General features: G+C 51.2%; 9 protein-coding genes across 12 annotated transcripts in view; 5 read left to right on the forward strand and 4 right to left on the reverse strand.

The window, feature by feature from the left end:
• Positions 1–2,094: 2,094 nt before the first annotated feature.
• Positions 2,095–10,732, reverse strand: MDH2 (malate dehydrogenase 2). 2 transcript variants are annotated; one of them, XM_059829295.1, is made up of 9 exons: positions 10,661–10,732; positions 8,682–8,850; positions 7,826–7,909; positions 6,709–6,818; positions 6,061–6,186; positions 5,311–5,388; positions 4,016–4,115; positions 3,419–3,570; positions 2,095–2,400 (listed from the first exon to the last, which is right to left on the reverse strand). In XM_059829295.1, the coding sequence occupies exons 1-9, from the start codon at positions 10,730–10,732 to the stop codon at positions 2,269–2,271; spliced, it is 1,023 nt and encodes a 340-aa protein (XP_059685278.1). In that variant the 3' UTR covers positions 2,095–2,268. The 2 variants fall into 2 exon arrangements, with proteins under 2 accessions (XP_059685278.1, XP_059685279.1); XM_059829296.1 differs by lacking the exon at positions 6,061–6,186.
• Positions 10,733–10,998: 266 nt separating this feature from the next.
• STYXL1 (serine/threonine/tyrosine interacting like 1) lies at positions 10,999–21,322 on the forward strand. Its single transcript, XM_059829432.1, has 9 exons — positions 10,999–11,101; positions 11,936–11,997; positions 12,468–12,594; positions 12,926–12,982; positions 13,927–14,072; positions 15,467–15,612; positions 16,719–16,813; positions 18,865–18,974; positions 21,191–21,322. Exons 1-9 carry the CDS (start codon positions 10,999–11,001, stop codon positions 21,320–21,322), a joined length of 978 nt encoding a protein of 325 aa, XP_059685415.1.
• Positions 21,323–22,405: 1,083 nt separating this feature from the next.
• Positions 22,406–30,438, forward strand: TMEM120A (transmembrane protein 120A). 2 transcript variants are annotated; one of them, XM_059829145.1, is made up of 12 exons: positions 22,406–22,492; positions 24,901–25,019; positions 25,535–25,651; positions 26,158–26,217; positions 26,954–27,049; positions 27,353–27,442; positions 27,862–27,927; positions 28,317–28,378; positions 28,646–28,738; positions 29,445–29,509; positions 30,124–30,192; positions 30,281–30,438. In XM_059829145.1, the coding sequence occupies exons 1-12, from the start codon at positions 22,418–22,420 to the stop codon at positions 30,392–30,394; spliced, it is 1,026 nt and encodes a 341-aa protein (XP_059685128.1). In that variant the 5' UTR covers positions 22,406–22,417; the 3' UTR covers positions 30,395–30,438. The 2 variants fall into 2 exon arrangements, with proteins under 2 accessions (XP_059685128.1, XP_059685129.1); XM_059829146.1 differs by lacking the exon at positions 26,158–26,217.
• A 600-nt stretch (positions 30,439–31,038) lies between these two features.
• LOC104253567 (NADPH--cytochrome P450 reductase) lies at positions 31,039–60,382 on the reverse strand. 2 transcript variants are annotated; one of them, XM_059829147.1, is made up of 16 exons: positions 60,274–60,382; positions 49,950–50,142; positions 42,587–42,635; positions 41,592–41,720; positions 40,820–40,969; positions 39,819–39,943; positions 38,823–38,912; positions 38,274–38,372; positions 37,494–37,610; positions 36,559–36,677; positions 35,175–35,356; positions 34,864–35,013; positions 34,018–34,285; positions 33,419–33,564; positions 33,073–33,158; positions 31,039–32,831 (listed from the first exon to the last, which is right to left on the reverse strand). In XM_059829147.1, the coding sequence occupies exons 2-16, from the start codon at positions 50,126–50,128 to the stop codon at positions 32,687–32,689; spliced, it is 2,034 nt and encodes a 677-aa protein (XP_059685130.1). In that variant the 5' UTR covers positions 50,129–50,142; positions 60,274–60,382; the 3' UTR covers positions 31,039–32,686. The 2 variants fall into 2 exon arrangements, with proteins under 2 accessions (XP_059685130.1, XP_059685131.1); XM_059829148.1 differs by lacking the exons at positions 49,950–50,142; positions 60,274–60,382 and adding an exon at positions 45,233–45,491.
• Positions 60,383–68,428: 8,046 nt separating this feature from the next.
• Positions 68,429–75,653, reverse strand: RHBDD2 (rhomboid domain containing 2). The gene is made up of 5 exons (XM_059829505.1): positions 75,474–75,653; positions 73,161–73,389; positions 71,608–72,009; positions 71,072–71,222; positions 68,429–68,861 (listed from the first exon to the last, which is right to left on the reverse strand). The coding sequence occupies exons 1-5, from the start codon at positions 75,651–75,653 to the stop codon at positions 68,429–68,431; spliced, it is 1,395 nt and encodes a 464-aa protein (XP_059685488.1).
• Positions 75,577–98,073, forward strand: TAF15 (TATA-box binding protein associated factor 15). The gene is made up of 16 exons (XM_059829275.1): positions 75,577–75,661; positions 79,670–79,706; positions 80,827–80,875; positions 81,075–81,165; positions 81,243–81,360; positions 84,092–84,375; positions 85,190–85,304; positions 92,146–92,180; positions 92,751–92,783; positions 93,363–93,472; positions 94,012–94,141; positions 95,472–95,561; positions 96,943–97,027; positions 97,118–97,203; positions 97,308–97,410; positions 97,714–98,073. The coding sequence occupies exons 1-16, from the start codon at positions 75,652–75,654 to the stop codon at positions 97,751–97,753; spliced, it is 1,416 nt and encodes a 471-aa protein (XP_059685258.1). The 5' UTR covers positions 75,577–75,651; the 3' UTR covers positions 97,754–98,073.
• Positions 98,074–110,873: 12,800 nt separating this feature from the next.
• MMP28 (matrix metallopeptidase 28) lies at positions 110,874–122,810 on the forward strand. The gene is made up of 8 exons (XM_059829388.1): positions 110,874–110,894; positions 114,016–114,095; positions 114,743–114,906; positions 118,819–119,040; positions 119,700–119,945; positions 120,386–120,535; positions 121,076–121,243; positions 122,416–122,810. The coding sequence occupies exons 1-8, from the start codon at positions 110,874–110,876 to the stop codon at positions 122,808–122,810; spliced, it is 1,446 nt and encodes a 481-aa protein (XP_059685371.1).
• Positions 122,811–127,428: 4,618 nt separating this feature from the next.
• Positions 127,429–131,631, forward strand: GAS2L2 (growth arrest specific 2 like 2). Its single transcript, XM_059829475.1, has 6 exons — positions 127,429–127,786; positions 128,457–128,695; positions 128,808–128,915; positions 129,507–129,603; positions 129,963–130,236; positions 130,404–131,631. Exons 1-6 carry the CDS (start codon positions 127,429–127,431, stop codon positions 131,629–131,631), a joined length of 2,304 nt encoding a protein of 767 aa, XP_059685458.1.
• A 3,856-nt stretch (positions 131,632–135,487) lies between these two features.
• Positions 135,488–136,878, reverse strand: part of RASL10B (RAS like family 10 member B) — a 3,771-nt gene continuing 2,380 nt past the window's right edge. Inside the window, exons 2-3 of the mRNA XM_059829457.1 lie at positions 136,149–136,273; positions 135,488–135,758 (exon numbers count right to left, since the gene is read on the reverse strand). Of these exons, the coding sequence (XP_059685440.1) occupies positions 135,488–135,758; positions 136,149–136,273 (396 nt within the window). The remainder of the gene's footprint in view (positions 135,759–136,148; positions 136,274–136,878) is intronic.

A 136,878-nucleotide genomic window follows, 5' to 3' on the forward strand; every position in this document is an offset into this window, starting at 1 on the left:
AGATTCAGTTATCCACCACAGCAGTCTTCAGCCAGGGGGACAGTGCATTTGATGAAGCAGAAGACATCTACGCAAGTTCATTTCTCACCCTCATCCAATGTCCTCCTGGTCTCTGCCCTTGCTGCAGAAAGCCGCAAGAGGGGCGTCTCATTTCCCTTCCCAAAAGGAGAGCGGATTTCCAGGCACAGAGAATGGCTGCAACTCCAAGCATGAGGCATGGGATTGAGGGAAAAAAAATAACCCAAAAAACCAAACAGTGCAGAAAGGGAACAGACAGTGTTATCATTAAGGGGATTTGAAGGAGACCCTGAAGAATCTACAAGTCAGCAGGTGCTGGGAAATAATCTTCTTCCACCTCAGCTCCACTTACCCATGCTGTCCCCGTGATCCTACTGGTATAAGGAAAGCTTTCTGCTTGTCCATGCAATTCCCCCAGACTTCACTGGACTTGGACTGCTGACACAAGAAAGATAGAATAACCTAAGCCACACTATGAACCTCAAGTTCTAAGAATCTCAAAACCCTCAGAAATCTGTTCTATCTGTTGTTCTAGTCCTGCCATTTTAAACAAAAGCGTATGTTATTTCCCTCCCAGTTGCAAGGCAAGGCTTTTCCTGCAGCCATTAGCTCAGCGGCTTCAGGTCGTAGTTCCCGTGGACCACCTGGGCACACACAGCGGGGTGCAGCCCACTAGCTCTGGCAGATAGACACACACCCTGTTTTTAAACAACCTGTGCTGCCTATTTCTGGATACAAAATTGCTGACAGGCCTGCGAGACCCCTACACCCAGCAAGCTGCTTTATAGCAGTCTACAACACGCTTCCTGTTTATTGAACACAGAGTCCACACGTATTTACTAAGCCTGGCCACTCACTCCTCCTCTCAGTGTCCTCCAGTTCCGACATCCTCCCCTCTCCCCCTCCAACATGGTCTTTAATTCCTTAATCTTTAAGTCTATTAATACCACCTAATAATTACTTTGTTCCAAGCCTGCTGAGTAATGACTGCCAACGCTTCTATTTCATTACTATTCCTGTAAAGAAACCAAGCTTTAATACATTGAATTTCTGCAGAGAGGAGTGACAAGGTGTGTGCTTGCTGTCCTCTCCCTGCCTACACCTTCTGCCGGGCAGGGAAAGAGCCAAGCAACTTTATTCTCAAGGCATCTTCAACAGTGTCACAACTCCGTGATCCGGTTCAGAATGATGAACTAATTAAAATTTAAAAAAATAAAAACCAGTTCAGATAGCTCAGAAGAGAGTTAGAATACAAGAAGTGGGAGGAAGAAAAAAGGCAGTGACCAAACAGCATTTACTACCTTTAGGTCTCTTCCGTAAGAGAAGCTCCTACACCAGGCTCTCACTCAAACCAACGCTCCCCTCAGTTCCTCCAGAGGTGCTGGGCTTTGGCATTTCCTTCATCTAATCAAAATAAAGTCTGTTCAACTTAGGATTCAACCTACGTGGATTAAAGGAATTCAAAGCAATAGGGTAAGCAGCCCACAGAGCACGGAGGAAGAGGGAATTAATAGCTTCCTTCATTAAAGCTTACCTTCAAAGAAGTCAGGAACAGAACTCGTCATCACCATTTTCTTGCAGACATTTATTTTTATATTCACAGGAGGATGAATGTAAAAGAAATTTATGTAGATGCTAAATCAAGGCTTTTGTTCTTAACTAGAAAGAAGTCACTCCCAGCATCTGAATTATTTTCTTAAGAGTAGGACTGACGTTTCAGCCACTGTGCTCTTTTACTAACTCTTTTAAAATCAAATTACGTAAGAGATTAAGGCAACACAAGGTAACAAACAGAGGTTAACGCCACCTCCTAAAAAAACACGTCTTGGATCACTTCACTCACATATCCCTTTTGCAAGTCTCTTTATCCCACCTTGATCTTACTTGATCATGCCTGGTTCCCCAGCTGCTGCACCAAACAAGTTGCCCAAGCCAAAACCCAAGCTGCAGCAGAGTCGAGAGAAATCAGTTCACCCACTTTAAGAGACTATTTCATCACCACAGAAACCGATAACCTTTCAGAGACCTACAGCTTCTACCTCCAAAAGACAAGCACATCAGAACAATTTCAGATGGTACACTGAAAAAATGAGGCCGTTTTATTGATTATTAGACTCTGCACTGGCAACAATCATTAAGCTAATACAGACAGACTTCAACCAAAGCATCAGCTTTGACTCAGAAGTCGTAAAGTGACATGATGCCTTAATAAATTAAGGAAGTTGTTAATTCCTCTCCGTCATCAACTCTTCACTTGAAGTTCTTCGCAAAGTCCTCTCCTTTCTTAATAGAAGCCTTCAGCTCAGACATGGCCTCAGCAACCATCTTCTCTTCAAAGGGGGAGATCTTGCCAATACCTAGGTTCTTCTCAATTCCATTTTTCTGAGGGAAAGAGGATTTAAGGATTAACAATTCATCAAATGACCTAGAGAGTAACTTAACAGTTCTGACTGAGTATTATCCAGCTGAGACAGAGACCCAGCCAGGGACCTCTGTCATCTCTAGTCTGCCAACCCTGTGCTTCCTGGCAAGGCTCAGAAGCCTCTTACTATCTGTAGCAAATTCTACAGCCTTCACAAACTTCTCATTCACTCTTCACCAGTGTGAAACTGGAAGCTAGCCCCTCAGTTCCTTCAAGAGGAGACTGATACCAACTGCTCCTTCATGCCTCTTCCTATCTTCAAACCCACCATCTGGCAAGAGAATTTTTCTCCTCTGGTGTACACCCTTCACCTGCTACTGACTTGCAGTCTGAAACTGCTTCAGAGTTGCACTCCTAGGTTTTTGAGATCTCATGCCTACATCTAAACCCTTCCCCCTTAACACCCCTCTACTTCCATTCCCTCACCAGCTAGCACCTAAGACAGCATACACCATCCTGTGCATCCCAGCAGCCATGTCAGGGCTGCAGTATCCTTGTTTTCCACTCCACCCACAGGGTAAGTGACAAAAGGAATGCTTCCTTCAGAGTTCAGCAGAGGTCCTGAAAGCAATCTACTAATCCTAATCCATGCTGTAGTTTCCCATGTGCCTCAATTTCTGAGGGATTTGCTTGTAGCAGATCAAGCTGAGGAGACAGGATTGCTGACTCTGGTTAATCATGAGAAAGCCCTTCATAAACAGGCACTGACTTGAGGCAAGCGTGACCTCTTAAGACAAGTCTGAATCTCTGGTTACTCGTCAACCCGCAATCTAAGAGTGGATAAAAGCAGCAGCATCCCTGCGCAGCATGAGGTATATGCCTAAGTACAATACCCAAATATTCACGAACTCTTAAAAATACGCTCGGCTGTTAACTTCAGCAATACCCAGCAACAGACTAAATTGAAATCACTGAGTAAAAACCGCTAGACTAAATCAGTAGTTTCTGTTTATAAGCCTCGTCATTTAAAGTACATACTCCCAGAAGCAGAGGTGTAGAGAAGTACGGGCTCTCCGTCTCTTCCGATCGAACAAAAGCACATTCAATAACCCCTTCCTTTCCATTCATTGCATCCACCAGAGAGAACACAAATCGGGCACCAGCATAAGCCATAGACAAGGTGGCAGATCCTGTAAAAGTTAAATCACTTTTAGAACAGATCACATCGAGATTTGACACTTTATTTAGCATCAAAGGCTTCCATACCGATATGTCTACAGAGCTGCAGTGTCATTGACTTCAAGCTCACGGTCAGTTGGATAAAACAGCAGCTTTTGGCCAGCTACATGCTATTTACTTGACCAGGTTTATAGGAAGAAAACAGCTTAATATGACAGAGAAGGTTCTTTTTAAAGCCATACATGGCATGGGATCAGTTAATGTTTAGTCTTATCTACATACTGAGCTGCTTCTAGTGCCACAGTTCAGGCAGTCACTGACATGGCTGAGCAACTAGATTTGTAATCAGCAGTTCATAATTCTGCACTGCAGTTGTAAGTAAGATTAAACTGAAAAGGACTGCATCCATTCAGCTGGCCAACCAGAATTACTTGGAAGCTGTAGTCAAGAACTAACCTGCTCCTGCTTTAGCTTTGACAACTTCAGTGCCAGCTTCTTGAATTCTCCCTGTAAGCTTTTCCAGTTGATCCTGAGGAAAGTCCACTTTTGGTGTGCACTAGATTGGAAAAAAGAAGTTACTATTAAATACAGGACCCCTCTAGATTCAGCATAAGGCCACCCACACAATGCTTTTTGTACCACTGCAGTTGTTACCAACAGCTCTCAACAGGGAAAATCAGTTACCCCAGCTGACAGATTGTGTGACAAACTGACCAGCTGCCCACAGTCACCAAGGCTGCTGGTTATTGCATGGACTGTAACAGGAACCTCGTCATACCTAGTTTGCTCAAGGGCAAACCACAGCTTGACAGCAAATCCAAGGCTTGCCATGGTTACTTGCTACTGGGTAGTCGTTTGCACTAGACAGATGCCCTCCAATCACGTAACAGGCCTCAGGAATTTCAAAAGGCCGCCTTGTAAATATCTGGGTCACTGTGGCATTATGGAAGTCAAGAGCCTTATGAAGGACCTAGTCTGCCAGCAGCATTTAGGAAGTTACTGAACCTGCACATACAGCTACTCAAGTATGTTAAGCACAGCTGTGTCTGTCCGGATAGACTGTCTAACGAAAGCACCCTCTCAGCATTCAGCTGCGCCAAAGCCCTTGCTCCTATTCCCTAAGAATGTCCTTCTGTGAAGGATACTTTACTCCCCACTTAGAGCAAAACTTTTCCCCCTTTCTCACAGATTGCTCCTTGGCCATATCCTAGCAATCTCCTCATGAAGCTGCAGCCTGCTTTAGAGCTGCATTTCATTCTGGCTTACATGCATGAAGGGAGCCTCTGCCTGACTACCAGTCATTACTGAAGCAGGCCTCCCCACAAAGCTTGAGCTATGCCTCCTCATTTCAATGCTGTGTTTTGAAGTGGTGCTTCTAGCCCACCACGGCAAAATCAATTTCATTTTCCTGCTGAAGCAAGGTATTCATATCATGAAATACCTGTCACAAAAAATAAAAACCAAAACAAACAGTGCCAAGACATCTGAACACCCACACTACACCTCAGTTCTTAACCTAAACTCCTTTGGAGGAGAAAGGCTGCAACTATTTAAACCACGCAGAAGAGTTGAGATTTAGCTCGTTGCCTTCCAGTACCCTGTATCTCATCTCAGAATGAAAGCAGCCACAAGAGCAGGGAAGACTGTCTCTGCTGTATCTTAAAACATTACATGCCATCGCAAAGGCACTATACATCAACTTTAACGTACTGATGAGTGTGATAGCACACACGGCAGTAACTATGACTTACCTGAGAGATCAGAGGGATGATAGTCTTCCCAGCATGGCCACCAATAACCGGAACACTTACTCGAGCTGGATCTAAGCCCTAAGAGAAACATGAAACTTCTCAGCTTCTGAAGCATACGGACAAGAAAAACATTTAAAAACACCATGCTTCATTTTCTGCCCAGGGTTTTTGGACACATCTAGAACCCAGTGCTACACAGGGCAGGAGTTTCAGAAGCAGCTACACGGCGGGGACAAAGCCAGAGCTACAGAGTTGAACTCAGGTTACTTTGATAACTTTAGACAATTACAAAATATTATTAATGCAAGTTCAGATACATAGCAGCACAAGTACAAACTCCACCAGGGCTATTAAGAGCAGTAACCTGTTACACCTCCTGATACTTTGCAGAATATCCTGTAACACACAGCACAGACAGTTTGACTTGCAAATACATACTATAATTCAACCCTCTCCTCCGGTTGCACCAGCAGGGTTGAAAATGCCAACAGAATTAAGGCGAACATGTAGCTCGATCACAGGGGACAGCTATGAAAAGGAAAGGTCAAAGTCTCTTGAACCACATTTTGCAAGAAACCCTATCCCCAGGCTCCTCTAGTGAATGGAAACAGGGAATCGTTGCCTTCGCCTTTAGCTCCACAGAGATCTGAGCTCCTTTGGCTCTCTGCAGTGATTTTAAAAGCATTTTTGATAGATCTGATGACCGAAGCAGGCAGTATCCCTCCCCCAGCATCTGTTACTATGACCCACCTTTAGTTCAGCCACAAAAGTATTCGCTCTGACAATGTCCAGCGTTGTAACGCCAAAGATTCTGTTGGGATTATACACACCATGCTTCTTGAAGACTTCTGAAGTTATTGGGATGGTTGAATTTACCTGTAAGCAAGAATAGGCAAGCATTCATTAAAACCAGTATAATAACAAAGCCAATACATGAACTGAACAGGCCAGTAAACAACTCGAAGTATACTTCCAACTTCAACTCAACTGCAGCCAATTACTTTAATTCCTAAATTCAAGAGCAATTTACAGTCAGGCTGGAATAAAAATCTTCCATTTTAAATAACCATTAAGACAATAAATTTGTTCATTCACATTACAAAGGCTCCTCTCTTAGTGAGCTAAGACTTCTATTCCAGCTAATACACCAGCATGTACTACAACCATACTCATACAGATGGTGAAATATTAAGCACATTTATATCCAAGTTTCCTCTGACTTAAATATAGCCAAGAAAAATGGGTTAGTAGAACCAAGCTTTTAGTTCTTTTCTGCAAATACACTGCAGACCTTAAAGATACTGGTCAAAACTAATAAGAACTCAGATTACGCTAGTATTCTCAGTCTGGATTTTTTTTTCCCCCTCTACATTTTCAAGGTCTCCAGAAAATGCTTACCGGGTTAGAAATAATACAGATCATGGCTTCTGGACAGTGCTTTGCACAGGCAGACGTCAAAGTAGCAACAATGCTAGCATTGGTGTTGAACAGGTCATCACGGGTCATACCTAAAACATATCCAGTACAGTATTTTAAGTTCTCCATAGTCTACTCATTAATGGGCAAGCAACTCAATCAAAAACCAATACTCTGCTCTGGATAGAGACACGTCAGCTTCTGGTCTCATATATCAAGAGAAAAATCTCCAGCTGCAGTAATGAATTGGCTCCAAAGGTAACTCCTCTCACTAATAGAAGATTACTGCCCTTTCAGATAGATCAGCCCTTTTCAGGAGCAACCAGCCCAGCTGTCAATTGCCAGAACGTATTTCATTTAGGCAACCTGAAGTATGGTGTGACCATACTGACCCGCATCAGTACACCAGTGCTGCTCAGAGCAGCGTAACTGCTCCTAAGATGAGTTCTCCTGCCCCTCTGCAGTCACCTCCACAGCTACAGTTTGAATGCCAACTGCTCTGTGCAAAATACTGCTAGGTGCGTAAGTGCTGCCTCTCATTTCTGTTGTGGCAACTACTTTAACCATGAAAAATGAAGAATTAGGAAGAGCTAGGCATTAAAGTCTAGAGTTTTGTTACATTCCCCATAGGATACTGAAAAACAGAGTAGAAATGGAGCAGTTCAGAGGCATTCTAGGAAAGCTTAACAGCACTCATTCAGAGATGCCCTGAGAAGTCATCATACTATTAATGCAAAACAAACGGATTATTTCTATTCTGCTGAGAAATGAAACAAAGAAACAGTTTTCTTACTAGAGCATTGCTCTGGGCAAGAAACACTAAGGGAGATTCGGGATCACTTGCATGAAAAGTCTTTGCACCTCACCCCTACACAGGAACTCCAGAAATCAATTCTGCCCATTTTAGAGGGACAATCTAAGACAGAGGCTAAATGAGGTGCCTGATACCACAACAAGCTCTAGGTCAGTGTCATTAACAGACCACTTACATCCCAAGCCAACACTACCATAAAGCACCAGATACAGTTCTATTTGAATAAGAGTACTGCACAGAGACACTTCAATGAAGCCCTGGGGCTTGTTAACAAAGAGAACATACCTGGTTTTCTAGGGACTCCCGCAGGAATAACTACAACATCACAGCCCTTCAGACATTCTGGCAACTGCTCAGGTCCCAGGAAGCCTGAAATGGAAGACATTCAGGCGTTACGGTTTTGCCAGTTATTAAACATCTGACACTTTGAAGTACAAAATTATGCCTAGAGGCACCCAATTCCTCTTTTTAATTTAGCCTTCAATTCAGACTTATGCTGAAAAGCAAAGAAATACAATTATGGATGGTCCCTATTTGATGTTTTATCCTTGTTTCAAAACTTACAAAATGACAGTGGTGGGAGCCTCACACTCATCTGTTTCGAAAACCCTCAGTTCCTCCCGTAATGCGTATTTACTCTCCAAAAACCCAAGCTTGGCACTACAGTCAGTGCCCCCAAAGAATTGCACAAAGACACATTCAAGTAAAATGTAACCTTTTAGTGATCTTCAAATAAAATGAAGATCAGCAGATTAAGTTTTCTTTTATTTCATCAGAACTTGACGGCTGTCCCTTCAGAAAAGAAGCACGCAAAATTCATGTAGGCACCCAGAGAGTGTTAAGTCTATCTGAAGTCTAACTCTTACATCCAACTCTCAAGCTTTTTTCCAAGATTTTACTTAATGTTTCCTCCCTTCAACACTGCAACCACAGACCATTCTCATCTCCATACACATCAATCTAATCAGTTAAACCTTAATTAGTCATGCACTGCTTGAGAAAAAGCTACTCAAATTGATACTAGGCTTCAGGATCATGTGAAGATTCCCCCTCACAAGCACAGCAATGGGCATCTCCACATGGTAGAGACAACTGAGAGGACCCTTTCAGAACACAGATAGTTTCCAGCGGCTCGCAATACCTTTAACGTTCGCTCTTGTCTCGATGTGGCTTAGGTCAGCTGCAACGCCTGGAGTGTGAGCGATATCGTAAAGGCTGAGCCTGCTCACCAGCGGGCTGTTCTTCAGGAGAAGGGAGAGAGGCTGGCCAATGCCTCCTGAGGCCCCCAGCACTGCTACCTTGGCATTGTTCTGAGGAAAAAAAAAGACAAACACACTGAAGAGATGTTTTGGTAGTTACTGCAGCGGTGACCTTGGGGATTTCACCACACTTTCTTTACTTTTAGTTCTATTTCTCAATTTTTTTATCAAGCACTACGCAAACTTGATTGCCTAAGCCCACAGAAAGCGATCATCACGACAGCCTCCCAAAGATCCTTGAGGTTTATTGGTAGGACAAGTTAGAGGAAAATGTTCTTTTGCGATCTGAAGCTCAACAGGGAAGCACGGCTAGGCAAAGACACCAAAAGGATCATCTTTCTTCAGATGGAAACATCCGCCTGAGACTAATACCTGCTACCCTGTGGACCTAGGTCTGACTTAGGACAAAAATCTATTATGCATTTTTTCTAGTTTTCATTGCCAGTATCAAAAGATATGCCTCCCCACTTGGTAAATCAATACAGTTAATGGATTACAGTAAATGTAATAACCATTGTACCTATATGAAGGAAACATATACGCCTGAAATAAATTCAAATAGTACCTGCAGCTGCTCAAGATTGAGGCCTGAGAACATTAAGTGACTATAATTTCCAGCTTTGATCAAAAGTAGTTGAGAAGCAAGTAAAATCAACTTTGCTTTGTTGTCCTGGTGAACCAATTTTACTCTAACGCGCTCCCTAGAAGAAAGTTATTTCTCTTGACAATGCCTGCGGTCCTCTTGGTAGAGGAAGTGTCCCTAGATGAGAGGAAAGCTACTTTAAAAGTCCAGAACAATCTTAAAATGCAAAGCTCTGCCAAAGTGATGGAGAACCAGAGGCTACTGCAGAGATGTAATATAGTAATACAATTACCGCTGATAAGGATGCTCTCTATCACACCGTCTTAGTAGGTAATCCAAGTCCCTGCATGAACAGCTTAATTATTCTGCTATGACAAGAAATAATCTACCCAGAAGCTCGATCAGCCTAAGCTCAGCTCGGTTTTTTTGCTACTCCAACAAATGTAATTTAGCATAAAACTCTCCAAGGGAAAGCAAAGTCTAGCGTTAGTCACTGCTATGACCCATATTTATGACTGAACTGATACTATGAGGTCAAAACCTCATTGCTAATAAATACAATTAATATCAAAATAATTACACAAGCCTCCCTTGTAAAGCGTATCTTTATAGATACAATAATCATTTTGCCATATGCCACTAGGAACTATTTATGTTAGAAGACAGAGGTCAGTTGCTATCTACGTACCCCGGAGCAGCAGTCCTCTCCCAGTATCAAGAGTCACGCACAATGGATTTCAGCATATTAAGGATTACTGCTAAAACTCCCAACCGCCAGCTTTAATTCTCAATACATTTTCAAAGCAGGGGCATATTTCAGTAGAGGAAGGAAGCAGCAAGCAAAATTGCTTGTCATCCATTACGTACCACCAGAAAGAGCAGTTCATGTAAAAGGAACAGACGTGGCCACCCAGTTTACACCCGTCCGGAGGACGGCATGAGCTCCTGGGCCAGGAGCCGCAGAGCGATGCCCAAGAGCACGGGTGTTTCACCAGGCAGAGACACTGCACCAACCCAGCACCCCCCGCACCGCCGCCCCACGAGCTGTGCTCCTCATCTCCCCCGCAGCACCCCGCCGCGCCCCCTCCCGCTGGCTGAGGCGGTGACACCCGGCGGCTACAGACGCCCCCAGCCCCTCTCCGCCGCACCCGGGAGGGCCGGAGACGGCCGGCGGCCCGGCTGCCCCTCACAGCGGAGGGGCCTGGGCTCGACCCCGGCCCTGAGGGGGTGCGGGCCCTTGCGCCGCCCCCGCCGCCTGGGCGTGCCGGCGGGGCGTACCTGGGCGGTGGTGGCGAGGCCGCGGCGGAGGGCCGCGGCGGCGGCGGCGGGACGGGCGAGGCGGGACAGCATGGCGCGGCCGCTCCGGTGACTCCAACGACCTCCACGGCACGGCGCCTGCGCGGGACCGCCCGCTCTTCTCGCGAGACTTCCCACCGCCGGGGCGGGGGAAGCCTCGCGAGATCTGGCTCTGACGTCTCCCCTAGTGACCGCCGGGCGTCCCTCCCTAGCAACCGGGCGGTGCCAGCGGGCCGCGCGCCCCCGTTGCCGCAGCAACGGGGCGAGGAGGGCTGTAACGACCGCCGGCGACAATCGCCGGGTCGGGGGTTGTCGCGGGAATGGCGGGGGTGGCGCTCTGCGAGCCCCGACGCCTCTACAACATCCTCAACCAGCAGCGGCGGTTCCCCCGGCTGGCGGAGCCCAACTACCTGTGCCTGCTGGGTGAGCCCGCGGGCGGGCGGCCTACCTGCCTGCCTGCCTGCCTGCCCGCCTACCTGCCTGCCTGCCCGCCTGCCCGCCTGCCTGCCTGCCTGCCCGCCTGCCGCCGGCCCGAGGGAGCGGGGTCTGTGGGCTCGGGCACACCTTACTTCCCGTAATGGCCGGGGCCTTGCTGTTGGGGCCTTTCTCCCAGCCCACTTCAGGTGCCGTGACCCACTACTGCTGTTTTCATCCCGTCCAGCTCGTCCTGCTCTGCCCCGTCCCGGGGATACGCGCTCTCCCCTGCTGCTCCCGAGGTTTTAGGGGTGGACAAGATTTCCCCACCATTGCGCAAAGATCGCTGATAAGCATTTGCATCTTGCGTAGTGGCAATGCATCCAAAGAAGGGAGCCAGATATTGCGATACTGCTAAATGTTTTGGCGAGGGAGTGAGCGGGTTTGGGAGTGGGGTTGGGGTCTCTCCGGGGGCCCTCTCCCCATCTCCAGGGCAGCGCGGAGGCGGAGGGGCTGGACGGCAGGAGGTCAGAGCAGGCCCAGCGAGTGGGGCCAGGCTAGGCCGGAGGGCAGAGCAGGACGGAGCACGGGACCGGCGCTGCGAACGCTGCGGTACCACACTTGGGTCAGGACTAAAGCTGCTAGCATCACTCAGTGTTACACAGAGACTTACGTCAGCATTGGCGTTTGTTATATTCACATCAGAAAGTCTGTTTCGAAGAAACTTAATCTCTTTCTCTGGTTGACGTCAGTGCCTGAATTCCCACTGACTGAATTAGGAACAGGATTCTACCTTTAAACCATCAAATAAGCCGATTGCTCTGTCTTGGTTGCTTTTTTCAGATGCCCGTACGCAGCATGAATACAATGAGAGCCACATTATTACAGCACGCAGGATTGAACAGGTGAGGGGGGATTACCATTAGCGTGAACCATCCCTGGATTTAGCAATGAGCAGTAAGCCAAAATTGGCTTAAAACCCGACGGAATTGTCCCAGTCTTTCCCCTGCCGGTTCCAGCCATATTCCATTTCTGCCAGTGGGGGGATGTATTCTGTCACAAAGCAAAGGTGGTTTCAGTAGCCCAAAGGATTGGCACCCAGGAGCTGTAGATCAGGAAAAATATTGCACAAGAACTAACATACTGTAGACTTGTCTCACAAAGGACGGTGTTGGCATCTTTACCGCTGCAGCTGATGAAGCAATCTGGCGTAGTTTGCGTCATTTCTGAATTCTAACCAGGTCTTTCAGCATCAAGTAGTCCCAAACCCATCCCATAGCAATAGAGTAGTAACTTGCAAGATGTCGGCAGCATTTATGCCACAAGAAAAGAGTGGAGCTGTGCTCCTGATAGAATTCCTTTGTGATTTTGGTAGAGTCCTTCGGGGGAGTACCTGGTACCGGATTCCGAGGAGTTGGGGTGTGTCAGATACTGTGTGGTGTATGACTGCGAGACCAGCTCTTTGGATTGCTGTGACTATGAGGAAGAGGAGAAAGAAAAAGGTACATGTGACTCATGTCAGTCAAGACCTCACTGCTGGATAGATATTATTCCCGTTCCTCATTTAATTTTATGAGCTTATTGGAAGTGATGCAAATTTACCCAGTTTTATTTGAAAAACTAACGTCTGTGCCATGCCTCTGGTTTTGCACTGTGTTGCATATGTTTTGTGGCTTTAAAAATCCAGATTTTATTTCAAAGCGTCCTGGCAGGCCTGGTTTCCTATCTGTGGACTGCTCCCTCTGAAGTTCCTTGTCGCATGTGAGGAATGGATTCTTTTTTTTTTTTTTCACATTTCACTGAGATTGGGCTTGTTCAACGATTGCCTTTTAGGGAGCAATGCTTCTTCAGAAATTGAAAACACTGACTCAAGTTCCGTATGTTCACAAAGTGAGTACTTCCTTCTTTGAGGGTTATAAAAGGCTTTCGCATTATTATATTTAAAAAGACCTAGCTTTAATGGGGGTGATGATCTGATGGTGTTCACCGTGAAATGTGAAGGGCTGGAAAGTTTTCCCTGTAATTGTTCAGTCTTCCCTGAACCATGGAAATGTTTAGCTTTCACGCATCCTTTGGCAAGGAGTTCTGCTGTGTGCAGAACCACTTCTGTATGTTTGGTTGGCTCCTATTAGCTTTATAAAGGCTGCTATAGTTTTAGCAAAGATTTATATCATTTTTTAAGAAAAAAATCTAGGAGTGTGAGGGGAATTAATAAAGCAAGCATGTTCATAAATGCTCAGTGATGAGACAGTATCAAGGGAAGGTGTGAAGAATCAGAAGTGGGTTTCTATTGTGCTGATCTATTTCTAAAGCAGACATAGCTAGAGGCAAGCGGGATGGATCCCTTGGGAGAAGGAGGGGGAGCAGACATCTCACATAATTTACTTCACTGAGGGGAGTGTTTAAAACACTTGTGTAGAATTTATTCAAGATATCTCCTTCTTTCCCCCTTTGCCTAAAGCAGACTAAAGAAAAGGGCCTTCATAAACCTAAGATTATTAGATTTAAATTAATAATACTTCCCTATTATGGGAACTTATTACAAGAATTTCCCAAAGAATAATGGAGAGGGGGAAAAAAAAACTTTATCTAGACCTACAAAAGAAACCAGGAGAGGAATAAAAGATCAGGACAAGAGGGGAGAAGCAGCATGCCTTGTTACTGACCTGCAGCAACAGCTAAAGAATAAGTCTAGTTTTTAACAAGGCTTTCTGCAGACCATTAGAAGAAATGAAAAGGAGTTTGCTGTCAGTGTCAGTGGGCCAGATTTAACCCCCAGTGCTGATGGAGGCACTCTGAACCTGCCCTGGCAAATAGCTTTTTGATCTCATTAGATGCTGCAGAAGGAACTGCCGTCCAATATGCCAGAAGCTTAGAGCAGTTCACCCGCCACCCCGTGCTCGTCCTGAGGGGAGGATACAAGTGTTTTTCAGCTTGCTATCATTTTCTGAGGACTCAGAAGATATTGTGGATGCCTCAGGTGAGATGACACTCATTTGCGAGTAGAAGACATTAGCATTCATGTTCAGCTGATGATGGCTAATGAAGTCAAGTTAAATGGTGTTGTAAACCTGATATCAGAGTAATTTCAAACAAAGGAATTAAATGTAATTTTGAGTTACTGTGCTTGCCCTGAGTCTCACCACTAATTCTTTTACAGCCACGCTTTGCATTTTTTATCCTTCTTCTATTGCGTGAAACAAAGCTCGTGAAAACAAACTGGGAAGGTTTTTCTGATAACCCCGAAACTGGCCTACTGGAGAGTACAGATAACTAAACAAACAGCAGCAAATGATGAAAAGAAGCAGGTTCCTCTCTGACACATGGTTATCTGGGATGTTACACAGGAAATGTTTTCAGACAGACGTACAATTGCTATCAAGCACTGTGTTCCATGTCTATAAAGCTTTTCGTTGGGAAGGATCACAGAGCAAGTGCTGCTGCGTTATTTCAACAGGCCCAGAAAGAAAACAGCCGTCCACTGGAACACTGGTATCCTAATTGTTTGGTTTCACCTACAAACATTGATCTGTTTCGCTTATGAGAAACAATTGCCCTTTTTTCACATCGAGGACAGGACCTGAGGCAAGGCAGATTTCAAGGGCACTGGACAGCAGAGAGCATCTCACTGCAACGTGTCTTTTGTTTCCATTGTTCCTGTTCACTTCTGGTTCATGTGAAATAGCCCGTGACATGGCGCTAACCTGTGGGATGCTACAGCGCAGGAGAGAAAATCAATTCACTTTGTGCTTCTTTGTGAAGGGTCGCAAACTGCTGAACTTCCCCATCAGATTCAGTTGGGCACAGAGTACCTCCTTGCCTCTCAGTTTAAGTGGTTGTTCTCTGTTGCTTTAAATTGTTAGGCTGCTGCTTTGTTCTGCTGTAGCGTTAGCCGAGTATCAAGGAGGGGTGTAGAGGCACTGTTGGCTACTTGTGTATTTTTATTCTCAGCCTTCACGCTGCCGGCACCGGAAGCAGCTGTGGCCTCGTGTTGTGCCACAGCATGGCACCTGCAGCTCTGCAGGTGGCAGATGATTTCATTTAGCCTTGCAAACAGTAACCGAGGAGAACATCAATCTGTTATGCTGCAGTCCCTCCAGACGACATAAAGAATATATGCCACCTCCTGTTTAGTTAGGATTTGTTTCAAGGAATGCCACAATGACAGCAATGGTGTTAATTATTCTCACTAAATCTAGCAAAGGCTTCAATATACAAAAAGTCCAGGTGATTGAATGAATCATTACACTAGAATGTGTCATGGGCTGTTGACTAAGTGTGTGTTCAGTTCTTCACATGACTTCTGTTTAAGAACTTAACAAGCTAATAGGAGCAAATACACTCTAAAGTGAGCCTACGATTTCTCTCTGGCAGGAACTAGACAACTTCCAGCTATACCCTGTAGAAATACTACCTGCAAAGTTATATATGGGCAATTTCAAGCAGGCCTGTGATGAACAAATTCAGAAAGATTTGAAGATCAAAGCACAAGTCAACATCTCTGAGCAGCCTGCCACACTGTAAGTTAAACAGTTCAAGGTGTACCCTCACCAATGTCTGCACCTGTGAAAAAAGTGGGGTCTCACAGCACCAGAGCCGATTCGCAGAGGAGTCAGTGCTTGTGAACTTCCAAGGAAACCTCTGTTGTTCACTGCAGATTCGAGTGCTACTTCATGCTCGTTTTTCTGATCTCTACTCCAGAGTTAGCACAGCAGCAATGCAGTCCTGCAGCCCTCTGCCATGACATGGGTGGATTGGGTGAGAGGAGGACTGGGAGACCCTTGGCATTTCGAGTCTATCACATACCACAATTCTTTGGGAAGAACCTACATCTCTGAATAGCTTTCAGAGCAAAATCTTACAAACACATCAGTGTAAAAGATAAATCACCAATGATGTTTCACATTGTTGGCCTTCCTTGCCTACCTCTGTCCATGACCATTGAGCTCAGTCTGTAGGCCATGCTGGAAATGCCATTTCACACAGTGAAAAATCCAGTGGCATTTCCCAAAGTGGTGACCAAAACCAAGTAAGTAACAAATCCAGTTACCTACCCCAGTGCATGTGTATCGGCAGACATTTCTCATGCTTTTGGCTCCAGAGCAAAATATTCAAAGGTCTCGACACTGTGGGTAATCTTCCCATGCCCTCTGCATGACGTGCTTTCACGTTTCAGAAATTCCTCACCAACATTTTGCTCGATTACTTCTCTCAGTTGAGTTCTCTGAGCTTGTGGAAGGAGGAGGATGCTGTCATAGAAAACCACATGAAGTGACTTGGGGGGGGGGGGGGGGCCCTATGTTCACAAAACTGCCAACATGCATGCTGTGAAGGCACTCTTACCTTCAGTTCCTGTGCTTTCATTTAGCTCCCAGATAAAGGAAGCTGTAGGTTAAGACATCAATGCTGATACCATGTGGAATGGAAAACCAGTAATTAAACTGGTTCTGTATTACCAGCATCTTGGTGTCTTACCGTAACAAACCCCTTATCATAATGTTAATGGTGATGATGATGAAAAACTCACACATGTAACAGCAAACAAAATTATCAGCTTGCCTCCAACAAACATATTTTTTCAAAGCTGCTTCTCTGGTCCATGTCAGGCTGTGTGCTCTTTTTCCAGGTTTGCAGAAGGTGGCAAATACCTCCATATATCTGTTCCAGATTCGCTCGAAGCAGATCTTTTTTCTTCCTTTGCCACCATTTGTCATTTCATAGGTGAGTTGTTCCTGATCTGGAATTCCTGAGACCTTGCTCACTCTAGGATATTAGATGGGAGTGACTGCAATTCACTCGAACAGGAAGCTCAGGCAGGAGGGTCGTAATCTTTCAAGATCAGCATACTCCCAAGCAAGCCCACACCCTAATGGATACCAGAGCTGCCTCACTAACCAGCCTGATGGACAGAGAGGAGATTTTACAGGGCATCTGACTCTGATGTTCCTACTCACTTTAAAGAATACCTCACTCTCTGATAATAGTGAGCTTTCCACCCGATCTGAAAAGGCTTTGCTGCAGGATGTCTACCAGGGCTTCATAGGATTCCCTCCTATTCCTTTGTTCTTAAATACAATCCTTTGACTCCTACCAGCCCAAATCTTCAACCACCAGCGCTTTATTTGAACAAGAGTGTGACATGCATTGGACAACTTACCGCAAGACGCTGCTAATCTTTGTGATTTGCAGTGCAGACCCACCGTAGGGCCTAGGAAGACTTTCAGGTTGGACAGCATAAACGTGCCTACAGCTGATTACATCAGAGAGGGCAAGAAAAAACATACTCTCCAGCTCAGTGCCTGCAGCAGCACAGCAGACATAGCTCCCGCTGTTCCATCCTGTGATGGCGTCCAACCGTGTTGTTATCTTTTATCACACTTGTGAAATAACACCTGCCACAGACAAAGGCCCTGCTGAGCTGAGTGTTGTACAGACCCAGATGCAAAAGACCACCCTGTCCCCACAGACCTTATAATCCAAATAAAAAATAAGAAATGAAAACTGGACAAAACCAAAGAAACAAGGAAACAGTATTTGAGGATATAATTTTGTACTCCTGAACTGAATGTCATGATTTGCATGCATTGAAACCAAAGTATCGAAATCCACTTCCTTGCCTTTCAATTTGCCCCAGGTTTTTTCCCAGTAGTATTTCAGAAGAAAGTTTCTTTCTCACATCGGTTTGCGGAAGTTTCCAAAACAGACTGTAAGAGTTTATTAGCTGTAGCTCTTGTGGAAGTGTATACTGTTTACTTGACAGCCTAGAGTAGATTACTTAAACTGGAACAGTTATGGGTGAACACTAGACTAAAGCTCTCCACACACTCTCAGAGGAGTGTGGGTGTCCTCATGCCAGGTGTACGTTGGACTGAGGCCATTTCTACTCAGGTCTTAGAACAGAACTAGTATCTCATGATAGAAATAAGTCAGAAAACTCTGTTTTAGAGCTTGAAGAAAAAAAACACAAAACCCCACAACCTCTCGACAGCAGTAGAAGAACTGGCTTTGCCCTATAAGTTCTAGAGTTCAGTTGCTGATATTCCAAAAACATGCCATGCTGTCTGCTCTGGAGAGGGAGGGCAAGAATTCAAAAAGTCATTAATAAAATATGCAACCTTTCAGGCATAGATAGCAGAGTTGATGTGGTTAGGAGTGAGTGACAGCATCCTCTTAAAGCCAAGTGGGCTTGACTTTTGTAGAAAATGAGTTTGCTGATCTTAGCAATTTTCACTGCATCCATCATAAAAACGTTATAAAACCAGTGCCCTAGCTGGTGTGTACATGTTTTCTGCTGGTGATCCCCATGGAAGGGTAAGGGATTTGAAGTCTAAGTCCCTCCAGTTTGAGAGCTGATTCCTCCAGCTCCAGCAGAGAACAGTTAGGCTTGCATTCATCAGAAATTTCAATACCTTTAAACCTTTTTGAGAAGAGTTTGAGTAGCTGATATAATGCTGACCACAGCTGATTGGTCATGGTAGGCCAGTTTTCTTCAGTTACCTGAAGGCGACACTGATCTGTAATGAAGCGTTGACTGGTCGTTGTCATTTGGTTTTGGTCTTCAAAGCCACGTTTTAACTCAGTGGATTTTAAAGAAAAGCAAATGCGTACAGAAACGGGAGCTGGCAGTGCCCATCTGCTGCTGTCAGGGTTCATGAGGGTTCCTGTCGCTCAGGCTGCTAGCCTGTCAGCTGTAACTGAATTAGCGCTTGACTGTACGATTGGAAGCTTGATTTCCCAGATCACTAATTTGTGATTGGCATTTCTTTACTCAGACTCTCAGCTGGATCACGGAGCGGTGCTGGTGTTCTCCAGCCTGGGGATAAGCCGGAGCAGCACAGTAATCATGGCCTATCTCATGCATTCCTGCCAGTTTTCCCTGAAGGTACACCACTGTCAGATTTCTCACAGATACTGGGTGGGTCTGCAGTTTATTTCTGTTTCTGAAGCCTCATTACTGTAGTAATGAGAAAGACATTATTTGTGCTTTCATGCAGAGTATGCACCTGATAATGTAACAGATCCTATTATAGCAGATTGTATCTTCTTTATACCATTAAGGAGGTGGCTTAGGTGTGATTTTGGATCTGTGAGTCCTTAGCCTGGCACCTGTGTTATTCTTGCATTTCCCTACTCAACTATGGGGCTATAAAATAAAGCTGTGGTTACAGAATGTAGTATTTCTGCTCTCCTGGATCTGAGAAAGAGTATCTGGAAGCCACTGGAGTTAATTCCATCTCTTAATACCATGGGGTTACAGGGAAATTCAGAACCCAGTGCTTGCAGGGCTCTGATTTACCACTGGGCTCAGCAGCACTGGCTTCTTCTAAAATCCTATTTTATTTCTCCAGAAGCAATCCCTTCCTGCAGGTAGTACTGTAGAGAAATCTGGAATGGAATAATACTAGCCCAGGAGGGATGTGCAGGTTAAATGGCCAGTGCACTCTGTTCCATAGCCCTGAATAACATAAGAAAAATAATGAGTGATGGCTGAGAATGACCCTGCTGTGCAATAGCCTGGCGGCCTCTCCCTGGGTGCCAGGCCCTTTTTCCCTTTGCATACAGCGCACGGGCATCGTGCTGCCGTAGGCACCATCTCATAGCGGTGCCTGCTTAGCACAGGGCAGGCTAGTTCCCATGGGAACTGAAAAGCATCTCCTTAAAAATCTTGTCCGTGTTCGGAAAGTATTTCCTCCTTTGGGAGCTTGAAAGGATTGATCCAAGCTTCACTGAAGCTGGGCCTGTATCTAATCATTTAATTGATTTTGTGCAAACATTTGCAACAGAAGAGGAAATCTCTTACCATTGCTGTGTGCCAACGGGTGATTTCAGGTTGAGCGTGCCAACAGGGCTGCAGACGCTATTTCGTCTCTGCTACTAATGCTGGGTGTGATTGCTCCTGAATGCTGATAACCGTTCCCTTGCATGCTAAATTACTGGAGGTGCTTGCAACGGCAGTGCAAAAGTCAAAGGCTGATCCTTGCAATTTCTCTCAGTTGGTATCAACAGCTTGGTCTCAGCTTTTTACTAAGTGCCAAAAAAAAGAAGAAGAAAAGGTTGACACAGCAGTGGTGTGCTGCAGTGGGCCTGGGCGGTTCTTGCGCACTGTTGGCTGGGCAGAGATTTCCTGGGGGATTACCCTGGCAGACAAGTTTGCTTCTTGCAGACGAAAGCAGTGCAACAGATTCCCCTGTGATCCTTCACCCAATCTAGGCAAAGATCTTCGAAAGCTTCGAAAGACATGGATATTGCAAAAGAAAGGCAGATTTGGGATGTGCAGCCCCTTATTCTATTAGTAATTGATATGTGAGTAGATCTATTGAGTTCAGGGGAACTAGAGACATCCACACCGTGGGCCCAGAGGAGTAAATATTGGAAGATCAGCCTCGGAGCTTGCAGAATCACTGAGATTAGAAAAACAAACCATAGAGCACTATCTTCTAACCTTTGGTCTCATTACACTTAAGCAATCCTCCGGGTGCGGGGGGCAGTCTATTTTAAAAGCGGGAAGATGAGCACTACTGGGTAAACCCAAGGATGCAGCTGGAGTAAAGCGGAGTAATGCTGGAGGATCTGCCCTGTGTGTAGCAGAGTTCCTAGCTGATTACATGGAACTAACTAATTACAATGGCTGTAATTAATGGAGTGGGATAACTGGAGCTTCACAGCTGCTCTGCCACAACAGGTCACACCAATCCAGAAACATGATAACCTTTGTTGCTTACCTGTGAATAGCTGATACTTCACTGCTTCGCTTATCATCCATGGAAGAAACAGCATTTTAGGGTAGAAAATCCAGGACTGCATTGCTCCATCGGTGTAAAATAACGCAAGATACCTGCCAGGTAGTGAAAGCAGCCTGAGCTGTCCTCGTACCCAGGAGAGAAGAGTATGAAGGTGACAGGCTTCTCTGAAGTTCACATCCTCATCCAGTCTGTCCCTGCTTTGGTAGCCAAAGTCTTATCTGCAGGTTCTTGCTGTCCAACGCAGGGAGTAAATACAAAGCTGTGTCATTCACAAGTGTAGCTGCTTCGTGTAAATACCCGAGATTCACTTTCAGTTCAAATTCCTAACACTCCTTTGCTTTCCTTCTGTTTACAGAGAGCTTGGGACTATGTTCTGAAATGCAAAACGAACATGAGACCCCACCGGGGCTTTGTGAAACAGCTGTCAGACTGGGAGACCCAAATCTATGGGACCACAATCACGGACATCTCTGAACCAAATTATTGACAGCAAAGAGAACACCCAGTGGGGAAAGGTGCTTCCCTGTCCGTACCACCGTGTTGTAGAAAGTCACTTGAACTCTGTTTGAAAACAAGATCTTAACATAATGGAAAGGCTTTCCTCTTTAGCTCCATATTATTTGGGGTCAAGTTTTGGAGCCATTTGGGGAACTCACCTGTGCTGTAGAAGGTGGCAGTGTGGGGAAAGCAAGTCCTGCAGGATGTGGCCCATTATGCACCGCTTGTCTTTTTTGTAAGCGAAGGGGATTATAACCACGTTATCAGGCCTGCTCGTTACCTGGGGGTATTGGGGAAGTCATTAGGGTTATTTCTGAAAAGGTTCCTCGATCCATAGCCTGGGATAGTAAATTTAGAGTTTGACTGCACCCACTTCCAGCCTGGGGAGGTGATGGCGGAATTTCCCCGTTTCAGAAGTCCCTCTGCTCTGGGCGTGCCTCCTCAGCTACCTGCAGACACGGTCGTGGTGTCTCGCGGACTCGCTGGTTGGATTGTTTGGCAGGACCACGCTTCCCGCTTGCCGCCTTCTAATACAGCAACCGAACCTCTTGGCGCGGCTGGCAACTTTGAAGCATCAATCCTGTTCCGTCAAACCTAAACTCAGCACTGTCCTCTCTCTCACCGCGCTGTGAATTCTTCGCATTGACATTACGAAATAAAACATTACAGAAAACGTTCCCGGGCTTTCCTTGCACTCTGCGCTGAGGATTTACCGGGGTTTTTCATTTTAGATCATCCCCCCCGGTTTGGAATTCAAGTATGTGCGGTCAGGGAGGGAGCTAGCCAGCCTTTGCCGCTCTGTTGGTGAATTTACACCTCGCACAGCCTGAGCTGACAGCGGACCGGCCCTCTGAGCTTCAAAGAGCCCTGTGCGCCCGGGAAAGGTCTGTGATTCTTTTTTTTTTGTCCCTCCTTATTCCAGGCTGCTATTGACAAGGAATACAGAATACAGCTGGCCCCGCCCTCGCCCCGCCCCTCGCCCCGCCCCCGAGGGGGCGTGCCCGGAAGCGGGGCGGGAGGCGGGGGCCGCCCAGCGCAGCCCAGCGCCGCGGGCCGGGGCCGCTCGCCCGCCGCCATCTCCGCCATGGCCTGCGGGGCCTCGGCCGCCGAGTGCCTGCGGGAGTGGGAGGAGCTGCAGGACGGCTACCAGCACATCCAGGTACGGCCGCCGTGCCCGCGGGCCGTCCTCTCCCGCCGGAGGACGGCCGCTTCCCCCGGGAGACCCCGGCCCGCGGTCGGTGACCTCAGCCGCCGGTCGGGGCCCAGCGCCCAGGGACGGCTCCGCGGTTGCATCAGGGCTCGCCTCGCCCCCGGAGCGCCGGGGAGGGGGATCGTTAACCTCTGTCGGGGCAGCGGTTGGGCGGGGGGGTGCAGGGCCGGGGTTGCTGTCAGCGTCCAGGTGCCCTGGACGGGTGCGGGGGCAGCCGGGGTCTCCCCGCTCGGCTCCCGGTCGCTTTTCCCCGCGTGCCCCTGCCTCAGCCCTCGGGCGCAACTCATAAACGAGCCCCTGTGCTTCGGGGAAGAGGGTCTGCCACGGGGCAGGGGGTGCCAGGCTGCGCCCGGGAGCGGCGTGAAGCCTCGCCCGGAGCCGGGGGTCTGACGAGAGCAGGGCTTTCCGGGGCCCGGCAGCCTGATTATCCAGCCTGCCACGGACGTCGCGTGGAGACACGAGATCGCCGGGGTTTTAAAGGCTAGGAGCGGCGTGGCCTGGCATGGCACGGCCGGGAGGGAGACGTGCAGATGCTGTTTCACGCTCCTTATCGCCCCTGTCAGCCCAGCTCCATCAAGCCCGAAGCCAGCCTCGCAGGGGAGCCGGCCAGCGGAGCAGAGGCAGCCGGGAATCTGGTCACGCTACAGCCAGGCGCCTTGTCCCGACACCTCCCTCAACCCTGGGCACCCTCCTCCCGTGCCCTGTCACCCACCGGGGCTGTGTGCCGGGAAGGTGACTGGTATGGGAGACGTTTCCACCTGCTTTGTGTAATCCCCCGGGTGCTCGCTGCTGGGGGAAGGAGTGGGCAGGGTTCAGCTCAGACAGGGGTCACCCAAGGAAAAGGTTGGCTAACCCTCTTCTGCTGTGGTTCAGATCAATCAGCTGCATCTGTACTAGTTCCCTTTCCTTCTCCTTGCCCCCCCCCCCCGGAGTGGGGCGAAGCGGATGTTGTTGCGGACACATTGCGGACACATTGCAGCTGTGCCCAGATCTGGGGCAAGGGAGGCTTTGAGAAACCTCCTCTTGCTCCACAGGGGTTGCGTGGATGTCCCGCGTCACCCACTTTGAACCCTGTGTGCAGCCGCATGCTGCCAGCCCTTTCCTTTGGAAACCTTCTCCTGGGGTGGCTCCTGATCCAGGCTGTGTCCGAGCGTGGTACTCATACGGTGTGCGGAGCAGCAGGACGCAGGCTGGCACTGCGAAAGGAGCTGTCACAAAAACCGGTTGCTCTCAGTTAACTCCAGAGCAAGGGAAGGAGGCGACTCCAGATGGGAGCAGGAAAGCTTAATGGTCAAGCAGGGAACGCCCCGTGAGAGATTGGGGCCATAAATCACTGCTGGGGGAGCCGGGGCTATCTGGGATCCGTTCCCACCCTGATGCTGCTTGTCACCGGAGGGAGAACGAGTTCTTTCCCTCCTCTGCGTCTCGGTTTCACCTTTCTTCTTTGGGAACAGCTTTGAGATCTGCTGATAAAGTGCTCGATAAGAGCTGCGGAGGCTAAAATGTGTGTGTGTCAAGGTCTAGTCCAAGGGTTGTTGCGAGCAGCATTTAATTCCCTGGTGGAGGTGGCGTTCAGGCGGCCCCTGGTCGAGGTGAGGCTGTTTTCCAGCTGACCCGGACAAGAAGGAGCATTGATCCAGCATGCTCTCTCCTTTCCTTTCTAAATATAGCGGAAGAATGGCATCTAGCCTTACCCAGGTGCGGTTGGGTTACTGCCGCACAAGGAGCCGGGCAGTTGGCCTCAGCCCTGGTGCAAGTCCATCCCCTTTGTCCAGCTCACTGACGGGCTCCATCCAGCTTCCCTGGAGGTGCTCGGGATCCAGAGCCATGAGTCAGAGCAGCAGCAGAGAGAGCCGCTCATCCCATCCCAGCAGTCAAAGCCACCGCTCCGGGGTGGCCATGGCCCGCAGTTGCAGCCCTGGCACCAGCAGTGTTTTTTCCCCTGAGTCTTTCCTATCCCCTGTGCCATGGTCAATGGTTTCCCAACCCCGGGAGCATCCCCGGAGCAAGACTGTGTTGCTGGCTGGACTTTCACAGCCCGCAGCTGGAGGGGGGCTGGACACAAGCCACGTGTGAGGGCAGGACTAGGCTGTGCCGTGGGGATATGCCTGCACCTGTAGATAACTTCCTTGGGATTGAAGATGAACAGCCCCAGTGGCTGTTTCTGCCCTCACGGATGCAGGGATGGCTGCAGGCTGTCCCCAAGCACACCTGGCCTTCTACAACCACCTCTTGTCTTACCCACCGTGCTGTGCAGGTGAAGTTAGAGACAATTTTTAACAAGATGCATCAAGAGAGGCCCCCACAGGGGACCCAAAGACAGGCAGCTGTAATGCATGCCCGTTTCTCCTTCCCAGGATAATCACAAGCTGTACAAGCAGAAACTTGAGGAGCTAACCAAGCTCCAGGACGGGATCTCCAGCTCCATCGCACGGCAGAAGAAGCGGCTGAAAGAGCTAGCGTTGTCCCTCAAAAAGTAAGTTGGTGTCCTGCGATATCGCAGGGCAGGACAGGAGGGGAGAGCAGCAAGGACGGGGCTACTGAACTCATCTCATGTCTCTGTCTCCAATACAAACGTTACTGCAACCTCACTGACAGCAAAGTGCTGTGGAGGTCTGGACTCACCCAGGCAGATCTTCCTCAGGTTTCCTTTCCTCTGCCCTGGTCTGAACCTTGTTTGCAGTTCAGAGCTTGCAGGGGCTTTGCAGGTAACTTGAACTGCCCCCCGTCCCACACAAAGCTCTCTCCATCCTTCCTTGAGGAGAAGACCTGTCTGGCCTCACCTCGCTCTCATTCCTGCTTCCTTTTCTTGAGCAACATCCCAGCCTGACGGAGGAGCTCACCCTGCAGATGGAGTCATGGACTTGCCTCCAGTCCATCTTCCCTGTCCTTGGGGCGTCCTTGTCTGAGACAGTCCTGTATCAAGTGCCAGCACGTGCCTATTGTGTTACGGAGGCTATCCTGATGCCAGCGCCTGTATTTCCTCCCCAGATGCAAAGCCCACATGAGTCCCGAACAGGAGGAGTCCATCCAAGAGACCCAGAGCCTAATAAAAGAGAGACAGAACGTTTTCTTTGAGATGGAAGCCTATCTGCCAAAGAAGAACGGGTAAGAGGCACCCCATCTCTGGGTGAAACACCGGGTCCTCCCCTCCACGTCCCTACGGCTGTAACGCTGCAAGGCACAAACCTGCTGTCACCCTGCTCCTGGCACACTGCTCCACTCGGACTCCCCAGAGGACACCTGGGCAGCAGCCAGGCTGAGCCTCTGCAGCGCTGCCCTCGTCCCCCTCGCTCCTCTGCCTGCTCCCGGCCTTCACCCGCCCTTGAACAGCGGCCATGTGCAGGGCGGGGGAGCCCCGGCGAACACCCCGGTGCCCGCGGGAGGTGGGGTGTGTGCTCGGCCGCCTGTCCCCCTGCCCTTGGGAGGAGATGCCAGAGCATTTGTGCCAGTCACGCTGCCTGGCAGCTCCGAGTGGAAAACAGCTGGGGGCTCGTTCCTGGTCACACGGCCTCAGCGGTGGCACGAGAGGGGACAGCTCTGCCTCGCCTCTGTGGCAGAACTGCCAGCTCCCAGGCAGGCACCCATCCTAACGCCTCTGCTCTCTTCCCCAGGTTGTACCTGAGTCTGGTGCTCGGGAACGTGAACGTCACGCTGCTCAGCAAGCAGGCCAAGTATGGCCCTCTCGTCACTGCTGCCCTGTGCTTTGCCTGGCTTGGGATCCCCTTGTCACCAGGAAACCACAACTGCTCCCGGGCTGAGCTGCCACATGTGCAAACACGTGGCTGGCTTGACCCGCCTGGTGCAGATCCCTTCCCGGGCTGTCCCCTGCTTCCTTTCCCAGAATCCGCCAAGTCCTTGACTCCCCCTTACACTTACCAGGCTGGGATGGACTGTTAGCTCTGACAAGCTAAATAGGATCCTCCGCCAAAGCTGTGCCCGGGTTTCCCCCATGTTAGGGACTTCCAGGAGAGACAGACTTGTGCAGCCACTGGCAAGCCCCCTCCTCTTCCCTTGGGAAACACCAATGGCTGATTTTGGCCCACGAGAGCCCCCCCACACGCTGGGACACTAATGCCAGAGGCGCCCAGCCCAGAGCCCATGTCCCCCTCCCTCGGTTCACCAGGCCTCCCCTTGAAGCGCTGAGCAGATGCCAACCTGCCCAGCTTCCCAGAGCCCTCTGGGCCACCCGCCAGGTTGGTGTGGTTGGGGGCTGACGTGAAGCTGTCTCACCTGTGTGAAAGCAGCCTGGTGTGCTCTCCTCTCATATACCCAGGGGACGAGGTTTTTCCCGAGCATGTCCCACAGGTTCCCAACGGAGCATCACTTTTTGTCCAGCCAGGTGGGATGGGAGGACAGAGGCTTCCAGCAGCCACCTTGCTCCAAGTCTGTCCTTGTGCTTCCCTGCAGGTTTGCGTACAAAGATGAGTATGAGAAGTTCAAGCTCTACCTCACCATCATCTTACTCATTGTGTCCTTCTCCTGTCGGTTCCTCCTCAACTCCAGGTGAGTCTGGTTTGGATGCCAGGCAGAGATCTCCTCCCAGGGCCCCTGTGTCCTCTCCTATCCTGAAAGGTCCAGAGCTGAACAGGAGATCCTGACGAGGGATCTGGCCACTGCCATGGAGGTGGGGTGGCTTTTGTGGCTGCTGCAGTCTTGCTGTGGCCACGTTGGATGGTGGAGAAGCAGGATGCCCACCCGCCCTGTGGGCAGGGAGACCTGCAGCGATGGCTGTCTCTGTGCCTGTGCCCCCAACGCATGGGCAGGGGCTCTGCTGCCGCCTTTACATCCCGCTTCGTTTCCCACCAGGGTGACAGATGCTGTCTTTAACTTCCTCCTGGTGTGGTACTACTGCACCCTCACCATCCGGGAGAGCATCTTGATCAACAATGGATCCAAGTGAGTCCCTTGGGCTCAGGGAGGGGGGCATGCAGCGAGTTAGTCCTTCTCGGCAAGGCCGGGGAGTTAGGAACCATCGTGTAGCTCCACGCTTCCCAAAGGAGCAGCTCCCTCCTACTCAGGGCGTGTAGCAAACCCTGCTAATGAGCAGTAGGAGCGGGGCAGGAGGAACTCGCCATGCGGAGGCGGTGCGGGAAGGCGGAGCAGCGGTTGCAGCGGCTGCGGCCCCTGGGTGCTGCCTGGGCTGGCGGTGCTGGGTCCTGCTCCGCGCACGGCTATTTCGTAACGAGCCCTGCTCCTTGCCTTGCCCTGGGAGCTGGAGGGTGCCTGGCGCTGGGCTGCTGCTGCTCTCCTGGCGCGTGTTTGGGTCTTGACTTCTGCTCAAGACCTGACGCCCCTTCTCTGTGTCTGCCTTTCAGAATCAAAGGCTGGTGGGTTTTCCATCACTACGTCTCCACCTTCCTCTCAGGTGTCATGCTGACATGGTAAGTCTGCATCCCCCTGTCTCTTGGCTGTAGAGACCCCAGCCTGCTTGGGCTGTGGCCAGCTCAGACAAAGGGGCCTTCACTGCCCTAACCCAGGCCGTAGTAGTCCTGCTCCGTACACATTGTGGTCTAATAGTCAACTCCACATGTTCTTCTCCAAGCCCAAGCACCCTAAACAAAAGCAGCCGTCAGCATGTTTGTGTAGCAGGCAGGGTCCCTGGGCTGGGAAACACAATCCCCTGCACTGCAACTCTTGTGGAAGGGCTCAAACCCCTGTTTTGGTGGGAGCTGGGTGGGGCAGCGGTGCCTTACCCCGGCTGTGTGGCAGGCAGGGCTGGCCGTGTCCCCTCTCAGCCCCACGTCCCCCAGCCAGCATCATCTCTCCGCAGGCCGGACGGGCTCATGTACCAGATGTTCAGGAACCAGTTCCTCTCCTTCTCCATGTACCAGAGTAAGTGCTACCATGTGTGCTGGGACAGAGGGCTGGGACCGCAGCTGGCCTTGGGTGCTGAGCATGCCTGCCCGGTGCTGCGACACATGGAGACCCGGCTGTAGCTGCTCACCGCTCTGGGCTCACCTGGGTTTTCCCTTGGCCTCTTTCCACCACCCCGGCGCTGGGACAGTCTTCGTGTGCAGCGTCATCTCGGAGCCGGGCTGATGCTGCGGCCAGGGGATGATGCCTGGGCACCTGCTGACGGGAGCCACGCTCTCCTTGCAGGCTTTGTGCAGTTCCTCCAGTACTACTATCAGAGCGGGTGCTTGTACCGGCTGCGAGCGCTGGGCGAGAGGCACAACATGGATCTGACTGTGGGTAAGCCGGGATCTTCCCTGACTGATTGTCCCAGTGCAACTGGACCTGCCGTTGCTGCAGGGCCCGTGGCTGCTAGCAGCCTCCCACCCAGCACCAGCTAATTGGGAGCTGTGGTTTCTGTTAAAGGCAATGGTGACAGTTATTTTTGTTTCGAGGTTAGTTTGACTGCGGTTTATCAGTGACAGAAATAGTAAAACCTACAAATAAAGCCAAAGCTCTAAAAGCACCATCTCCCCTGGGGCAGCAGCATCCCGTAGGCTGGATGCCCCCCTCCTCCTGCTCTCCTGGGGCTGCCAGCCCATGGGCTGGCCCCCTTGGGATGCAAGATATCAGCAGATATGGCTCCTGGCATCCGAGCTTCCCCCAGAAAACTGCTTCACAGACAGAAAACCTCCCTTCAACACCCCACATACTTGTAGGCTGTTGCCTCCCCAGCCCCTGTGACACCAAGTGCTCGGGCTGGGGGACGGCAGCGGCAGGCGAGGGCATCTCTACCAGAGCAGCTTCCTCCAGAGAGGTCCACGTTAGCCTCGGGCTAGGAATCCCTGCCGCAGTCCTCCCACTGAGTACAAGCACCCACAGCGAGGCTGCGTTAGCCTCGTAGGACCCTCTCAGCCAGGCACGGGGTGGCCACTAAACCTCCCTGCCTGTGACCTCAGGAGCTGGGCTCCATCCGGTCCCCCAGCAAACCTTCCACCCTTTGCAGAGGGCTTCCAGTCCTGGATGTGGAGAGGCCTCACGTTTCTGCTTCCCTTCCTCTTCTTCGGGCAGGTGAGTGTGCACCAATCCTTGCGGGGACCTGCAAGAGGCCAGAGCCTCAGGTGGGAGCAGATCGTGCCATATTCCCAGCTGCGCTGGGCAGCCTGGACATCACACAGGTCCCCGCAGGTTGCTGCAGCCATGCGATGCTGATGCCAGGGGCAGGCAAATGCTTTCAACAAATGCTGAGCCCCTTTTTTCCCCTCCAAAGCACCCACCACCTCTACGACTCAGCTAGCGAGGTGGGGAGGACCTGGGGTAGTTCTGCCAAGTGCTCAAGTGATATGCAAAATACAGCCAAGGGGCTGGCTCCAAGAACCCTTCCAAAACCCTGCTGAGCTTCAGCTCTGAGCTGCTGCTGCTGCTGAAGGTCCAGTTCTTCCTTGGTCAGATCACTTAGGCTGATAGCCAAAAGCAGTAGGCTGGTCTGAGGCTTCCTCCTGGCCCTTGGGCTCCAGAAGGTGGCAAGAAAGGGGGAGACATCCCAACTGGGGTCCTCTGGCCCCAAGCCTGGATGGGGTTTTAGGCTGGCCTCACACGAGGTCTGCGTGGGGTTTGTGCCCAGAGGAAGCAGCTGAATGAGCCTCTGAAAGCAGAAACTCGCCTAAATCTCCTCTCTTCTGCAGTTCTGGCAGCTCTACAATGCTGTCACCCTCTTCCGCATGATCCAGCACCCGGAATGCAAGGAGTGGCAGGTAAGGGGGCTCCCAGGCAGCTGTCCCAGGCAGGGGGATGCCCCGGGCAGGTCCCTCCTGCTCACTTGTGCCTCTGTGGTTCCCGTAGGTCCTCATGTGCGGCCTCCCCTTCTTCATCCTCTTCCTGGGGAACTTCTTCACCACCCTCCGCGTAGTCCACCAGAAGTTTCAGAACAAGAACAAAGACACGAAGCGGAATTGAAGGGGGGCAGTGTGGGGGCCAGGACTGTTTTTTCCCCCACCAGCTCCATCTCCCATCCCCATCTCCTCGATGCCGTCCGGACTCTGGTATCTCACCCCCTTCCTTGGAAGCCTGGGTGTGGGACAGAGCTTGGGGCCTGCTCACGAAGAGACCCCATGTTCAGTGCAGTGCTGGATCTGTGCCCGAGTCACTCACCTGGGAGTCAGGAGCACCCTGCAACTCCTGTCCCGTCTGCCTTCCTCCTCCAGGAGAGCAGGGTGCCTGGGACAGCTGCTCCCCTTCCCTCTGCCCTGAAGACATTCACTGGGATGGTTCTCAGGGGTCAAGCCCAGCTCTGCTAGCACTCCCCACCCCACTGCAGGCAGGGGACAGGCTGCCGTGCCCAGCTTGCATCGCCTCCCTGGGGACAAGGCAAGGTCCGGGGCTGGCGGCTGCCTCTTACGCAGCTCCTGGGGCAGTCAAAGCTCTCCCCAGCCCTGCAGCCAGAGCATCCCCTGCGTGTCGAAGGCAGAGGCCCTCGCATCTCATGGGCTGCAAGCTGTCCCTTCCCTCGCTGCCCCGGCAGCGCTCTTTACTTTCAAGGGCAGCTGGAGGCCATGCATAATTTCCCTCCTTTACCACCTTCAAGATGCCGGGCAGCACAGGGGGCTGAAGTGGAGGAGCTACAGCACTGGGGGGGGGTGGGAGCACCACGAGCCTGGACCAGGCTTCAGGCTGGAGCCGTGCAAATGAGCACCCTGGCCTCGTATCTCTGGAGGATGCACATGTAAAAATAAAGGGGAGGTGCTGCCTCAGGGTGCTGGGGTGGTCTGGGAACAGCTTGCATGCTCTGCAGTTTTGGTTCATCTGGCTGAGGGCCCCTGGCACAACGTGGCAAAGGGAGGGAAGAAAAGCCATCTCCAAGTGACCCCACACCAGCCCAGGGTGCAGGGTGCTATGGGGACAGGAGGGCAGTGCTGCAAGCTCCCTCCCATTGCACCCCCTGGCCTGCACAGCCCCGTGCCACGGGCTGTGGACAGAGCTTTGGCCACCCAACGAGCCAAGCAGAGCCCAGCAGGAGTTCAGTGTCGCTGCAGCCTGGGGGAAGAGAAGCGCTGTACTACCACAGGGAACTCCTAAAGCATTGGGAACCAAGCAGCACATCTAGCACAGCTGTGCCTCGGTCCAGAGCCATCCCCCTCGGCCACCATCCTCCCCACCCTGCCAGGGCTCAGCACCCTGGGGTAGGGGCTGCCCCCGGCACCAGCTCAGCCTAAACCCAGAGTTGGCACCTGTTTCCCAGGTTTCTCTTGGTTAGCAGCCACTGCTCCTCCTGCCTCCCTCTTCACTCTGGCTGAGCGGAGAGAGGGCAGGAAGCAAACTACAGAAACAGTATTTTTATTCCAAGGGCAAATGTATTTAAATAATTTACAGTCATTGGACAGCCTGAAAGTTTTCTTTTTTCCATGATTAAATCACAAAGATGTTAAAATAAAAACATTATTTAAAAAAATGACCGTACACAGCATGAGGGAGGGGCTGGGCACAGGGGAGCTGCCGGCTGCAGGACCCCAGGGAACAAGCAGGGCCCCTGTGGACTGAGACCCCCCCCAAGACCGGGTCTCTTCCAGAGGGGAGAGGAATCATCGCTGCCCCGCTGCGTGCTGGAGCGAAGGCGGGCAGCAGGGGAATGGAGTAGGGTGCCTGTGAGGTCCTGGTGGCTTGGGGCAGCTCTGTGCCCAGAGCTAGCTGCCAGCCCCACATCCTGGAGATGGCCAAACAGGGCAGGAGGGAGGTGAGGACAGATCGCTGCCCCACGCTGTGCCCTCACACCAAACCCGCAGCACAGGGGGCTGCCGGCTCCTCCACCCCCCTGCCATCCCCAGGCTGCCTGTGCCGGCAAGCCAGGGTGGTCTCCAGCCCCAGGGGATAAGGCAACACCTCGTGTTCAGGGAAGGACCCCAGAGCTCCCCTGGCACTGTCCATCCCTCCTGCCCCACATCAGCTGTGTCCCTGACCTCAAGGCAAAGACTGGTGCCATGAGGTGCTCCCCGGGGGTGCCGGGGGCACCACGGCTCTCGGACAACAGCCTGAGCTACCCCCCTGCCCCTTTCAACCCCTTCCACACCCAGGGTACACAGCCTGCCCTGGGGGGCTACTGTGGCCCAGGAGGGGTTGCAAGTGACACTGGGGTAGCTGTGGGCTGGGGACAACACTGTCACCCACAGCAGCAGTGGGTGAGCAGGCACTTTCCACCTCCCATGGGCCCACGCCTGGGGACCTGTTCTCCCCCCGGCCCCGTCAGCCCCATTCTTAGCTCCAGACGTCCAAAGAGTACCGGCCCTTCGTCATCAGTTTCTTTACATAGTCCACAGCCTGGGGCTGGCTCATGTTCCCGAACTCAGCCACGATCTCGTAGAAGGTGTTCTGCACGTCCCGGGCCATGTTGCGAGCATCGCTGGAAACAAGGGGACCGTGAGCGAGGCAGTAACCCATCAGAGCCACAGAGCCCTGGGTGCCTCTCAACACCCAAACACAGACAGTTTGCTCATCCCAGCCCATCTGCTTGCCCTCCCCTGGAACAAGGACAGCATAACCTTCCCAGGGTTTGTAACACACAAGTGGGTAAACTGAGTCACACTTGTTTTCCTGAGAATAGGAACATTTTCCCAAAGTCCCTTCCCTGCCACCTGACCTACCCGCATACGTAGATATGAGCGTTTGCCTCATTAACCAGCTTCCAGATGTTTTCCTTGTTGTTCTTCAGTAAGTGCTGAACGTAAACCTGGCAGGAAACAAGGTGGGAGTGAGGTGGGAGGGTCAAAGCCTCCATACCACAGGCCATGGCAATAGAGGGGAAGCCAAGCCTGTGCTCGTGGCTCCACAAGACAGTGGAGCTGCTGGGTGCTCCTATGCCTGCCACGGGCCTTCCCTAGCAGTGAGGCACCAGGCTGGGTGTCTCCAGCCCTCAGGGCCTTTTCTTTCCCCGCTGCCACAGCTGGAAGCGATGGTGGGCAGCAAGTGGCTGGGGGACTAGAGCAGTACCTTCTCAGCCTGGTCCCTGGAGAAGGCGACATTGAGCTGGGTGAGGACTCCCTCCTGATGGAAGCGGGCCAGCTCCTCCCGGTACAGGTAGTCCTCACGCTCATGGCGGCAGCCGTAATAAAGCACCGTCTCGCCCACCTCTTTGCCTGTAGAGTCACACAGCACCCATCAAGCTGGCCCCTCCAACCCTGTCCTCCCCACCTCCCCTTGTCCTGCCAACCCAGGGGAGGCAGAGCTGTGTGACTGCTTCTGTTTGTCAGGGGAAGCTCGAGACTGATTCCCAGAAGTACCCATATGCTTTAGAAATGAGTCTAAGTGACTTGACTATGGTTATTCGGAGACGTGGTGGCAGAGGTCAGAGAACTGGCTCAGGTCTATCTGCCCCCCTAAACATCTTCCGTGGCCAAGAGAAGGACAAAGCATCTTCATGTTAGGCAAAAACACTTGGCTGCTGTTCACCCTGCTCCACTGCCTCTGCCTTCTGCTAGACCAGTCAGCAATACAAGCAGGAAAAGTCGCACCCTTGGAGGCACTGACTGGCCCTGCAGAGCACTGTCCTGCAGCAGCTCCAGTCCCCAGGGGAGTTTCGAAGCGCTCACCTTGCTGCTTCAGCCAGGCCCGCTCCTGAATGAAGCCGATGAAGGGGGCTATGCCAGTTCCCGGTCCAATCATGATGACAGGCGTGCTGGGTTTGAAGGGCAGGCGAAACTGTGACTTCCTGACATACATGGGCACCAGGGAGCTGCTCCCATTCTCGTCAGGCACCTTATTCTTGAGCCAGTTGGTGGCCACCCCTTTGTTCAGGCGTCCTGTCTTGGTCTCATACTCCACCGTCACGGCACAGATGTGGATGGCGTTGGGGTGAACCTGCAGGGAAGCAATGTCAGTGCCAGGCAGAGAGGGAACCCCAACAACCCCACAGCTCAGTCCCTTGTGCTCAGGGATGGGGAGAAGTTTAACCTCATGTTAACACTGGGACAGCTATTCCTCCCCTGGCAGATCAAGCCTCCCAGGCATGCCCCACATGGGGCTTCTGTCTTGCGCCCCACTCGTCACAGGACCACTGAGCTTCCCTCGGTATTGCCAACAACCTCAGGGCTTCAGGCACAAAGTAAAGATTGAATTTTGACCAACCCCTAAAATGCCACCTTACTTACAAAGCCCCGGAAGCAAGGCCTATGGGCAAAGAGAAGCAGGGCTGCAGGGAGGGTGGTGGTATTAGGGCGCAGCTGGCTGCAGTGTGGGACCTCGTGCAGACCCTGTGGAAGTTGGGATAAACCCCTTTTCTCACGCACAGAGATAACTAAAGCTGCCCCCTCACAGAAAGTGTCGCCAGAGCAAGTTCCCCATGTCTGGTCCCCAGCTGGGAGGGGGACCGTGGCACTGTGGAGCTGCAGCTGAAGCGGTCTCTCAGCAGCCTCAGTCCCTGCTGGAAGCACGCTCACCTTGGAGGAGGAGGCGATGGAGTAGTAGCGGGCCTGCAGGCGGGGCAGGAGCTCACACAAGTGGTCGATGGGGGGGCGCAGCGAGGCCATGTCCTGCAGGATGGCCAGGATGTTCCTCCGGGCCTCCACCACCCAGCTGAGGTAGAGAGCCTGCAGGCAAAGAGGGCACACACGTGATGACTTCCCTACAGGGCTGGCAAACACTCCCTCAGCTCTCTGCACATGGTGCCCAACAGTCCTGGATCCCTTTTCAGGATCCCCCAGCACCCAGTTCAACCCAGCAGCTTTGCTGGGAAGGCCACAGCTCCCACCTTCCCCTCGGCAGCAGACGATGCCATTTTGCGGAGGCGCTCCTGCTCGCTGGCATCCGTGGCATACTGGGCCAGCTCGTAAAGGACATTGGTGCGAGGCGGGTTGGTGATGTCCAGGTAGTACGTCAAGGCTGTACGGTAGGATGTGGGGCAGGGGAAGGGATGTTTCTTATTGGATTCCTCTGGAGAAGGAGAGAAAAAAAACCTACAAATCAGTAACCGCACGCTGTTATGTTAGAGATTTCATGCCAGCAGCTACATGCGTGTATGAGAGCTGGAGACAGAGCAGGGGCATCGGCTTCAGGGAAGAGAGAGCAGCCCTAGGGCTTAATCAGCCTGTTGGCCAAAGCTCCAGTCCCACACTGAAGCAGCTCCAGCACAGGGCAGCTCCCTCTCCAGGCAGCTACATCTCCCATTTTGTGTTTCACAGATGCTGCCTGACAGCTTATCAGGAAAAAAAAAAAATACTCGGTGCTTCCCAATGGGGCTCTCTGCCCTGAGATATGCATGCACAGAGGCACCCAGCAAACTCCCAGACCAAGCAGGAGGGCTGTTCTGCATGGCTAATTTGGCCTCGCACACTTACACCTCCTTCAGATCTGGCCTCAAAAAGTGTCCTTAGTCTCCTTCAGCCACGGACAGTTGTGCTCAGAGCTCCCTTGGGAAAGGTAAGCGCCAGCAGTCGAAGCTGGAGCCATTCAGTTCAGCAAATTAAGAGGTCCGTAAGGGACAGGAATGACAGTGTGAGGCCAGACAGCCTGGGACATCACACAGGGGGCCGCAGGCTCCTGCAGGCCATTAAGGCCACTTGCTCTCTAGAAAACGGAAGTCAGCTCTTGGGCTTCTGGGCCAGCACCTCTGATGCCTCAGGTCAGGCTGCGCTGCTTCCAGAGTAAGATGGGCAGCAGCTGCCATCTCCCTCCTTGCCAGAGGCCGGCTCTGCTGGGAACGCTGCCCAAGAAGAGCTCACTGTATCAGCACAAGTGCTCCCTCCTGGCAGTTCAGTCCCCAAGCCTGTGCCTCCTCCAAGGACTGAATAACAGCGTCTCAGACACTATGGCCCCTGTTGAGCTCCGGGGCTGCTGCAGCAGAGGGATGCTCTGGTGGGCTGATGCTCTGTAATTAGGAGTGTGCTGTTACACAATTTGTTGTTGAATGGGCAAACTAAGTACGTTTCACAGCTGACCCACTTCAGCTGGCTCTCAGCAAGCGGGCTCTGTGCCACTGCTAAAACGGCATGGCATTCAGAGCGGCCACGGGACATCTCTGTTTGGCTGGAGGTGTCCTATGGGACTTGAAGGGGATCTGGCTCCTGCTCTGGTGGGAAGGACAGAGGCCACAGCTGAAGGAGTACTGCTGACATTCAGGGGTGATCCATACTCACCGTCTAAATTGTTTAGGGACATGATCGTGTCCAGATCCGTGCCCAGGATCTCACCAATCTGATTCACCAGAGAAGAGTCGTTAGCTGGGTACACTGCCACGTGGTCCCCAGACTCATACCTGGCACAAGAGCAGGAGGAGAGCAGATGAAACACCAGCACCGCTTCTCATCCACCTCAAGCCTGAGCTACTCAGATAGAAGACAAGCAGGCTTGTGCAAGGGGCAACTGAGATCTGAGCTGCTACACAGCACCTGCACAATCAGGGATCCCAGAGAGCCGGCAGCAATAGCAGAAAGGACAATAATGGTTTTAAGAACCAGGTCTTTAACAAGGGACCTCCAAGATAACAGCAGTTTTGCCAGAGACTTCAAAAAGGCCCAAATTCCAGCAAGGACAGGCCAGCTCCCTGACAGGCAAGGAGCAAAGCTGCTCAAAACCTCTGCAGTATTTTGTTATGTTAAGCCACCTGGATTCATGGCTTTCTCACAAGCACAGGAATTTAAGCCAGCAAGAGGTTTTTTAAGAACAGGGCTTTATTTCCCCTGAGCTTATACGCTTAAGCCAGGCAAACCCAGGCATAAGCCATCCCCAGCTCCCCCTGCTCATAGCTCATCCACCCCCTCATTTTTTGAATGACTCCTAGAGAATTCTTGCAGCTGGGACGGCACAGGTAGGACAGGTATGTGCAGCCAGCTCTGGAGGGACCCAGAGCAGCCAGCTGGCGTGGCCAGGCACAGCGCAAGAGCTGGGAGAAAGTCCTGACGTGGGGTACCTGATATGTGGTACAGAAGCCCAGAGGGGCAGTATTAAGTAATTATGAGAACAAGGTCCCCTTCTGAAGTGCTGGATGAGATCAATGTTACATCCTTTTTCTTTGCTCCGGATGCAGACTGCTCCTGCCAAAATAGAGGAGCAGTCTCTCATGGGAAACTACCTGATTTTGGAATTGGAGATATCCAGCTCCAGGTGCATAAGGTGTCGCTCTCCACCCTCGTTCAGCTTGCGGTTCTCCGTAACCTGGGCCAGGAAGGGGTTCTTGGCATCGAATGGTCTGGAAGGAAAGAAAAGGACCCTCTGGGTTACTCTCCTGCAGGGTCACAGTGCTGCTTGTGTCCAGGCATGTTCCCTCTGCCTCCAGAACAGGCTCCCATGATTTGAGCATAGGGCTGTCCTGGTTCATGTTTCAAAGCACACCACAGCACAAATCAAATCATGACCCTGCTGCTACCCACACTGGCACAGAAAACCATATCATTTTCCTTCTAAGCACAGCCCAGCAGTCAACAGCTTCTGGCCCATTAAGAACAGGTGATGCAAAAGTGGATTGGAGGAGGAGTCCCATCTCAAAGAGATATTTCAGGTTGGAATTAATTTAGACAGCTAATCTCCCCACAACAACACTGCAAGCAACCATCACGCATTAGCTACCCTGGGCAAGGAAAGGCTCCGAGTGACCTCAAGACAGATGCTGCAAATGTACCAGCCAAACAGCTCATATGAACACAGCCATCTTCTCACCACTAATGATTCATTAACTGGAGAATCTCTGAGTCCCAGTGGAGATCTCTGCCCAAGAGAAATGGGCTCAGACCTGCCACATGGCTGCATTGCAGAAGTGACACTGCCTGCATAGTAGGTGTTGTTAGAAACATCAAGGATCCATCAGCTGAAGCCTGGCCCACATACACCCTGCCCAGGATGGTTTGGCACTTACGGCTTCTGGTTCTCATAGCTCTTGAGACGGCCCATCTCACCGGTGTAGACTTTGTTCATGTTCACATCTGTGTGCACCACCAGCTCATACTGGCGGATGCTGGAGGAGGAAGGGGGAGAGAAAAGAGAAAAAAGTCAAACTGGAAATCACAAGGTACCACTGGAACCATCACCTGCTTTGCTGGATTTGCTGCAGTCCAAAAACAAATGCAACTTCCACCCCTTCACCCCTTTCCAGACATGAAGGACCACGCAGAAAGCCCAAACCAAGAGGAAACATCAGCTTCACTGGGAGCATCACAACCCAGCAAAGCCATCCGCAAAGGAACCAAGCCCATCACATCCCCATTCAGAACAGAAATCCAGAGCTGGGTTCAAACTCGCACCAGGACAGGCTCAGTCCAACAGCCCCACTCACTGCTCTACTTCACACGTGCCCTCTCAAGCCTGGAAGGGGAGGCAGCACACAGGGAAGGGGACAGTGGCTCAGGGCTGATAGCACAGCCAGCAGTCAGAGGTGGCACCCAGAAGAATCTGCTCCCATACCCACCTGGACTCTTCTCCTGTAGCCTCCACCCCAAAGTGCTCACACACCGCTGGCCAGAACTGCTCTCTCCAGGTGATGAAGTCTTCTTCCAAGCTAGCCAGGGCAAAAGAGAGGTTCAATAACCCCGCCCAAGGGGGAGCAAAGGGGTATTCCCAGAGAAGTCAGCTGAGATCCCTATGGATGTCCCCCTTCACCACAAGACAAGGCATTTGCCCTTGGATCCAGGCAGTTTTGGTATGTCTACATGCCCACAGGTCACCAGAAGAGCATCTTCAGAGCACTAAGTGGGTGGGAGGGAACTGTTGCTATACCAGCCACTCCTCCCTTCACCAGGTCTGCCAAGGAAGGCTTTGTTATTTACACTCAGTCTTTAACCAACTCAGCTCCCCCTTGCCCACTCCTAGCATTAGGTTACCTTCCTAAAAGGCAGATTCCACCATGGCAATGCTTATTTTTCTGGGCTCAGAGCCTCCCACACACACAGCACATCCCTCTCATCAGATCTTGCAGCCCATACAGGTAAAGCCGCAGGTTGATGTAATTTCCCGGGTTAAGCTGCTACCCACAGGGTGCTCAGGTAGGCATAGAGAGGTCAAATTAAAAACAAAAAAAATGGTTGTCCGAGTTAGAAAATTGCTGCCTTCCACCATAAAACAAACAGTTCACAAGGCAACAGAGTTTGCCTCCTCCACAGGGATGGGTGAGGTTATCCATACAGGCTGGGTTAGCAGGACAAAGGCAGAGGAGGCTGCAAAGTACATAACTATGGTCATTTAAAGCTGACGTGGGATTTCCTAGACACAGGATCCCCTAGGATACTTTAAGTGTCCAGGGATCTGATTGTGGGAGAAAGAGCAGACACACACTCAGAGACATGCCAGCTCCCACAACTAGCCCTATAGAATTTATTTCTGTCTTAGTAGTACAGCCAACTCCCTGCCAAGATCCCTTCCACGATGCTTCAGCCAGCTCTGACCAGCCCTTCAAGCCGTTACTCACTTGCCATCGTCATCTCCTAGCCCAAGTTCAAAGATGCGTTGGGCTCCAAGCTCCTCCAGTCTCTTGTCCACATACTTTCCCATGGCATTGAAGTGCTCATAAGTCTTATTCCCCAGCCCAAAGACCTGGAAGGGAACGCTGATAAGTATGGAGAAGCAGGGTCTGTACTTTTCCCATCCAGTTAGCATGCTCTGGCCAGTATGACCCACTAAAGTATGTTGAAGACAGACAGCAAGACCTCTCCCAGCTCCCCCATCAGCTATTTGTGGACCTTGGGTAAGAACCTATCACTGGAGAGTGTCTGGCCATTAGGCACCACCACGTCCCCTGAGCCAGGCCTCAGGCACGTCAAGAGGATGGACATACAAAAGCTGCCTGCGCCATCTCCTCGAGGGACCAGTAAGAGCCTGGACTGCCTGGAGACCAACTGCTGTCCCTTGCCTACCACAAACCGCTCAGCAAATGTTTGCTCACTGCTTTATACAGAGCAGCTTAACATCTCCAGCAGTGGATTTTCTCCTCATTTGCAATTACTATGCTGCCTAAAGAATTTGGCTGGGGTTTAGGTGAGGTGGCTGTATCTCAGCCAATTATTCAGCTCAGCACAGGAAAAGAGCTACACACTCCTCCAAGTGATTTAATTTGCGGGAGAAGATCTGGCCCAGGGCTGCTCAATTAGCTTCTGAACAGCAGCAGCAGCCTGCAACTCATTTACAGACCTTGTATTCAATGCCTGCTGGGCTGTTTGTGCCAAGACATTACCAGCAAACCTTTGTGATTTAGGGAGTGGAGAGTACTCTGACATCTGCATTTAAAGCCTCCAGATATATGTTTGCAAGCGTCCAGGAAGCCTGGAGAGGAAGACAATAGGGACCGCATCCGATAGGCGTAACAAGGCATAGACATCTTGTTGTGCCTTTACCCAAGCTGTGTACAGGCACAGTGGAGGGCTTCTGACTTTCCTGCCCAAATGCAACATAAACTGGAATTGAGCCACTTACTGCAAATCGGAGACCCGACAAGTCAGCATCAGCCTCCTGCAGCCAGTCGTAGAAGTCTTGGGCATTGTCTGTAGGATCACCCTCACCGTAAGTGGCCATGCAGAACACAGCTAAGGACTTGTCAATCTCAGAGAGGCGACTCAGGTCCGACTACAACCAAAGGAAAGAATAAACCCTCAAGGATCCCACAACATGGTTATTGGGCAAGCCTGTTCCTACAATGCAGCTACCTCTGATGTGCAGAACAGCATCACGTAATGTCAAACAGCTGATTACAAAAGGGGTTGCAAAAGGCCAAACCCACCCAAAATGTCAGGGGAAATAAAGCTAACCATCCTCACTGGACTGCATGTCAATACTTCTACCCCACCAGAAAAGCAATGGGATTTTCCATACAAGGCTTTAAGGGACCAGGATCATTGTTCACTCTGGAGAAGACCACAATGTCAATGCCTCTGTGCAAGACTGCAGCAGTATGGGACCAATGCTAACGACAGAAGGAATACAGAGCAAATTTCATGTTGCCAATGGATGACTCGCAACTCCCAAACACCCCAGGCTACCTTCCTCTTTCAGTCATGTTGCAGCGTTCACTCCAAATCTGTAGAATGGCAAGGACCAAGCCCATCTCTGCATCTCTCAGGCTTATCTTTTCTCCCCTAAATGACACTACTAAAAGGGCAACTGACCCTTGGCCAGGCTCTTTCTGGGTTTTTTTTAGGAGACACTAAAAGGATGTTACCTATCCTGAGGTTGTTCATGGCTAAATTACCAAGTCATACTCCTCTGGATCTGCTGCCATGCCCCGGAGGCCATAGCGATGAGCATCTTTGGAGAGACGATTGGCAAACTCCTCTGCTGTACCCGTCTGGGAACCGTAGAAAACCACTATGTTTCGCCCCTGGAGAGAAAAAGAAATCCCTGTTAAACGGTGATTACTCATTTGGCAAACATACAGAGGAAGCACATCTTGTCAAAGATGAAGGAAACACCTGGGATCAGGAGCCCTGGTCTGCAACCTAAAGGCAACTAGGAGTCTGCACTTGTACAGGACTCCACACCAGGTTTGTGGCAGAAAACTCGAGGCTAAGCTGTTAATAAGAATATGACTCTTGTCAATCTCGGAGGGGTTACTCAGGTCAGACTAAAACCCAAAGCAAAGAGTAAACCCTCAAGATTTATTCTCAGCCTCAATGCTGCAGCATGACTCCTGGAAACAGGGAACTCCCTGGATGAGAAAGCACACTTGTCTAAGCTTTGGGAAAGTGCCTAAGCATTGGAGCTCCTGCTCTGCCGCAAGCCAGCTACTTTGAAGTAAAATGGAAAAATATATCCAGCCCTTGCTTCTTCCTCTGCTTCCTCTTGTGTCTAGTCCAAGCAGAGTCAAAAGCTGCCAATTCTCTGTTCAACAATTCCCATTCCAGGGTGAGCCAGTTTGGGAACCAACCACGCAGATAAACAACAGCCAGCCAATGACTTTAAAGTCTCTGCCATTTCCCTCCTGACTTTGATCTCGTATTACACTTTTTTTTTTTCACCAAATTTTCACTTCAGTTTTTTCTGTAAGAACAACTCTCAGGCACAGACTGAAAGAGCTATCCCTGCCTGCCCACACAGCCTTCCTCTGGATGGTCTTTGCAGCAGATACATGTCTGTATCCAAACCAGTCCCCCCTGCTGACAGCTAGACAGTCTCCAGAGGAAAGTAGAAAGGACGAGAGCTCCCCCACTTTCCCAGCACCCCGCGTAGCCACAGCAAGAAACTTACCGTCTTCTTCATCTTCTCAATGAAGCTGCTGTCTCTCACTGGAGCTGCTCTAAAAGACAGGAGGAACCTCCTTTCAGATGGGCACATTCATTTTTTAAGGTCAGGAATAAGCAAGTAGGGAAAAAGTGGCCCCCAAACCATACCAGATCTTAGAAGGCTACCCAAAGTGGTAAGAGCCCCCATTGACCACTCTTATTTACCCTGTCACAGGGATACCCATCACTCAGCTGCAGGGCTTCGCTGCACACAGCCACGGACTCTCAGAGCACAGGGGAATAGCTGACACCCTGTGCTTTACCTCCATCGGGAAATCCTCCCACAGACAAAGCGCAGGAACTCAGCCCTGAGTGTCAAGAAATCTTTACTCTATCAACTGCTCTGAGAGGTTTCACAGCTGAGCAGGTTACAAGGATCTCACAGAGCTACAATGCAAAAGTAAGTCTCCAGAAAAATCTCAGAGGCCAAACCACAGTGGGAGAGAAGGGAATGGAGAGCTCCCTGCTTCCCCCACCACAACGGACAGGCAGGCGATGGCTCCTGAGCCATGCCCCTTGGGGCAGATTCCCCAAGCTTGAAGTCAGACAGGGCTGAAAACCAGCTGTTCCAACCTCAAAACAGCATGCCAGACATGAGTCCCAGAGCTGGAGAGCCCCATGGAGCAGACAAACACAGCTGATCAGACCCACAGAGCCTCCAGCAAGGCGACTGCTGCCCGCAGAGGTCTTGCAGGGCTCGTTCCCATGCTGGGGTTTCTGTCCCCAGCACAGATCTCTGGCACAGAGGGAGTTTGTATTGTCACAGGGATGCGGCTTTATCTCAAAAGAGGGACAAACCGCAGCAGCATCAGAAACATTGAGGCAGAGGTTCACACCACTATGGCTACCCTATTAAGTAAGGAGCCAGAAGAGCTTCGCTATCCTAAGCACACCCATGGGTTTTCAGTGTCACAGGGTGAAAGCAACCCATCCCTGGGGACCTTAAGAGCCCCACAAGCAGAGGTGGCTCTAGCTACAGTCAGATTAGGCGCTGGGGTCTTTTCAAGGCAGGAGGATAAGTGCCAGGAACTCAGTTGCTGTCTTCCCCACTGGAGCTTCGATAGCGGGGAGGAGGAACGTGGGACCCGTTCCTGTTTGTCTTTCACAATGGAAGAATGCAAGGCTGGGTCTCCTATGGGAAGAGAGAAGCCTCCAGGCAAAAAACAAATGGTTTTGGCTCCAGCCCATGTGAGAATGTGCAGAGCTCGCTAACAGTTTCCTAAACTCTGCAGAGGGAGGGATCTCTGCGGATGTGCTGAGACATTTGCGGAGGGCACACACACACAGCAGCAGGGTGGGGGACATTCAGTAAAGTATGCCTTCAAGCACTGCTTTCTACCCAAAGGTATCAAGGAGCTCCGTAACCAGGCCTGACAGCTCCGCGCACCAACACAGTCTCATACAGCATGCGTGGAAGACAAGCAAACCCCACCCAAAAAAGCTACCCAAGGCAGCTGTGCTCCCAAGAGAGAGCTGCTTTGCACCCCCCACTTTGCTCTCTCAGCAGTTAACCGTCTCCCCGTGTTGTCATTTGTCCCCTGTTGGGAACAGGGCTATCACAAGCACCTTTGAGAGAGCAGCCCCAAAACCCTGCCCATGCTACCGCCGGGACAGGGGCTCAGGAGAGCTGCCCCCCAGCCTGCTCACAAGACTCAGTTCTCAGTTAGCTTTTGGCTCTGTGGTGAACCTCTTTGGTTTACTCCTCTCCACGAATGAGATCCAATTAAAATAGCTGTTGGTTCAACTGCTAAACAAAACGCTTTTAAAAGGAGGAAAAAAAAGTTTTAGATCTTTTCAGCAAGCTCCCTTTGGAAGAGAAAAGGGTACAGCACATGGAGCTCGTCCGTTTTCAAAGGAGGCAACCCTGCGCCGAAGTGTTGTGGTGAAGAACAGTCTGTGGCTCAGACACAGAAGAAATAATGAGTCTGGCTTTTGGAAAAAGGCTGCACAACTCCCTGAAATTGCTTCATCAGGGTGGCTTGAAAATCTGAGCTGCAAAAATGCACAGACACTGAAGACAGACATGACACTCATTTTCACTGCTTAGCCAGGAAAACTGAGAAGAGAAAGCGTGTTTTCAGCAACGATTGCTCTTACAGCTTAGATAGCTCAGGGTAGCGACTAAGAGAGTTAGAAGAAGTGACGGGTGGAGGAAAGGGGATTAACTCCATTGTCGGAGCAAGTCTTTAGCTTGTACAGATTGCCCACCCTTGGTGAGAGCTCACAGCGCAAGCGACTCCCAGGGCCCTCTGTCACCTTGATTTCAGGAGGAAAAAAGGAACGGGGAGGAAGATACCGACAGCTCAGCAACGATATCAAAGTCTCCATCTCAGCCTAACACCTCTCCTTCAGAAAGCTCCCATGCCTGTGGCTTTCTTCCCGACAGCACGCGTACATCCAGAAGCGAGAATGCAGCCCGGACGTTGCAGAGGAAGCGAGCACCGACAGCAGGGTCTCCTCTGGAGCAGCCTGAATCTGAACAGAGCCTCTCCCCTTCCTTCTCCTCCTGCCCCAGCAGGGAGAAGCACCCCACTCCACCCAGCTTTGGGGCAGCAGAAGCGACACGCCAAGTCAGAGCGATCCCGTCTGCCCGTTGGGCAGATTAACTCACCTCACCACGGCCGCCTCTTCTCGCGGGGCCGAGTACACGCAGCCCATGGTCAGGGCAGGGAAGAGGCAGACAAAGAGTCGCAGGGCAGCCGTGTCTGTCTGCAAGGGGAGGTGTGGGGGGACGGATCTAACTTAGCTCTGGAGCAACACGCACACAGGCCTTTCCATTCTGCTCCTCCTGGGCATTAAAGCCAAGCGTCAGCCTTTTGTTAAGGAGAAGAGAGCCAGCACAAAAGGTCCCGGCACGGGTCATAGCAGGAGTGCTCCTGTCCGCTCAGATCCTCATGGTGGGGCTTTGGAAGTTACCGAGTGGATCCGCAGAGTCCTGAGAAACTGCAACATCTGGCAGCAGTGGCAGAAAGGAATTAGGAGTGGAGAATGAAACCTCCCAGGATCCTCCGCAGCACACATCCCTCTCCCATCCGCGTGGAGCAGGGGGACGGGACACAAAACCCTCCCCCAGCCTTGTTACCTTGGAAACTGTTTATATCACAGCTGCTTTTATATATATTCTTCTTTTAAAAAAACAAAAAGTCGACGCTGTAGCTGAATGAAATGATTCCAGACACTGCGTGAGCAACGCTACGGGTAACTATGGCAGTGCCATTACGGAGGCAGCTCAAAGGAGTTTGTTCTCTTCAGGATCCTATTAAATTAAATTAGAGGTCGTCTCTCTCTCTAACACACACGCAAGCAGCAAAGAGAGCTAATCAGGCTAAGGAGTTGGAGTAATTCCTGCCACAGGAAGCCCTACAAGCACCAGGGAATGGATTTCTCTATAGCTGCAGAATAGAGATAAGCCAATTTCTGCCCCAAACAATGTTAAAGATGGGGGGAGAAGGGAGGGGGTGACACCCAGCATACCAATCAATGTCTTCCCTGCGACTCCCCAGGGCAACAGTCTGCACAACTCTGGAGCGGGGACACAAGAAAGGAAAGAAATCTGCAATTGTGAAACACGCAGAAGAGGCGCAGCCAAAGGATTAAAAATAAATTAGTGCATTCCCCAGCAATGCCACTGCGAGGAAGCGTGGTGGCCACAGCTGTGTGGCGATCAAGAGCCATTCTCCCTAATGACATCTGCAGAGCAGGCTGCGGGGAAGGCGGCTCCAGTGGTTTCAATTAAGTCTGAAAATGGTCAACACACAAACAATCCTCAATTGGTGGCATCTCGGCCTGCCTCACACACACGTGTATTACACAACACAGGTACAGGACATCTTGTACGTGGGAAACCTCTGCATAGGCAGGACCCTGTCCCTTCTCTGGGGGCTTCAGGCAGGAAAACAGCTCCGCTTGGCTGCAAGGGTGAGGGATCAGCAAGCACCTAAGCTGTGGCTGAACCCAGAGATGCATCATAGGAGCAAGATTGTGACTGTTCCAGGGCCACGCAAGCTGGTGGAGCCATGCAAAGTGAACCCAGCCCAGGTACCATCCAGAACAGGGTATTTTGACCATGCATCTGTTCTTCCACAATCAAGGGCAGTTGCAGCAGCAGCATTTCCTTTGCAGACCCTGCTGAGCTGACGTGGCTTGATCAAGGCGTGTTGCTCAGCGACGGCTCCCAAAAACCCCAGGAGGGCACTGAGGTGCCAGACCCTGTGTTCAGGTCGGAGACTCTGCTTGCACTCTCCCAGGTTGCAAGCAAACCCATTAAAGCAGCAGCCACTGTGACACATCTGAGTTGCTGATCAACACTTTTGTCCTCCAGTCTTCCGAGGCTGAAGCTGAAGTTGTTGGGGGCCAAAGTGACAGAAATGGTCACCCAATACCATCAGATAAAGCAGTTCAGGACAGTTTGGTGAGTCAAGGCAGAGCCGCAGAGAACGTGCTGAAGAAAAGCAACACCTCTTAAGGTCAAGGCTCTCCACTTCAGCCGGAGACAGCCCTGCCACAGGCTCTCTGCCTTCATGGGTCCGGGACAGCTTCCCTGCCTGCAGATGGGCCTGCCCCTGCCTGCCCATGGACCAGCTTGCTATCCAGCCAGCCACAGGCAGCAGCTGACAGTGTGATCCTGTATCTTGCCAATTTGCTTGTTCATCAGAAAGGAAACTCCACCCCAGACTCAAGGATGACAGGAGGGAAGGAAATCCGAGGCTGAACAAGCTTGTTTTTCCCACTCATTTCCCTCCCACTTCCAGATGTCCCATAAAATAACACTGCAAAAGCCGCAGAAAGTTTCTGCCTCCATCCCAGAGAATGGATGTGCCACCACCCCCTTCCTTGGCTTATGGGTCCGCACCGCGCTCAGACCAGCTTGCTACAATGACCACAGCAGGGCTGCAGCAGGCAATGCAGGGTCAAGCTTAAGGTACGGTAAAAACTACTTTAAATCCTCCTCTTGTGCTCTTCACCTGTCACTTTTCCAAAATGAATTATCAGACAAGGTCCGGAGCAACCTCACCCCTCCCTGGTTATCAGTGATGGGAGGTGCTGCTCTTCCACAACTCTCACAAGCAGCAATTGCACACAGTGCTCCCTGCCAGCCATCTCCCATGCAGATGGAGAAGGCAGCACAGACCCCACACAAGAAACAGGGGCAAAATGCCCCTGAGTCAGCTCAAAGCCAAAACCTCCAGCCAGTCACAGGCGGAAGCCCATGTGCTGAGGTCCTGCAGCAGGACAAGGCAGTAACACACGCCCGGGGTGGTTAGCAAGCCCCTCGGCACTGTGACTTCTCTGCAAGGTCACGACAGCCTCTGGAAGAGCTGCACGTGATGGGTAGTAGGTGGAAACAGTCACAAGGACGGTGAGCATGGGAGCTCCCCAAGTCGATCTGCGCTGTGTCAGGATCTAATTTCAGATGGATAGTGGCATTTCTCCAGCCAGCTTAGCTCTCATCGCAACACAGCCGTTCTCATTACAATCTCCAGAGGCAACCACACGCACCGATACACACAGCCCTTTCTTGCAGGCACAACAGGGAAAGTATCTGACTGATTCAACAAAACAAATTCCCAAGGTAAGGCCGAGCAGGCACAAATAGCCGTGTTGCTACCAGCCTCATGCACACCTGTACGCACAAGGTACCACAGCCAGGAACATTTCTTCCTTTTAAACCCCTCCCAGCAAGAAAACACACTTTCCATCCTCCTGCAACACCAGTGCGTGCAGCCTGCCTTAGGGTTTTCTCTGAGCTATGTGCTACTCTTCCCATTACCCGGGGATTTCACAACAGACCTGGCATCCCAGGCTTGCCTTCAAGCAGAGGGCTCTGCCACCAGGGGAGAGTGTCATGATCTGACCAAAGCAGATACGATGAGACCAAACCTGCTCCTTTTCAATATGACCTGAATTACAACACAAACACTGGATGACGAGCGCTGAAAACTGAAAGCAGCATAACCCACTAAGGTAGACATACAGGTCTGAGACAACAGACCCACAACTGCTTGCTGTGTTTGATTTAGCTTTTACACACAGGGTAACAGGAGCATCAACCCCCTGCTGAAATGCCTTCACTTATCACCAAACATCCTCATCCAAGCAGCCTATGGACAGGTCCTGCCACAGCTTCTTTCCAGACGAGGCTGTAACACTTTGAAATGAAGGACTGACAAGTATTTCTTGCCAGAGCAGCACCTGCTAAGTGCCATGGGGAGAAACCCACTTCATGCAGGATGCCTTGCTGGTGCAACTGTATGTGTTAAATCTTGAACCTACTGCAAGCAGCCAGCCATCACTTTTCCCCTCCTCACGGCATGGCCTCACAACCAACCACCCAGGACTGGGGGGGCCTACAGTGAATTCGCAGCCAGCTTTACAAACTCAGAGGATTCACCTTTGTTGTGCAGTTACCTTCTGCAAAGGCCTGATACCGGAAAGCACAGAGCTGGGCTATGGCTGAGGCTGGCCTTCTCTTTGGGGCAAGCTGCACCCATGCAGGGAACAGATCCCAGGAGACTGAAGGGAAAAGTATTGTACAACACCAGCTCCTACGGTCTCTGCTGCAGTGGGTTTCAAACCTCTTTACTGCTCTTACCAATGCTCCAAGGAGGAAACAGAAGGAATGAGCTAAAAAGCCCAGCAGAAAACTGATGTTAAGTTTGGTATGTGACTGAGACAAGGAACTAATTGCACCCAGATCTCCACTAACATGGCTTGCTTCTGGCCCTAAGCCCTTTGCAGCAGACAGGGTGGAACAAGAACCTCTCCCCCTCCAAATCCAGTCTGCTGCTGCTGCGGTAACCTGGCATCAAAGCCAAGCAAGTTTCACAAGAGCTGCCAAGCAGCTCATGCCCAAAAACTATCTCGCAGCTCCCCAAGACTATTTCTTCTCTTCATAGCTAAGGGTAGGTAAGATTTCCGATAGGAAACCTGCTTAAGAGCAAGTCCACCTTTCTCCAGATTTATCTAAATATGACTTTTATCAGAAAACACAGAGAATAGCCAAAGCAATCCTTAAGAGTTTTGAAGTACAGCCAGAGGCTTTTCTGCCTTGCCTTTTCTTGCCTTGCTTGGGAAAGGCAAATTACTGATTTGGGCCACACGGTGGAGTAAAGCAGAACTGCAGCCTGGCTCTTCCGCGGGGATTTCTGCATTGCAAGGTGAACAGCTCAGAAGAAACGCGAGGGGAGAGAAATGCACTTTGGGACTAAGTCCCCTCACCTGGGGACCTCACAGAATCCAGCTGAGCTTCCCGCGCAGCCTCCAAGGACCCACCATAAGCAAGACGGAAAGCTACACTCACCCTGTGCTGCCTGAGAGTTGTTACTTACACTGATTGTATTTTGGGGAGCTCTGGGACTTCCTCCTTTTTCTTGCGGAAAAAGAACCAGTAAGTAAAAAGCCCGGTGATGAGCGAGATGAGAAATACGTCTGTCATGCTGAAGAGAGAGTCTTGCTGTGCAGCGTTGTCGGGAGGGGAGATGGTCGGTTCCATCCTGGCATCCCCCATGACAGTCAGAGGCACTGGAAACAAAGGAAAATAAATTAACACCAGCAGTCTCACACAGTGTCACAGAAGACCAGAAGAGCATTAAGGGCTGTGCAGAACATGCTTTTCCACTATACGCTTACTGCTAGGAGCACAAGGCAGCCCAACAACTCTTTGGAGAGAGAGTCTGCACCACAATACCACGAGATCCTTTTGCATCCCAAGGTATCTCACTGTCCCACCAAGCTTTTCCCTTCCCATTGCATCCATGCTGATCCATCAGAAGTGATTTCTGCTCCCCCTCCACCAGCACCATTGGAGCAGCCCCACATTCCAGCCAGGGAGCCCAACCTGACTCCTAATAATGCCCCAGCAAAACTCAGCAGGGACTCATGGCCAGCCTTTACTAAAGCCCTTACTCACCACAGAGCCCATGTAGTGTTAGTGGGGGGAAGACCCCACTCTTCCAGTCACCCCACAGATCTGGGGCTTTTTCCCCCTTTTCCACAATGCGATACGATGCCCCAGACCTACCACTGACCTACACCTGCGGAGCAGGACTGCGGCATGGTAGTTCCGTGAGCACCCCTACATTAGGTCATTACAACACAAATGATGAATACTTCTGATCTACTATTCACCTCTGTATGCAGACTGGATTTACTATCCACCTCTTTTTGGGCCTCTGGCTTCCCAGTTTCCTCTACTCTCTTCCCCAGTTTAACTTCCATCTCCTCGAATTACTCCCTTCAACTTGTGAGGCAGAGTTTAAGTGACTTGTGACTTGCCCGTGGCCATACCCAAAGTCCTCGGTAGCACAAGGACTAGCACCCAGCCCTCAAGTCCCCAACTAGCCCTATGGCCCCCATCCTTCCCCTGGGGAGCCACCCATTGCTCGCTCCCTCCCTCCCGCTGCTCTGCCAAAGCTCTGAACTCCTCTGACCCTAGTCCAGATCGCAAGATTATCTTCCCAACACACAAGGACGCACTCTGTCCAAACAGATAATTAACTCAAAACTTGATTTATAAGGGCAAAGTGACTCTCTTCTTGTACTTGGGCATCCTGCCAACCCAGGAGACCATGGACGTTTGAACTTGCACACAGAAAAGCAACTTAGAGCCGTGAGGGTGCCACCGGAGAGAAAGGACATGTCCTGTGGCTGAACCATGAGGGGAGAGTTAACCTGTTCAGCAAACCTGTGCCTGCCGGAGAAAAGCTCCCAGACAGCTTTCCTGGGGGACTGAAAGAGGAACAGCAAACTCCAAGTTGTGCCTGGGCTAAGAAATAAAACTGACTGAAGTTTAAGGTTATGCTAATGCATTCAGGAGCTGGGAAGAAAAGGGAAGGTGATGCTTAGGGACTGCTAACAAGGGAAAGCAGGTAAGGTCTTCAGCAAATAAGAACCCCTTCTTGTTACCCCACCAAGGAAAAGTCCAGCTCCAGAGAACACAAAGTACTGTGACACGGGCCACCAGCTATAAAAGCCAGCCCTGCGAGTGCAGGGAGAAGTCCACAGCCACCTGGCAGCAATCATGGGTGGGCTCCCGGGTATTTTTGTAGCCCAACCAGCTCTCAGCCCCACAAGAAGTTTAATTCAGTGGAGAACTTGGCAAGTGACTGTACTACAAAGGGCACTAAAACACCACTGCAAAGCTTCCCATTAGGTTCCCAGAGATGACACTGAGCAGGGGGGTGGAAGAAAAATGTTAGTGATGCAACTGCAGACAAGCAAATTGCCCATTCCTCTCCATCAGGCAGGTCACCCTGTCCTCCCTCCCTTGCAGGCAGGCTTTCCATTGCTGGATCTCAGAGCCAAGCAAGAGCTGGTTGTTATTTCTGTACAACTGTAGACTAAACTGTTAAGTTAAAGCCTCCACAACTGGAGCTTAGTTGCCAACAACGCACGGCTCCCAGCAGGCTCACTCTCCTCCTCAGTGCTGGGTTCCAGTAAATCAGTGAGGAGCAGATCCAGCAACTGACACCGAGGGAATGCACTAGTGGGGGGGAAAAAAATTGCTGGTTTATTGCCTTCACAAGTCCTTTCCCCTGGCACATAAGGCAATGACAAACCTTTGCTCAGAGGAAGATACGAAAAAACCCCAAGGCTGATGGAGACCACACTGAGCTGGTTTTGGGCAGGAGCTGCACCCCTTCCCTTCTGAGCACCAAATCCAGCACCCGCAGCAGCCAAGCCCTAAGAAAGCCTCCTTGCACAGAGCACAGCAGCATCCCTTGTAACAAACTGAGCATGGAGGACAGTTTCAAGCTAGACATGCCTTTGGTGAGTAGCAGCCAGCCCAGGGTGGAATGCATACAGGCTGCATATGCCTGGCCCCACAGCAATTCCCCTCACAGCTCCAGATAGCTCAGACGTGGATATTCGCCAGCTGCCCCTACACAGGACAAGAGAATGAGTTCCCGGGCTAATCAGCAAGGTGAGGGCTACATCTCCAGCAGCGATTCATTGCCATGCCCAAAGCAGCAGAGCTTCTGGCCTCCCAGAGCAGAGGGGACAAGCAGCAGCTGTGAGGCGTTTTGCTTTTTCAAGCCCCCGGAGGTGGTCTGCTCTCCCAAGCAGCGATGCCTTGGAAGGAGGCATCCTCAGGAGGGAAGCTCCTGGGAACACAGCGTGGACAGACACGGGGGAGGAAGCTGTACTATCTCCTGGCCTTCACCATGCTGCAGCTCTCCAAAACTTCAAAGGAGAACCCTCCAGCTGCAGCAGCAGCCGGACCACCCGCTCGCTCCCCACACCCATGGCCGGAGGGAAGAACACCATTTCTGGAGGCTTATGGGTCTGGTGCATGGACGAGAGCCTTGGTTTGGCCTTCTCTTTTCATTCACAAGTCTCCATAGCATGAAGATTATATACTGACCTCTAACCCTGGAAGAAAACACAGTCATTTTCTAGTGATGGAGCCAAAGAAAGGTTTGCTTAGATGTAGCGAGAGAAAGGCAAAGGATGTGGAATTAGACCTCACACTTTTTTTAAAGGGTTGTCATAACTCAGGAACTATTTATTTAACTCACTTCACCTAGCACAGGAAGAATATTCCTCAATTTATCTCAGTCTTATCTAATCGGCTGGAACAATTATCTTCCAGAAGCTCACAGCAATTTTCAAATACATATCCTTTTCTAACTTCCAGTGAAAAGAAACCTGACTTTTACTTGGAATTTAGCTATCCTGGAAATCCTGCAGTCTCTGGAAGGACTCTGATAGAATCAGACAGGTTTTTGGTTTGTTGGGGTTTTTTTTGGGGGGGGGGGTGGTGGGGAGGAAGACATTTATGATGCAGAAGTAAAAGTTCCCCTGACATCAGTTTCAAGGCTAGTTATTTTATCCCCAATGCTCATTATACCTTCAATCAAGATAAGACAGACTTTCATTTCCCCCTTTTTTTTAAATCATGGCTCCAGTTCCTGGATCCTTGTTTATTGCCACAGTACCTGGTGTAAAGCAATCAGTCTCAGCTGAGATGTGAGGCATCTACATCACAAAGAAAAGTCACAACATTTTGAAAGATTGCAATCAAGCGATGCTATATTTTAGCACAGCTTTTCAGCCTCTGAATGCAGATTCTAAACCTGGGAATTTGCTTGCTACACAGCAGCTCGCAATCATTCAAATCGCCAGGGACCCTCTCTGCACATTTCCATGCTGCCAAACAGAGGCACTTCCTTCTCATATTAAAAAACATATTTCTCTTTCTCATGCACATCTTAAGCAAAGGACTGGAAGCACTGTCAGTGCCAGGCATCCTCAAATCCCCCACGATTTCCACATGGACTAAAGGTGCTACCACATCATAGGGTTAAAAATATTAAAATATGAATAAAAATAGTATTACAACAAACAAGACAGGATAGGGAGTGCCCTAAAAGCCAAGCGGTCAGCAACCTGAAGAGATCTATTCTTCCCCTCTCTTGCACACATCTGACAGCAGCATTAGGAGATGGTGCAGCAGATGCCCCCAAAAGCATGCTGGAGCCCTCCACTCCAACTGGCAGGCACAGCATCGTGGTCATGAAACGTGTCTGGGAGGTCTCCCTTTCTGCCAAATACAAGGATGTTTCTGCAAGTCACATTGTAGTATCTTCTAGTGACGAAAAAGCCTTGTCTCTGAAGCTAAGTTGGCAATTTGGGCAGGAAGTTGGCTCTTTACGTTGAAGTAGGTTTTTATTTATGTAAGATTTGTGATGAGTTTCAAGTATCTCAGGGCAATTTGGCTTCCCAGTTCCAGACCAGGACTGCAGCCTGTGACTCTTGCTCCAAAAATGAGCGACCAGGCTCTGTCCTTGACTCTCCTACCCTGTGCCATCATAAGCACGCTGTGACCCGCCGTGTCAGCCCTGCTCACATGAGAGGGAAAGGAGAAGGAAGACTGCTGACCAAGCACAGCCCCCGGCTGCTCACCACTCCCACCTCTGATAACCGGGATCCAGCTACAGCCCAAGACTGGGATCACACCAGCCATCTGATCACAGCCTCTAGCACCAAGCAGCCCCCAAATTCAGCTCAATACAGCAGAGAGTGCTCCCCACAATCCCCGCACACCCATGCGACGATAGGCACAAGGCCCGCTGTGCCCTACAGACTCTGCCCGCCCTAGCACAGGGCAGCACCCTCATCTCCCATGTCCCTGAGCTTATTCAAACAGCCAGAGTTTTCCCAACAGGAAGCAAGCGGCATCAGTGTCCTTTGGATGCCAGCAGATAAACACAGGAGCCACAGGCAGAAACTCTATTTTGTAATATGTGCACGCTAAACTCTGTGACAACTGAGTCAAAGGAGGAATCAAGTGACATAAACATATGCAATGCCATTAGTCACCCTCCACCCGACACTTGCACCAGTGCCAAGCCTTCCCCAGCCCGCAGCGAGGGCCAGGGGGTCTCCGCTAATTGCTAGCGGGGACACCAGGTAGCCAGTTAAGTCAAACCATGCCTGCAGGAACAAGCTCGCCACGCATCTCACAGCAATACCATCACGCCTCCAACACAAGCCCTGAAGTGCCCAGTCCCTCCGTGGTAGCCAGGCCGTTCACATCCAGCAAGGACACTTACCAAAGGATTGCTTTCCAGTTGCTTGTAAACAGGAATCCATGCAAGTCACCACCACCTCTACCAGCAGCACACACTCAAAAAGCTACCAGTTCTTTCATACTGGCTTTCTCCAGTTCAGACTCCCAGTAAAAGCCCCGCACAGCCACACCAGGGAAGGGGACAAAGGGGCACTGCTGGCAGAGCTGACTTGGCAGAGCACTTTTCTTGCTTTCTGCAGCCACATGATGATGACCCTCGTGTCACTGACTCAGCACATCCATTGCATTAGTGAACAAAGCAGAAGCACAGCTGTCACGATTTCTAGTGCTGGATGCTCTGGGTGGCTCAGGATGTCAGCATTACCACAAGATCTGCAAGAGTCAGTTTTCTGATGGAGAAGGACCAACCCAAATTCCCTAGGTGCAGGTGGGTGTGCATGACCAGACTCCTCTCCTCACCATGTGCCTGGCCTGCCCCAGGGATCACCCTCTCTCTTGTGCTGACCATTCTTGCACAGGACCATGGCACAAGACAGATCATGGGCATGATCAGCCTCGAAAGAAGCCTTAAAAAAGTCCGTCAGTTATTTCCACTGGCATCATGGCACAGCCCCAAAAGACAGCTTCAGGACAGAGGGGAGACACAGCATGGAAATGAGCAGCCAAAGCAAATGGAAACGCCTTCTCTTTGTACAGCGCTAACCTGCAGCCCAAGCTTTAGAAACAACAGCAAAATAAATAGAAACTAACACAAAAACCAACTAAGACACCTTGACAGAAAAAACAGAAAACCACCCAGTGACCCTCCCACAGGTCTCTATTCCCACGGCATCTGCAAAGCTTGTCGAGAGCTCGCACAGACAGCAGCACCAGAAGGAAGCTGCAGTAAGCCCCTGTCGCTCCGCGCAGCGGTGGCAGCGGAGGAGAAGGAAGAGACTTGCTTACAAACAGGAATGCAGTCTTGTGACCGGCAAAGGGTTTTCTTCTTTCACCCACTAAAGATACAAGACAGGCGGGTTACTGGTGTGTGTCAGGAAGAGGAGCCCCACGAACATGAGCCCACAAGGAAGGGGGAGAGGCAAGAGCAGCAGAAAGAAAGCAGGGCTGTGGTGGAGATGGCATTTCTGCCCCGTCTCCTGTGCCCAGTCTCTTCTGAATCCCACTGCAGTGAAGACTTTCCTGCATGCTAGTGTGGGGTATTAGGCCAGGAGACCCTTAGGGCAAAAATAGATCTTCTCTCATTCCTCTTTGGGCATGAATGCAACCAATTAGAATAAGAAATTCTGTTTACATCACCCTGTGCCAGTCTCAGCAAGTCTCAAATTAGCTCTTTTTCCCTTCCTTTTTAGTAACAGAAGACCTGGCAAGAAAAGTGGTCCTTTCCAAAACAAAAGCAGACCACTGAAGTTGGCACTCAGATCCAGGTTATTTAACATTGCCTTCAACAGTCCTTGGATTAGCCTTTTCTCTGTAGCTCTGCTGCACAGAGATTGCGTTTCCCGCCAGTAAGAGGCCTTTGGTCTGGCCAGATGAGTGACCATGCTTGGTCTGGTCTGCAGGCTCCCTGCTTTGGCTGGGCTCACCCTATAGGCGAGTCCCTGGGCTCCTGGAGGCTGCACGGAGGAAAGAAGGCATGGTGGGAAACCTCACGGCTTCCTCACCCCATTAGCCTCAGCTCGAGCACCCGCATTGGTGCTTGCTGTGAAACAGGGCAGCCACCACACATGGCGAGCCAAAGGGGTGCTTTCCTCATCACAGTGATAATGAGCGGTGATGCAGGGCTGACTTTCACCAGTGCCCGCAACAACGAGGTTTGGCTTTCACTACCCGTGAAGGCTCACTACACCTAGCGCTTCCGTATCACTGTCTTCCCACGTATTTAAAAAAAAAATCCCAGCACATCCCACAGCTTCCCATTACCCACCATCAGCTCAGTAAAGAAGGGTGGAAAGCAGCAGAGTCTCTTTTTCACACAATACTGGGAAAGTGACTCTCCATGGGCCTCTCGGCACTTCCAGCAACTCAGAAACCCCAATACAAACAAAGGACGTGGTTGCAGCAGCACCTCAAGCAACCGTAAGAAATACACACCCAACTCAAAGCTAGTTTTTTGGTGAAACAGAACAAATTACTCTCACTGTGCAAGGTCTCTTCTAGCCAGACCTTGACACACCGGCTCAGATATCGGCAGAACTTCTATTTTAGGCATGAGACAGATGCGGAGCGTGCACCAGTCAGTCTAGAGCTTGAAATACTGCATATTTGAGCTTTCACTGTCACACTTTGATTTTTTTTTTCTGGGCAACAGGTCTTATTCAAGGGCAGCAGAGCAGCCATAAAACCAAGGAAGAGAACAACAACAAGAGGAATGGTTTTACTGAGGCAGAAAGCAACTCTACCCTATGGGTATACCAAGGTGGGGCTAGGCAGTAAGCCCAGTACACTGAACCAAAGGACTTAAAGCATTATCCGACACAAAAATGAATTAAAACTTGCCAATCTGCCTTAGAAGAAAGCAACCCAGAATTACTGAATGTGCACACTTCCTTTCACTACATAAAAGCCCATCTCTCAACCTTTAAACAAGGATGTGGGGCATCTCACCGGCTTAGGCACCTGAACACCTTCCTTCACGGCAATTAACGTGAGCCAGCACAGAAAAACAAGCGTTCAGGATTACAGGATAAACAAAACCTGAGAACAGAAGGTAAATTGAACCCCCTGCCAACTAATACTGTTCCCCAGCCTTCCCTCCCAGGGAGGGACAAAATCAGTGCATCATGCTTCAGGCATCATTTGAAAGTGAATAGGGGTCTCAACACTGCCAATATTCGGGAGTTGGGATAAGACTGCAGGAGTTTTAGACCACCCTTTTGCTAACCACCATGGGCACTACTCAGTCAAACCAATTGCTCAGAGGGCTATGCTGCAAAATCTCAGGAGCAACCCATTCAAGCACATATTTTGCATGGTTCAGGTCCTGCTGAAGATGTTTTTTTAAGATCAAGAGAGGAATATGGTATTTTTTCAGCAGCCTCTTCTGCAAATGTTGTACCCAATGCTGCCACAGGTGGAAGTTCAGTGAAAACCATCCTCCTCCAAACTGGCTGTTTGCTTACCCCCTGCCTGCATTTGTTGAGGGTTGGTGTGAAAAGCACAGACAGCATTGGTAGCCACAGACTTTGACCTTTTCCACCAGGAAGAGTTTGCACAGTAAAACCCTCTAATGCTGCCCCTGTTTGGGAGGTTTCCTTTGAAACTAACAGCTGGAAAAGCATCAGAGGAACATGGTTGAATAGATCCTGCAAAGGTTTAAGAACTGCGAAGACCTCTGATCGGAACAGTACATTTTGGGGATTTATTTATTTAAAGAAAACCAAGCACTCTTTGTATGGAACTGGGACATTTTGTATTTATAAGGTAGCTTTCCTCTGAGAATGTGAGAGCTTTTCGGACATTATATGCCTGTCTCTTACTTTGCCGTAAGGGAAGGTGTTACTGCACAATCCTTACATCACGTGGTAACTCAGCAAAAGGGCTGTCCTCCCAGTCCTAGACTCAGAATTCACATCTGGCTGCCCTATTAGAAGTGTGTGCAGCCACCCTGCGAACCTCCCTGCCTGCTATGGGTAAGGCGATCTGAGCTGTATTTTACTTTTTAGAATGCTTGGGAAATGTAGACAGCCACCCAGCCCAGTCTGCTGCAATCACACACAACTGCGTGCACCAGCAGACCCCAGAACATGGATCCCCTACCGAAAGCAGATATCCCTGTGCCAAAAAGGGACACGAGGCCACAGGACAACAGACAAGTCAGGCAGGGAATAAGTGGGGTCACAGGCTGAAGGGCTGATCCTGACTTGCAAAAACCACAGCTCTCCATCTCTACACTCCCACCCCAGTACGGTCAACATAAACAGAAGATACTTGACACAGGATTCTTCTTTCCCTTCGTAACACGAGCTGCTCCTCTTACTTCCAGCGGTTATGCATACAGCCCTGTTACACAACCAGGGCTTGCACAATCCTTGCAGGCATTTTATCAGCTTGCTCCTCTAAAGCTTGGAGTTAACTAGAACCAAGAGATGCTAGCAATGACCCGTGAAAGCAAGTCAATAGATGCATTTCACAAGCAACCACGCAGCAAGATCCAGCGTACTTGCCAGCGCCGCAAAGACAGACCTACCAACTCCCTAAGCTGGTTACTAAACCTTCCCAGCAGACTTGCACATGCACTGCCAGAGCCACATTTTCCAAGGAGAAAAAAATCCAACCCCATCTTTAACTCTGAACCTCCCCATCTCCTACTCCATGCAGCAAGAAGGGAAAGGAAAATTAGCCAATAATTCTATGTCATTCCTTGCAAAGGAGTAACTGGAGGCCCAGAAGCAGCTGATAACTAAGCAAGAATACTACAATAATCTTCCACCGTAGGTCAAACTCAGCCACTCTTTGGACTTGTGGCCCTAGAGAAGCCACCAGAGATACAAGTGCTCCTCCTTTAGTCTTTCTGGATTCCATGAGCAATCAGCAGCACACAATTGACTTGAGTGTTTACTTGGGGATAAGCACCAAGAGATTACGAGCAACCTGTAATTATTTGTTCTGATACATGAAATTTCAAACTCAACAAAAAAACAATCTTGGCATAAGTGCACCTGTCACTGCAGCACTCATGACTCACTCTCAACAATAATGCATATAAAGTAATCTCACCACTCGGATCAAATGATCGCATTGGGAAAGCAACTTATGCAAGTTCTACGAATTGTGTTTTTAAAGGTAGGAGAGCCCACGTCAGGAAACAGAACAAAGTTCAGTGTCAGCGGAGGTTACTACCGGGTGGCTTTCTTTTACACCAGAGGAAAGGGATGGGGAGGAGATAGCAGGAGCACAGACCCGAGCAGCGAAGCCTTTTCCCTAGTCCTTCAGAACTGAGCAAACATGAGATTTCAGTCCGGACGCAGTTCCACACGTCACTTTTGCTGCGGGTGAACTGGGTAAAGAAACCATCGCTCCCAGCTCCTGGCCCGTCAGGTCTCACTGCCAGCCAACCTCCCCAAACCCAACTGTGCCCACAGTTGCTCCACACCCTGCAATGCTCAAAGGAAAGAGGTTACCTTGCACCAACGGCTCTGCAAGCAAGCACTGATGGGGCCTGTGAGCTCCAGCACGAAGGGCGGTGAGCAGCGGGGAAAGCCTCCCTCAAGGCCAGACAAGGAGTTTTGGTTGTATGGCCCCGTCGAGCTCCTCCAGCTGCTCTGGAAGAAACAAAACAAAAGTTGCAGATGGCACTTACTTGCTCAACCTTGGCTAGCCAGAAGGCACAACCCCAGAGGTTATTGACTGAACAGGAGGCAACTGTAAAGTGATGATAAAGCAAGAGGTTTTAGTCTGTCACAATTAGAGCAGGACTAATTAATAGTGTTAAGCCAGCTGTGTGACACTACCTCCTCCTTCCTGCCCACTCTTCACCTTACTCTCCAAGGCTTTTACACTAGATTAAAAGAGAGCGCTCAGTTGCATCAGGTTTTTTTTCCTGTAGCACCGGTATCCTCCCTACTTCTTCCTCGCTTCATAGGAAAGTGTTTTGCAAATCTAGCTCTCATGCACCATCACATCCACGTGCAACACAGAAGACTCTCTGAATCCACACACTCTGTGCCATGCATACCCTGTTTCAGAGCAATCAACCATCACAAGATGCATCTGAAGGAAAACTAAGAGCTGCACTGGGACAACTTCAGGTTCTCCAGGGCGTCCTTGGCTCACCAGCCCTTCCCCAACAAAACACTGTTTTCCTCATTTGCAGCAGATTAATCTGCAAGTTTGCTCTGCATGTGCACAACAGCTCATTAGGATTTCTCAGAGAACTACAGAAATACTGAAAGAAAGCACATTCCCTTCTGTCTAGCAGAAGGATGTGTGCATCAGTGCACCCCATTAAGCACAGCTCTGCTGGCTAACAAGAAAAAATTAAATCCTACAGCTCCTCACTACAGTCCACACAAAGCATAAAGCCTTATGGAAGGAGGGATGTCCCGACCAACACTGTTTCACTTTCAGAATTTAGAAACAGAGACCTGATCCTTCCTGGTACTTTTCCAGCTTCTCAACTGAATATATGTTTCTGCTTTTTAAAAAGAGCTGTAAAAGTACAAACCCATTTCAGTCTGCCAAATTCATTCAGATTAGGCCGAAAACCGCAGTGATCCTCTTCTCTAGATGCATTCCACCAGGCACGACTATTTCTTTTCATGCTCTGAAAGCTAACCCAAGGTAACCCATAGTCTAAACACTGGCAGACCAAAGCACACTCCAAGCTGCACCAGCTGTGCTTACTCCTGCAAATAAGACGACTTCCTAAGAATCAATTCCACATTGATGACTAACTCCCAACACTGTGATCCAGGTGTCTTCACCCAATCCAGCTTTAATATTCCCAAACAGGGGTTTTTCCATTATTTCCTCTGACAAGCACATTCCCTAAGGGCATAACTTCACTCTCTAAAGCAATTCCATCAGGAAAAGACAGGGATAAACAGTCTTCCAACACCGCAAAAGTTTATAAAGCGCAATAGGCACAATGACAGCAAACAGCCCAGAGTGCAGCAAAGGTGTCCATTAGATGCTGGGAGTAACTTTCTGCAGAGAAGGGCCAGAAAAAGAAGTTAATTGAAGGCTTTTAACCAGCAACAGCCTGGGATGGGGTAAGTACAAGCAACCCTTCAGCACTGTGGAAGCGACATCACCCTGGAGCACCCCCCTTGCAGGCTGCCGGCCCAGGACCTGCCAGGAGGCTCGGCAGGGAGCAGCCTGTGGGGCAGGCAGGGCCCCGGGCGCTGGCTCCCGCCCTGCCTCGCACCCCCTCCTCCGCCCCACGGCAGGGACTCTGGCACCTGGGTGCTGGCAAGCCCCCTGCCCCACAGTCCCTGGGGAGGCAGGCGTGATAGGGGCACCCCCCAAATAACAGGGGGCCCAGTCACACCAGACCCCACAATAACAGGGTGTCCAGTCACCCCAGTCCCCCCCAAATAACAAGGGGCCCACTCACACCAGCCCCCCCATACAGGGGACCCCAGTCATCCCAGTAACAGGTGGCCCAGTCACACCAGTCCCCCCAGTCTAACAGGGGGCCCACTCATCCCAGCCCCTCACCCTCAGGGGATGCCAGCCCTGCCCTCCCCTCCCCATCACAGAGGACCCAGGTGTCCGAACCCGGCCCCCCCTCAGCCACAGGGGACCCCCGGGCCCGGCCCCCCCCTCAGCCACAGGGGACCCCCGGGCCCCCTCAGCCTCAGGGGAACCCGGACGCCTCAGCCGCAAGGGACCGACCGGCTCCCCCGGCAGCCGCCCGCCCCGCCACGGACGCCCGCGATCCCCGGCCCCACACGCCCCAGCACGGGGGAGCTGCGGCCCCGGCACCCACCGCCCCGGCCCGGCCCGTCTGAGGCTGGCGGCGGCGCTCCGCAGCCCCGGCGCGGCTAGCACGTAGGGCGGATCGCACCACCGGGGCACAGGCGCGGGGTGGGGACACGCTCCGCCCCCGCCGCCCGCCAATGGGCGGTGAGAGCGCCCGCTGGAGGACATCCCCCCCTCTGCGGCGGCGCGGTTGGTACGGCTCCACCGCGCCCGGCGTCGGGGGGCGGGTCTTAAAGAGACAGGGAGCCCTGGGGAGGGTGCGGGGTCGGGGTTAGGGGCAGGGCGGGGCGCTGGGGTCAAAGGTCAAGGTGGGGGTCAGCGAGCAGTCAGGGTGCCAGGGGTCAGAGGTCAGGGTGGACCGGGGGTGCAGGGGAGGGGGTTAGGATTAGGGTGCGGTGTGGTCAAGGCTGGGGGTCAGGGTGCAGAGGGGTAGGTGTCAGAGGTCACAGTGGGGTGTAAGCAGGGGGTCAGGGGTCAAAGTGGGGTCAGGGTTGGGTCAAAGTGTGGGGTGAGGGTTGGGGGGGTCCGGGTTGAGGCCAACATAGGGGTTGGGGAGGGTCAGGGTTGGGGACAGCATTGGGGTCAAGATGGGGTCAGGATTTGGGGTCAGGGCTGGGGTCAGGGTGCGAAGCAGCTTTGGACACAGGCCCCGTCCGAGCCGGGACCCCCACACCCAGGACCCCCGGCCACGGCTGTGCACAGGGCCTGGCTGTGCTGCGGGACCCCCCAGCCCCCCCAGAGGCCGGTTGCCCGGAGCAGGGCCCACGGGGGGCCAGGGGTCCCCGGGGTGGAGGCCGGCACCCAGCGGCAGGTCACCACCACCCGCCCTGGGAAACGAGGGCCCGCTCCGCCGGGCCAGCTTACAGCCAGGGCGAGCGAGCGCTCCTGATTTAACCACAAACCAGATGATTCGGATGTTTTGGAGAGGCCTCTCTCATAACACCTGCGCTGCCGCCACCGGGGAGTTGCACAAGCAGCTCTGGAAACGTCCCCAAAGGTCCGGGCAGGAGAGGTTTCGCAACCCGGACCCCCAGGCCCCGGCTCCCATGGGCAGGGAGGCACCAGTGCTCTCCTCTCTCCTTTTTTTGTGAAGCTAGGTCACGACTCTGCTAAGCCCAGCCCGGCCGAAGCCAGAAACACAGCTTGCCCCGACCCCCACCGAGCAGCCCTGCGGCCAGGCCCCGGCCCCCAGCATCGTGCGTGGGGTCACCCCGGGGCTGGTTCCCCTTCGTCGGCCGGCCAGACCCTGGCACGTCCGAGGTCATGGTCCTGCCGCTGTGTCGATGCTCACTTCAGAGTCAATAAAACCCTCAGGGGAGGTGCAAAGTCTGCGCCGGCTAAGCTGGCAGGCACCTGAGGGGCCAGGAGGGGTGTGAGGAGGGGGCAGCAACTCAAAAAACCACCTGCTCTGGGGCAGCGATGCCCGGGGCTGCAGAGACACCCCCTTTCATGACAGCATCTGAGCAGAGGGCTCAGGGGTGCGGGGCCACCCAGACACCACTGCCACCCACAGCAGCTCTGGGATCGACCCCGTGGAAGCTCTCTGGGGTGACTCCAGTCCGTGACCGTCCCCCACGGGGTGAATGGACGCAGGTTAAAGATTGCAGCCCTGGGACATGCCGCGAGGGACGGCAGGACACAGCTGGTCCATGGTTTGGGATCATCCCTGGCCTGTGGAGTGCCCGGGGTGGGGACAGGCATTATGCACAGCCCGTCCCATTCTATTCCCTGCAGGGAAGGAGCTGGGCTGTCATCACACCCATCCCAAACCCCCGGGGTAGACAAGGAAGCCCAGCTCAGCCTGAACACAGGGACCTGTTCGGTTGGTGCTTTGCCTCCACACGTGTTTCTCACACAGGGCGTGTGCGAGCTCACACCTCTCCAGCTCTTCTCCGCCCCCAGCACAGGCTGGGGCTGAACTTTTGGCCACGGAGCCTCCACAGTGCCGGCAAACAAGTCGGGACCCAGCGGGACAGCCACGGTAGCAGTGTTTGGCGGTGCCCTGGCCCTGGGACAGCTAACCTCGCCCCCAGTGCCGGCTAACCGTTTGCATGCATGTGCTTTGCCACGAACAAATGAGCAACAGGAAAGCAAAGAAGTACAGACCCGGTTTTCTTCTGGCATCGGTGTCTCCTGCCGGGCCTCCCCACACTGCAGGACCCCACTTGCTCCCAGCCAGGACGGTGATGTCAGTCCAAGTCAGTTCTGCTTCTCCACATAGCCCTGACTCCTTTTCTCTTGCACCTCGGTGGGTGTGGTAGAGCGGAGGGAAAGGAGCAGGGCTTTCCAGGACCATCCATCCCACAGCAGGACTGCTGCCCCGAGCACAGGGGAATGGCTGGCTCAGCTCCCAGCACTTGTCCCCAGAATCTCATCACTCTGCAGTGACCACCCGGGGACTCAGGGGCAACCCAAGGGGCTTTCTGGCCTCACTGTGCACCCTAACTCTGGGGCAGAAGCAATCCTGACCTTCAAAGAAGTGACAGCTTTACTGGGAATGCACCAGAGGCACAAAATAACAAGCCTTCGGGGACAGCACGTTCCCCGGGGACAGCCATCCCAGGCTGGACTGGGGGTTTATTGATTCCCCCCCCCCCCCCCCCCCCCCCCCCCTCCGTTTTAGGAACTTTGATTCTCTGTCTCCCCTACAAGGAAATGACCTGGTACTGCAACACACGATCAGTAACGTTACTGTGAGCTTAGTTAGGCAAATGCCAAAGGCCAATGAGCTGAGGATTTTTTACCTCCCCCTCTTATAAATTTAATTCCTCCTTCCAGCTTTCAGACACATTTGCAACTGTCTCATCCTGACCCCTTCCCTCTCTCCCAGCAATTTCCCTTCCCTGGGCAAGGAGTTCCAAGTTTGCCACCAGCCGTGGGGACCTGGGACTTGCTTGGACTCCACTGCCGGGGAAGCAAAAGGTCCTCGGCTGATTTATACAACGGCCTTTCGCTGTGAAATGACTGCCCTCAGGAAAGGCAGGGAACAGACTTCGCTAGAAAAAAATCTTTACCTTTACAAATGTCTGTCTGAAGGCCACCGAAAACAGGTATAACACATTGCAAGTGACAGGCAGGTGCCGTGGCAGTCGTGCAGCTGAACTTGGAACAGCCCTGGGGACGCAGTGGGAGCTGTAGAGATGGAAGAGACCAAGTGATCTGCCAAGGTCACCAAGAAGCTCACAAAAGAGCTGGGAGCAGAAGGAAAAAACACCGAACTGTGGTTTTGTGCCCATCCCGCCATGTCCCGTGCCCGGGACTCACCTGGAAGGCTGCGGCAGTTGCCTTGTCCCAGCATGGAAAGGTTAGGGGCTGGTACCTGCTCCCTCGCACACAGGCATGTCCCCCCAGTGCGGGGGCCAAGGGGCCCACCCTACCTCCTGGAAGGAGGTTTGCTGTCTGTTCCCCACACCAGCCAGGCTTGGGGCTGTTCTCGCTGCTGGCAGTGACGCTATGGTGACTCTTAGAGGCCAGAGCTTCCTTTACCACTTTAAAGCCGTGAAACTACTCACTGGAAATATGCCATCCCTTTGACGGCTCTGTAGGGAGAGTGAATCTTTTACCAAATCAACTGATAAGAGCTGGAAAGGAAAAATAACTGGTTTCCAGGCCCACAACAAGCATTTTCCAACGTGTAGTACCGCTCATCCCCAGTGCACATCCTTCATCACCAGCCTGACAGGCAGCTAGCACCCATCAGACTCCCGCAGCCTGCCCCACAGTCCCCCTTGCACCCGGCCCACCACCCAGAGAGGCACGCTCCAGCTCCCCGCTTGAAAGCAAACGCAGAGACGTAGTAGTTTGTCTTTCAGATTGTGTTTCAAGCTTACAATTTGGAGTTATACAACATTTGTGATTGCTACCAGTCCTCATCACCCTTCTGCACGTTTCTGGAAAAAACAGCGATAAAATTCCTAGGTTTACAGGTGAGGCTCTCACAAGGAGGAAAATCAAGGCACTAATGAGAGTGGAGTATCAACATTTCAATGTTATCTCTAGCATTTCTTTCCTGGTATTAAAAACATGCTTTTAAGTTCCAAACAAGCACCTTATCCGGTTCTTGCTCCGGACTGTACAATGTACTCCACACATAACAATTCAGTTGTCAGCAGGAAAAAAAGGACCATGAAGTCAAGTCCATTTGTGATCCCACGGAGGAGTGAAACAATCAGGGATGAGAAGGAGCTGGCCACCAACTCGAGGCTGGTTCCCAAATTGCTGCAGCCTCCTGCAGAAAGCCCCTGCCCCGAGGTGCCCACCTTTGCAAGCAGAGCTTCTTATTAACGTGCATCTGAGGTCTAAGTCCTCAGCATTCACTTTGGTCTTCCCCAAAAGCAAGCCCCTACACATAACTGTGGCAGACATCCCAGGAGGGCTGCTGGAGAAGTAAGCGGCTGTACAGCAACACGGGGCTTCTTCAAACACTGAAGAGGGGAAAAAAAGTGAGGGGCACGTACGTGCTTTGGAGCACGCAGCTGCCACTGCTGCCTACGACCCCAGACCCCAGCTCACTGATGGCATGGAGGAGCCCTGAGGCTATCACAGTTTCTGGGCAACAGGTTAGGCACTGCAAGAACATCTCCAAGAGCAGTAGTGGCCCTTCATGCTTTGTGTAGCACTTTTTTTTTTTCAGAGCACAACAAAACTCTAAGCAAATAGTGAAGGGCAATAGTTGAGATCCTGGCTGATTTACAGACACAGACAGCAGATTCCTCCTGGGCACGGCACAGTAAAGCAGCTACACAGCTGGAAATAAAGCTCAAGTCTCACCAACTCGACCAAACTCCTTCGTTACCGCCACAGGCACCAAGTACTGCATCCTGCTCTGAATCCCTTGCTGAAAACTACCCTTTCCCACATACCTTTCCACCAGCTCTGAAGAAAACAGAGAGAGATTGTGCTAGTATTAGTGGGCGAGACATCTAAAGCTGAGCAGTGTGAACACCCCCAATGCCATTGCTACATTCCAGTTAATTCTTCTAACCCACTGTTGAGGTCCCTCCCAGCTCCCCAGATTTATATACATTTGCTCCACAAGTGGCCTAAATCCCTTCTTGAAGAGTATTCCACTCCTTTCCATGCATCTGAGGTTGCCTTATCAACAAGCGCTCGCAACACAGGCTGAGCTAGTGCAGTGCTATCAGAAAATGAAGGCAACATGTCGAGGCATGCACAGATTGCAGCTAAGGCAGCCCTTCAGCATTTTAGAGCTGTGTTTTGGGGGCAGAAAAGGATGTTCTGTATCCTGTTCTCTTGCCCCAGCCCTGGTTTAACAAGCCCCCTTCAAGGCACACTCTTAGCAGAGAAGTCACTGGTATAACAGATATCTGTCCTCCTCCACTCAAATATCAAGTTACAAACTAAGGCTTCCATGATTTCAACCTCTTTTGGGTCCTAGCTACATCACACCTGTAAACAAGATAGGAAGCTAAAAGCCTTAGTGTAGATGGGACATGTCCTTATTGCTGCAGCCTGATTAAACCCCAGATCAGTCCAGTGTTTTGACAATTAGGTTCCTAGCTTGAGTTGTGGAGCTGATGCACTGTAACTCTAGTGGCAGTGTGGAAAAAGGCAGCTGCTAAATACAGCAATGAAAAAAAGACTCCAAAAGGGTGAGAAATGCAAAGAGATGATAGAGTCCCCATGCCCCAACAACATCAAAAAGTAAAAAAAAAAAATTATAAAGGAAATATAAAGCAGTCTGTGCCAGGGAGCAGGGGGATGGCCTACATTGGAGCTACCAACCCATTCCACTAGTCAGCCCAGAGACAGCAAAGATGCCAGCAATGCACTGCTGTGTGAGCATCACACAATGGTCCTGCCACAGTATGAGTCCTGCTGCTTTCTGGAGGATCAGTACACCTGGACTCTCGAAAATTCAGCTGAAACAGGAACCACTGTGGCTGCTGCATACCCTGATGCTTGCTGAACCCCAGCCAGGGGGTCTGCACCCACAGATGTCTGTGGATCAGTCGGGCACATGCACTGTGGGGGAGAGAATGCACCCAGCTGGCAGCAGTGTCCAGGTGAGGCTCCGGTGTGGGCCTGCACGTGACACTCTCCGAAGGCACCTCTGGCTTGGTAGAGGGAAGAAGGGAGGCTGTGTCCTGCAGCATGGCAGTGCTGAGATCCCTCGTGTCCCAGAGCATGGCCACATCCCGGAGCACAGCTGTGTTGAAACCCCTGGCTCTGGGCATTGGGGTGCTGCATCTGGAAAGCAGGAAGAGCTGGAGTCGAAGAGCAGTAGTAGCTTTGGGTGGGGTAGGCGCCTGGCGCAGGGTTAATCCTGGGCAAGAAGAAAACAGAAGGTTACACTGTGTTCAGAACTGACTAATTAGCACTGGAAGTGCCCTGGGGGTAGATTTCCTCCGGACCAGTGCTCAGAAAGGTCACTGCAATTCAGAGAGAATCACTACAAGAGAAGCTCTTATATAAGCAGCACTTGAGTAAAAATACTTTTACTGACCTCCCAGGACAGATGTTCCCGTTCCCAACCCACACCAATTCCACGCCCACTGAACGAGTGCAGTTCTTGGCCCCATGTCTCCTTGTGCAGGGAATGTGCAAGCCAAACTGCAATGTGCTTTAAGACTTCCGTACGCATCCTCCCTGCCTTCCCCTGAACGACACATCTGCTAAGTTATTAATCAGGAGAAGTCACAGCTGCCAAGTGTTATTTATCAAGAAGCTATAAAGGCCTTTGGTGCAAGTAAGAGCCCAGGGTATAGAGCGAAAGGGAAGGAGGAGAGAGTTACAAATAAAATTAATCATTCAGAAGCAAGGTCTAGAAACAGCCTTTGCCAACAGAAGGCATGACTCATCCCCCCGAAACGTATCAAGCGCAAGGCAATCTGCCTAGAAGCCAAAGCCTCTGGGACTTCAGGAGTACTGCTCAGCCCACGCACAACACTAAGATGAGTGCTGAGAATCAAGACAATATTCATGAAGACCATGACCACCAGATTCCCAGCAAGAATAAGAGACTGGCTCACGCTGGGGTTTTCAGGCTTGGATTATTTTTTTTTTTTTCTGTGGGGTGTGGGTTGGTTTTGGTTTTTGTTTTGTTTTATTTGTGGACACAAACGTGATGCCAAAGCCTGGACCTCCTAGAAACGTCTCCTGTCTGGTGGCAAGTTGGTGCCTGAAGCCTTATAAATTTTTTTTAAAAAAACAAACCCAAACCATCAAAAGCTCTCACTTGGGAATAAGAATCAAAAGAATAAAAATTAAGCCCCAGAAGCACATACAGAACTTGTGTCTAAGACACAGACATGCAAATTTAGTTGCAGAAATGGAAACATCCTAGAAACACCTTCCCACGCCCTGCTTGATAGTCAAATGTTTATGTAAATACCTTTGAACCAGAACAGTCTATTTATGTCATCTCACCTAAAGAAAGCAGGTATAGACACAGAGCTGAGACGCTGTGCACAACAGTTGCACAAAAGCATTAGACTAATGCAGACACAGGCTCAGCATGCAGCCAGACAGTCTCTCCTCCCAAAAGCAGCACTTGCACAGAAAGAAGAGAGTAAAAACACAAATGCTGCTGGATCTGCCTGGCCTCCCCACAAGCACTCACACGTTTGAGTGCCCTAATGCATCTGGGATACACTCCTGCTGCAGGCAAGGTTTCTTTTATGGTTTCCCCATGGGTGAGGGCAGATGCAAACACTTGGGAATGCTTCCACTTCAAAGAACACTTTACAGTGAGCTGATACAATACAGCTTACAAATACAGTGAGTGAACAATATATAGAATTTAACTCTTAATAGAAAACCATCCTTTCTCTGTGAAACTGAAATGACATCTTAGAATAAGGAAAAATTTGACCTACATTTCCAAGCTTTTTAGAATACAAGTGAGTTCTCATGGCTTGTGATAGACACAAACTTAAAACCATTCCCGAGTATCCGCCACAGGCCCCAAAGTTTCTTTTCGGTAAAGCAGTCTTGCCTTGATGCTAAAAACATGCATTGAAACATCTACATTGAACTTCCTAAGCGACATCTTTAATTTATAATGCTCTGCTCACACACAGATTTGGACACGACTCACTTCACAGCATTCCTGGGAGGCGAGGTGGCGCAAAGAAAGATAAAGATCGCGCCCTGGAGAGCCACACAACAGGGAACAAATGTTGCTAGAAGTCCTAATGTTAGGGCAGAACTGCACGACTTAGCCCTCACGACTTAGCCTTCACGTCAGCTGAGCTGCAATACCTTTGCATGTGTACACGCTGCCCTTGCAGCAAATGAGAGGTCTTTCACCTCAATTTAGCTTTCACTGAAAGACCTGGTTGAATTAACGTGTGGTAACATATTAGTCACAGTAACGTCACCAGTGTAACATCAATGGGTCAGTATGTTCCCCCTAACACCCAGGATATGAACACGAGAAGCACAATACAGCTTTTAAAGGCGATTTAGTGCCTCCACTTATGCCTCCAAATTCCCCTATATCATAAGATCTCTCACAGGAATGCCTATACTTACTTGCTGCTTTCGAAGGCTCTTCTCTCTGCTAAGGACCCTGGGATATATTTCAGCCCTGGTATCCTCTTTAGCAGACTGAAAGGGAACACCCGGTCCAGCTTAGAGCCCACCGACTCTGGAAAATCCAAGCAGAAACAGTAGCCAAGACCATCTGAAGTCAGCAGCATGTTAAGGACTGCAGACAAAACGCGCTTGTTCCTAACGCAGCCACACACATCCCCCGCCTCTGGCCACAAACCGCGTTCCCTGGAGAATTCTCCCAGTTCTACCCAGCACCATCTTCACAGACCATTGCCCTTCTCAGTTCCACGTTCTCTGCGTGCACTAAAGCCACAGGGGAAGTGGAAGCATGAGGTAAAAAATGCAGAACTGGGTGTGATGAGGTCCGGCAAAGCCAGTGAGAGTTTAATGCAGAGCAAGAGCCCAGGAAACACCATAAAGCGAGTGCATCTCGGCAACAAGAACTGCAGCACATCCTCCCCCTCGCGAACCAATGATCCCACTCTGGTTCAGGGCTTTGCACGCGGAAAGGATACAGGCTTCCCCAGCTAGAAGCCCGCAGAGGTTACTCAAGAGAGAAGAGTGGGGAATAAACCATGCTATGCAGAGCATAAACCACGGCACCAGCACCACTGGAACTCGAACCCCAAAAACCAGAGTTCTCTTCATCCGCGAGCGGGTGGTAGACACACCCAACGTAGCAAAAGCTACTGGCATGAATCCTTTGGCATCTTCCACCTCTGACACCCTCGAGACAACGGTCTCGAGTAAGAGGTACAGGAGGGCAGAGAGGATGGCAAACGCGATGGTGAGGAAGCAGTGCTTCACAGTGCCGACGTTCTTCTCAAAGCTGCCGGCAAAATACCAGATGATAATGGCACCACAGGTCAAGGATATCAGGTCTTCGTAGACAAAGATGTAGGTAACTAACCTGTGAACTGAGCACATCAGCACATTAGAAAGGCAGAGGCAGCAATTTTTTTTTTAACCCACTACAATGACAGGCTTGAGCAGAGGGAGAGTGAACCTACAGGATTAATTAATAGCTTTCATTGCTATGCTGGTATAGAAGAGAAGGAATTTGAAGCCTTTAAAACCAGGCGTAAATAATGAAATAGAGTTAAAATGAGTGCTGTCGTGGGTATTGCAGACATATGGACTGACTCTTGCCGCTTCCTGGGAAGCTGCCTGGAAAAAAGCAACAGTGTCTGTAGTAAATTTCAGTCTCATTAAAAGAGAAGGCAAGAGACATAAAAATCACTGTTATGGTAACTATGATTTTGCTCGAAAGACAAACACTTCTTAAACTGCTAGAAGGCTGATTTTTCTCACAAAAAATGCCTCGAGATTATCAGACCTCAGAGGTGCTCCCAGGCCCTCTGGTTAGCTGCTCTCCTGGGCACTCAGTGAGAACTGAGCCAAACAGGTCTCCACATCTCTCCTGTCAACCTCAGTCCTATAGCAGGAAACATACAGGCAAAGAGTATCACCCAGCACATCCTGACTGCCCCCCTGGAGACATGTGAGGAGATGGTGGAATTCATCCACCAGCTGAGCACTGGACTGCTAAAACAAATCACTACATGCTGGTGAACAGAAACATGGGAATTAAGTGCGTGATAAAAATAATTCTGGGAATACCACAGGGACAGAGGAAAGCAAATCCCTCAAGCTCCTAGCAGCATACCCCCATTCTGCATAGAGATGGGGGCCGAGGTGGGAGCAGCCTGATACAGGGGGGCTGAGCTGGATGCCCAACGGGCTCGGTGCAGGTCAGGGGAAGTGCCTAGAGACGGGGGAAGCAAGGGCACAGTGCGGGTCGCGGGGAAGACCCAGAGCTGGGCCACGGAGGGAGCAGCAGGCTCGGTGAGGGACTTGAGGAAGTGCCCAGAAATGGGGGCTGAGGAGGCAGAACCAAGGGGTTCGGGGCAGGACACGGGGAACGCCCGGAGAGTACGGAAGCAAAAGCTCCGTGGGGGATTCGGGGAAGGCCTGGAATGGGGGACCGACGGGGGTGGGGGGCAAGGGGCCGGGGAGGCGGAAGAGCCAAGTAGGCAGCGGCCGCTCCGTCCCGGCGGCCCCCGCTCACCTTCCCCCGCGCGCAGGGCGGCGGGCCGCAGCGAGGCGGCGGAGCGGGCGACGGGCGCTCCCCGCAACAGCCCGGGCGCGGAGGCGCCGAGCGACAGCAGCAGCGTGAGGGCTACAGCGGCCGGCGGGCGCCCCCACCGCGCCGCCATGCTGCCGCGCGCCGCCCCGCTTCCGGTCGCCGCCGGAAGGCCTAGACCGTTGCCGTGGCAACGCGAGGCGCTGCGGCGCCCCTGTTACCATGGAGACGGGCGGGAGTTGTTTTGGCTTTTTTCCCCCCTCCTTTTTAAAATTTTTAAGTTATTGTTATTTTTTCCCTTTCCAGAAGGGACAAAACTCTCCAGAGGAGCGAGCTATCGCTGGAAGCCCACCCCAGACCAGGTTACTGCTGGCCCTCTGCCATGCGCAGCTTCCCCACGGCGCGGGAGGCCTCGCCAGCCCCACTGAGCCGGGAGGGCCCCGTACAACCCCGTCCGCTCCCCGCTGCCATGTCGCGGGGTTAGGCTGCTTGGAAGGGCCGAGCGTTTCCCTTCAGGTGTGACAGACAGCAGCAGAGAGGAGCATCTGCACCAGAGCCACGTCCGCCCACCCACGCTGGCACAAATGGAGGGATTGCCTGAAGACAGGCCTCCTCCACGTCAGTGTGTTACAAGCCAGGCTAAACCTGCTGAAAGGGCATCAGCTTAGCTGTTTGTCTACAGCGTTATGCGCACATCATCTGTACACACCACTGCCTGAAGGGAAGTGGCAGATGGAGGGGTGCTCCGGCACGGGAGCCCCTCACCCTGAGAAGCCTCTGTGTGAGGAGAAGGATGTACAGGAAAAAAGTGAGAAGCAGGAAGAAATGGATGTTTTGCCTCAAGGGTGGTGGGAGGCCCCCCAAGAGCGAGCAGATGATGTGCCTCCCATTGCCCAGTTCCTGGTGCTTGGACCTGCACCTGCTCGCCATGTACAGCTACGTGGCAGAAATGCTCCCCTGCCACCAGCTACTTCTCCAGACAAGACCCCAGTTGCAGGCTGCTGGCTCACATCTAACAAGAGAACTGTGAGGTCTCCTCTACACAGGAAGGATCAGAAGAAACACACCTTCCCCCACCCCCTCTGATTTTGCAAAGTGGGGAAACAGTTTGAAGCAGCTGGGATCTTTTCCAGACAAGGGAGATGAGCAGAGGGTTGAGAGTCCCACATCTTTTCCCCACCCCGACTTCAAAGTGTTTTGAAAGCAATGGGATAGCACAGCACAGATCTACCAGCAGGCAAACAGACACATGAGCTTGTCACTCTGTCTCAATTAATGCCATTTTCCATTTATGAGAATCGTTCAGTCTCTGAGGCACCGAGAGGCTCTACGCATTGTTTCAGATCTGCCCTAATCCTGACGGCGCATTGCAAAGGCAGCCTTTGTGAGAGGTCCCAGGTTGTCGCAGACAGAGGAAGGCTAATGGCACGGGAGAAGATGTTGCAGCTGGAGGAGATGAAGTTTTTCAAGGAGAAGCCAAAAGACAGGCAGAGCGCTCAACCCCTTTTTTTTAATTAGTCATTCTAGTCACTGCTTGTTTTGCAGAAACTTATTTTAGGCTGTGGCAGTGGGATTTGCCTCCCGCTGCTACGCCCAGGGGGGACAGAAACAGCCCAACTTGTTTGCAAATCTGCTCAGTCTGTTCAGCTGAAATCAGAGAATGCTCTACACCGCCTTTAAAAAAAAAACAGGGTAAAACCTCGCAGTGCTCAGTTTCCCTGGCTGATGCACACGCAGACTGTCACCAGTCAGAGAGCGTGCAACTGTTAAACTTTCCCTCTCCAACTCTCGCAAGAAGGTAGCTTGACCTGAAACAAGAAATATGACTACTAAAAAACAAGGAGATGAAATAACCAACGTTTTATTTTTCCTCTAGGACCCAGATTTTGGTTGTTTTCTTTAACTCCATCTTAGCATCTCGCTTCTTTTCCTGGCCGTGCACGTTCGAAGCATAGTGAGGACTTTCACTCCCCTGGCTGCTGTGAAGTTTGGCATGGTGAATTCTCTTTTGGAAAGCCTGAAACACCCTCCGGCCCAAATGGCGATGCACAATCGGGGTGCCGAGAGGGAACCGGGGGGGCTGCTGGTGCGGAAAGCCGTCGGCTTTCCATGCCCTGAGTGTTTATTTATTAAACTAGTTTAATCTTTTAAGCGATTCCCGGCCTTCCTGCACAGCCTCCTACAACACAGCACGCCCGTACAGCGCCGAGCACACGCCACCGCCCCCTCTCGCTGGTACAACCCTCCCTCCGCCCGCGATGACTTGGTACGGTCCTTCTCCCCCCTGCCCCCCCCCACTTCCCCACGCGGGTGGTAGGCGCCGCGCACGCCGATTGGCTGCCCGGCCCCGCAGTCCGCGCGAGCTGCGGGTGCTTCAGTGTGCGCGCGGCCGGCGCGGCGCTTGGTGTCTCTCTCTCTGTCTTTCTCTCTCTCTCTCTCTCCCCCCTTTCCCTCAGCCCGGTTAGCGGCCGCCGCCATGGCTTCGGGTAGGTGCTTCCAGGCCCGGCGGGCTGAGGGGGCGTTGGTGGCGGCTCTGCTTCCCGTCGCTAAGCGCGCAGGTGTGGTGGGCGCGTGAGGGTGGGCGAGCGCCATGTGGCGCAGGTGGAAAAGGCCGCGGCCACGTTAGGGGGGGAGACGCGGCCCCTTCCCCCTCACACCCCCACCCCCCCCCCCGTTTACTGTCCGCTCCGCGCGCCCTGTCGACTGAGAGGGGGAGGGGAGCCACGCCCCCGCTGATGGCCTGGTGGGCCACGCCCCCTCTCGATCTAGGCCACGCCCCCTCCCAGGGGAGCCCCGCTCCGCGAGGCCGTCCGGATCCCGCCCCTTTATCGCCGGGGGCGTGGTCAGTCCACCCCCCCGCCCCGTGTCGCGGTGGGGTGGGGGGTGTGGGGGCAGGATCCCATCGGGGCCGCCTGCTGGGGTGCTGCGTGCGATGTGGGGCCTCTCCCGCATGTGGGGCCCCACCTTTAGGTTGTGCCACACCCCCCCCCGGTGTGAGATGTGGACACTCTTTTGGTTCATGCCCCCCCAGTGTAGGACCCCTCTTTGGGTCGTGTACCCCCCGCTGTGAGATGTAAGCCCCTCCCGGTTTTGGGTCGTGGTCCTTCCCCCGTGTGGGCCCCCCCTTTGGGTTGTGTGTGTCCGGCCCCGCCCCGTGTGAGATGCGGACCCGTTTGTCGGTCGTGGTTTGTGTGCTCTCTCTTTGGGTCAGCGCCGTCCATGGAATGGAAATGCCCCCTCCATTGGGTCGTGCACTCCCCCCTTAGCATGGGACATGCCCTCCCCACCCCCCAGTATGGGACCCACCTTTGTGTCCCAGTATCTGCTGCATCTGCTCTGCATTCTGCTCTAGCAGCCTCCCCCCGAGGGTGCCAGCATAGGGAGGGGGTAGCTTCACAGCCCCCCTGGTGTGCGCTTAAAAATGCAGTGGCTGTAATTCTTTTCCCAACGGAGGCCTTTAGTTGAGCGTGGAGGCAGTATGTCTGCTGTCCCAGATGACTTGATGCAGCCCAGCTTCTTCTGGGGCTTCTGAGAGCACGTTGTGTTGCTGTTTCTTCATCCTATTTGAGGTGGATATGTTTTGGTCCCCCCCAGCAGCGATGCCCTCGTGAAGCCGTGGGTAGGTAGTGTACCCCAGACTGGGAGAAGGAACGCCAGGGCTGTAAGTTCTTTGGGGAGTGAGCTGTGTTTTGTTAGGGTTGAGTCATTTTAGTGTGGTCTTACATCATGTCCATGAATGATAGAGAACATGAACAAAACAAAGCAAGGTATGTTAAAGGACTCCTTTAATGCAAGGACAGTCCTTTGCCGTGAGAAGAAAACACGTCCAAAGGTACTGTATAATGAGTTCAGACCATGAAGGCTTCTACTAAGTGAATGAAGTTGGGCAGTAAACTAAAACTACTTTCTTCCCAGACCTCAGGTACTTACCAGTCAAGCACCTGAGTGTCTTCTCTGTTTTTACTCTATGGTGATGCTCAAACGTGACATTCATTTTCTGTTGAGAATATGAATTACTTTGTATGAGAACTTCAGTTTTCAAATAGTCACAGCAGATTCTCCTGCCTTAAGAGGAAAACTCTTCCTGAGCAGTGCAAGGTGGCTGGTCTGCTATGCCCCACTTTGTTCACAGGAAATTTTTCCATGAGCTTTTTAAACATTCAGAAAAAATGTCTGCGTATCCAGGAATTTCCAGAATAAACTATCTGTTGTTTCCGAAAATACTTACAGACTCTTGTCCCCATTGAGCCCACCAAAATAAATTGATCAGAAGTCTGTAGACTAAGAGGTCCAACACAGGATGAAGAAAAAAGTATAAATAAAGGAAATTCCTCTGATTCTGCGTATTCGTATTTTAGAGCCTCCTTATCGGGTTGCTTTCAAACTTTTTCCAAAATGTTGTGGTTTGGCAGAAGTTTGTAAGGGAGAAGCTAAGGAGATTAAATGTAGTCCTTCGATGTATAGCTAATTACATCCTTAATCAAGAATTCTTTCTGATGGAACCATTAATATTCTTTGCTTTAATTAGCAGCATTAATGGCATATAAATTTTAGAGTTGAACCATAGTTTTAAAATGCGGTTACCTATTTAAGAGTAATCTTTGTGATCATTTAAATTGAAATAATGTAAACATTAGGCCTTCATCTCATTAAAAACAATGAACATGTTTGAGTTGCACTTTTACATTGGTTTTTTTATTTGCTTTTCATTATGAAAAGGCAGTGAAATATTTGTGTAGCAGTGCAAAAGGAGGAGAATGTTTCACGTCTGAGTAAAACCACCTTATAGGCCGTGTGAAATGAAATATTATTTAATCTCACCTTAGCTTTTGGTAAATGTTTCTTTTACAGAATATGAAGTTTGATGCTTTGTGGTGCTTTGATGAGATACTTTACCAATAAAAATGCTGCTTCATGTCTGAATAGCTTAGGTGATATCCTCGTCTTGGAATTATGTATGCTTGTGTTTAAGTATATGTGTAAGTACTGGCAGGATTGGAATTACAACCAGATGAGAGAGGTATAATGAACAGCCTTTGAGCAATTTGATGTGTGTTTTGAGTGGAAAATGGTTATAGTCATTTACAGTTTATGACATTTACCCTGCATCGTAATTCATTCTCAGTTTCAGCTTTTTAGTCAATTCTAAGTATAGAGGTTAGAGACAGTGAGCGGGAGAAAGACTGAAGTCAGGAATGAAAACAGAGAAGTTCTTAATAGTTTTTATTAGACCGCGGCACCACAATATTTGTACAAATTCTTGAAGTGATTTGAAAGGAACGGGAAGATTGCAGGGCTGCTCTCCAGAGTGACAGTACTGGTGAGGCTGGTAGAGGAAGGAAAAAAGGGTTTGGTTTTTGACAAGAAGGTGGGAATTTCAAGCAAAAATGTCAAGAAGAATTGAGACTCCCGCATAGAAAAGCGAGGTCGACAGAGTCTGTGTAATGAAGAAGTTGGCAGGGCCTAGAGCAGCTTGGGGGTGTGAGTGTCTCTGAAGAGGTGAAGCCTGCTCCTGACCATCTGAATTCTGAAGGGGCTGAGGTTGATGGAGCAATGCACGTGTGTTCTGTGTGTCTGCATCTGTTACACGCGGCTGGCTTGGGAAACTAAATCTTTCCCCTCCATAGTAAGAGCTTTTAACGCATGAAAATTTGCCGTTTTGCAGAAGACAAGGAAATCCATCATTGTGCAATTAACAAGATAAGATAATGTGATAAGCTAACTCAGTAAAGGCAAAGCACCCTATTTAAGAACTGAATTCCAGCTAGCAGGTAGTAGAGGTTTTTATAACCTTGATAGCTTTTACAAATTAGATGCTCTTCTTTAAATACAAGTCAAACCATTTAATTTTTTTTTTTTTAAACTTGAGGTCATATTTTGAAATTCACATTCTTCCAGTGTGTTTCAAGAATCAGTTTCCGTGATAACTGAGGTTTATGGTTTGAGCTATCAGTAATGTTTCTCTTTTTGCAATATGAGAGAAGAAGGGAAATTTCATGGTTCCTCTATCCCTGATTTTACATCTCCAGATTCTGCCTGTGTCTGTGCCCTTTGCTAGGCAGAGCTTTCTTACGGCATCTGAAAAAAGGGTTCAGTAGGACTGACCTCTTAGCTTTGCTTGAGTAATTAAGCTGCTGTATTCTGTTCATTGATGACGGCACTGTATTCGATAGCCATTAGAGGGGGTTGTGCAGTCCTGAATATTTGAAGAGATGCCTTGAAAATGGAATTCACATCCTTCAAAAGGAAAGTTCAAAGTGGCTATATGCATGTCATGTCCCCCACACCCTGTGCTTCTGTGCTCCTGTTCTCCCAGCCTTGGCATTGTCTTTTTTGTTAATAAAGAGGAAGCTGTCTCATTCTGCAGAGAAAGTAGCCGCATTATCCAGTGTACTTGAACCTTTCTCCCTCTCCCCAAATTTCTGCCTCTTATACTAAGTAGAGGAATAAAATGTTAATTGGAAGTTCTCAGTATGACTTACTTCTTTTTCTAGATTCTGGAAGTTACGGTCAGTCTGGGGGCCAGCAGAGGTAGGTGTGGGGTTTTTTGCTGTTAGCAATTAAATCTGCAAAATAAAAGGCCGTTTAGGATTCCCAGCATGATGTTTGAATCTTTGGGCATGATGCAGTGTTGATACATTTTTGGAGTTAGAGGTGCAGAAAGCTTGCTGCCCTGGGCCTTTATTAAGATGTCTTATAAAAGAGGAAGAAAATTTATATTCCTGAAGGGAAGACAAGAAGCAGGTTTAAACTGGAATGACATCTAATAGTAAGAACTTTTGAAATGTCATGAATATAGAGAAATATTTTTCATATGACTGCCTTAAGCTGTTCACTAAGATTTTAGTCAACGGTTACACAAGTGTGAAAATGATGGGCCATATAGATGTAAAATTTTATTTTTCCATTTTATTTTTGCGTTGGAGGGAAATTTTTGTTAAAGCCCTCTGATAACTGTTCGTAATTGTGAAATTTAAAAGCCAGTTCATAAAATAGCTGCAAGTTTTGAGGGGGCGGGTATTTTCATCTGTGAAACAAAAGTATTTTTATGGAGGTATGAAAATCACTGCTAATACTGACTGTGCTAATGAAAGTCACAAGGTTCTATGCATATAGTGCTGCATGAGTTTGAGTTTATATCTGAGTATGATATGAGTTTCAGCACATGGTTCTTCTGTCAGTTCACGAAGCCTTAAAGTGGCAGAATAATGAGTAAGTATAATCTAAAGCTAGTGCGGTTTTTGATGATGAAGTTATTGTTGAGTAGTCCAACAAATATCAAAATGCCAGTAATTGATTAAAATTAACTTTGTAAGAATATACTGAAAAACTTAAAATGCCTTGGTTTCATATGATAACGTTTTCTGTGATTCTGAAGAATCTGTCAAATTACAGTAAGCCCAACTTTCATGTACTTTACATTTACACTTGAAACAGCAGAAATTAAAATAAGCTCTTCTGGCTTCTGACAGTCAACTACGGTAACGATTAGTTTATTGATGTGGTTCTAATACGCCTACAACTGCGGTACTTGGATTAAACACCTATTTTGGAATGAAAAGAAACTTAAAATAACACCAAAAATACCTTTACTTTCCAACCCATGTGGAGGGTACTATCAGCATTTACTAAATGCATTTTTCTCTTACAGCTATTCATCCTATGGCAATCAGAGCAGTCAAAATTATGGACAAGCACAGGTAAGCTGAAAAAAACGTTTTGTCTTTAAAAGCAGATGTTCCTTGAGTAAAAAATAGTTGTTCCTGGGTGACCATATCTGGGCCAGGAAGAAGTCCATTCTCAGCTGTGCTTGATGTTTGCAGTTGTGTCTAGCGAAGGAAAACTGTTATTACCTGCTGTGGAAGTTACACTTACTTGAGTACGTTCTTGACATTACAGGGATATTCTGGTTATGGGCAGAGTGGAGACAATTCATCCTACGGACAGAACTATGGAAACTATCATGGGAACTATGGACAAAATCAAACAGGTTTGGCTAGCTCGTTACATTCATTGGCAGTAATTAAAAGGTGAATATTTACTAAAAATTTTTGTCCTCAATTCCAGGTTATGGACAAGATTCCCAGGGATACGATGATGAATCCAGTTATGAAAATCAGAATCAGAGCTCATACAACCAGCAGTCTTATGGCAGTCAGGGGCAGCAGAAAGGGTCGTCTAGAGGGTAAGGAAGCTGAGATTAACAGTATCTATTTAAAGTACTGTCTAGTAGTTGTACATTCTTAGCTAGAGCTATAACAAATTTCCTGCTATCATTGCTAAAAAAAGGACAAACATCTGAAAATCCACATTCATAAGACATATCTAATGCCTGAAAGAACAGGAGGTAATTTCTTTATGTAAGAAGGGTGGATGCGGTTGTTTTGAAGTCAAGCTGTACTGGGAGGTACACTTTAGAAAGTCGTTGGAGAGTGACTACAATGAAGAATGGATTTGGTAGAGAGTATTTTGATTAAGAAAAAGATAGATGAGTACCTCTCCAGTCATATTCTTTTGTGTAAATTTACAATACTCCTTTATTAACTTCAAATAAGATGTTAGCAAGGAAATTCTTAGCTGTTCTTAGACTTGTAGACTTCTTATGTGACTTAGAATGCCTTTTTGTGGTGAAAGAAGAGCAAAAGATTCAGAAATACCATTTTAGAAATATCTTTTCTTTTTCCAATTAAGTAGGATTCTCAAAACATCATGCTTTTATATCCTTATCAATAACTTAAATGTGCGTATGCATGCTGCACTCTTGATTCAGTACTTTACACTATTACAAATGTATTTTACTTGTTAAGTGATGTTGTACTTGAATCAGTTTCATGAGGATTAATGATACAACTTCTAAAGTATGTTGGAAAATACAACCCAACTTCCCATAACAACTTACAAGGCCACTTCATTATCTAATTTACAAGTTTCATGCATACACCCCAGGGTTATTGCTTGCATTAGATCTTTATTGAAGATCATGTAACCTCTTTTTAAAATACCCTGTCATGTACTAAACTTCATTCTTGTGTCCAAGGTCCAAATATTTTTTGTATTTTTTTTGCAAGCTGATGAAACAATCTGGACTTCAGCAAACCTGTACTTGGTTTCTGTTTTTTTAGTTATTATTACAAAACATCTTAATATAAAAAAAGCAAGGTCTTAATCCGTCAGCAGTAGGTGCTGTCACTCAGAGTGTCTTTTTCGCATCCCTAAAGAAGGCAGGAGCATGGTTAAGTTTTGTTTTGCTTTGCCTTGTTTTCTGAGTGTTTATTAGAGCTGTACAAAGGTACAAGACTAGGCAATAATGTAGTTTTTAACTCTGTAGACATCTAGTGGGAAAAAATACAGTAGGGCATAGATTCTCCAACAAGTTGCTTTTGACCAAGAAAATGAAAAAAAGACATTGGAGGGAAACTTTTCAATGTGTGATTGTAACAAGTAAGGAGAAACTGAGAAATTAAATTACAGTAACTTTGACGAGGATGGCCACAAAACTGTAGCTCTCGCATCCTAAGGAAAGGAAGGAAGGAAAACAAGCAAATAGCGGATGCTCTCAACGATGCTTCCTTCCTTGGTGATGGTGCAAAGGCTAAAGTGGAGCTGACACTTTTTGAAGTGAAGATACTGACAAAAATCTTCGCAGACTCTTTGCCACTGGGATTAGTTATGTTAAAGCTGAGGTCTAGGCTAGAACTGGGAGAGAGCAGATTAGACTGTGTTTACATGGATGGGATACTTTGAGATTGATTGAACCAAATGGACTTCATCTTAGAGTGCTTTGAAAAGCTGGTGGAAACTTTCTGTAGGCTCTTAGGTTTTTTGTTTGTTTTTCTGAGACAGTTTGGCTAGCAAGTAAGATTGCCCAAGCCTGGAGAGCGGCAAATGTAGTGCCTCATCTTTTGAAAAAGGACTGGAAGTAGGGAGGAGGAAGAGAAGAAAGAGTCGCAGAGATCAGTGATTAATTTCAATTACTGAAAAAAATAGTACAGTTAAGCCGCAACTAAGTACCCAAGGAGAAAACAAAGGTATGAGTAACAGCCAGTGTTTCCTGGTTGCAATTTATTTCTCATAAATCTATATAATGTCTTGCTATGAAAGGGTAACCCAACTGGAACTCTTCTCTCGTATATCTAGATTTTCAAAATACTTTGTTTCTACCTCGGACACTGAAGTAGCCCAGGGAATTATGGTGTAGGTGAGATTTCCTTGTGGTTGCTATAAAGTTGTTATTAGTCAGAGAAGAGTTACGACTCCCTCTTAGAATGTATAGCCACATTGTGTTGGCATATCCTAGATGTGATATTGGTCAATGTTTCTGATGAAAGTTCGTGAGATAGTATATGTAGATGGCACTAAAGTGGGAAGAACTGCAAGTATGTTAGAGGACATCACAAGAGTTAGAAAAGTTCGTGGACGAATGGTAGAACACCTAGAATAAGATAGATTGCAATTCAGTGAGAGCAAAATTTAGTGGGGTTTTTTTTGTAGGCGAAAGTATCAGCTGCACAATACAACATGAACAGCGGGTGTCTTCCTTGCAGTTCTGTAGAGAAGGATTTGGCGTTTAGCGGGTTATGGGCTATCCATCTGCCATTGTCATGCTACTGGGGAGAGGGGAGAAAGCAAGCATTGTACTCGGATGTGTAAAGGGAGTGCTGCTGTTAAGTTACATTTGCAGTCTGTACTGAGGATGTCTTGAAAGCGATGGAGACATAGAGTTTTCTGCCTTGCTTTTATTGGAAGCCAGATATATCCCAACCAAGAGGAAACAGTATTTTCATATCCATACACCAGTAATGACTGGGAGGTAACTGGGACTAGGAATTTTTAGCAACGTAATGAATTTTCAGCCATTATTTTGCTCTCTATTCTGTGAACATTGAGCTATTAATACAAATTCTGTTTATTTTAAGTGGAAGAGGCTCTTATGAACAAAAGTCAAACTATGGTCAGCACCAAAGCTCTTATGACCAGCAGTCAAGCTATGGACAAAACCAAGACTCTTATGACCAGCAGTCAAGCTCATATGACCAGCAGTCGGGCTATGGGCACCAGGGCTCATATGACCAGCAGTCGGGCTATGGCCACCAGAGCTCGTATGACCAAAAGTCAGGCTATAACCAGCACCAAAGCTCATATGGCCATTCTCAGCAATCCTACCAGTCTCAGAAGGGAAGCTATAGCCACAACAGCCAAGGTAAAATTCACAGGTTGAATTCAATATTGGCTAATAAAATTAAGCAGAAACACTGTGAAATAGTTGGGTTTCCTTCCACAGACAGTTGATTTGATGCATAGTTAAAGCTTTTTTTCCATGTTGATATTCTTGGGGAATGTTTTATTTGTTAAGACTTTCAAAACATTATGCAGAGATGAAAAACTGTTGGGGCCCCAAAACTGTTGCATTTGCATTTGTTGGAGGCAGCCAACTCCAAGTTCTGCAAATTCTAGATGGAACTTTCTTCTAAGCAATTTTCAACCTTCTTCCTGCATGAGGTTGACATGTCTTCATCAGTCATGAAGAGCTTTTGTACTTCACATTCCAGCTTTACGCTGTGTAGGTGAATTCTGAGATGAAAGGAAATGAGACGTTTAACCCTTTTTTTTGCAGTAACTTCACACAAGCGGCACAACCCACACTCCTTATCCTTGTTCTGTCTTCAGTTATGTCTTTTGCAAACTGGGAAGGCTACATGGAAGTAGAATGAAAAGTGTATTTTAGACAGTATGTATTTAATGTTTGGAAAATGGAGTGTAGTTGAAGTGCAGAATGTTTACATTCTGAGATACCTTGTGGCTCTGGAAGCCAAGGGACATAACTCGAACAAAATCAAACTTTGCTCCATTACTTTGTGGTGTAGGTAATGTAAGAGAGATTTAGGAGTTGATGCTTTCCAGATTTAAATGGCAGGCTTGAGGGGGGAAAAAAATTGTAGGGTGGGAATTTTTACTGCACTGCAGTTTGCACTACAATTTACTCATGTTTTGTTTTGTTGTACTCATTCCTCCAGATGATCGTCGTGAAAAGAGTAGGTATGGAGAAGATAATAGAGGATATGGCGGGTCACAGGGAGGAGGTAGAGGGGGATATGACATGGATGGAAGAGGTCATATGTCTGGATATAGGTAAGTGATCTCATTCCAGTGCCTGCAGTTCCTTACCCGTGTTTCTTATTATTTAGCTGTTTTTAATTTTTGTTTACTGTATGTCTGTTCCTAACGTGGTTCAGATTTAGATTTCCAAAAATGGAAGGTTTCTAAAATTAAACCTTTCTGCACTGCACAGAAGTGCATTTTCCCTAGGAAAAGCTTTTAGGTTCATATAGATTGAGACCAAGCGTTTGATTGTTAGGACAGATAGTTGCATTTTATTTACACAAGTTGTAATACAAAAACTGCCTGAGCCCATCCCTTGAAATAAGATATTTTAAAACCTGTAAAAATTTGTTTTCAGTGAGAAGAAAACGAACAGCCAGGGAATGAGAAAGTTGTATAAAATTCATAGCTAAGGTAGCTAATGTTTTAGCAGAGAATTATTTTGACTTTACAGTGACAAATCATTACACTGAGGTTGGCTAATTATCTTTCTGCTTTTTAAATAATTTAGGAGTAATTTAGTAATAACATTACTTGTTCTTTACTGTTTTTTGCAGTTCTAGTCTTCCATTAAAATACAGTTTTTATTATTGGTTTAGCTGTCAGTCTAAACACTTTAATTTTAGGCAGATTTTAAATACTAACAATACTGTTACCCCTTCTGCTGTTGCCTTAGGCGCCGTTCCTGTCAAGAAAATTTATGCACATATTTAAATTTGTGCTTGCAGATGCAAGGTTCATGCATAGGTCTGAGAGATTGGGACCTTTGCTTTAAATCCCATTGAATTAGGCCAGGTGACATTATTATTTCTTAATAACCTATCATAATTGGCTGCCCTTCATGTACCTCTGTGAAATGGTTGGGGGTGTAGAGTGCTCATGGATGCAAAGTAAGAACATTGAAGCCTCAAGTGAGTTTTGAAGTACGGCTTGTCAGCACCGCTTATCCTTTAATAGGCTACACAGTTCTGGGTTAGTGCTAGAACTCGGGTGAAGAACTCTAATTATACAATGCTGTTTGTTTGAACTGATCTAATTTAAATAAAATAATCCAACAGTGTGTTAAGACTTGGTGACTTTATAAAGTATTTATTTTTAAACCATATTTAAAATTTGCCTGCTCCTAAGGTGGTCCCAAATTGTTCTTCATGGCTTGCTGTTTTGATGACGCAGGTGGACCCTATCTCTCCTAATTAGGTGTGGTAGCACAATTACAAAAGAGTATTAATAGTTATTTTATGTTACAGTTTGCTGGGGTTTTATATAATATAAACCTAACTAGCAAAGTAATTTCTAAGTTCATTTTCAGTTAAAACTGAACAATTTTTTAAAATTAGCTTTTCTATGTGAATGAGGGTTTTCCATATACCTATGATAAAATCTGTGTTTTTAAAAAATTGTTTATAGCTGAACCCTTTCCAATAAGAGGAATGAATGTGAGCTTCAAAAAACATACTTTTGGTAGATTTTAATCATGTTGAAACAAACTGCTGTCTTTGCAAGATAAAGTAAGATAAATCAATGTCTGTGAAAATAAAGCCTCTTCCCATATTTTTCCAAAATGTAAGATTTTGTTCACACATCCATGTAGATAATAGTACTTCAGTGGACTTGAAAGCCAAAAGAAGGAAAAGAGTGGCGATACTACAGTGTCATATATGTTTATTCAGTCTTTCTGTAGAATTATGATGGAGGATTCTGCTTCTGACGTATATTTTACCAAAGTCATGCTTATTAGAGAAGTGTAGAATCTTAAATTAAATAAAAAACTGTGTAATCAAGGGGAAAATAACTTCTAATAAGATAAGAAATCATGTTTAGTCCTGAGAAAATGTGGGGTTTCAGGGTAGTTTTTTGGTTTTGTTTCCTTGGGTTTCTTTTTTTTTTTCCCCTTAGGAAAAGCAGCTTGTGTAGGAATGTCAAGTCTATCTCCAGTAACTAGTTACCATTTTCATTTTTTTTACTTCAGTCACATTTTAATGCTTAATATTAATTTGTGGAAATTCCATAGCCATCAGGAAATAATCTTATTTAAAAACCTTGTCTACACAGATATTGGTACTGCTGTAATAACATAAGATTTGCTTTTTATAGTGGATGGAAAATAATGTGTAACTGAGTTCTATCAACACAAAATATTGTTCCTTGACATTACAAAAAAAAATTAATAGCTAACTTGAGACCATAGTGAATGAATCTGTGTTAGCTAGTAATAAAAATTTTGTCTTGACTGGCATTTAAATGCAGGGAGAACTTGTTGCAGCTTGGTAAGAGCTTTATCCAGTTATTGGTGTTCTTACAGCTATATTGCCTCGTCTAGTCTGTAGTGCTGGGCCATCATTGCATCCTGTTTACAAGCGTCATCGCTGACTTGCCGCCGTCCTCTACTTGCGATAATGGTGACTTTTTGGTTGCAACATCAGTTCTCCCACAAGATTCTTGCGAGTTGCATTGGCCTGTATAAACTTACCCTGCATGTACGACCTCTCAGAGCAGACTGCAAGTGTAAAAAATTATTCTGGAATACTTGGGGCAAAATCGAATTAGCATTTTTAAATTTTGAGAGCTTTCATTTCTTTGAATAACCTTTATAAAAGTATTTCCAAACATAGTTGGTAATGTTAAGGTATGAATCGTTATTCTGAAAACTGGAATGACTTGAATATGTACTCTGATAAATGCTTTCAGCACTCGTTTTTCTTTTGTGCCTGTGCAAAGTCATGCAGCACTGAGAAAAAAAAATCTTTTGAGAAATTACTGTTCAGATTCCCTAGCTGATATTATTACGATAGAGAACAATAATTTTCTTCTGTGTCAGATGTTCACTTTTTAATCTTAGTAACTTCGGGTTTCAAAATCATTATTCAGGTTTCTTTTTAATGGTCTTGAAGTACATCTTTTGGGATTTTAGTAGACTTTTTTTCACCCTTTTATTTGAAGCTTGAAAAATTGATCATCTCACTAATTTGTATTTTGGCTGAGAAGCAAATTCTCTTCTTTTTTTTTTTTTTTTTTTTAAAAAACATAGTAGAAGAGTCTTATCTTTGAGCTCTTTTGGTTAGAAAGCAGGTACACCAGGTCTTGAGAATGCAGGGGTTTACTCTTAAGTTATTCTTCCAAGTTTCCTTATAGAATAAGTTACCTTTTTGTTAGAGTACTCATCCAAAAGGTAAGGAATTAATTGCTCATTGTTGTTGTGGGACTGAATTGTTTTGGTTAAGCATGGAAGTGGGAAATAACGGTAGCAATACAAAGCAGGTTTGTTTTCTTTCATCTTGGGAAAGCCGTTCAGGCAGTCAAGCAGCCGTAGCTGGGACACTGCCCTTCTTTTACAGTCTGGATTAAGTGGGTGAAGCTTTGCCTTTGAATCTGCTCATGCAGTCTGTGTTGGTGGAACTACGTAGATGCAGTTTAGAAAAGGATTTACCATTGGGTTAGGATTTGTCATAGAAATCCTAACTTTGCTCAGCATAGACTTTTTTTTTTCTTTCCTCTTGTGCAGATTTGATGTTGATGTACTATAAACAAAAGTTACCTATGCAGCGTAATTGCTGCATTAGCTATTATGAGTGGGAGTTAGCTTATTGTGATATAAAGAAACTACAACTTAGTGCAAATGTTTTTTACAACAGTGCTGTTTGTGTTCAGAATTAATATTTTGACTTGTAATGTATATGCTTCAGCTAAGCCTTATATAGACTTTGGAAAAACATGAACAGAGGCAACAAATATAGGCAGCAAAAAAAAAGCCATCTATCAGTGACTTTATTGGTGCACTAAGCATTCCTTTCTTGTTTGTAAAAATACATTCTTATGTGTAACTCCCACATGCTTGGCGAGACTTAGATGTGTGTTGGAGGCTGAAATTTGGTTCCTGAATTCTTAGTGCTACCTCTGCCAATATCTGACCACTTTTTAAAGTATATTTCTTGTATCTGTAATGTTCAGCTCTCCATTTAACTGTGCCTGTAATTTAAAGAGTTATTCCCAGCTGAAGTGAGCAATGTTCAGATGAACTCCATTTACACTCAAGTAGGTGATGTTTAAATATATGACTGAGTATAGGAGGAAAAACCATCTGATGATGTTTCTTTCACAGCAGTAAGTTTTTGTCATTATGAATGGTGCCACGGACACATTCTGGCTGCTTGCAGTTCAGTCTCTTTTATTTTATTTTCTTTGTTGGTGGCATTGCTGATTTTTAGCTACCTTTTCATGATTCTAACATAGGATGTTAAAACCCCAAACTACATCTGGTCACCCATCTATTTGGTCTGTGTGCAAGACTGGTAAAGCAATAGACGGAAACACTGCAATTATATCTTCCACATGTTCTATGACAATAGTGTGGGAACTAATTTGGTTGCTGAGATTGAGACTTAGGGTTGAGGTCTCAGTGAGGGGTAAATCTGAGACTGTGGCATCAGCTGCTTGCAACCAGTTTCTGTGTTTGACTTCACTTGCTGCAGCGTATCCACATGCCTCCTGGAGATCTTAGGTAGCTTTGCCCAGCAACCTCAGGAAGGTAACACACTGCAGCTTTATAAATCACGTATGAAATGGGACTTAAAAATGGAGGAGAGCATTACTCCATCATCAAAGGTATCTGTCACTGAATTGATGCAGGTTTTGGTCGGGTTGGTCATGTGAGACTAAGCAGAAGATATGCTGAAGCATACTTGGGCAAAACCATATTTCTACAGACTTTAGTTAAAAAAATAATTAAAAATTGTGGATTGTACTTGTTAGTGCAGGGTGCAGAACTACTGTATCACAAAGATAGAAATTAGACATTTGACTATGACTTCCTTTACATTTTATATATCCAACTGTATCACTTCTCAGAATCGGGGTGCCCACATTTTACCCCAGCATCTTAGCAAAATCCTTACTTCCTGCAAAATCCTGGCTGTGATGGTCACAAACTTATTTTCTCTATGTTTTTAGATTGTTGGGTTTTTCTAATGATGTCTCTGCTGCTGTATATTTTCAAATCAGAAAACATACATGTTCTGGATAATGCTGTCCTGATGAATTGGGACCATAATCTAGGGTTGGAAGACTTTGATAGCATTTCCATGGTTTGTCTTCACTCTTGTTATTTCTGACTTAAAATCGTGGAAGAGCAGGCATCCTACTGCAAATTGTTGTGTCATAATGAAGGTTTTATTAGCTGAAGTGAGTTGGAGGTGGCAGAAAGGTATTTACAGTAAGTTTTATGATCACCATTGTGTTTTTATCATCAGTCCTTGAAAATAGCCAGCCTTGAGTAAAGACCAGCTCTGATGTTGCATATAAAACTCATTCATTTTACCTTTTTAATGAGCGGAATGAATTACTTACGAGTGAATGACACTGCAATTCAGCATTCAGACTTTTTCTGTGGAGAAGCAATTTAAAATCTGCAGCAAAAACTTATTTTAAGAAAAGTCCCAGTAAAAATGAGTCTGTTGTGACAAACATCTAATACTCCTTATATGTACTGTCACAAATGTCAGCCCTGCTTCAGTGTCTCTCTAAATCCAGTTTCGATAGTATCTGTTGAAACCTTATTTCTCTTTTGTCCCTCATTTTGGACAGATTTTATCTCATAAACGTTAAGCAAGCAGTACCTCACATTCATTACGTTGCGTTTGCTCTAACAGAAAACAGATATACAGAGTGCCAAAGAAGTTACTCCCTAATTTTATTTCATTGCCTTTTGCTGGGGTGCTTGTGTCCCATGTTTGGACTCTCATGTGTTGGCAGATAGATTGAATTAAAACCTGGAGTGACTTCCAGTTGTGAAGTGCATTGATGAAGAGGCTTCTTGTACTGGCACGATAGTTCCAGAGTCTGGAGATAGCCCTCTGCATCAGGGTTTGAACTTACACTGGCTTTATCTTAGCTGCTGAGTGTGAAAGCTGTCAGGATTAGGTGAACCTGCCTAATTTTCAGGTGACAGCGGTGTCCCCCGTGCGAAGGAGGGCAGGCAGGCAGCTGTACATGGCAGTATGAGGCAGTCTTTCTGACACTTGGTAATTGACTTTCTCAAAAATCCAGTGGTTGTATTTTTCCTGAAGGCTTTGAATATTGATTATATTGTGTTCATAACATGGATGCAATTAAAAATGCTGCTGTGAAAAATCCTGCTAGTACAAACATTTACATTGAAAAGAGCGAGGGTTTATTTTCATGCACATAATTGGAGGTGTGACAACCTGTTTAAAATCCCCTTCTAACCTTTGAAAATTGATATGTGTAATCTCTTAACTTGGTCTACATTTTGTGCCACAGGTTTCAGAATGAATGAAATAAAACTTCACGGCCTCTGCTTTTGAAGCTCACATACACACACCTTCTCTGTAATGTCAAGTGCTAACAGTACAGTAGGTCCCCACAGACCTTTTCTCAGAGAATGGCTGATATTGCTAATTTTCCCCCCATATATAAATGCGTAACAATGGAGATTAATTAACTTTAGCTCTTCTTAGTTCTAGGAAAGTACTAATTATTCCAAAGTAGCAATTACATCTACAATTAAAGCCCGTTAACCTTCATGAAAATAATGTTTCTGTTTTAAAACCCAGTTTTTAATAGCAGTCATTTTGGCTTATGGGATGGGAGAAAGTACTGAAACAACGACATGTGTATGGTTTAGTTTAAAATACTCTTTAGGGCTTCTCTTCTCCAGTGCAACAACCTGTGAGATTATTCGCTTTCATGTAATTTAATCTTTGAACATGAATGAGTAGTGAGGAGAAGATAGAGATGGTGCTTTAGCTGCCAGACAGTAACTCTCAACTTGTGATCAGTTAACTGTAGATTGAGCCTTGGGCTCAGCACATAGAGACTTAAGGAAGAAATCATTTCTTCAATTTTTCCTCTGCAGTGGTGGTGACCGTGGTGGCTTCAAAAATTACGGTGGTAAGTGCCGAGTATCCAAAAATGTTTCAGTGGAAATTCTTTATAAATCTAAAAGCCACCAATATCTTGTTACTATCTAGTAGAAGCATTATAGCATTTTGGTGAGGCTGGTGTGTTCATGAGTTTTAATAGCCAAACTTTTAGCAATAAACTGGATCTCTACTTTGTCAAATTGCATGAAAGAATTTGTGGAGACAGTGACGTGCACCGGATTTTTTTTATTTTTTTAATTTTTGTTACAAATCCTTCTTAGAAAGGTACTAGAGGTAAAAAAAAAAAAAAGTGGTAAACTGCTTGGTGATCTGACAACCAGCATTTGCAAGATAACACCAGCATAGCATCAGTGTGGCAACTGCCACATGCTGCAAGTTAAAGAACACGTTAACGTCCTACAGACACCTTCTGTTGAACGTTTTAATCTAAATATTCTCTAAATCTCTGGTTAATGTTTAAGATCTTAGATGCATTACATACATACTTTAAATATTTTCTTGTCTCTAAAAAAGTCACTTGAAAATATTTTGCTAAAAATAGTATTTTTCTTTTTTTTTTTTTAAACCCGTTTCATAGGTCAAAGGGATTATGGACCGAGATCAGATGCTGGTAAGAAAACAAGCAGTGGGTGGGAGTGGATTGTAGCTCTTAGGTCATTGCTTTTAAAATGTATGTCTAAAAAGATGGATGTGGCTGCAGTTCCCGTGGCTCAAAAGAAATTTAGCTAAAGCTTGTCTTCCTTGAAAGAAATGTATTTTATTAAAGTGCGTGTGAATTTTTGGATGTCTTTTCATGCAGCAAGTAAGAATTTGCTGATGAACTTTGAATCTCCTTGAGCCAAGCAGCTGCTTTCACTGCCATAACACTTCTGCTAAACTTGTGTTATTTAAAACAGACACTGCTTTGGTGGGTTTGGATGTCTTAGCTGCATGGACAAGTTGAGTGTGTGGCAGACAGCTGGTCAGCTGTTGAATGTATTTGGTCTCTGATGCACTGCAGCATCTGAAGGTGCTGTTTATGCATTTTTGGAGTTGATGGTGTTAACTTCAGAATTACGCTCTCTGCTCATCTTTTATTTCTCACAAGGTGTCTTTGGGATTTAAGGGTCTGCTACTGGGCAGTGTAGACCTGAGCTTAAAATGTTGCTGCCGCAAAGATGGATGGTAAATGTAGCTTATTTTTTAATAGATACAGAGTCTGACAACTCTGATAACAACACTATCTTCGTGCAAGGACTTGGAGAGGATGTTTCAACAGATCAAGTGGCAGACTATTTCAAACAAATTGGTATTATAAAGGTATGTGGAATGAGAAATCATAGGTAAGAAGGAAGAGAACTTGTGGAGCTAGTGTATTGGAAATGTACTGGTATCATTTAAGGCAGATGCTCGCTCTGACTCCCCAGCAGTTGCAGATAATATTTTTATCTGGGTTCCCAGATGACAGCTCATTTATAAGCTGGCAGCACTAGCAGCTTTTTTCTAGTGACATTTAGATTGCTTTGTATCTCTTCTTTAGTCTTTATAACCCTTAACACTGACACTCTATCTGTTGTACCACCCTCATACTTCAGCAAGTATGCTTCTGTGTTCTGTGGCTGTTTCTTCTGTTTCTGCAATTCTAAATTAGGGCACTTGACCTCATTTTTTGTTAAAATTGGGCCCATCGTTACTTCATGGAGAAAAGCCAGTCAGTATTCTTCAGTCAAAAGCAGCTGTTTCTGCAGGCTAGCTCCAAGAGAACCTTCTTTCTCATGATACTTAGCTGTTACAGTTTATGCGCTGAACGGGCTTTACCAGTATTTCTCCTATGCCAAGTGTACAACCTTTCTTTTCAGACCAACAAAAAGACTGGCAAACCTATGATAAATCTTTATACAGATAAGGATACTGGCAAACCAAAGGGAGAAGCAACGGTGTCTTTTGATGACCCTCCTTCTGCTAAAGCAGCGATTGACTGGTTTGACGGTGGGTGAGAGTACCTGTTCTTTTGGTTATATATGAATCTAACAAGCAGTGGAAGAAGCAAATCAATAACCTCATTGGGGACTCCATGATACTTTTTGTGTGGCTTTTGTTTTTTGGTTTGTCTCTTTTTTTGGTTACTTTTTTGGGCTTTTTCTTGTGTGTGTGGTTTTTGTTTTTTTTTAACAAAGACCTCTATTTCATGGTATTTTGTGTGTGCAGGCTTCCTCTCTCATTTGGTGGAACAGCAGCTAGTGATTAAGACTGAAAATGTGTAATGAAACTGTTAGAGTTTGCTGCTGTACCTCAGTCATCTCTGCACGAGGTGTGAGAGGTGGTATTCACGTCAGTCGGCAGAGCATAACTTCTTGTTCAGACCAATGGAGCTGTAATCTGTGTTAGCGGCTGGAGGGATTTTCGACAGTGTTAGTATTGATATTACTAGTGTTGTGGTAGCATTTTTAGAGTTTGGCAATGGTTATGGCAATCTTGTGCCAAGTGCTTTGTATATACGCAGTGAAGAATAAGGGGTTTTTAAATTATGGGTTCAGTGGAGGAAGAGAGCAGATCCCAGAAATACATTGATATAAAATGCTTCAGACTGGATGCAGGAAATGCAGTGATACTCTTTTGTAGTAGTGAACTTGAGGGGGGCAGGGGAAGTGCCTGTTCCTGTGACCTTGTGTGTTCACAGAATTTTAATAATACTGGGCAGAAACAAAAGGGCATACTCTGCATCTGGTGTGAAATCATAGTGAGTAAAAAATCTGGCATGGCATGCTATCTGATAGTTTGTATTTTGATAATAAAATGCAAATTGACTTTCGTTTAGGAGGGTAAAGCAAATATGACTATATTAGGCACACAGGCAGTCCTGTTTGTTCTGTGATAAACCTTGTATCTATGAAGAACTGAGACTTTGTATTTAAAAAGTTCATGTTTTTAACTTGGGAGTATTTAATTTTTGTGCTGGCTGTTGAACTGTACAAAAGCAGTGTTGCCTGACTTGGGGGAAGAACAGAGTTCAAACATCCGAACTACTTATCCATGAACATGGCCGAAAATCTTTTAGAAGTTCTTACGTGTCTAGTTAAATTGCAACTTGCAGATCACATTTAAAGTAAGGGAAATATCTGTGGATTTATGGAGAACCTAGCCAAATACCTCAGTGTTTGCCATCTCATGTTTGGATCAGTGTTTTCAAAACTAAAAGATTTAGTCCAGACTGCCTGTGTCTTAAGAGCTTTGTATTCAGTCTGTGTGTGCAAATCACTTCTGTTCTTTTGAATTTGCTGCTGTATTGATCTTTCTCTCACTTTCTGTCTTTCCACAGGAAAAGAATTCAATGGCAATGTTATCAAAGTTTCTTTTGCAACTAGAAGGCCTGAGTTCATGAGAGGAGGTGGAGGTGGTGGACGTCGAGGTGGGACTAAAATCTGTAGAATCCTTATTTGTGCATAGTTAAATGCTTTTTAACTATTCCTGGTTTATAAAAGAAAAGTTGACTTTGAAGCAGTGATTCATCAAAGTATATGGGCCTTTGGGATTCTGCCATGAAAGGGAGTAATAAGGATTGAACCAAGTTAAGTAAACTGAAATCTGTAATCTCTTCTGCGCAGCATAGCATTTATGCTTTCCTTTTGACCTGGAAAGTCTCCAGATCATGTCTCAGCATTGCTTTTAAAGAGATAGTATAACAATGATGTTGAGGCTGTACAGGTTCCATATATATAGGTATGAATTCCCAGTGAGTATTTGCTTATTACAGCAAAGCCTTGAGATACTCTCATGTTTCCAGATGGTATTAAGCAGGGCAAGTTATTCAACTGCTGCTGACTTAGAGCAGCAGTTGGATGTCTGACTCCTGTAATTAGATAGATTTTAATCATCTCCCTGATTCTCTGCACAATACAGTTTTGTCAGTAGTCCACTGGATTTTAATTACCATATTACAGGAAGCATGCTTTGTGTGATGGTTGTCAACAAATTTTAGTTCTTAAATCAGGCAATTTTGTGGGCTGATAAAAAATGATACTTCAAGAACTTCAACTGGTATAAAAGTTCTTCATCTTTTTAATGCAGAAAGCAAGAGCTATGTTGTCCCTGTGCTTGTGTCAGATGCATCCTGGCATTAATTCAGACAGATTTTGTTGTTGTTGTTGCTAAATTTTTGTTCTGTGACTAAGTCTGGCCTTATGTGATTGACATTATATGTTGTTAAATCTTTGTAAATGTTTATTAATGCACATAGTGGGTTTATATTTATCCACTGGCAATTCAAGTGGATCAAGTTTCCTTTTGTTCCTGAAAAAGAATTTATAAAAAATATGTGGTGGAGCAAATTTTTATGGCCACCATGTGCTGTCCTTGCTTCTTATTTTTCCCCATCTGCCTAAGTTATAAATCTGTCCATATGAACATGTGTATTTCAGCTATGCAGATGCATTAACTTCAGGACATCAAATGCTGTTCAGATTTGGTGGTGGCTGAAACTTGTGTTGTCATTTGCCCAAGTCTTCTAGCGATCTTGTAGCTAGTAGTAAATCAGTTTGTAGATGCTGGATTCTACGGTGGTACAATTTTTTGTCATTGGCACTACCTGCTGCTTTCAGAGTGCCTAATATGTTTTCAGAGGCTTGCCTAGTAGGGATATATTTACATTAAACACTTACTCTTTTTTTCCACCTGGAAAGTCTTGTCTGTCACTTGGGTTCTGAAGCCAGTAACAGTCCTTAATAAATGTTTCTCCTGTGTAGGTCATAGACACTTTCCCTCCTTTATTCTGATTATAATTTTGTCTACAGGTTCACGAGGTGGATATGGAAGAGGTGGGGGCTTCCAGGGTAGAAGTGGGGAACCCAAAAATGGTGATTGGGTTTGTCCTAACCCGTAAGTGTCATTTTAATTGGGCAGTGGTGTTTCACGTATGCTCTCTGAGTTTCTTAGCAGCTAAGTCTGGGGAATCCTTGTTTTTTCTAGGGCCTGTGGTAATATGAACTTCGCTCGCAGGAATTCCTGCAACCAGTGTGGTGAGCCCAGACCAGAAGATTCACGTCCGTCAGGAGGTGTGTAAAGCATCGGTCAAAACAGCTGAAGTGTTAGAAGCGTTAATGACATCCATAGCTTATTGAAAAACCTGGCTGATGTGTTGGTTTGCATTTTCCTCCAGATTTTCGTGGGAGAGGTGGCTATGGAGGAGAAAGAGGATATCGAGGCCGTGGTGGCAGAGGCGGTGATCGGGGAGGTGGCTATGGTGGTAAAATGGGAGGAAGGTAAGCAGTTTCTTTGCCCTTGCTTGGTTGTGTAGCGTACAGACTGTGGAATTGATAGGGACTGTGGGAAAAGAGCGTTGTTTAGGCGTGCACGCACAACTGTGCTGTGAAAACATTAGCTACAGATAGAAGCTTCCGGAGAAAATAAGTCAGTTTGCCTGTTGAGTGCGTTTTGTGAGCATTTTTGGATAAGGCTATCTAAACATAGAAGAATACACAGAAGTTGGTGTAGAGATGTTTGACTGAAGGGACTATTTGTTATTTGCTTAAGGGATTCCTTATAACTTTTTATTTCCCTTTCAGAAATGATTTCAGAAATGATCAACGCAACAGACCATACTGAAGACCACTGTGAATGTTTTGTTTGTCTTCTTGATGCGTTTGATAGTGAATTGCCAGAGTTTTGCCTGCCGCTTCACCCATGGCCTCTTTGGATAGTGGAATTGAGTGAAACTAGATTTTTATTTTGGTGGGAGGGACTGGGGCGGTTTGGGAGGATTTTTTTTAAGCAAGACATGGAAATTTACTCTTGATTTCAACACTCTCCTCTTTTCTCCCCCCCAGTACCTTTTCAACAGGCCCTAAGAAGGAAAAGGATAAACTGTAAAATATTGCCAAAATATGAAGTGTTTTGTAATACAACAATAAATGCTGATTGTTTTATTTGTGAAATCTTACTGTTTCACAATTACTTCAGTTGCATGCATTTCCTTAGATATTCCCTGTCTTCCTGTGGTATGACCTAAGCAGTAAATAGGGTCTTGTTTGAAATGGCACTGCTGCTTTGGCCCTAGCTCTGTGCTGTTTGCAAAAATCTGGAGTGAAGTCAGTGGCGAGCCTGCTTGCTATCCATGCCCTCTATCCCAGACTTGCAGACTTGTCCCCTGCTCCTCTCTTATTTCCCTCTGAGGCTGTAGTCCTGTGTTGCCTGTGTTCCCTGCTACGTGTGCTTTGGTGTGCCCTGCAGCCTTCACGAGGAGCAGGCAGATGGCAGTGTGTTCTCATGCTGCCAAGGAGCATATTGTATCCAGGCCAGGATAGCTCCAAAACCAAGGTGGGATGGCTTAAAAAAAAAAAAAAAAGGTAATTTGCTACATATTGCTGTACCTTTTAACTGCTGCTTTTGAAGTGTGGGTGCTAGCAAACAAGTGTGTGCAGCCATTTCATCTTTGAGATAAGATGCAGGTGAGGTTCAGCAGACACACTGTAAGCATTTGGGGTTCAGCACTGATGCCAAGGTTTGAAGAAACAAGGGAGGTTAATTATCACTCCTCCTCAGAATAGGCTGCTCTGCACGCTGCAGAGCTGAGTTGGTGGGAATCTTTGAGAAGCCAGCACTGCCACAGTCAGCTTGTGTCCAGTCTTTCCATCACAAGCCTTTAAGAGAGAACATCCAGTTGTCCAGTACTCCGGTGGGCAAAATACTACAAATGCAAGTTCTCAGGGTCTGTAGTTAAAATCTTGATAACGAGGCACACAGCTGCACAGTATCCATGGCCTCTCACAAAGAAATGAACAAAACCAGCTTTTGCTAATGTTTGTAAGCCAACTCCCTAGCTCGGTGTACATTCATGGTCATGGTAACGGTAAGTTCAAATCGGCCATTACCCGTGGCTGTAAATGTAATAACTATGCTGTGCCTTTTTAAGGTTTCTCCTGGAAAGCACGGATACTGTCGCTGCTCTGTCAGACAAGGCATTTGTCATGAATTCTGGACGGCTTGTTCCTCTTAAAACAGTGGAATCTGAGGTATTAGTGACATTAGAGAATTTAATGTATGGGTGAGGCTTTAGAAAGGCAAATTGTAGACAAATTCAGTATCTGTTGTTTTGCTTAAAATTTAAGATCTGAGGCTTGATACTCCTAATTTGGTTCTACCAAAAATGAGCCGGGCTAGAAAAGTTTGAGTATTTATCATCTTTAAGCTAGCGTCATGATTTTTGAGTGAAGCAGGCTAGAGGGTGCTCTTGTACGTAGCTGCATTGGCAGATCTGTGGGAATGGTGGCTGCTGGACGGGTGGAAGAGGAAAGCAGTGATAAGCAGCTGAGAACAGAATGGGATGTGTTGCTGCCTCAGGTTTCTTCCCCAACACGGCTGCGCTGGCACGTTGCGCTGCGCGAACACCTCCTTGGGGCTGCACCGTGAGCCCTCAAAGCTGCGCAGGGAGAGGTAGGAATGGCTGAGCTGAGCAAAGCGCAGGCAGGACTTGTGTGGTCCCACCGGTTCCCTGGTGGGGCTCTCGCCTTTTCCCTCCTGGGGAAAGGAATGGTGGTTGACAAAGCTGGTGCTTTCAGTATTGGGAGCAACGGTTCTAGCTCCCTTTAATGCCGATTCAACTTCCAACCCTGCTTTCTCCCCCAGGCTAAGAGCACTTCTGTCTTTAAACAGTCACTATCCAGCTGGATTACTAAGTAGACCAGTATTCAAGTAACCCACAAAACTGCTGGAGCTGTCACCACCTTCACAGCTTTTCCAGCCTGGCAACGTCTGTTTTGTTTATGTTCTATTCTGCATCAGGGCAAAACACAACCTGTGTTCTTACATGTTTTTTAAGATGGTGAAGGCAACTTCTTCACCAGCTGTCTTGTCTTACAGAAAACTAGCAGGTCAGACAAAGAAAGGGAGGTACTAGTTTGATGGCATGTAAGTGTTTTAGTTGCTTTTGGTGTAGAGAGAGTTAAATTAGTTCAGAGTCCTGGGAAGTGATGTTTTGTGAAAGATGTAAACCCAGGTGACGGTTTAATTATGTCATTGCCCTCCAACTGTTTCTGGTAAGTCCTTTAGCACCCCAGTTTTTCTCAGCAACTGCCTAAAGTTCAGAAGGGTAAACTTTAATGAGGTTAAAAGAAAAGTGAATAGCTTAAAAGAAAAAAAGTCAGTAACTGGTATTTTAAGGATTGAATTAATTTTAGCTCTTGCTGACATGGTAACTTTTGCTGTTAACTTCTTGCACTCTTGTTAAGCAGACTGCACTTTTAAATACAGGGCCTTACAGTCATGCTAGGAATATTCCTGCATTTAGTTAGATAAACTGAGCAGGTTGCATATTTAAGTCAGCACTGCTGGCACTGCGACTAGCTGATCCTGTGCCTAGGGATTTACTCGTAGTACTATGCAAATAAAATGCTATACTAATGGTCAGCACTGTTCATGAGAAGGCTCGGGGTTTTACAGATACTAGAATTGCTGCTTTTTTTTTAAACAGGTGAGGAAGGTGTGTGTTGACAATCTTTTAACAGACCAACAGCTGAATCAAAAATAAAAGGCACATCACATGAATCCTGCTTTGAATTTATTTTCAGTAGGTGCTCTGTGAGCATGCAGTAAGACTTTATGTAATAAAATTGCAAAGTAAGGAGAGACAGGGCTCCAGGTCTGTCAGGAGGTGGAAAACCCAGAGAGGCTCTATCCCAGCAGAAGGAGCAGTTTGGGTTGTCTGAGCTGGGAACTGAGCTATGCTCTGCTTCCTTCATCTCTTTTTATGATCTATCCTCCAATACATTTTCTAAGCAGCGGGGTTTAGTTTTGGAAATCAGTCCTGTATGGAATGCTGGTGGTTTATTTATAAAAACACATCTAGCACTTGCCAAGCTCAACAATGACTTTATGGAGAAAAGCAGAACAGAGGGATGCCAATGTAGAAGAGGCATATGATCATTACAGAGCTGAAATGCAACAGAAATAGCTAAACAATTTGAGACAGCCAAATAATTTCCGCACTGGCTCTATACAGCCAAACCCACCTCGCCCTAAGAAGCAATGCAACTTACTAAGTTGCTCAAATACCACAGTCCTAGAGAGAGATATGGAAGCTGTGACTGAAGCCAATAGCCTGAGTCTTCGGGTGTTTGAGGCCAGGATTCAGCCAGTGCTGCTTTGCCTAATCTAGAAATGATGACTCCCATTTCCAGGGTAACAAAGAGCTCGTGTGACGTTGTCCCCAGTAGATGATGATGCTAATACTGCTGTAGAAATTGCTTGTAAAGCCGTTGTAATAGAACACAGCTGTCAGAACGCACCCGAGGTTGCAGAAGGGCTTAGAAGTCCACTTTTCATACTAATCTGATGTCTGCTGGAACTCGGGTGGCACCTGGATCCTAGAAAGAAGGGTGTGTGGTTCTAGCTGTCCTCTGAGCAGATAACCGGTGAGATTCAGTCAAACTGCTCCAGCAAATGCAGCGCAACTTGCGCTGATGTATTTGTAGGAGGGCTCGTCAGCTGGATGCAGCCTCCCTTGACCTCACCAGCTTCCCAGGAACCCTGCACACGAAAGGTAAAGCCAAGGAAAGTACGTATGGATTTTTCATTTTCTTTTTTTCCCTAAGCACCCTTCTGATAAGCATCTTCCTGGCGCTGTTTAAGACAGGATACTGGACTAGACAGACTTATCTAACACATTAAGAACAGGGGAAGTCCTTTCACTTGTCAGAACTTAACTGTGCGCAGAGGAAGTGGCCAAGAAAACTGTGTCTAAGCAGAAAAGCTTTACCCTTGTGACAGCCAGAGCCAGGGGAGCATAAGCTTCTTGGGCCTTTTTAAAGAATTTGACTCTTGCAGGCTAGGGTTGCTGCCCATGTCCGAGGGCAGGAGGGAAAGCTGTGGCTGTGCCCGTCTGATCTGAGCTGAAGTGGTCCCAGACCTGGCCGCCTTTCAGCCGCAGGGTTAATAATTTCAGCGTTGCCTGACGTGGCTCCCAGCGAGCCATCCTACTGCTCCCCAGCTGCTGCAACTGTTGTTGAGCAGCAAACATTTGAAGAATGACTGTTCTCCCGAGGCGGTGTCTCGAGTGGATGAAATGGAACAACTTGAACGTGTTCTTAGCGCAAGGCATTAAAGATTTTTAACCGGCAGTTCTTGCGCATCACATCCATCCTGGGTAGAAACTGCCACAGAGGAGTAATGGTGTTGCTATTTGCTTATCAGTTGCGGTAAACATTAAAAGCTGCTCCGAGAAATATCACGTCACTAAAGTGCTGTTTCATAATGTTAGTTTATAAACTCCTCTCGGAGCTCACCTCTGCTGGAAGCAGGCGGTGATTCACGGGCGGTCCAGCTCTTCGCTCTGCAATGCCCAACCACGCTGCACCCGCATCGACAAACAAGCCTGATTCCAGACTCCGTGCCTGTGATAACAGCACTTAGTTCTCCGTGACATTTCCAGGTTAATACCATCCCTGGAGGGGTTCAAGGAACGTGTGGATGAGGCATTGTGGACGTGGTTTAATGGGCATGGTGGGGTTAGTTGATGGTTGGACTTGATCTTGCAGGTCTTTTCCAACCGTAGTGATTCTGTGATTCTGTAATATGCTAATGGTATTAATCAGGAACCCTCTGGGTCTCCACGTTCAAGCTGTGGAGGCATCTTAGGAAAGGGTTTTGAAATCAAGCTAGCTGGCTGCAGTGAGACCTTTTGTGTTAAATGTGAGGGAGGTGGGATTTTGTCTAGAAACCCAAGAAATCAGGAATGTTTAGGTAACCAGAGCTGGTGTGGATCTCTTTCTCATGCTCTTCTGAGAATGGTTTGGGGTTTTTTTTTTTTAGTAAAACTTTGTCAGCTGTTTGCCATAGGCTTAACTTTTCAGGTTTGTTTTGGGGTAGAAGTTACAAGGATTCAAACTCTTTCTTCCGTCCCATTTCTGAGTTTTTACCTAAAGCTGAAGGAGTTGGAAATCTGTTCACCTTTCCACACGACGGCTTTTCTCTTCCTGATACCATTCTGATTACAGCAGCTGGATAAACATCTTTATACTCCGAGCCAAAAGTCTGCGGAGAACTGTGATTTGGCATCTCCAAGGCTGGGCTGAATTCTTCTCCGTCTGAATGCCAAAAACCCTAAGGACTAATGCAGCAGCCCTGGGAAATGCCAGGTCGGGAAGCTGGCTGCTCCGGGGGCTGCAGGTGCCCTCCCAGACGCTTCCCCACATTACAATGAGCAGAGGAGGGAGTTTCCTGCTCTTGCTGGAGCCCAGCCAGTCACTTTCTCATCATCCATATTCTTAAGTGGAAGAGCAGATGGATCAGTTGCTTCCTAGATACGAACCAAACACGGATGCGTTTGCAGACAGAGCTGCTCTTGTTTTGAAAGGAAGCGTTGGGCCGACCTGCGCGCGGAGCGGCCGGCCCTTGCGTCTCCGTAGCAAGGCTGAGTATTCCCCTTGCACCAGCCCCTTACGGCGCGCCAGGCCCCCCCCGCAGCCCATCGGTCAGCGCTTACTGGCCCAGCTGTGACCTTCCTCGTTTCTCCCATCCGTATATTTCTCCCCGTGGCTCAGCGACTTCCTTATTTTGCCATGTTATGCGGATCCTTTGCTCTCTCCTTCGAATCCCGCTGGCCTTCCCTACATGCTAATCCCTGTCCAGCTGGAAAGCAATGATGTGTTACAGGATCCCTGCGGATCCCTTCAAGCTGCACTCAACAGATGCTCCTGTAACTTCAGATTTTGGCGTGATTTAAAAGAAGAGGAAGAGGCCTGTGAGCTTTAAAATAGGTGTGTGGTTGAAGCTGGCATGAAAACAAAAGCAGATATAAGTCACATCCTATTTTTTCCCCCAAACCAAAGCAGAATCAAAACATCCTTTTGCTTTAGTTAAATTAAAACAAAATAGTTAAACAAAATACTGCAGAGAGTAAACAGAGCTGTTAACTTGACACTGGGAACTGCGAGATCATTGGCTGCGTATGAGTTGCGGGAGAGCTGCACCACTGACTCGAGTTGCGGGAGAGCTGCAACACTGACTTGCGTGCATCAGGTTGCCTCGGGTGGTAAATAGCCCCTCATTGTCCCTGGCTGGCCAAGCCCCACGCCTGGGAGGGAAATTTAAGCATAAACAGTGCAAACCACCAACCCTGAGTGGGGATTTATTTGTAAAACTTGAGATTGTGCTGTTCTTACACGTGGGGTTGGTTTTCCCAGGGCCCTGAAGAGGGGTAGCGTTGCTCATCCAGCCTCCTGCATTGCTGTGCTTGTGGCTAGTGCTGGCCGCGTCCAAGCCCTCGTCCGCTCTGCATCCGCGTGGTCTGGACCACAGATGTACACAGGTTTAGGAAAAGCTGCACTTGCTTTCTCCTTCTCTTTCCTCCAGCTTCAAAATGGGCAGAGCCCAGGCCTAGCCCCCCTGGCTAGCGGGAGTTTTGTCCCAGCACCATAACCCACCCGTGCTCTGCTCCCTGTCCAGCCCGGAGAGATGGCACCCGCAGCGAGATGCATCCTGACACGGCCACCGTCTGTGTCCTGCTCTGCAATAGGTGGGGTGAGTCAGTGATACCCAGCAAACCTCACAGCGGAGCAGATGCTGTGCAGGGGAGACCAAGAAGGATCCATTCTCGGTGCTACGCTGGGGCGACTGGGTGCGGGGTGAGTCCATGGGGCAGCTCTCCCAGCCTCTCCCTAAGGCTGGGGATGGGGCTGCGGTGGCCTGAAGAGCCGGAGGGGAATGTGTCCCAATGGCACAGCTGTCCCCTTGCCCTGAGCGCAGCTCTCCTTCCCCTCGCTCACGAGCTGTATGTGTGTGTGCGAGAGAGGGGTGGGGAGGGAAGGGGCATCGCCCTGCTGGGACCGGGGGTGGAGAGCGTGTCCGGAGAAGGGCGACGGAGCTGGTGAGGGGTCTGGAGCACAAGTGATGAGGAGCGGCTGAGGGAGCTGGGGTTGTTCAGTCTGGAGAAGAGGAGGCTGAGGGGAGACCTCATCGCTCTCTACAACGACCTGAAAGGGGGTTGTGGGGAGGTGGGTGTTGGTCTCTTCTCCCATGTAACTAGCGACAGGACGAGAGGAAATGGCCTCAAGTTGCGCCAGGGGAAGTTTAGACTGGATATTAGGAAAAACTTCTTCACTGAGAGAGTGGTGAGACACTGGAATAAACTGCTCAGGGAGGTGGTGGAGTCCCCATCCCCGGAGGTGTTCAAGGAACGTGTGGACGTGGCACTGTGGGACATGGTTAGTGGCCATGGTGGGGTTGGGGTGACAGTCGGACCTGACGATCTTGCAGGTCTTTCCCAGCCGCAGTGACTCTGAGAATCTGTCCCGAGAGTGCCCAGGGGATGATGTCTGCCGCACAGGGGATGATGCCTGCCGCACAGGGGATGATGCCTGCCGCACAGGGGATGATGCCTGCCGTACAGGGGATGATGCCTGCCGTACAGGGGAGGGGAGGGGGCGCTGGGGCTGTGTGCGCACAGCGGGTGGGCCCGGAGCAGCGTGCGCTCTCCGTGCGGGGGGAGCACCCGCCGCCGCCGGCGGGGCCCAGCCCTCGGCCGGGGCTGGGGCGGGCCGGGGCCGCCCCCGGGGCCGGGGCGGGGAGAGGCGAGCCGGGGCCGCGCCGCCCGGTGCCGATCCGTGCGGAGGGGAGCGGAGCGCAGCCGGCATGGGAGCGCGGGCGGGCGGGGCGCTGCGGGCCGCCCTGGCGCTGGGGCTGCTGGCGGCGGCGCAGCCCGGACCGGCCGCTCGGCAGCGGCGGGAGGCGGAGGTAGGACCGGCACCGGCACCGGCACCGGGGCGCGGGGGGGGCCGGGCCGGGCGGGGGCTGGGAGCCGCCACCCGCCGTCCTGCGCCCGGCCGTGGCGGGGTGTGCGTGTCCCGGGTGTGCCCATCCATAGGGGTGTGCCCATCCATAGGGGTGTGCCTGCCCTAGGTGTGCCCATGCCATAGGGGTGTGCCCATGCCATAGGGGTACGCATCCCATAGGGGTGTGCCCATCCCATAGCGTGTGCCCATCCCATAGGTGTGTGGCCATCCATAGGTGTGCCCATCCATAGGTGTGCCCATCCATAGGTGTGTGCCTGCCCTACATGTGCCCATCCATAGGTGTGTGCCTGCCCTACGTGTGCCCATCCATAGATGTGTCCATCCCATAGGTGTGTGCCAGTCTTAGGTGTGCCCATCCATAGGAGTGTGCCCATCCATAGGGGTGTGCCCACCCTAGGTATGCCCATGCCATAGGGGTGTGCATCCCATAGGGGTGTGCCTATCCCATAGAGGTGCGCATGCCATAGGTGTGTGCCCATCCATAGGTGTATGCCCGCCCTAGGTGTGCCCATCCCATAGGGGTGTGCCCATCCCATAGGTGTGCCCATCCATAGGTGTGTGCCTGCCCTACATGTGCCCATCCATAGGTGTGCCCATCCCATAGGGGTGTGCCCATCCCATAGGTGTGCCCATCCATAGGTATGTCCATCCCATAGGTGTGTGCCAGCCCTAGGTGTGCCCATCCCATAGGGGTGTGCCCATCCCATAGGTGTGCCCATCCATAGGTGTGTGCCTGCCCTAGGTGTGCCCATCCCATAGGGGTGTGCCCACCCCATAGGTGTGTGCATGCGCGCCCGAGGTACGTCCACAGCACAGATGCATGCCTATGAGCACCCGACACGTGTGCGTCCACACTACAGCCGTGCGCCATGGATGCCCGATGTGTGTGCATGGCACAGGCGTGCGCCTGGGGATGGTGAGGGTGGGCCCTGCGTGCCGCGGGCGTGTGCGTGCCAGCCACAGCTTTGTGCCCGTGTGCGCTGGTGGTGCATCCACGCAGGAGGTGTGTGCGCGCATGGCGCAGGCGTACGGCCGTGCCTGCTGGAGATGGGCCCGTACTATAGGTTTGTGCTTGCAGTGCCAAGGCGTGTGCCCACGCATGCTGTATGTGGAGGGGTGTCCCTACAGGTGATGTACATCTGCAAATACCCCCCCCCCCATATAGCTCTGACAACAATAGAAGTCTCGCACTAGGAAACCTTCCCATCTCCCGGCAAATCAGGATGGGACAAAAGCCAGGCTTTCCCTTATCCTGCCTCTCACCAGGGCTGTCCCCATCGCCTCTGTTTGGATTTCTTCTGTTTGTCCTCGTATCATTGTCACGCCATGCCGCCATCCGTTCCTCTTTGTTTTGGGAGGACAAGGTACGAGATTTGAACAAAGGTTCACGTTGGGAATTTTTTTTTTTTCTTGTTTAGGCATCGATCTAGTGTACGGTTGCACAGATGCTTGATTTTAAAACCTCAGCAAGTCCTGGTGGATTAATCGGGATTTTCCACATGCTCTAAGATGAAAAGTGCACATAAGTGCTCTGAGGCTTCTTTCAATGCTCAGGCTTCTTATGCTGGGAGATGCTGTTTCAAAGAGGTGATTGATATGTGTGCTTGTCCCAGTGTGCACAAACCTCAGCCCATACACCCCCCATGGCACCTGGAGAAAAATATAAATCTGCAGAATTCTTAATGCTCAGAAAATCAATAATTTAAAATTCACTTTAAAAAGAAAACCAGCTCATTGGGGGTGAGAGCTTTAAAAGGTCCGATCTGCCTTTTGATTCCTCACTGGTGACTTCTGAGAACCTTTCCCCTGAAGCCTCAGAGCAGGTCCCGGGATCGTGGCAGATCCCAGGCGAGGGGCGCTGGGCAGGGGACTTTCCTGTCTCCCTGCCTCAGTTTCCCCAGTGCGATGTGCTGCGCTGGCCAGGGACTTTGGAACAATATATACAATGGAAATGCATAGGGACTGTGGTAAGTGAGCTTGCCTAAATTGAGAGTTAATTTTGCTTTTAAGAGGAAGCTGAAATTCTCACATAACATCAAATAGTTCTAGTTACTTGTGGCTTTCAGACCACTGCCAGGCTTTGCTTCTAAAGCTTTTGTTATTGCTTTTAAAATAGCCAAAGTTATCAACACTGGGTTGTGTAAACTTAGATGCAAAAGTCTGAGAAAATGTCCAGTTGTGTTATTTTCCTGGCTCGTGCCCGTGTTTTCACTGTATTTGTATCAATTTCAGCTCCAAAAAAAAAAAAGAGAAGAGTTTGGAAATTTAATTTGAAACATCTTGTTATCTGCGGGCTCCAGATAGGAGAAGGTCCGATGCTAGATAGCATGTAGTTTGGCAGACCTGGTTTCTGGCTGGGTTGTGCTCAGGACAGCAGTTGGCTGTGCGGTAATGCCCGAGTCTCCCTGATCCCGGGGGAACTGTGTAAAATACATGGCACGTGAGACCTCACTCCGTGCTGGGAGTGAAGAGCGTGGCCGAGCGCTGGCGGTGCTAAGGACAAAGGACGATAAAGTCCCTGTAGTGATTTGTGTGAGAAGCTGCAGGTCTGTTGTGATGGGAAGAAAAAAATGGTTAGAAATTTGAGAAAAGCAGGGAATGGAAATGGAGAGCGAGACTAAGGGACTGAGACATTCTCATTTTGGATATTTTTTTTAATGTTTTTTTTCCATCCTGCCCTTCCTCTCCCTCTCTTGCAGTGGCATTTGGCCTCTGACTTTTCCCCCTCGGCAACCCAAGGGCTCACATTTAGCGTAGGCTCTGAGCCGTATTTGCGCTGAGAAACGCTCCGGTGTCCGGATGAGCTCCTTTACGGAGCGGGCAGCCAGTTGGGACGCTGGATGCCGAGCGCAGCCTGGCCGGAGCGAGGCTCTCTGGGTACCACCCAGCACATGGTGGGGTTCGGCATTTGGCTGGGACCCCCGGGTGCTCCTGCTGAAAGGGGCACCCCCACATCTTCCCTCCGATTGAAATAAGGGGAAGAAAACCTTCCTGGGAAAAATTCTTGCTATTCAGCCTCAGCAGGGCAATGCAAGGAATGGGGGAGTGGAGGAGGAGTTACTCAGGTGCCGTCACCCCTGCGAGGCACAGCTGGGCTCCGCGTGGCCCGGGAGAGCGTGTAAAACCCATGAGACCATGGCTCCGAGTCGCTGCCGATAGTGGGGATGTGGCAAGCGGTTCCAAGGCACCCCGCGGTCCCCCGGTGCGATTAACAGCCCCATGAGTCACCGCAGCGTGAACAGCCCCGCTTTCTTCCCGGCTCTCCCCCCTGAACAATCCCCATTTGTTACGGCAAATAACGCCCGCCAGGCAAGGGGCCGGCGGCTGGCAGCGGGCACGTCGCCTTCCCCAGTTCCCATCCCGATGGAGCGTTGAAGACCAAGCGTTTTGTTTCCTTTCTCTCCTTAGACATGAAAGCACAACCAGTCTGCGTGACCGAACTGGTTTGTCAGCTGCTCTGGTATCCGCAGGGGAAGGTTTGGCCAAGCCCCGTGTTTTCCTCTCTTCTCCCCAAGCGCTTTGGGTCGCATTCGGGTCGCTGCGGTGCTGCCAGAGCTGTGGCTGGGTGGTGCAGCCGGGAGCTACCGAGGGCATGGGGTGCCTGGGGTGCCGGGGCAAAGCTGCGAGCTGGTTTCAAATGCAGGCGTGATTTGTAGTAATTGCTGATGAGATATTCCTGCATTTAACGCCCAAGCAAGCAGAGCGATCTGCCAGCCCCGCGGGCAGGTAACACCAAGCCCAGTGCATTTCACGGCGTTTGTTTCCTTTCAAGCGATGCAATATTTACCATTCCTGGCCCGTAGCATCCCTTCTGTCCGGGCAGACGGGGAGGCAGGGAGCTAGCTCCGGTTCAGCATCCCAAAGATCTGGGTGACTGAAACCAGGAGGGTTTTAGTTAGCCCTGCTGCGGTCCTGGCCTGCTGCCCCTGCTTCTCAGCTACAGGAGATCAAATGTGAGAACTAAAGGAGCTTAAAAGATGCTGGGCACAGTATTTCCCCAGCTCCACATCTTCAGTGGCAAGTAGATAATTTCCAGCTAAAGGAGATTTTCAGGAGGGGCAGGTGGGAGACGAGATTCCTTCAGGACCGGATTAGGCACAGCGGGAGAGCGTCACAGCAGTGAGACGGGGCTTGGGGTTTTAATCAGCCTCCATCATTAACGTACAGAATTAGCTGACGCTTCGCTCTCTTTTCAGCGGGAGGACACCCAGGCTCTGTACTTGCTAATCTCCCTTCTTGTGTGTCTCTCTATATAATATTTATATAGATACTTATACACGCACTTAAGCAAAAGAGACACAAGGACTTTGCCTAAGGGTTTGCAACTGCAGGCAGGAATGTGGCTTGCTGGAGCGGAAAGAAATGAACCTTTTTAAATGCCTCGACATCTTCCGAAGGCAGTGCTCCGGCAGGCTGCTCCTTCTGCAGCCGTGCCAAAACGTGCTCGTCCCGGGGCTCAGCTCTCCTTGTGTCTGTGCTGGGGGGGGGAACTGAGGCTGGAAAGCCCCATGTCCGTCTCGCTGGTGAAGCGATGCAGGATGGAGCCTGGGGCTGCTGGGCGCCGGGGCCGAGGACACACCTGGGCTGGCTCGCCAGACTGCTGTCGTGTTCTGCTTAAAAACAAGAAGACCTTGGAGGTGCAGCTTGCGGTTGGAACCGCGGCACGGAACGCCTTCAGCAGGATGGGATTGCTTCCCTCCGCTGCCGGGGGATGGCGGGGAGAAATGGGGTTTGCGTCCAGGCGGAGCAGAAGGGACCACGGTCAACGGGAGCCCAGCGTGAGGCTTCTCTGATACTTCGCTGGTGGAAAGATGCCAGATGCTGAGCGCCCGGAGGGGAGTGCAGGCAGGACCGGAGCCTGCTGTCTCTGCGCTCTTGTTATCCCAGTACCCAGGGAGGGAGGTCCAATTGTATTTGCTGTTGGCCATCTTCCACCTGGGATGCCAGCAGTCGAGGGCAAGGTGTTTCCTTGGCTTTAGCTCTCAGCAGAGGTGATTTCCAGGATTGCAACCAGCTCCTCATCAGAGCCCTGAGATGGGAAGGGCCCCTCCGCCTGCGCCAAGCCATCCTCCCTCTGTCCCTGCTGCAGCCCCAAAGGCTTTTTTCTGCCCCGGCTCTGGCTCCCACCCAGCTAGATCGTCCCTCTTCTCCCTCCCTCCTGTGGAGGGGGAGCCGGGCGTATTTCATGTTAACGCTCAGCTCTTGGTTTCCGCTGTTTTTCTTTTCCCATTGTATGGAAAAGAGCATTTCCCTGTCTGGGGCAGGAGGGAGGGGGTTTTCCCAGCACGGCCAGGCTTTGCATTGCCTCTGGAGAGGTTTAATGGGCTGGTGCCAGCTTCCACCCAGCCCTACCTGGGTGGTCTCTGGGGCTGTGCAGGACACGGGCAGCGCTGGAGGGGGTCTTGAGCGCTGGTTCGGGTGCAGGGAGCCATGGCACGGGGCTCTTGGGTTCCTCTCTCGCCCTGAAAAGTCCCTGGTCCAGGGGACCTTGTATGCTCTGCTGTCTGAGAAATACCCGGCACAGTGGAGCACCAGCACATCCCTCTCCTGTAGCTCTGTGTTTCCAGGACGAACATCACCTGGAGCTCACCATAACCGCATCTAGAAGACGTCATAAAATATCTCCTGGTGGTTTTGCAGCCCGAGAGCTGGTGCCTGTGCGCGAGAACCTCAACGTGACACGGGTCAGAAACTACAGGGAAAATGCCGCTTTGGTTGGACTTGCAAAGCTCAAGGAGATCTGGGCAGGAATACTAAAGCCAGTATCCTCGGTGCCATTCAAGAGCAGCTGCTGTGATAGCTGTTGCTTTTTTGCCATGCCCCCTGACTTGTCCAGATGGGGTTTCAAGCATTCGTGAGATCATGGTGGGGAAAAAACATTTTCATGCTTTAAGAATGGGATTGGGTTAGGTTACAGGAGAGGAAACAGCTTCAAGTTGTTATGTTTTAGATGCTGAGTGAAAGCAAAATTGTGGTAGAAAAGGTTTAGAGTGTGCCATGGTTTTGAGACCCAGGACTTTCTGCCTGGGTGCTTTACAGCTCACATTTATCTGCGGAGATGTAAGCAGTGGGGATTATCACCCTGCATCCATATATGTAGCTGGCGATTTTCTAATTCTGGAGGAGAACATTATAAAAACACAACATCTGAGGAAGGTGGCCAGATACCTTCTCTCCAGACTACTCTCTTAGGGCTACAAACCCTCCCTGCCACCCTGTCCTCGTGAGGCTCCCCCGTCCCGTACCCTCCTCCCCTGCGTGAACGTGCCGAGTCGCTGCTGTATTTTGCCTCCTGGTGCCCATGTAAAGGGGCGAGTTATCCCCGTAGGGCTGGGGAAATGGCACGTCCAGGCTACACGGTCCATCCCCAGGCAGAGAAGCTGCGGCTTCGCCCAGCAGACAAACTGATGCTCTTGCCCGCCGGCGCGGCTCTTACTCATACCTGATTTATCCTGACTCACCGGGACTGGCTGTGCCATGTCTGGGTGACTCCAGCCACGCTCGGGCTTCTACTGCTGCAGCCCGATGCTGCTGCAAGATGCTGCTACCTCCAGCTGAGGTAGGCAGCTGGTAAATGTGTTTGCGGGGAAACGGGGCCAAATTTTTTGGCTGGGGCTAGATGAAGAGCGTGTCCCGGCAGGAAGCCGTGCCGGTCCTTGCTGCACTGCAGCCGGAGGGTGATCCTCCACGTAGAAGGGGTGTAAAGGAGGAGATCGATTCCACGGCTGGAGGAGATGAGGTTGGGAAAGAAGGTAGGGAGGGCTTCCAAAGGGGCGAGCAGCAGACAGAGAGCACGTGGAAGGTGCCTGCCCTGCCCATGGGGAGGTGGCACGCGCAGAGGATGACGTGTTTGGGGATGACGTGAAGATGACTGTTAATGGCCAGCGGAGGGTTTGGGCAGGAGGAGGAGAGGGAGAGGCCCTCTGCCATATCCAGAAACCGTTCCCGCTCCCCAGCAGCCGCCCGGCAAAGTGCAGCCAGCTCGGTGCTGCCCGTGCCCAGGAGGGATGCTGCCGCCTCGGCGGGGGCGCAGGGGGGGATTCAGTCGCCCATCGGAGGTGGACGGTCAGGAGTAGCATCGAGTGCAGGTTAACACCAACCCCCTTCTTCTCCCTGCCCTCCCGCCCAGCAGTACCCCCCCAGATGAGCAGGGAGGGAAGAGGCTTTAAAAGCACGAGGCTCTGCAGGAGGCAGCAGCCGTGCCGTCCCGGGACAGTCCATAGCAGTCCCGGTGCTCAGCCCACCTCTCCGTTGGGATGCGGGAGACGAAGAATCCGCTTTCACTTTTTATTCCTCATTACTTTAACTCCGATTCTGTTGCACTAACAGGATGCTGGGCGGCTTGTTTGTCTCATGCAGACATCCCCAGCGGCGGGGAAGGCGGGTGTGGAGCATTCCTGCGACCGTGGCTGTTAACTTCTCCGAAAGCTGCGGGCACAGGCTGGGCAGAGGAAAGCCGTTTATTTTCTTTAATGTGCAATTTATGTGTTGGAGCAAGTTCAGAGCGACAGTCTGGGTCCATGTAAATGGCCGATAAGAAGAAGAATGGTTTGGCAGAGCAGATTGCCCCCGGAGTGTCTCCGCTTTGCAGCAGCACATCCTGCGCGGGGATGGGGGGAGGCTGCAGCCTGACCCCAACTCACCCCACCCTACTCGTGTCCACAGCACTTTAGCCTTTATTTTAATCATTGCCTCGATCCATCCGAGGTGATTAGAGTGGGTTTGGTAGCCTCTGGCTGCGGATGACATGGCAGCAGTGGTTTTTTGATCTGTTGATAGCAATGTTTCCTCCTACGCCTCCATCGTGTCGTGGCCAAAAACCCAAGAGCCATCAAAAATGACGGGCTTAGTCGAGGTTTTCCCAAGTCCCGTAACGCAAACGTACAGACCAGATTGGCTTGGCACCCGCAGGAGGTGCGGCTGCTTGGGGTGCAGAGGTCTCAGGAAAAAAATAACTGGGCATTTCTGCACAGCCCTGGGTTTGCTGCACTGTTTCCCATCGCATCTCCTCCTTCCCCCCCCTCCCGCCTCCCAAGCCAACGCCTGCTCTGAGCTGCGGCTCTCCCATGTCTCTTCTTGCAGCTGTTCCTGGAGAAATACGGCTACTTCGGTGAGCCGGGGGCCGGCACGCACAGCCCCGCCGAGTTCACGGAGGCGGTGAGGTATGAGCCTTTTATTTAAAACCACCGCAGAAATGCAGCAACTCCAGCTGTGTGGGAGCTGCCGGTGCTTGGGGGGTCTTTTTGCAGCCGGGGGCTCTCTCTCACATGGTCTGAGGATAAAGCACAACTGGTCCTTTTTGGAAACACCGGTCCGTGCCCAGCTCCCGCAGCTGGCTGCTGGCAGCCCGGTGCCTCGCTGCGCTGCTTTATTTGCCTTTTATGGCCCGGTGCTTCCCTTACAATAATATCTGCGGCGAGGCCGAGGTTGGGGACGGCTGGGAGATGTCAGGGGGCTGAGCTGACAGTCCCTGCTCGGACTTCTGTCGAGATCACATTGGCTCTGGGAGCATCCCTGGCCTGACCCTGGGCAAAGCCAAGTGCAAAGTCAAACAACTGGGGTTAAAAACTGGGAAAGGCATTTTTTAGGCTCCCCCGTCTACTTTTGCCCTGTTAGGAGATGGCTCACTGGTCAGATGGGGTTGCAGAGGCAAATTCTTCTTGTTTTATCACCTGGATGCATTCCTGATGGCGGGGCATGAAGCTTGCTGGGTGAAAGCCCTGGCTCAGGTCAAACACCCGGCACAAACACAACCGAAACCCCTGTGGGGGTCTGGGTGTGGGTGCTGATGTCTCCCTTCCTTTTCCAGGGACTTCCAGCGGGTGACCCACCTCCCGCTCAGCGGGGTCCTGGATGCCCCCACGCTCCATCAGATGGCTCTGCCGCGGTGCGGCACGGGTGACGGGGAGAGCCGCACCGCCTGGGCACGCCGGGCATCTGCCGCCCGGCGCCACAGGCGCACCACGCAGCACGGTGAGCATCAACACCGGGGGGGCCCAGTGGGGTTTGGCTTTCTGGGGTGCTGGGAGTCCAACTCTTCCATCCTGGCTCCCGGAGATGCTGCCGTGGCCGGGAGGTGCAGCCCCGCTGGCACGGCGTCTATCCCTGCAGAGCTTGGGCTTTGCACCACTTTATTTTTAAACCGCTTTATTTTCAGATGTTCTGTATGACTTGATGTCAGTAGTGATTAGAGAGATACAACTCCCACTCACGGGGAAATTCGGCTCTCCGGGGTGGTTTTACTGCTGTCGAGGGAGCCAGGACATCTCCGAAGGAGCTATCAGGTCACCGTGGCCCCATGGTGGCATGATCCGGCGGGCAGGAGCTGGCACGCAGTGAAGTTATCTCCAGGCTCTGCTGAGCTTTGAGACTTCTGATGTGTGTTAGTCACTCGGGAGTAACCACAAAACCTGCCGGTGCTGCCTGGCCACGGGGAGTTCTTTCACCCACATTAAGGGGTTTACCTCTGCTCCAAGCAACCTCTCTTGCTCCTGTGTGTCCAGGATTGGGCCTCTTGTCTCATGAGCTGCCTCCTGGGCTTGTGGATGAGTAACTGAATTCCTAGAGAGCAAGAGGCCTGGGACCAGCTGCGCTTAGGACATGGGAAAAATGAAGGCAAGATTAAGAAAGGGCTCTGTGCCATGTCAGGCTGTCTCTGCATCTGGCAGGGTTGGCGATGGATGGCCCCAGGAGACAGCCCCATCGTCCTCCTCCTGCCTCTGGCTTTCCTTCCCAAACCCTGACATGCAGCATCGCCCTCGCAGGCACCATCCTGGGCAGAGGGTCTGCGGTGCCCCGGGCAGGAGGGCAACGAGGCAGAGCGGGGAAGGGCATGCAGCAGGAGATGGGCGAACAGACGCAGCCTATGCCCTGTGGCTCATGGGGCTCCTTTTTGTGGATCGTGGTCCGTGGGTGGGTGGCCGGAGACGCCCAGCGGCTCTGAGCCCATGGGCGGGGAAGGGCTCTGTGTGGCACCAGTTATTGCGCCGGTGGTCTGGTGCCGGCAGATCCCCCGTGGCAGCAAGCCGGGGTGCAGCCAGCAGCAACACCAGCGGGGATGGGAACCAATGCCGTATCGGTGCCCGCAGGCTGGAGGGGAGGGAGGGGTTGCCGGCACGGCTGGCGGCACCGGCCAGGAAGGCTTTGTGCTAAGTTGGCTGTTTATCCTACTTGAAGCAGGAAGCCGCTGCAGCTGAGCCAGCAAAGTGCTTTGTTATCCACCCCTCTCCCAGCAGGAGCTTCGCTGGGCAGCCGCCATGTCCGTCATCCCGCCGGCTTCGGGCATACTTGTACTCCGGTGCGGGGGCAAAAGCCAACCCTGGTTGAGCTTTGGCCCCCAGCTGGGTTAGCCTGGCGGCGGTGGCCAGCGCGGGGCTGGGGAGGGTGTCCGTCCCTCCCGCTGCTCCTGGGTTCGGTCCCAGCCCAGCGGTGGAGATGGGCTCCCTGCCATGAGATGGGGTCCGGCACATCCGCCCCTCTCTGCACCTCTAAAGAAAACCTCCCCTCTGCAGTCAAAGCCCAAGGCTTTCTGCTCTCTGGGAAGGTCTGGGGACAGGTCCTGTTTGCCTCCAGAAAGGAACAGGGTTTGGAAATCAGGGTCTGCAGTGGAGGGTGCCGGGAAGAGGCTTTTCTTCTAGTTGCCTTGCTGGGCTTTACCAGGCACCGGAGCTGACCAGCAGGTCCTTGGCCAGATGGCATGTCGGGCGGTGTCATCCTGGATTTCCCCTTGGGGAACTCCCTGCCTACTACTGTCCTGGGCTCAAGAGCTGCATGCAGCACCCAGCCCTCCTTTTCCCGAGAGCCAGTTGCCTTTGCCTCGCCCAGCCCTGCCCGCTGGTGCCATCCATCCTCCTCTGGTGGGAGATGCTCTGGCTGGAGCCTCCTGCCCCTGCCCGCTGGTGCCATGCATCCTTCTCTGCCGGGAGATGCTCTGCCCCCGTGGAGGGACGGGCAGGTTTCCAGGGCTTTTATCTTAGGGCTGCAGCCATCCAGGCAGGCTTTTAGCCTCTGCCACGCAGGGTTTGCCCTGGGCACTGGAACGCGTAGCCCTGTCACTTTTGAGTTGGAGGCTGTTGTTGCGCTGACGAGCAGGGGGGGGCTGGTTTGGCCCCCGGGAGGGTGACCAGCTGGCCCGGAGCCTCCCCTGCCGTGGGCTGCTTGGAAACTGGGGAGAAGGAAGCAGAGCTGGGATGGGATGTCTGCCAGCTTTGCCGAGCGGCTTGGCTCAGACCCATGACAGCGAGCCCCGGCGTGCTGCCGGCTCCGTTCCCCCTGTTTCCCCGCACATCTGGAGCAGGCGCAGTTGCTGGAGGTCTGTTGCTGCTCCCACGCCTTGGCACCGGCTCTGGCACCCGCATCTTTCCAGCGCGGCCCCACGGCTTCTCTCCCAGTCCCAGATGCCCCCGGCTAGACATAATTGTGGGGCCCCGGGGTCCCCACAGCTGCCAAGGGGTGCTGGAGGAGGAGGAGGGGGTGTGATGCTGCGCAGCAGCTTCAGGAACACACATCTTTGCACCCCTGAATGGTGGGAGGAGGGTGAGGAGCTTAAGGGGACCTCACAGACTTGTCCTCTTTGTCATTGTCACCGTCTGCCCCAGTGGCATCGGGGCTGTGTCCCCCCCAAAAGAGCTTCTAAGGAAGTCATGGGCAGCAAGATCCTCAGTGCTGGTAAAACGGGGCTTTTAAAAAGAAGGGTGAGCAGTGGTGTGTCCTTGCTGGGATATCCCCAACTGGGTTTCCAGGCAACAACTTCTGCAGGTAGAAATGATCAGGGTGCCCTTAAAAATGGTGAAAAGACAGCCCTGACCACTGAGGAGCTGGCCTCCTTTTCCTTGCCTTGTCTCGGCATCTGCCCTGTTCAAATTACTGGGGGGGGGGAGAGAAAAGACATCTCCTAAAAAACCAGACAAGGCTGGGACTTAGGGAGGGAGTTAAGGGGAGACAGGGAGCAGCCCCCTCTCGCCAAGGGAGCTCTGGGTGCCGGGGAACACACACCTCCCGTGGCCCCCCCCAGTTTTGGTGTCACTGCAGCATCCGGGCTTGTTGCAGAGGGAGCAGAGGCACCGCAGGGACCAGCCGCAGGGCTCTGCTGCAGCTCCCCTGGTAGAAACAGGCACTTCCCTCCCTGCCTGTGCTTGCCGGCCAGCTGGGTGAAGCCCTGGATGTCTCCGGGGTCTCTGGGCATGTGATGGAGATCAGCATCTGCTGTTACGGCAGTCAGTACCGTTCCTTCCTGGGGATGCGTTTCAAACCCGACTGTTCTCCCGCTGAGGATCAGCTCTTTTTTCCCTCTGGCTGGTGCCCAGCTCTTGGCAAATCTGCCTTTACCAGGCTGCAATCCCACTTCCCCATCCCCGCAGCCCCATTGTGCCCCCAAGGTGCTGCCGGGAGCCCCTTCCCACTACTTTTGCCTTTCAGCCACTTGATTTTGGAGGGGGCTTTGCTTCCCCTCCGCTGAAAGCCAGTCCTTGGGCTACATCTTCTTCTGGGCATGAAGCTGGCATCAGGCAGGAGACCTGCAGGTCAGGGACCCGTGCTGGATTTGGCCCTGGAACGACGAGACGAGGGAGGGGTTCAAACTGGGTGCCCCAGCTTCTCCTCAAACAGGTCTTGGCCCCTCTCTTAGGGTTTGATTGCAGCTGCAACCTTGGGAATCTCTGGGTGGGATCTAGTAGTGGCACCTTCAGAGGGATTGAATGGGTCAGATCCTGCTGCTGGTGCAGGGTGCCGAGGCGGCTGGTGGGACACCCACGTTGACTTTCAGCTTCGGCTTGGGAAAGCCATGGCATTTCCCAGCACCTGGAAGCTTTCCCCCACCCGAGCAGCCCCTGGGTGGAAGAACAAGTCCAAGTCCCCATCGCTGTGCTGAGCTTGCCCCTCTTGCAGGCGGGAGGTGGTACAAGCGGCACCTGACCTACCGGGTGGTGAACTGGCCCTCCTACCTGCCGCAGCACGAGGTGCGCCTGGCCGTGAAAGCTGCCTTCGAGCTCTGGAGCAACGTGTCCTCGCTGGTGTTTTGGGAGGCGCGGGACGGCCCCGCTGACATCCGCCTGACCTTCTTCCACGGGGACCACAACGACGGACTTAACAATGCCTTCGATGGACCAGGTGCTGGTCGCTTCCCCCTCGTAAGCTTCTCTTTTACAACGTGGGCTCTTCCCCGGCAGGGAGGAGGGCTGGGGTGGCGGTGGGCTGGGGGTGATGGAGGCGAGGCTCTGCCCCAGCAGACCCTCTAGCCAAGGATGCCTCCCAGTTTGCACCAGTTTGCTTTCTGATTTGGGGTCCTCGCTCCCAACTCTGCAGCTGGCAGCTGGAGGTCTGCCAGCGAGGCGGCTGAGATGCTCATTCTAGGATCATGCTGATGGCCTTTGAGGAGCACTCCCCACCCTGACAGCATCCTCCAAACCTGAGCTCATTCTTTCCAGCTGAGCCTTTCTGCACAGTGCTATCGGACCACGCTCACTTTTTCTCTCTTCTTGAGCCTTTGCCTGGCATGGGTCACTGCGGTGGCTTCAGTCCCCGGGGCAAGAAACCAAACGCATGAACCACAGCGCAGACAAACCCACCCTGTGCTCAGGAGCACAAGGCAGAACTGGCTTGGGCTGCACCCGCTGTGGGAAGCTGCTCTTCTTTCTCACGAGACCTCCCAAAGAGCTAAAATTGATGCATATTTAAGCAAACCAGAGCTGCATGTGCCCCCCTGCCCCTCGGCTTGTGGCTGAGGTCCTCTCCTGCCCCACGGTCCCTGATGGCTCTTGTGTCCCCAGGAGGTGCCCTGGCTCATGCCTTCTTCCCCCAGCGCGGAGAAGCCCACTTCGACAGCGCCGAGCGCTGGTCCCTGCACAGCGGCAAAGGGCGTAACCTCTTCGTTGTGGTGGCACACGAGGTCGGCCACACGCTGGGGCTGGAGCACTCCCCCGTCAAGAGCGCCCTGATGTCTCCCTACTACAAGAAGCTCAGCAAGGATTTTGTCCTCAGCTGGGATGACATCTTGGCCATCCAGAACTTGTATGGTGAGCCTGGCTTCCCTCAGCATCCCTTGGTTCCTCCGGGGCTGTTCCCTGGGATGGAGAGCGAGGAGTGGGGATAGGAGCAGGTCTCTGCAAGGGGAGAGGACTACGTGCAGGGGTCATGCTGGGGATGGGCCCCGTCCCTTTGCGGTTGGGGAGGAAGGTGCTTTAGAGCATGTGGGATGGGTACCAGGTTCTCCAGGGCAGGGAAGGTTGGGCTTGCTGCCCACTTGTTTGCAACCAGGGAAATGCTGGTGTGTGTTTTTTGGGGGTACCAAGGGGTCTTTGCCACCACTGTATAGAGGGGGACAGGAACCAGGCAGTGGGACAAGGAGTGTTTGGAGCCCTGGGATGGCGCCCCAGCCCTGTGCTCATGCCATGCTCTGGGGAAAGCCGTTTCCCTGCCCCTTCTCTGCGACTCACTGCTCCCTGCTCCATCCCAGGGAAGCCCTCCAAGGGCTCAGCCATCCAGCTCCCGGGAAAGGTCTTCACTCACTTCCAGGACTGGAACGCGGACCTTTATGGCGGGGACCGGCAGCAGAGGAGCCTCAGCGCCTATTACTGCCACTCCTTCTTCGATGCCATAACTGCTGGTGGGTGTTGGTCGGTGCAGCCCTCTCCCAAAACATGCACCCCTCCCTACACCTTGCCCCAGCGCTGCAGCAGCCTGTTTCTGCTCTGATAAGCTCCAGCGATGGGAAAGGTGGGTTTGGCTGGTCCGCAGCCCCGTATGTGCTCCCGGGGCTGGTGGCATCACCGATGCACATCACTGCCGCAGAGTGGAGCATCTTGAGGACACAACGATGGCTTGGTGTATTGGGAGAGGGAAAAACGTTCTAAAACTTGGGCCGTGGCAAGGGTTATTTGCTGCAGGAGCTCAACTGTGAAAGACGAGCCTTGAGAGGGAGCTGTGGTCAGCTTTTATCCTCTCCAGGCTGGAGTGGAGGCAAAGAATTATGAAAGCTGAGGGGGCAGCTGGAAAGGCAGGAGGGAGCCTCCAAAACCCGAGCATCCCTGAAGCACTGCGGAGCTGCGCGGGGAGGAGAGGGGAACCGGGGAGCAGTGGCTGGGAGGTGGGATGAGGCTTCTTGCCTCTCGCCCGGGACCCCCTCACTCCTCCCTCTGCCCTGCAGACGCGGATCACAACCTCTACATCTTCAAGGGCAGCCACTACTGGGTGGTGCCGGCCCGCGGCAATGCCAGCGACCCGCAGCCCCTGCAGACGCGCTGGCCTGGCCTCCCTGCCGGCATCGACGCCTGCGCCTGGTCCCAGCTCAGCAAGAAGTTTTACTTCTTCAAAGGTAGGTGAGGCATGGGCGGGAGAGCTCCCCTCGGGGCTGCCACTGCTCCCGCCTGGGTCTGGCTGGAGCACCTTCTCCTGCCCATGTCCCCTGTCCCCTCCCGCTGGTCCCATCCCGGGACTGAGCTGGGGCATCACTGGGTCTGCGTGTGCAAAAACCCGCAGGAGCCATGGGCTTGGTGCCTACCATGGATTAACTATATGGCCTTGGGCGTATCGCCCTGGCAGCCTGCATCACCCCCTCGTGCCTCAGTTTCCCCTTTAACGCATTCAGGAGAGCAGCGCTCACCTGTGTTTGAAAATAAAACCAGCTGCATCAAACCCTTTGGGGTCCCTGGGAGAAAACACTTCCCAAAGATGTGTGGCCGCAGGGGAGCTGAGATGAGTGCGGCATTTTCATGGTGCATGTGGTTCCCTGCACCGTGCCGGGGGCTGAGCTGCCAGGGGAAGCTGAAATGCCATCTGCAAGCTGCCCGGCAGCACGCTGCAGCCGGATGGGTAGAGGAAGGTCAAATCAGGCAGCCCGGCTGCCAGGGTCAGCCCCAACTTTTAATGGAAACCAGTCACCGGCTCATCAGAAAGGGGGCTTTGTTGCTGCGGCTGGGTGAGAGCCAAAAGCCCCTCTCCCTCCCCAGCCTTCGGCTGCTCCCTCCCTCCCCCGGGGCTGGGTCAGGCCATCGCTTGTGAGCAGAATGGGGCTTTTGTCTGACTGCTTTGTGGGGACACGGCTCTGCAGGGACACGGCTCTCCAGGGACGGCCGAGCCCTTGGCCCCGATTGCAATTCCTGCTGCTCCAGTCCTGGTCTTGGTTGTCCTGGCCCCAGAGGGGTCTGGGTCCGTCTGTCCCACTCGCTGTGCTGGAATAGGAGGGAGGTTTGCAAGGAAGCAGCATGGGCTAACGGGTGGCGTTGGTGGCCTTGCTCTGTCCCTGGTGCTCCCTTTCCGTGCCTTCAAGCCCCTGACCTACCGTGCCTCAGTTTCCCCTCCCCAGCCTGCTCCATGGGGAAGCCCTGTGGCGGTGCCAGTTCCTCCATACAGCGGGATGGATGTCGCGGACGCATGTCTCAGGCTGCAGTGCTGGCCCCGTGGCCGAGTCCTCCCGCGTCTCCTGGAGCTGGTCCTGCGATGGGCCCTGTTGGGGTGGGCTCTAACCCCTCTCCCTGCTCTTCCCAGGTGGCCGATGCTGGTGCTACACGGGCTCCACCTTGGAGGCAGGTTTCCCCCAGAAATGCAGTGCCCACGGCCTCCCGCGGCACCCCGACACCGCGCTCTACTTCCAGCAGCTCCGGCGCCTGGTCCTCTTCAAAGGACCCAAGTACTTCGTGGTGAGCGAGGAGACCCTCAGCGTGGAGCCCTACTACCCCCGCAGCCTGCAGGACTGGGAGGGCTTGCCCCCCGGCACGGCGGGCGCCATCACCCACCGCGACGGCTTTGTCTACTTCTTTCGGGATGACCAGTACTGGCAATTTGACCGGGCAAAGCTGCAAGTGGTGGCCATTGGCAAATGGGCCAGTCAGCTGCCCTGGATGGGCTGCTGGGATGCAAACGGTGGGCAGGTCCTCTTCTGAGCAGAGTGTGCCGGGACAAAGTGGGGGGGGGGGCTGAATCCCACCTCACTCGCCGCTGCCCGGATCCCTCTTTATTTGACTCTGGATTCTTGTCCGGGAACAGTTCAGCAGGGTCAGGGCTGCCCGCGGACGGCTGGAGCCGTGGGTTGGTGGAGCGGTGCCCCGGCGCAGCGGGGATGCAGCCGGGACGGGGCAGCCATCGACCAAGGTGGGTCTGCCATGGCCAGGTGGGCTGGAAGCTTTGGGAGACAACATTTTTTTAAAAAAGACCACAAAAAAAGGAATAAGCCATGGAAACTGCAAACAGACCCATTTCTGCAAACTTTCAGAATATTGTTACACATTTCTTTCAAACTGGGACCGGGGTTTGTTGATACTTTAGCTGTCGTTTTCCCGTCATCTGGCAGAGAAGTGCCTCACCATTGCTTGGTTTGGGGCTGGGGTGGTTCTAGGATATTTCCTTGTTAAAACAAAAAGAAAAGAGACATTTGGACAAAAATACAGGTCCGTGTCAAGCTTTGCCCCCGCTGCGTGCGCAGAACCCCTCCCCTGCCTCCCCCACTCCCTTGCCCCAGTGATGGAGGGTCGGCACCTCGAGGATGAGCCCATCCCCTGCGGGTGCTTTGCTGGGCTGCGTTCACATCCCAGTTCCCTGGTGAGGCACCAGCTGGAGACACCAACACCGTGGGGTTTTGGGGAGAAAGCAGAGGGGTTTGGTGTAGGAGCCTCTTCGGGGTGAAGGGAGGGGGGAGGTACAGCTGAGCTGCCGACCATGTCCCTGTGCAGCTCGACGGCAGCAGGAGCATTGCAGCTTGGCTTTCTGATGGGTTTGGAATGGCAGAGTGGGTTCTCTGGTGTCTAACAAGGGTTGTGCTCACCTGGCAGCCTTTCTTATGTACAGAGAAAGTGTCTGTCCTCTGCCCTGTCTCTGCAATTGACGGGATCAACGCATTTTTGAGTCCTGTGCCCCCCTGCCACAGTTGGGTGAACTTTGTTGAAAAATTACTGGGGGAGGAAGGGAAAGGAGAGGGTGAGCAGGACAGACGGACATGTCCGTGCATGCAGGCTCACGAGGACAGCTCGGCTGCATATTCCTCATTCCTTTCCCAAAGCAGGCTCCCCACCTGGAAACGCCGCTGGCTCCTGTGCACCGACTCACACCGCTCACGTCCACAAAGGGCCATCGTCTCCCACCACCGGTGGGGGAGCGTCGGGTCCCCAAGGCTTGAATTCAGTTGGCAGCAAACACCAGCTGTCGGTGCTGACAAGGACGGGGCTCAACTTTCTTAAAATATGCTTTGATTTGAGAGGTGTGGGGATTTTTGTCATGCTGGGGTTGTACACGGGTGTGCTGCTGCTTCACTGATGGTTCTCCCAGCACTCGGACACCGGTGCTGGGTGCCTTGCTGCAGGTCGGTGGCTTCAGCACCGGCAGTCCTGCCATGCCGGGGTGCTGCGTCGGGATGCCAGGTGTTGTGACGGGGTGCTCTCCTGGTGCCGGCAGCCTCGAGGACTTTCCATTAGCACAGCATCCTCCGCTCGCCCACCCTGGACCTTCCCCGCAGAGCAGGCAGGAGCCAGGCTTGCCCCAGGCAGGGTGCCAGGGCTGGTACTTCCCGATGGCTTTTGCTGCCAGGTGCCAGCTGAGACGTGGATTTGGCAGGACAGAGAGCCAACACGAGCCGTTCTGTCCATTTTCTGTGATATTTGTGAGTGAGCCCTTCCCACGCAGACACGGACACGGGGACTTCATCAGCTCACGGCTTAAAATCTCAGGGGATTTTCAATGTTACCAAAGAGACAGGGCCATGTAATTTTTATTTTGAATTGAATGATAATAAGGCGACGTTGCTTGCAGGGAGACCCAAGGGCTTGGAGACCTGACGGCAAATAAAACAAACCTCTGGATATGCGGTGTTGGGATTTCTGCTTGTTTTCATGTCACACTTCTGTATTTTTTTTTAAAGCCAATCTCCCGTTTCCTGAAAGGGCTGTATTTAAGATGCATGTGTGTGTTTGGGATTGGAGTGGGTATTGCTGAATTTGGCCTCAGCTTTTGTGCTGGCTGGATCAAACGTGGGGGGGATGGATCCCACTGAAAAATCACTGTATGAAGTGCATGATGCTGACAGCGAAGAAAACATGGAAACTCTCTTTTCTGCTTCATCCCAAACTACTGAGGATTTCTCCACACCTTGGGATGTGTTAATAGGTTTTTTTTCCTGGTGTGGAGGATGAATTCACACTGATGGGGACCCTCCAGGTCTCGACCTTCACCCCAGCCCATCGTGGTGCTCCAAGCGGGTCCTTGCCTCCCGTGGGACACGGAGCACCCTGAAACCTTCCTCGCTGCTCCTGGTGGCTTTGCTTTATGCCGCAACACGCCGGGGTGTCCTGCCTGTGCTCCCCATGAAGTGGGCAGCATTCTGCCTGCAGGGAGAGCGACCCGCCGGCCGGCGCAAGTGGTGTCGCAATGTTTGCAGAGATGGGTCCTGCCTCCGTCCCCACTCACATCTCCTGCCCGGACCCGCGTCTCTCCAGCCCCCTCAGCTGCTGCCACCGCTGTGGGATCTGCAGCGTGATGGGGAGGTTGCTGGGGGTGATGGCGGGATTGATGGGGCTGATGGGGGGACTGATGGGGAAGGCTGGTGCTGGACAAGGTCTTGCTGTCAAGACGTATGCTCTGGGCACCGAGCAGGGTCAGAAGAGCAGTGTGACTTCTGCTCCATGTACTGCTTTTTGGAGACAGGAGGATTTATGGGTCCAGCTGTACCGCAGGGGTACTCCACGCCTGCAGCTCCGCAGAGAAGCAGCAGATCGTTATCCCCTTTCGTGTCCCCTTAGGAGAGAGCTGGGCATCCCTTCTGCCGTGGGACCGGAGGCTGAGGACGGGACAACCTCAAATCCTCTCCCGTTTTTGGGTTTTTCCTTTTCCTCCCTTGTTTGCCACGGTGTGTTTGCTGGGGCTGTGTGCTATCGGGATGCCTTGGGGTCACAAGCGATGCTGCCAGGGCTGGGGCTGAGCAGGGCATTGATGGCAGAGACGGAGTGACTGTGCTGCATCGCCCACACCCCACAAGTTTGGGGAGGTGGACCCACACCCTGAGCCATGTGATTGGCCCTACTGGGCACCCTGGCTGAAAATCCTGCGTCACACGGGTCCTTTTCTCCCACTGGGCTCCCTGGAAGGGCATGCCAGGAGCGGACTCCTCCGGCCAGCCTGCCACGCATTCCCCAGCCCGGGGGAATAGCTGGGATTCTTGCATTTCCTCCCCCAAAATGACACCGGCTGGACTGTGATCTGCAGTGAGCGTTAGCATGTGGCTCCAGGGAGAGGACAGGGTCCCCTGACACAGCAAGTAGCCCCCCAAGCTCGTGAGGGAGTCCATTTCAGTCCCAAGGGGTGAGCACATCCCTGGTAGAGTTGTTTTTTGCAGAAGTACCTGGGTGCTGGGGCAGCTCTGCAAGCCCTGGGTTAGGGAGGGAGTCTCCGACATTCCCAGCAGTGCCCACTCACCCGTGTAGTTATTTTCTTAAAGCCCCAGCTCCTGGAGTCACGCCATCCCTGGAGGAGCTCAGCTTTTGCTGAAGACCTTGCTGTCATGGGCAATTCGGGAAGAAGTTTGCAAGGGAGCATAGTGCAAAGAAACCCCAAAGGCGGACAGGCAAACAAAACCCCCTCATGCTTATTTTATTTTATTTTCAGAAAGAGATCTGGGGGAGAGGAGCCTCTGTGTTTGGCTTTCCAGCTCCTGGTGCTGCTGTGCCCCAGGGTGCATGTGGGGAGGGCAGGAGGGATGCGGAGGGACTGGTCTGAGCATCACCCTGTGATGTGTTCAGAGATCCTCACGCCGGACCCGCGTGGAGCTCAGCATCTCTCCCTCCCTCTGGGCACCCCACTCAGGGAGGAGGGAGCCCTGCTCAGGGTCACCCATGCTGGGACTCCCCTGCTCAGGTGGGCTCCTCGCTGCGGTGTGTTTGGGCTTGCACGGCATGTGGTGGCATCTCAGCAGAGTATCTGAGCCTGTAAAATGGGTGCAAAACCGTGACTGCCTCAGGGCTATCAATTCAGGGGTACAGAGCCCTGAAGATGCATCTTGTAGGGCCCCCAGGTCACCCAACCTGCGGTGGAAGTGGGTGGCGGGGAGGGTGCAAATCCCCCCTGTTCTGGGGTTGTGAGCAACCTGGGGTGCTGACAAGCTGCTCTCTAACCCTCTCCTGCCCCGGAGACGGGGTCCTCGGGGGAAAATCCACCCGTGGGGTGGCTGGGGAAGAAGGAGCATGGCTGCCAGCGGAGGAGAAGGTGCTGAAGGGTTAACGGGGAGTGTCTGCAGCCAGTCCGTTGTCACCAAGGAGAAGGGAACAGCACTTGGGAAGGAAACAAAACACCCACTGCCCAGGAGGGTGATTTCCTTTCCCCACGCTGCATTACAGCCCTCAGACCCCAGAAGGGGTCCCGGCACCGCAAGGACGGTGTCACCATCCCGGGTGGCAGGGAGCAAGTGGCACCAGGTGAGTGTGGCTGCTGGGGACACAGCCCAGGGCAGGTTCCCACATCCCCATCGCCCATGTCCCCATCACCCCTTTCCCCTGGTCTTCCTCCCAGTCTTATGGCAAAATGTTGGGGACACCGGGTGCTGCGGTGCGGAGCATCCGTCCCTACCAGTCCAGCGAGCAGTACCTCTACGCCATGAAGGAGGACTTGGCTGAGTGGCTGAAGGAGCTGTACGACCTAGACATTGAGGTGGGCACCTTCATGGAAGTGCTGGAGACGGGGGCCGTGCTCTGCTCCCATGCCAACAACGTCACCCACGTGGCCGGGGAGTTTGCCCGCACCTGCCCTGGCGTGGCCCGCCACCTCCGCCTGCCCGCCACCGGCGTCGCTTGCAACCTGACGGCACAGCCGGGCACCTTCCAGGCCAGGGACAACGTCTCCAACTTCATCCAGTGGTGCAGGAAGGAGATGAATATTAAAGGTAGGATGCTGGGCTCTAGCCACCCTGTGTCCCTGTGTGCAATTCCAGCTGCTCCTGGCATCACCCCGGCTGCATTCCTGTGTGTCCCCCAAAGCTGGTGCCTCCCCAGCATCGGGCAGCACCGTGAACACAAGAAATCCCTGAGCTGGAATTTCTTGCACAAGCTCCTCCGGGCTCAGCAGCAGTTTTGCAGGGTGCTGGCACGTGGCGGGTGTTTGCTTGGGTGCAAATATGTGGTGGGGGCATGGAAATGGAAAAGGCATACGCTGCAGCGTGGCCCTGCCATGTACGGCACGATCTCAGCCAGAAGGATATCAAGAGCGGTCCTGGCTCTGAGCAAAGGGTCTATCACCCTGTCCCCACCACCAGCGGGTGCCCGGGAAGGGCATGGGATCAGCGTGACATGTCCTTATCCATCCAGCCACTGGGTTTTGTGCCTTTGGGATGCCATGAAACAGCCGCAGTACCTTTGCGTGTAGATGCCCAAGGGGAAGGGTCTTCCTCCGTTAATCTATCCCGACTCTTGTTGGACCCAACCATATTCCTAGCAGGATGGCTCCAGGCAATAACACCCCTTCGGGTGGGTTTTGACTCCACCTGTGCCCCCCATCCCCTTTGTCCCCATCCCCACACGCCTGCCCTGGCTCAGCCCAGCCCTGCCCTGCCCCAGACGTCCTCATGTTCGAGACGGAGGACTTGGTGCTGAGGAAGAACGAGAAGAACTTCGTGCTGTGCCTGCTGGAGCTGGCGCGCCGTGCTGCCCGCTTTGGCATGCGCGCCCCGACCCTTGTGCAGATGGAGGAGGAGATCGAGGAGGAGCTCCGCCAGGAGCTGGACCTGCCGCCCATGGACACCCCCCTGCCCCGGCCCCCCAGGAAACCACGGGACCTCCACAACCTCGACCAGATGGTATGGAGGGGCACGAAGCAGGGTGGGGATGGGGGTCAAGATGGGGATGGGGGTGGCCACCCCAGGACCTTTCCCAGGAGCCCTGGTGAGGACCCATCCCTGCTGCCTGCAGGTCCAGCACCTGGTGAGCCGCTGTACCTGCCCTGTCCAGTTCCCCATGATCAAGATATCCGAAGGGAAATACCGCGTGGGCAACTCTGACACCCTCATCTTTGTCCGGGTGAGTCTGCTTCACCCCATGCTTTTGGGGCATAGGTACCAGGAATCCCGCTTTGCTGCCACAAAGCCTCTTCCATTATCCACCCCCCCAAATGGGGACAATGTGGGGTTTTTGACTGTTACCCCCAAAGCAGGGCAGGAAGGAAGCTCGGCCCTGCGGTACGTGTTTGCATGGATCCGTGTGTATGGGATGAAACCTGCTGTCCCACACCAAGCCAGAGCCAGGTCTTACCCAGCAATGGGAACCCTGGGATGCTCTGTCCCTGCCTGGATCCATCCCTTAGCCTGGCCTTCCCACAGGGCTCAGCACGTGATGGTGGAGAGGGGTTTTCCAAAAGGCTCCCCACTCTCCCTGGGGAGATGAAACGTGCCTGTCGGGATGGCAGCGGGAGCTGAGCCCCTGCCTGCCTTGGTGGTGCTGAGCCAGGGATGAAGCTGTCCTTTGGGAGACCTGGTGGCACTTAGGGCAAGCCCACAGCTCTCGAAGCCCCGCTGAGCGTGCCACCCCCAGGCTGCTTAAAAAGAGGTGGGGGTCCCACAGGTGCATCGCATGCACCTCTCTGGGCCTCATGGCACACGGCATCCCGTGCAGATCCTGCGGGAGCACATCATGGTGCGGGTCGGGGGCGGCTGGGACACGCTGGAGCACTACCTGGACAAACACGACCCGTGCCGCTGCACCTCGCTCTGTGAGTGCCTGTGTCCCCAAACCCCCTGGCTCTGCCCCATGGCTGGGGTGAGGGGGGGTGGTCCATCCTGGGTCTTGCTGCTTCTGGGGCCGTTATCGGGAGCGGGAGGCATCGTTACCACAGTGAACCTTGTTGCTTTGCTGGGAAATGGGTGGTTTTGGGGCCTCTCTTTGGCTTTGGTGGCCACTAGAGGTCACGGCAGACTTTTGGATGGAGCCGGACCCCAAAAGCCCCTTTGCAGGGAGCACAGCTTTGCACCACCATCCCGGGTGGCTGGACGGTGATTGACAGCTGGGTGGGCTGCACCTGGGGGTAGGTGCAATGGATGGGGGTGCTGAGCCCCCCACTTTTCCCTGCAGCTCACAAACAAGCCTTGAAAACCAGGAGCCCCCAGCAGCAAGTGCAGCATGAGATCCGGCTGTGCCCAGCATCGAAGGCAGCCGCCCGCGGCCTGCCCCAGCCCGCGCTGCTGGTCAGCCGCTCGCAGAGCCCTCTGCCCCCCGTCACCTGGGGGTCCCGCATCCCCCCTGGCCCCCGGCCCCCTGCCACCCCCTCGTTGGACGGCTCGGGTCGCCCACCGGGTGCCAGCCCTCGCCAGGAGCCGGGACAGCCCCGGAGGGTCCCTTCGGGCAGGTAAGTGGTGCAGAGCATCTTCGTGCCCCAAACCGCCTGGTTTCAGAGAGGTTTTTCTCCCATCCCAGAATTTTTTTCCCCTCCCTTCTGGAGCTGCCCAGCACCAGGCTGGGTGGATGGGGGAACGTAGCGGCTTCCCGGCCCCTCTCCGCTCTCTCTCCTTGCAGGATGCGGGAGCCACCAGCCGCCCCGTCGGGGAGGCAGCCTCCACCTTCCAGGTCTCCCGCTCGACCCAGGTCCCCGGGCTGTGGGGCGACTCTCCGGGCATCCACCCCATCCCGGCTGCCCCGCAGCGTGCAGGGCAGTGTGGGGGTCCCCGAGACGCGGCGTGGGAGTACACCGGGGAAAATCTCTGCGGCACCGGCACGGGGCAGGTCAACGGCACCCAGGACCCAGCTGGCAACAGCACCTCCAAAAAGCACCCAGCAAGGAGGCAAATCGTCCATGGTGGCTGCCAGAGCGCAGGAAGGGGGGGTCCCCACCGCAGCGGCACCCCGTGCCCCCAGCCCCATCAAGGTCTGTGCCCCATCCCCACACCGGGATGCCCAGGGAGACTCACAGAGCTGGAAAAGCCCACGGGAAGGGAGCCGGGCAGCCCTTGGCCGGGGCCAACCACCATCACCCCGAAATTCCTCCAGCCAGCCTCTGAAACAGGACAGCAGCATTAAACGCCCTGTCAAAGCCAGCCCGGCCAGCTGCCAGCCCCCCACCCCTCCAGCCCATTTTGCAGATGGGTGCAAGGGCTGTGCTGCTGGGGGGGTTCCCCAGGGCCCCCAGGGCCCCCAGCAGTGCCACCCACCCCCAAGCCCAAGGGCTGGGGGTGTCGAGGGTATTGGGGTGCCAGCAGATGAGCCGGGGGGAGCCTGTAGCCCTGGGCAGGGGTGCGAGGGGCTCCAGGGGTGCTGGGGACATGTGCAGCCCCCCGGCTACGGCAGGGTGGTGGAAGAGCTCTCTCGTGGGCGGCACCCCCTGCGCCCCGTGGGGCTGGGGAGCTGGGTCCCCAAAACACACCTGCGAGCCACCCCGCAGCCCACCACCCTCCCGGCCGGGGTGGAGGTGGAGGGACCGGGAGTGGGGGGCCAGACCCCGCAGGGAGCCAGGGCCAGCAACGTCCCCAAGCCCCGACGGTGCCTGAAGAAACCCGAGCGCGTGCCCTCCATCTACAAGCTGAAGCTGCGGCCCAAGGTGCGTCCCCGGCGGGACCACAGGCCTGGCAAGCGCCCCTCGCGCATCCCCACCCCACTGGGGCAACGGCCATCTGCCCCCCGGGGCCAGCATCGACCCCCTGGACCCCCCCGGCACCCCCAGCCCAGCAGCATGCACCCCGGGGCCAAGCCCTCACTGGCCGACAGCAGTGCCTGGCTGACCGAGGACGACGAGGAGGCTTGGGTCTGACCCCCCCACCCCCAGTTTCGGCGGGGACGGACCCCTCGTTTGTCCGAAGGTGGGAGCCATGCCGAAGCTGGAGCTGTGGTGCCCACGTGCAGCACAATGGATTTGCTCCTGGGTGACCCGGGGGGTCCCCCTTGCTCTTAAGGGCTGCACCTTCTCCTTCCCAGTGGGTTTTTGTTTGGACTGGTAATTCTCCTCCTAAACAGGCACTCTCCTACTGGTTTGGGTGGAAAAATCCAGCCCCAAATCAAGAGAATGGGGCTCCTGCTGCAGGCAAGAGCGGTGTAGCCAGCCCCTATACTGTCCCCCTAAAGCGGGGACACCCTGCACCCAGCATCCAAGCGTGCAAACCATCTCGTACCTCAGTCTTCCCCGTCTGTACAATGGGACTAACGATCCTCGTGTCTTACAGCACCAAGAGCCTTAATGAGTGTTTGAGTCGCTCAGGTCAGGGGAGTCACAGGAGGTGACCCTTGCTGAGCCCTGCAGGCTTCCTTATGGGCGAAGGTGAGAGACGGTGGTGGTCAGGGTGACGGCTGTCACCAAGGCTTGTTGCAGTTCACTGCTGCCCTCCCGAGCCTGCAGCCATGGACATGGCAATATTGTTTGTGCAATAGAGATGTACCAAAGCTCTTCTGTTTTGGCATCGTTTCTGTGTGGGTGGCGAGGGGGAGAGGATAATCCTGATGTGGGGGTCACGGCCGGTGAAGTGAATTCATGATGCCTGTGTGCACACAGCAAATGTCCCTCTGAGAACCCCATGGGGGCCAGAAGAGTCTCATCTTCTAAGAGAGGATGAAGCTGGACCCACACCCCTGCAGAGGAGCAGCAAGGGCGAGCACCGGGGCCCTGCGGATGCAAAACCTGATTGCAAAAATACTCCTCTTGCAGGGGAGAAACAAGTTCCCCCACCCTGGACCATTGCCTTCCGCAGAAGGGCTGCGGGAGTGGCAGTGGGGCGGCGAGCGATCCGGCACCACGGGCAAAGAGCAGTGAGGCGGGTACAGAACAAGGGGGGACAGACCTGATTTTTAATTCGATTTCAAAGAAGGGGTGCAGGGCGTTACAGGCGGTGTAGACACCTTGGGAATCTCCAACAAGAAGTCCAGGGGGGAAAGGAAAGCCAAGTCCAGGCGACCGGGACGCTCACTGGGGCAGGAGGAGGAGGAGGAGAGGGACGCATCCTTGCCGGGGCTGGACCGAACGCCGGCATCGCCTCCTGCGGCACCATGCGCACGGGGGCAGAAACCTGGCACTGCCCTGGGGACAGCAGCGGGGACATCCTGGGCCTCTCCCAGGCTCAGGAGCAGGTTATTTTTAGCAGGACCAGGGTGGCGTTGGGCGAGTGGTAACACTTTGTACTAAGGGTGTGAGTAGGGGCAAGGCGCAGGTTGGATGTAGCTGCTGCAGTGCTCCTGGCTGCTCCGATCCCCGCAAGCCTGGCCACACGCCGGACCTCCCTGCCCCGCGTTCCCTGCCTGCACCCGGCGGGTACCACCACCTACCCCTCCTGGGCTCTTGGGAAAGTAGCTCTTTGTAGCCCTATTTTGTCTTGGGAGCTGGGAAACGCTGTTGAAGCAGTGAGAGTTATTATTACTAATATAACTTTCTCTGTCTATAAAGTACAATAGAATATAACAATATTTATAACTTTTTTTTTTCCAAAATACTAAATAGATGCTATAAAAACCTGTAACTAATTGTGCTATAAACTGCAGGCTACAGGGTTATAACAAACAATGTATTGGCTTAGTCTTTGATATGTGTACATCGGAGCACTTTATAAATGCTTTATTATTAGCATTTACCAAGGAGTTTCCTTCTCAAACAATTTGGAGGGATAAAGCTAGCCAGAGACCGATAACATGGACTTGCACATGTTAATAAATCCTGACGAGACGAGGTCAGGGGGGGCCGGTGGCGAAGCCCGGTAGGTTTGCCGTGAAGGCGAGGGATGGAGATGAGTCCCCCTGCCCTTCCCCAGTCGGGGCTCTCGCAGCCACATGAGACGGACCCACGTCCCCCCATCGCCTTTCCTCTTTTTATTCCTTGTTTTTTTGGGCAGCAAGGAGAATGGGGTCCTGAAGCGGCTGCTGGGGGCGGGAAGGGAGGAGCAGGTTGACCCCCAACCCCGCAGCATTGGGGCTGCAGGGCGGCACACGGCCCCGGCGGCGGGGACGGGTGGTGAAACGCACCGTGCCGGAGCTCAGCTGGACCTACTCTTAATAGAAAGTGTTACCGAGAGCACAGCGGTGCTTCTGTCAGATGGAAACCTGGCCGTGGGGGGAGAGATGGGGCTGGCTTCCTTTTGCTTTACTGCCCAGAGCGGCGCTGAATACCTCCATCCCCTCGTTACACCAGAAATCGCTGAGATGGTTTTGCCAGAGGATGGACCAGCCTCAGACCCTGCCTCGGGGGGCGAGGACGGTGTTTGCCCGGGTCTCACAAGGAGCAGCCAAGAAGGAGGAACCACAACCCCCTCGGCCTCTTGCTGCCCCCTCTCCGGCATACTGCCCCGACACCGTTCCCTAACGCGGGCTGTGCTTTGCCACCCGCTCTGCAGGACAAGACACAGGCGAGCTGCAAGCCTGGTGTAAGACAAGCTGAAAGATCAAAAAAGAATTAAAAAAAGATAATGGGGAGGTTCACTTTCCTTCTAGGAATTTGCACAGAGAAAAAAAAAAGGAAATGCAACTAGAAATGCAACTCCAGCTCCCTATTGCTTCGGCGGTTGCCTTCGCACCGCCGCCGTCTCAGGTGGATGGAGGTGAGCGTCGCCGTGGGAAAGCCCGGCGCGGGTCGGACCCACCTTCCGGCACCGCTGGCAGGGTGCGACGGCACGGGGGGAACCGCCTGCCTGCCCGGGGTACGCCGGGAGTTTGGGTCGGAGCTGTGCAAAGGCAGTCGCCTGCTGAGCCCGGGACGCGAGGTAGCGGAGGGGTGACCTGCCTGGCAAGGAGTCTTTTGAGATTATTTGGTGTTCAACAGGCTGGTGGGGGAGAAGAAGCCTTCCTTGGCTGAACCAGAGCAGAAGGGGGACTCGAAGCCCTGGGGAAGCAGCACCCGGCACCCCAGGGGATGTAAGGGGCAGGATGGGGGCTTTATTTTTTATTTTTTTTTCCCCTTTCTCACTTTCATCCAGAAATTCTGCCTGGAACTCTGACCCAACCAAGACAACAGAGAGGCCGTGTAACCTGGCCTCTTGCCGGAGGCTGCTCTACCCTCCGAGAGGAGAAACCCCAGCTCCGCGGGGAGGAAAACCGGACTCCCACCTCCACCGTGCCCCAGGGCCGGGGCCACCCCCAGCGCATCGGGCCACAGGCGCTGGGCAATTTTCTTCCAGGAGGCGGGTGATGGCAGGCAGCAGCAAGCGTTGCCCCTGCGGTGCCAGGGCAGGAGCTGGCAAGGACAGACCCGACAGCCAACCTCTGGGCACCATCTGAGGCATCTCCTCCACCCCCTCGGTGCCAGGCAGCGTTTCAGCCACGGCAGAGACACAAACCCCCTGTGACGGCTTTGGCCCCAAGCACCAGAGGCTCGGGGAGGGCTCGGGGGTTTAGCTGAGGTCCTCCCTCACCCCTCGCTACCTCCAGGCAGCCCGGCCACCCACCCGCTCTGACCCGCCGGTGGCCACTGCATCACCCTGCTCAGCACCGCCCAAGATGCACCGTCCCCAAATGTCACCGCAGGGTGCCAGCGCTGTCGGGGAAGCAAATCCCGAGGTGCCCCCGGCACAGCTCCCACCGCGGCATCACCCCGGCAGAGAGCAGTGACACCAGCGCTTGCCGGGGAGCCACGGTCCCCGAGGATGGGCGGCCGCGGGGGCACGGCCAGGGGGGTCCATTGGGACGGGGGGGGCTCACATGATGGTGCATCGGTTCCTGCGCAGGGCACCCTGGAAGCGGATGGTGGTGTGGACGTGCTTGCAGCGGGCGCAGCCCACGCTCTTCAGGAGCTCACTGAAGAGCAGCAGGATGTGCCAGTTGTACTTGGCCGAGCACTCGATGTAGCCGCACTTCCACGTCTTCTTCACCAGGTTGGAGACGTTCCAGCGCGGGATCACCCGGCCCCGCTGCAGGTCCCGCTTGTTGCCCACGATGATGATGGGCGTCTCTGAAGTGCCGATGACCCTGGGGAGGGCGGGCGGTGAGGGAGGAGAGAAGGGGACAGGGCAAGTGAGATGATGGACCATCCTGCAGACCCCCAACCCATCCCAAACCAGCACTTGGCTTTGGCTTGCCAAGAGGGACGTGCCTCCTCTTGGCCTGTCCCCTTGTCCCTCTTCGTGGCCAGCCACCCGGCGTGCCAGCCCCAGTTGTGTTCCCAGGGATAGCTGCCCTTGCCCGCAGGGGATACCAGGGTCCAGTTTTGCCTTTGCTTTTGGGCTCCCAGCCCTGCAAAGGGGCTTTGCCCCAGTCTCCATCTCATCTCTGATGCCAAGAGCAGGGGACTGCAGGGATGAGCCGTACCACCCCGCTGGGAGCCACACGGGACGCACCCACCAGCAAAGCGGTCCCTACCTCGTTTCCAGGATCTGCTGGCGGATGGTTTTGATGTACTCGAAGCTGTCAAAGCAACAGATGTCATAGACCAGGATGTAGGCATGGACGCTCCGGAGCCCCCTGCAACACACGTCCGCCCACTCCTGCAAGGTGCAGAGGGGGATCAATCCTGGCTCAGCCCCACGGCCGTGCCCAGGGGATGCCCTGCACTGCTTCAGGGCTGGGCACGTCAAGGAGGCTGCTACGCCGGCAGGTTTGCAGGGGGAAAGGTGTTTGCGGGCTCTGGCCCCCAGGTATTTTGCAGGCATGTGGGGCTCCTGGCTGGGAGCGCTCCCCCAGCCCCCCGGGGGCTGCATGCCCTCCGGCCCCGACACCCAGCACCCAGCTCACCTCTGCTCTGCCCCAACCCATCCCTGTGACGGCTGCGTCTGCACCCAGCGGCCCTTCAGCCATCCCCCGCATCTCCGGAGATCCCTTATCCCCCTCGTTAATCCAGAGGAGAGATAACGGGATCTGTCAGCCCCAGTTCCTCTCTTGAGCAAGGATTACAGCCTGCCTAACACCGCCTAACGCACAGTGGTCCGGAGGTGAGCTGGGAGCGGAGCTGAATGCAACCCCTTGCCCTGGATGTAAAAGCTTCACCCTCCAAAGCTGCTAATTAGGTGTGTTAATTAGTGATGCACCCCGGTTTTCAGGCAGGGTGGGTGAGGAGGATGCTGAGGGTTGAGCAGGGCTCAGCCCAGCCCCG

This window comes from Gavia stellata, chromosome 25, assembly GCF_030936135.1.
Source record: "Gavia stellata isolate bGavSte3 chromosome 25, bGavSte3.hap2, whole genome shotgun sequence".
In the NCBI taxonomy this organism is placed as follows: domain Eukaryota; kingdom Metazoa; phylum Chordata; class Aves; order Gaviiformes; family Gaviidae; genus Gavia; species Gavia stellata.

Excerpts from the sequence above, each read along its gene's own strand:
- MDH2 (XM_059829295.1), bottom strand. The coding sequence starts at position 10,732 with ATGCTGTCCCGCCTCGCCCGTCCCGCCGCCGCCGCCGCGGCCCTCCGC. Across the intron at positions 8,851-10,660 it reads GCCTCGCCACCACCGCCCAG|AACAATGCCAAGGTAGCAGT; the intron begins GTACGCCCCGCC and ends TTTTTTCCTCAG. Across the intron at positions 3,571-4,015 it reads CAAAGCTAAAGCAGGAGCAG|GATCTGCCACCTTGTCTATG; the intron begins GTTAGTTCTTGA and ends TAACTTTTACAG.
- STYXL1 (XM_059829432.1), top strand. The coding sequence starts at position 10,999 with ATGGCGGGGGTGGCGCTCTGCGAGCCCCGACGCCTCTACAACATCCTC. Across the intron at positions 12,983-13,926 it reads AAGTTCCGTATGTTCACAAA|ATGCTGCAGAAGGAACTGCC; the intron begins GTGAGTACTTCC and ends TGATCTCATTAG. Across the intron at positions 15,613-16,718 it reads TCTGAGCAGCCTGCCACACT|GTTTGCAGAAGGTGGCAAAT; the intron begins GTAAGTTAAACA and ends CTCTTTTTCCAG.
- TMEM120A (XM_059829145.1), top strand. The coding sequence starts at position 22,418 with ATGGCCTGCGGGGCCTCGGCCGCCGAGTGCCTGCGGGAGTGGGAGGAG. Across the intron at positions 25,652-26,157 it reads TATCTGCCAAAGAAGAACGG|GTTGTACCTGAGTCTGGTGC; the intron begins GTAAGAGGCACC and ends TCTCTTCCCCAG. Across the intron at positions 27,443-27,861 it reads TTGATCAACAATGGATCCAA|AATCAAAGGCTGGTGGGTTT; the intron begins GTGAGTCCCTTG and ends TCTGCCTTTCAG.
- LOC104253567 (XM_059829147.1), bottom strand. The coding sequence starts at position 50,128 with ATGGGGGATGCCAGGATGGAACCGACCATCTCCCCTCCCGACAACGCT. Across the intron at positions 39,944-40,819 it reads TGTCGGGTCTCCGATTTGCA|GTCTTTGGGCTGGGGAATAA; the intron begins GTAAGTGGCTCA and ends GTTCCCTTCCAG. Across the intron at positions 38,913-39,818 it reads CTAGGAGATGACGATGGCAA|CTTGGAAGAAGACTTCATCA; the intron begins GTGAGTAACGGC and ends TGCCCTGGCTAG.
- TAF15 (XM_059829275.1), top strand. Across the intron at positions 97,204-97,307 it reads AGATTCACGTCCGTCAGGAG|ATTTTCGTGGGAGAGGTGGC; the intron begins GTGTGTAAAGCA and ends ATTTTCCTCCAG. Across the intron at positions 97,411-97,713 it reads GGTGGTAAAATGGGAGGAAG|AAATGATTTCAGAAATGATC; the intron begins GTAAGCAGTTTC and ends TTTCCCTTTCAG.
- RHBDD2 (XM_059829505.1), bottom strand. The coding sequence starts at position 75,653 with ATGGCGGCGGCCGCTAACCGGGCTGAGGGAAAGGGGGGAGAGAGAGAG. Across the intron at positions 72,010-73,160 it reads CGCCCTGCGCGCGGGGGAAG|TTCACAGGTTAGTTACCTAC; the intron begins GTGAGCGGGGGC and ends TGATGTGCTCAG. Across the intron at positions 68,862-71,071 it reads AGAGCCTTCGAAAGCAGCAA|GATTAACCCTGCGCCAGGCG; the intron begins GTAAGTATAGGC and ends CTTCTTGCCCAG.
- MMP28 (XM_059829388.1), top strand. The coding sequence starts at position 110,874 with ATGCCAGCAGTCGAGGGCAAG. Across the intron at positions 110,895-114,015 it reads TGCCAGCAGTCGAGGGCAAG|CTGTTCCTGGAGAAATACGG; the intron begins GTGTTTCCTTGG and ends CTCTTCTTGCAG. Across the intron at positions 121,244-122,415 it reads GAAGTTTTACTTCTTCAAAG|GTGGCCGATGCTGGTGCTAC; the intron begins GTAGGTGAGGCA and ends TGCTCTTCCCAG.
- GAS2L2 (XM_059829475.1), top strand. The coding sequence starts at position 127,429 with ATGTTGGGGACACCGGGTGCTGCGGTGCGGAGCATCCGTCCCTACCAG. Across the intron at positions 127,787-128,456 it reads GAAGGAGATGAATATTAAAG|ACGTCCTCATGTTCGAGACG; the intron begins GTAGGATGCTGG and ends GCCCTGCCCCAG. Across the intron at positions 130,237-130,403 it reads CGGAGGGTCCCTTCGGGCAG|GATGCGGGAGCCACCAGCCG; the intron begins GTAAGTGGTGCA and ends CTCTCCTTGCAG.